The sequence below is a fragment of the Electrophorus electricus genome, chromosome 14 (genome assembly GCF_041902795.1).
Source record: "Electrophorus electricus isolate QZ-2024a chromosome 14, ASM4190279v1, whole genome shotgun sequence".
Lineage (NCBI taxonomy): Eukaryota > Metazoa > Chordata > Actinopteri > Gymnotiformes > Gymnotidae > Electrophorus > Electrophorus electricus.
Window position 1 is genome coordinate 9,691,030 of NC_137510.1, and position 144,179 is coordinate 9,835,208.

At 40.6% G+C, this 144,179-nt stretch overlaps 3 protein-coding genes and 2 long non-coding RNA genes across 12 annotated transcripts; 3 read left to right on the top strand and 2 right to left on the bottom strand.

Annotated features, from left to right (window-relative positions):
- Positions 1–1,555: 1,555 nt before the first annotated feature.
- LOC113579385 (uncharacterized) lies at positions 1,556–3,794 on the bottom strand. Its single transcript, XR_014116971.1, has 3 exons — positions 3,654–3,794; positions 3,234–3,375; positions 1,556–2,826 (listed from the first exon to the last, which is right to left on the bottom strand). It is a non-coding gene; the product is annotated as an uncharacterized LOC113579385 (long non-coding RNA).
- telo2 (TEL2, telomere maintenance 2, homolog (S. cerevisiae)) lies at positions 3,300–12,750 on the top strand. Its single transcript, XM_035530988.2, has 21 exons — positions 3,300–3,440; positions 3,668–4,006; positions 4,113–4,393; positions 4,654–4,722; positions 5,012–5,159; positions 5,479–5,581; positions 6,208–6,276; positions 6,397–6,538; positions 6,891–7,027; positions 7,177–7,292; positions 7,507–7,620; positions 7,794–7,882; positions 8,159–8,250; positions 8,343–8,459; positions 8,681–8,752; positions 9,372–9,536; positions 11,037–11,125; positions 11,323–11,422; positions 11,515–11,579; positions 11,715–11,830; positions 12,173–12,750. The coding sequence occupies exons 1-21, from the start codon at positions 3,421–3,423 to the stop codon at positions 12,283–12,285; spliced, it is 2,556 nt and encodes an 851-aa protein (XP_035386881.1). The 5' UTR covers positions 3,300–3,420; the 3' UTR covers positions 12,286–12,750.
- Positions 12,751–13,614: 864 nt separating this feature from the next.
- Positions 13,615–85,425, top strand: sugct (succinyl-CoA:glutarate-CoA transferase). Of its 8 annotated transcripts, none has more exons than XM_035530667.2 (15): positions 13,615–13,897; positions 14,451–14,502; positions 14,623–14,696; positions 15,505–15,590; positions 15,998–16,048; positions 16,192–16,312; positions 25,788–25,879; positions 26,032–26,175; positions 31,053–31,148; positions 37,934–38,005; positions 38,182–38,279; positions 43,912–44,014; positions 71,499–71,562; positions 71,757–71,782; positions 76,847–79,310. In XM_035530667.2, the coding sequence occupies exons 1-15, from the start codon at positions 13,744–13,746 to the stop codon at positions 76,967–76,969; spliced, it is 1,356 nt and encodes a 451-aa protein (XP_035386560.1). In that variant the 5' UTR covers positions 13,615–13,743; the 3' UTR covers positions 76,970–79,310. The 8 variants fall into 8 exon arrangements, with proteins under 8 accessions (XP_035386560.1, XP_026869074.2, XP_026869075.2 ...); XM_027013273.3 differs by lacking the exon at positions 76,847–79,310 and adding an exon at positions 84,263–85,425 and having other exon boundaries at positions 13,616–13,897; positions 71,719–71,782; XM_027013274.3 differs by having other exon boundaries at positions 13,616–13,897; positions 71,719–71,782.
- A 7,152-nt stretch (positions 85,426–92,577) lies between these two features.
- On the top strand, positions 92,578–100,209 carry LOC118242177 (uncharacterized). Its single transcript, XR_004776621.2, has 6 exons — positions 92,578–93,064; positions 93,164–93,299; positions 93,544–93,659; positions 98,282–98,365; positions 99,766–99,862; positions 100,089–100,209. It is a non-coding gene; the product is annotated as an uncharacterized LOC118242177 (long non-coding RNA).
- A 25,261-nt stretch (positions 100,210–125,470) lies between these two features.
- Positions 125,471–136,506, bottom strand: inhbaa (inhibin subunit beta Aa). The gene is made up of 2 exons (XM_027013286.3): positions 135,249–136,506; positions 125,471–128,129 (listed from the first exon to the last, which is right to left on the bottom strand). Exons 1-2 carry the CDS (start codon positions 135,685–135,687, stop codon positions 127,354–127,356), a joined length of 1,215 nt encoding a protein of 404 aa, XP_026869087.2. The 5' UTR covers positions 135,688–136,506; the 3' UTR covers positions 125,471–127,353.
- Between the last annotated feature and the right edge of the window lie 7,673 nt (positions 136,507–144,179).

Consider the following 144,179-nt stretch of genomic DNA (forward strand, 5'->3'; position numbering starts at 1 on the left):
ACAAATACAATAAAGATTAAACAAATTAATTTCTCACTAAAACATCATGAATAATGAATGAGTCTGTAATATTATTCAAACTGCTAATTGATAAACTGAAACACTAAATATTGCCTCCATAAACAAACACAAATGCCCTTCTAAATCTTCTGTAAGTGCTATTATTGCCTAGATGCAACAACAGCTCAGCCACAACACCTCAGCCTGTTTTTCAGTTTGGGCAATTATATACTAATGATATGTTGCCCTTTCCAGTCCCAGCATGACTGTGCCACTGTGCACAAAGAGGTACAGAAAAACATGCCTTGATACGTTTGGTGTGGAGGATTTCCAGCCATCTGCAGAAATCCTCCACCTCCAACCCACTGGGAGTAGTCCCAACATGTGATTGTGCGGTTTGATTTACCTGAGCATTTATTGTGATCATTGTAGTTTACATTTACATTTATGGCCATTTAGGAGACAATCTTATCCACAGTGACTTACAAACATTAAGTTATGGTAGATGAGACAGGGAGAGTTAGGAGAGAGATAGACATTCCTGCGCTCTAAAACATTAACAACAACAACTACAACAACAAAAAACATGGTTAGAAGAAAGTCATCATTGTCATGGTTGGCCGGTCGTCCACCAGAGGGGACACACCCACTTTAGATAGGGGCCGTCCTACACCCCCACCTCGTTCCCGATCACCGGAGTTTTAATCAATTACACCTGTGTATACGTGTTTTTGCTGTTTAAACCTACAGGTCTCTGGAGAAGGCGCTGCACATTAGTGGACTAAGCCAGACGGGAGACTCATCCCATGCATGGCTTCCCCAAGATCCTCATATTACGAGTACTTGTTTTTGCGTGCATTTTGTGAGTGCTTTCATTTGACCATGGAGAATAAAGAGCTCTTTCGCTCGACCTTGCCTCCCGCTTCCTCGGTGCCGTTGCTACCGTCACAGAATGTGCAGCCACCAGGAAGCGAAGCAACTAGCTCGACTGGCCTCACCTGCTTGCGATACAGATGGCGGCTCTGGATCCGCAGAGGCAGAAAATCGGAGAGATCCAGTTGCTAGTGCAGAGTCTCGGTCAATGCTGAATCTCCTGACTATGAGTTCCGAGCAGCGAGCGACCTCTACCGTCACCCCTCCTAAACATAAGGGAGTGAGGTGCATGATCGCGACTCCCGAGGCTTATGGGGGAGACCCCGAAGGCTGTCAGGGCTTTATCGTCCAATGCAAACTTTCTTCGACTAATTACTAGGTGGGCCATAGTAGGTGGGCCATAGTAGGTGGTATTGGGACTGTGTACTCGATACCTTGGTCCATTTGTGTCACACTCCGCCATGTGGCATGTCTTGTTGTTGGTCCAACTATGTACGCTAACTGTATGATTTACATAAGCAAAACGGTTAAGCATGAATCCTCCCAGTGCAGTGTGCATTGTCGATAACACTTGGTATGGTCTTTTCCACACACACACACTTATTTTATATATATATATATATATATATATATATATATATATATATAAAATAAAAGAAACGATTAAGGTTCAGATTAAAATTCTCACTGTCCTAATGCACTAGTGACTGTTTATTGTATTCCCCAAAACTTCAGTTGTTAGTTAATTTCTTACTCACACTTTTCATACATACATATGATTAAATATATGCATCTACATGTGTGTGTCTGTGGGCAGGCAGGTGTGATTAATAATCTATTGTACAACAAACATACTTTGGAACCACTGTAACTTAATATACTTATGGTCATGGTTGTAATGAGGTCCCGAGTGCTGAAGGGTGTGGAGCAGGACGCACAGACTCTCTCGACGGAGTGAAACATTTAATGACATAAAAACAAAGACGATGGTGGCAAAATTAATGAGGAACACAGACACATTTAACACAGGTTAGAGAAACATGATTACTGATATTACATTTAGATGCTAACAAACAATGACCAACGGTGAGGCACGCACTGATGGGGGTTAAATAGACAGACACACACTAACACTTAACCCTGTACAGGTGTGTCACCGGGGTGTGACTACAAACGAGTGAAGCCCCCTGCACGCTGCAAGCCGTACCACGTGACTCGTGGGGGAAGCGTCCCGTGACAATGGTAGTCATGACGTGAGAGAGAGAGAGAGAGAGAGTTGAAAATTACTATAATTAAACCCTACTCCCATGCTAAATACAGGCTTAGTACTAGAGTTTTCTTTATATGTTTGATAGGATGTGAAAATGCTAAAATGTGTAAAGACACATTAATGTCTCCTGTATTCCAACACATACATAGAAATACAGTATATGTACATCCATATGTTATTATGCACAAATACACCCACACATGTACAAAGACACATTCACATACATTTTATATAGGATTCTCTGTCCATCTCTCTTCCACTACCAGAGCTTCAGTCTTCAGTTTTGCATGCACTTGTATCTGCTTAGCACTCCTCTCAGCTTTGCCAGGCCAGGCCTCTGTTCCTAATACAGGTCCAGTCTTTGTACTGGAGTTACCTCACCCTCCAGAGCCCTCAGGCCAGGAGGAGAGCCACCTGTGGCATGCAGGGTGAGGAGCCCTGCCATATTGGCATTAAATCCTGCAATTTTGCAATTATGTTTGGCATAACGCTATGTGCTGCCTTTTCCCCATACAATTCTGTTATTGCTAGCCCACAGGTGGGGTTTCAATCATCACCTATGCTGCCAGCAATGCAGGTCCCAAGCTATCTCTCAGCCCATCTCGGAATCGATTGTAGCTGGCAGATGACATCTGCCCCCTACTGGTAGTCATGCTAGTAGTTGGTACATCACAGCAGAGGGACTGCAGGTGAGAGAATGTTTATAGTAGCATGTGAGTTCATATTACTAAACCCAGACATGGAGAACTCTGTGTTGGGTGGCACAAATGGGCTAATGTGGTGTTCGAATGAAAACAAAACCGGATGCTTTTGTACCCACAGCACAGATACAGTGATATACCACCTGATATGATATACAGTGAAGCTTAAAGTGTGCTAGGAATAAGAAAGAAATTGAATAAAAAGAAAGAAGAAAACTTGAAGAAATTCGGCTGTACATTCCATATTTATTATGCATAAAGATTGTTTTAGCTAGTTGTATGGCTTCCTACGACGCTCTGTTGGAAATTATGCGGAATTATGACTGTCTATTTGGCGCCCTTTAGTGAGCAATGTTGGAATTGACTGAAAAGGAACCTTGGTCACATACCTACTGTTTCCACACGGTCGCGTTGTTGTAGATACCCCATTAACGTGATACAAGATTTGAGTTGTCAACACATCAGAACTGTGGGGTATTAGTGATGTCCAGTAGTGTTTATGTTTTAGGGCTTTTCTTCATACGCAAAATGCTGTAAAAACGAAGGGGTAAATTATGATTTCGTGAATGACGGTGTATGAGTCTTATGAGAGCAAGGTGAGAAGCAGTTAACGTTAGCTAGCTAGCTAGCTAGTTAGCTAGCTAATCTATCTACTACCACCGCATGTTTCACGCTAACGTTATTGTTAAGCACCTAGCAAAATGTTTAAATAACTTAAGATGTTAGCTTCTGTCTATTAGCTAAATAATGTTAACAAGTGGTTGTATATATATATATATATAGAGAGAGAGAGAGAGAGAGACACACACTTTCTCGTTTACAGTAGAGTGATGAGGTCCTCTAGTCCTGAGGCGGAGGTGCGTGTGGCGGTGGGCTCGTGCCTGAGATGCGTCGCTACCTCGCGGCGCAACGAAGAAACAGACCGCGCGCTCAGAGCGCTCGCGCGTTACCTGGAGGACGGCGACGCCTCCGCTAGTAGGAGGGCGGAGTTCAACCGCGCGCAGTACACGCGAGTGCTGCAAGTGCTCGTCCGCACGCTCAGCTCAGATTGGTTCCACAGTCTGTGCGCTGAGAGACGCAAGGAATTGTGGGATACCTTTTTCCTCAAAGGTCCTCCGGACCAAGCCCTTATGATGCTACTGGACTCAGTCAACTCCATTAGGTAAGCGTAAGCGTAAGCGTGTGCGTGTGCGTGTGCAGAGATTTGTGTCATCTTTTGACGTTCCTTCTCTTTTTCCCTCTTTTTTTTCTACTTTTCACTCTTTCAGCGACAGTTCTGGTTTGGAGCAGTGTGTGCGCGTGTTAGAGAACTTCCTGAGCTCAGGTCGTGTCAGAGTGTTGCTGTGGTCCAAGTGCGAGGGTGGCAGTGAACACACTGACTCTGCCCGGCTGAGGGAGACCGTCTTGGGCCGCTTGGCAGCTCTGCCAACCCTCGCTGCCAACCGGCTCCACACACACACACCTGTACTGTTCCTGCCGCAGCAGTATTATCAACAGCTTGCCTGTGACATTCTCGCCACACTGGAGAAGACCTGCCAGACTCTGAGAGGTGCTAGTACTGTTGATGCGTTATGGTTCATTCTCTTGGCCTTTCTGTTTTGGAGTTCCAGCCTATTTGTCTGTGGATTTTTTTAATGAGTATTTCTTGGTCATTTATAAGCAGGTTGAATCTGTTTTTATAGTTTATAAAGCTGTTATACATAGACATTTCCAAGTACACCTGAAGAGCAGGATTGTATTACACTATAAGTAAAGAAATGAAAGTTTGTTTGTGTGTGCGTTTGTGTCTGTGTATGTGCCTGTGTGTAGTGGGTCAGGACTGCTCTCTTGGCTTTGTGGCTCAGTTGCTGGGGAAAGTGTGTATGCAGGGGCATGGAGGTGAGTTTCTCCTTCTTGTTGTACTATTGGAGTTAAAGCAAATTAACAGTCCATTTTAAAATCACAAAACCTTCAAAACTATATGTCTATGCTTCTGCTGCTATTTATATGCAATAGCCTACATGTTCTATTTTCACATGTGGCTTTGTCTTGTTGTGTGTTTGTATTATGCATTTGTGTTGAGTGTGCAGTGAATGTATGTTTGTGTGTGTGTGTGGTGTTTTATCATAGGTTTGTGTGGATCTGTGATCTATATATTGTGTGTGTGTGTGTGTGTGTGTGTGTGTAGGGTTGGTGTGTGGCATGTTGGCCCCTCATCTCTCTTCTCTCACACGCTCGGATGTTCTGTGGCAGCGGGTGAGTTGCAAATTGTTGGAGAATGTTCCAGAACGCTGGGTAGAGAGTGTCATCACGGCACTTATACACAACTTGCATGGGTGAGTTTGTTTGTATGCATTTGTATGTAAGCAGAATATATATGCATGTGCTTGTATTTGGCTGTAGCTATGTTTGTAAATGTAGTGTTTGTATGCGTTATTAATGGACCAATCCAAACATTGTAAGAGTTTAGGTGTCGATGTCATTTAAAAGGGTAATATTACAAATGTAAAGTTGTGCTTATAGGCGTGTCAGTTGTATTTATTTCCCGAGCTCCATAATAAAGTGCATGTGTATGCCTGTATGTGTACCCACATGTTTGTGACTGTGTATGCATGTGCTTCTGCCTGCATGCATGCGTGTGTCTGTGTGCATCAGGGCATCAGCGTTGTCAAGAGTGATGGGGAATCTGGTGTTGAAGAATAAGAAAGTTACATTTGTGCTGACTCACAAACTCCTGCTGCTGCAGTACCAGCATCCAGTGAGTAAGATACACATACACACGCACATGCACCCACTTGCTCTGTCATGCAGTAACAGTACCTGGGCAGACATGCACAAATATTTACTGCCATTCAAAGGTTTGGAAGCACTATACTTTATTCAACACTCATTTTCTTCACTAGCAACTTGTATGCAGTTTACATCTGAATAATGTAAACTTGATACTAAAATTTAGTTTCATTTAATATTTGAAGTGTTTTGGAAAATGTAATAGGTTATTAGATGCTAAGTAATTCAATAAAATTGTATGTAATATACATTTCTCAAAGTATATGATTTGATCATCACTTTCAAAATACGAGACATTCTGGATATTATTGTATATTTTAACATGATCCTCCGTGCTGCAACAGCTCGGGCATTTGGGAGTTATGTGCGTCACACATCATTTTGGACACATCAAAATTCTTATTTATTTATTTTCCTATAAATTAGTCAAAATCAATTAAGGTATATAATTCCTTGTATATAATATTTTAGTGTTAGTAACAATACCAGTAGGTGACTGTACATATACACGCAATCCCATATCATGTTTACTCTGCTGTATCATCTGGTGGCAAACACACGTCTTTGGTCCTCATGTCCCACTCTCTGCGGTAGACTCGGTTATTGAGGACCGTGCTGGGCTATCTCGCACTGGAGGAAGGCCGCAGGTTGCTCCTCAGACAGGTGCCCCCCACTGCATTTCTCAAGATGGTTTTTAACTGGCTTACCTGTTTTAACCTGATTTTATGTATGTAATAATGTGTCGGTGCTTGCGTGTGTGCATGGGAATGTGTGTTTGTGTAGGTGTTGCAGAGTGTGTGTGAAGTGTGGTGTAACAGCAGTGCAGTAAGACACACTCCGGTGGAGCAACAGCTGTATGTGAGCAAAGCCCTGCTCCTGTGTGTGAGTCTGCTCAACCACACAGACATACAGGAGCTACGGGAAGGTAACGCAACTGCACATATACACATACTTGGGGTGAATGGGGAGTGTCGTCAGTGGTCATGGTTTTGGATTCAGTAATTTTGGGGCAGAAGTTAATATTTTGGGGTCAGTGATGAGTATGATCAGTATTTTGCTAGCACTGTGTTGTTACAGGATTCAGTGGGGGTCAAAGAGTAGTCCAGTACACCTTTCAGCGTCTTGTTTGTCTGCTTTGTCTTGTCCATATTTCCTATAGTAATAGTTGAAGGCGCAAGTTTATATCTTATATTAGGTTACTAGGCCTATCTTATTGGTTATATGGCTTTTTTATTTGATTTGTTCACATATGCAAATACAATAAAATCTGTTGTCAGAATTGTTGCAGTGCATGCTGGGAGGAGTGCAGTGTCGTTTGGACAGCAACATTGAGTGTGTACGAAGGATTGGCATGGTGGTTGGGGAGTGTCTCAGTCAAAAATTAGACCCACCCACCTCTCAGCTCAAATTTCAGGTTACCTTTGACCTCAGTGTTTCTAACAGAGAATTTCTTATAATTTTGTGCTGTGTATGTTTATTTTGATGTGTTCATCCTTATGTTCTAATCCTGTATAACCAATGTTTGTCTGTGTGTGTGTGTGCGCGCGCGTGCATGTGTGTTAGTATGAGGCAAATGAGGAGAGCAGGGAACTGTCGTCTCTTATGGAGCTTCAGTCTAAAGATGATGATGATGATGATGATGAAGAAGAAGAGCAGCAGGAATCTGATGTTCCAAACAGGTCAAATCACCTCCCTTTCTCTCACACATAAGTGGAAACCTGTAAACACATCCTGTAAACTCATGACATCTCTCACACACACACACACACACACACACACACACACACACACACACACACACACACACACACACACACACACACACACACACACACACACACACACACACACACACACACGTATGCAGGTCAATCAGTACATTTCCCATTATAGACCTAAACCATGGAACACTGGTCAGAGGTTGGCTGATCAGCCAGTGACATCACAGTTCCCAACAGCCAATCAGACACCAGAGGCTGGACTTGGCAGCGATTCTGAGCTTGACAGGTACACACAAACACACACGCATTTAATACTTTTACACAATAAGTGCTTTGTCTTTATTTACCATTCTATTTTTTGCCCCAGAATGTTTCTTACTCTCTCCCTTCCTTTTCAACCTCTTTTTTCTTTGTCTTTCTCCATTCCTCTTTCTGTCTGTCCTGCCTTTCCTTTCTTAGTGATGATGACCTCACTCCATATGACATGTCTCATGATCAGGTGAAGCAGAAGGTAACTTCGCCCCACTACATCAGAGACTGCCTGGAGGGTGAGGTCACTTATCTATTAATGAGTTCAATAATAATTTATAATCAGAGAGGCATAAAATAATTAAACCAGTGACCCCAATGAACCAACCAGCCTAGATTAAAAAAAAAAGAGTTTTAACTGTGTTTTGAGGTCCTATTGAAGTGTTTTTTTTTAACCATTATAGTGTCAGCGCTGATGCTTCTCTTCAGTGATAACAGGAAGACAATGTTGAGTGCTCTGATGTTTTCTGTGATACAAAGAGTGAAGAACTGAATGGTTGTGTGTTGATTGACAGCTCTGATGTCCTCTAATGATCCAGAGAGGCTAGAGCTGAGTCTCCAGGTGGCTGAGGAGCTCTTGAGGAAGAACATCAGTGCCACACGAGAGGTTAGAGGTCACTGAAAGGTTATATCCAGAACTCTTGTTTGATCAGTCTGTTTGTCCAGTGAGTTATGTGTGGTTATCTGTTGTTCTGTCAGGTGAGTGTGAAGTTCACTAAAGTACTATTACATCTAGAGGACAGGTACAACACTACAGGCTTCTACAAACTCCGACAGAACGCTATGGTGGCCCTTGCAGTCATGCATACACAGCCGGTAAGATATAGTGCGCACACACACACTCTTAAGGTTGATTCTGTATAACCTAAACCCTTTAACCTTTGTAATAAACGACAAATATTAGCATAGGTATTTTTATGGTTTCCCATTATCCAGGGCTCACAGAGATGAAAACCTGCTACGCACACTTATACAGTGCACCCTCAACAACAGGCAACACAGATTGCGCGCTCTCTCATTCTCTCTCTCTCGCTCAGGTTGTGGAATATCTGACCACTGAGTTTTACTCACTGAACTACAGTCTGAGACAAAGGCTGGATATCCTCGAGGTGAGCTCACTCTCCCTCTAACACTGACATGATCATCACCTAGTAGTAATTGCTTAGCACCTCTATTTTAGTAGCATGGTGACACACGTTTGGGAGGAGGATGTTACTTCACCCACTCTGATGATTGTGTTGAGGCCCCCCCTGTAGTCCTGTCACTTTGGCCTCTGGGAGGTGGATAATTGGGCTGGTGGAGCCTGGGTCTGAATTCATACTTTCCCACTGTGGATGCCAAGCCACACCAACTGTAGTGTCCCCCTGCACACACTCCCATAGGGAGTACAAAGAATGTACTAAATGCATAAACACTTTGTAGCATTTTACAGTGTTTCTGCCCAAGTATCTCCTCTGTCCTTCTCAGTAACATCATGTCCTTTGGACTCATTTCATTTTTCTGTTTGTTGCGAATCCTAAAACTGGGTTTTAAAGCTTTCACACACAATGTATTAGTTTTACAAAATGTATTTATTTTTAATTTTTTTATAGACTGTGAAATAAGATATTCTATTATTAAATAATACAAATGGTCTTATATTGATCGGTAATGTGGTATGCTGTCTGTGAAGGCTTTTGTGATGGCATATGTCTGGACTACAACAAACCTTATGTTTATTCCTTTCAGGTTCTTGCTCTCTCCGCCCAGGAACTATCTGAGCCAATCCCAGATAAGCGGACAGGGCCTCACTCTGTTACTCCGGCAACCACCCTGGAGCTGTGTGGTGAGGTGGAGCACTGGCGTCAAGTTGTAGAGAAACGCATCCAGAGCAAAACCAGGCGCATCAGCAAGGTGACCTATACACATACACAGAAACATACACACACAGAAACATCACGTGTAACAGAGGCACACTAGCACTCGTTACTGTTTGGTATGCTGCACACAGTTAGATGTTTCAAAAATGCTGTGATGCGGTTGTGGATTGATTTGCATTTGGTCAAATTGAAAGGATTGTTTACTAAAATAATTTATATTTATATACACACACACACACACACACACACTGCCTGGCCAGACACGCTAATATTTCGTTGGACCGCCTTTAGCTTTGATTACGGCACACATTCACTGTGGCATCATTTCCACAAGCTTCTGCAATGTCACAACATTTATTTCTGTCCAGAGTTGCATTAATTAATTTCCCCAAGATCCTGTATTGATGGGAGATTTGGACCGTTGCGCAAAGTCTTCTCCAGCACATCCCAAAGATTCTCAATGGGGTTCAGGTCTGGACTCTGGTGGCCAATCCATGTGTGAAAATGATGTCTCATGCTCCCTGAACCACTCTTTAACAATTTGAGCCCAGTGAATCCTGGCATTGTCATCTTGGAATATGCCTGTGTCATCAGGGAAGAAAAAAGTCCATTGATGGAATAACCTGGTCGTTCAGTATATTCAGGTAGTCAGCTGACCTCATTCTTTGGGCACATAACTTTGCTGAACCTAGACCTGACCAACTGCAGCAACCCCAGATCATAGCACTGCCCCCTTGTACGGTAGGCACTAGGCATGATGGGTGCATCACTTCAGCCGTCTCTCTTCTTACCCTGATGCGCCCATCACTCTGGAACAGGGTAAATCTGGACTCATCAGACCACATGACCTTCTTCCATTGCTCCAGAGTCCAATCTTTGTTACCTAGCAAATTGAAGCCATTTTTGCCGGTTAGCCTCACTGACAAGTGGTTTTCTTAAGGCTACACAGCTGTTTAGTCCCAATCCCTTGAGTTCCCTTTGCATTGTGCGTGTGGAAATGCTCTTACTTTCACTATTAAACATATCCCTGAGTTCTACTGTTGTTTTTCTATAATCTGATATCACCACACGTTTAAGTGATCGCCGATCACGATCATTCAGGATTTTTTTCTGACCACATTCCTTCCTCACAGATGATGTTTCCTCACTGTCCTTCCACGTTGGACAGTTATTAACCCGATTTTAGTAGTTCCAGCAATCTCCTTAGATGTTTTCTCTGCTTGATGCATGCCAATAATTTGACCCTTCTGAAACAGATTATCATCTTTTCCATGACCACAGGATGTGTCTTTCAACATGGTTGTTTAACAAATGAGAAGCTACTCACTGCATCAGTTAGGGTTAAATAACTTATTGGCAGCTGAAACATAATCACCCATGCAGTAATTATCCAATGGGAGGCTCTTACCCATTTGCTTAGTTAACTCCTGGCGGCGAGCTTTTTATTTGGTCAGTGTGTGTGTAATGCATAGAGAGAGAGTAAAATAAGAACTCTGTCACTGTCTTATGTGTGTGTTGGTTCACCCATCCTCAGGGTGTATCTCAGCCTCCTAAAGCTACTCCAAACCGTTACGCACCTGTTGCTGGTTACTTCTTCTTTCCCCTACTGAGGAACTATGACAGGTATGTAAGCATGTGCGTGTTTGTTGGTTTGCATGTATATATGAGTGTTCACACACGTACATATGTGTGTTTAAGCATAAATGTAGAAAGAGAAACAGCCGATATATATTTAACTTGGAGCACACACACACACACCCTTTCACACTTCATGAAACTGATCAGGTGTATGTATTAAACTAAGATTTTCCTTTTCACAGGCAACAGGTGACCTTTGACCTTTTGGGCAATGACCACTTAGTATTGGGCAGACTAATGCACACTCTAGGACTACTCATGCACCTTGCCATCAATGCTCCAGTATGTCCACCCACCCATATGTTTCTCAGAGGTTCTTATTGGGGCCCTTTTATACAATATTGTGCATCTCTACGAATGTGTGTTTTCTGTAGGTAGCTACGCAAATGGGGAAAGCTCTGCTGGACTTTGTGTGGGCAGTTCGTTTCCATGCCGACCAGTAAGTGATGCTAAAAGAAGAGCATGCTAAAAAAAAAAGTGTCTTATGTAGGACTAACTTACTGTTAATCCTCTAGAAAATTGGAACACTGGTAATATGCATATATACAGACCAGCTGTCTCTCATCCTCTGCAGGATGGTGAGGAGGGGAGTATTGTTTGCAGTTTGTGCAGTGTTTTTAAGCATGCCCAGTGAGAATTTATTAATGGAAATCAGCGATGACCTATTGGAGAACAGGGCCTGGCTGGCAGGTACAGTGTGTGAGCGTTTGTGTGTGTGTGTGTGCGTGTGCTTGTATCTGTATGTGTCAGAGGACATTCCATGTGTTCTAAAGAGATGTCTTGAAGGAGAAGAATCAAATTTGGCAGCATTTTGAGTTTGATGTATCTAAGAGCTGATTTGAAGTCATCTCACTTTTACTGTCTTCACAGACAGTGAGGTGCAAACTTTGTCCATGTCTCTTAAATATATCTCAAGCCACCAATGTTTGTGTCAGAAAACTAAAACAAGTAAAACTATGCATTATCTTTAATATGAGAATGAGCATGCATATTATTTAATGTGATGTCCTGGTGTGTATTTGTTGTGTGCAGATATAGCAGAGAATGATCCTGATGCTGACTGCAGGAGTTTGGCAATGCAGAGTTTAGTGCTACTGGAGAGAAACGTTAAAAGTCACCTTAAGAATCCCCCACTAGAGGCATAAATCTACGTACGTGTGTATAAGACGAAGAGAGAGAGAACTCACGCGGAGTGATATGTCCGTGCATGCTATGGTGTTGTAATGCTAACTGGCCCCATCAACATGAGACAGACTGTGGAGTGGCTCCCCTGCAATAGCGCCCCCTGCTGGAGTGCTAGGCAGCTGGTGGTCATTCCGATGCATTGAGGCCATAATACTTGGACTGCCAACATGTCATCTTGGTGTGTTTGGATCCATCTGAGCACACTGCAGTTGTACAGTCTATACGTGCAAGGGTTCATTTTGGATGTAACTGGTTTTGCCACAAGAAGGATTGTCAATGCAAAAGTAAGATTTCCTTTCCAGGTGACCTACTGACAACAGTTTTTGATAAAACATGCACTCATCCAGAATCTTAGCTATGTGAAGTTGCAAGGTGAAGAGGTGGGTCACTGGGGGGAAATAAAGATTTTCATGAACAGAAATTCAGATAGTTTGGTTCTGTCTGTGTCTTTCTCTGTGCTGGAAAATAAGTGAAAGTGAGTAAAAGTTAAGAAAAGGTTAAAGGAAATTATAATGTCAAACACTCCACAGAACACTCAATTCCACATAAGCCAAACAATATAAAGACATTTTTAAGTTTTAGCTTAAAGAACAGTAAGGAGAGAGCATATCTTCTCTGAGTAAGGAGACCATTACAAAGCCTTGGAGTTGCCACTGAAAGGGCTCCATCACCCTTTAGCATTGCCTTTGACTGGGGAGCTGACCAGAAGATCTCAATGCTCTTAGTGTAGAAAATAGTTTATAAAACTGAAGTCGGATATAAAAGTTGTAGTCAGCCTACGTAGTGCTTTAAAATATCGCAATAAAACCTTATTCTGAATTGAACTGGTATCGATGGGTGGTAGTTTGTGTAATTGGTGTAGTGAGGCCGCAGCATTTTGGACTAACTCATGAACATTGGATAACCATACGAGCTACAGTGAGCTACGTTTCTAAGGTGAATGGATGAATCACGAGCACAGCATGAAATAACCTCTAATTTACCCTGATTAAACTAAAAATTATTAGCCATTCAGGTTTAATATCCACAAGACAACTCAGGAAACAGTATTAAAAGATTTGTATGAACTAGAGTTATATTAATTATACGGCGAATGTTCTATTAAAAATTGCTTACGCTTGAAGCAAGGTACAGCTTCAAATAAAACACGTTTTTAAAATTTTGAGTAGTCAAAATAAAAACAAGTCCTCTTTTAGAATGTCACGAAATATTTATAATGAGGCTCTGTTGTTCATTGTGGGTGGAGTTAAATCCACGTATATGAATTAGTACTCGTAAACATTCGCAGTCATAATTTCACATTATATGGCTGTTTTTTTTGTGCGTTCAATGCTTAATATCTATTTACATTTAAATGTTCAGGTTTGCTTTGTTGAGATAAGTACTCCGTGAACTTTGTCATTTCTTTCTACTACCGGATGAGTCGTGACGTCAGCGGCCGCCCTCTCTGCGGTATGTTTGTAGACATGGTCTCTAAAGGCTTCTCTCGCTTTACCAGACTACGACCCTGTCTTCTTCAAAATAAGACGGGCTGTTCCTATGTAAGAAGGGCTTTCGTTTCGGACCTTAAAGGTACCCGACATGGCAATAGATGGCGAAATGCTATAATGCGTGATTTGAAATCAAGAACGTCATTGCTTGCTAGTTCACACGCTCCACGTTCGCTGTTTCACTGGACAACCTTTTTTTCTCCAGTAAATGTATCATTTCTGCAATTATCGGCTGTAATATCAAATACATTTTCAGGGATGCAGTAATATTCTGCCTAATTTCCTTTCAGATCTGCTAGTAATACGTTTAAAGTGCTATTCTAGGATCCTTAGCTGGCTTTCCCTTTTCCGTGAAAACAAACGGTTTAATCAGTAACCGTCATGTTTCCAGTCACTCTGGAATATGCAGCTAGTCAGCAGGAATCGACAGTTAACTCCACAAGTGTTATCTACCTAAAGCAATGTTTAGTGGTTGATCACCTATGACATTGTATTTGTTCAACATCCACATTATGACCACTAACTAAATAAGACGCATTTCGTTTATGCAGTCATCTCCATGTCCAAAGAACAAAAATAAAGGAATTTCGGGAATTATACATTTACAGATGAATAACGTTTAATTCTGTATATAGGCAGGCAGACGATAAGGCCATTAGATGGCGTTAGAGTCTTGGATCTCACCAGGTAAGAGGAAAAAAAAACAGTTTTTTAACCGACAAGTAGATAAAGCCTACGATGCCAGGAGTAATTGAATGTCAAATATTAGATTGTGTGATCTCAAAAGTGTATTTCTGTCAAATACAGAGTACTGGCTGGTCCATTTGCCACAATGATATTGGGAGATTTGGGGGCAGAGGTGACCAAAGTGGAGCGACCAGGTTAGTATAAAGTATAGTGGCAGGCCTGGTTTTAGGTGCGTCTTTGCTGTGTGTAGCGTGTGATTGTAAATACATTTACAATTTATTTGTTTAAAACCAAGAGGCAGAAACTCTTCTCAGTGTTCTTTAGTTGAATGTATTTATTAGTGCCTAGGGCTGATTTAGTAATTCCTCGAACATTGCTTTTTTTTTTTTTTTTTTTTTTTTTTTTTTTACTTTTTTTTTTTTACTTTTTTTTTAACACTAAACCGCTGATTAGGTTTGAATAATATGGAAGAATTAGTCCTCTTAAACCTTTTAACTGTAATTGCATCAAGTTCATCTGCTAGTAGCTCAGCACCTGTGAATTTCCTTCATAAGCATATAGAAAGAAATTATTTATTATTAAGAAATTATTTGCTTGAAATTATTGAGGATTTTTCATTGATGTTAAAATGATTGGTTTATCAAAAAAAGGTGGTATATACCTTGGTATATGTAAAGACAGTTAATTAAAACTTTGACAGGTCTGTGTTTTAGGTGGCTCTGTTCCTCATGTAAACTACTAAAGCATACTGATCATGCAAAATGCTTTAATCTTTAATCAGGTGTTTTATTTTGAGGATTGGCTTTGTGATTGATTTATGTAGAGATTTGTTAATATAAGAGTATGTTTGCTGTAAGTATGTTAAATTAGGAGACAGGCATAGGAACATATATAGATCCATACCGTCATTGAATCCATAATCATACTCTCATGGAAAGCAGGCTTTTACTTCGTGTGCTCAGTGACACTTTGCTAAAAGCGGGCACCTGTGTGTTTTTACAGGCTTGGGGGATGACACGAGAACATGGGGACCGCCCTTCGTGGGTGAAGAGAGCGCTTATTTTCTTAGTGTGAACAGGAACAAAAAGGCAATGGAACCACCATCACAGTTATTGTACTACGATTATCCACACACGGATTAAGATGCGCAGATGATGACTCTTACTTTGAAGTTTCATCACACCACATTTTTCTAATCCCTATATGAATCATCCGTATACATATTTTTTGTAACACTATGTGGCAGGAACAATCTAGCCTAACACTGGTGAGAGTGTGGCGACATATTAGAATGTTTCATGGCGATCTGACAGTAGATTTTACAGGTGTCTTTTTGGTGTATGCCTCGATGCACTCTCTGTATTTCGCAGAGGTCATGTGGCTCTTTAGTTAACTTAGCAGTCATATTGGCTGTCAAATTTATGCCATTGGACGCATATATAATAAAATGATATTAAGGCTAATTACTTGTTGATTTATGGTGCATTTCTTTCAGAGCATTGCAGTTAATCTTAAAGATCCCAAGGGAGCTAAACTTGTAAAAGAGGTAAATGTTTGACACTTGTAATGTTGATTCAGTCTCGTGTATTGCCCAGTGTTTATCCTGGTATGTTTTATTTTGTGCAGATGTTTATGGAGGAGCAGATACAAGCTCTTTAACTTTGTACTTTCTGTTTTGCTAACTGTCAGCTTGCTAGAATCTCTGATGTACTGGTGGAGAACTATCTTCCTGGGAAGCTGGATGAGATGGGACTTGGTTATAAGCAACTGAGTGAAGTAGCCCCTCAACTTATTTACTGTTCAATCACAGGTATCTGCTGTCTTGTTATATGGGGGAAAAAATGGTTCAGCACAATGTAATATCAAGAGATTTCTATATCAATGTAATATCAAGAGATTTCTATACCAGTGTAATATCAAGAGATTCCACATGCGTTGAAATGATTTTAACACTTAGAAGAGAAAAAGCACTTCCCATCAGGTTAATTTTTGGAATGGTTTTTGATATTTTTCAGTGTGAAGGGGAACAGGTTTTGGCATTGCATACATTTGATAACCACTATCTTTTATTTACTTGCCACTCTTTCTGGTGAAGATCCTTTCATATAAGGCTAGGGACACACCTGACTGACATTGAAGAACTAACACAAACTGCAAGGGACTGCTGATCGCCATTTTTCAGCTCGCTGTTGCCCATCGTCACTTGTGTGTATTTACACACCAAATAGACCACAGCTGATGGACAGGCACACATGTTCTGCGCCTGCGCAAAAGAAAATATCTCAGAAGGAAACCACTGCTTCCCAAAGGTGCAGGCTTCTTATACTTTCAAGTATACTGAGTTCTGAGTGACTCAAGGCTCTTTTTGAGGTGAATCCTTTCATACAATTGCATAGTATAACATCCAGGTAATGCCATGTTCCACTTGTACTCTAGATAGTTAGCACAGCAAAATTACTTTCTGTGTAGCAAAATATAAGGTTAGCCTAGCACACTGCCTCACTGCACGCTGTAGCCACAATGCGACAAAAAATCCATTATGCACTTAATGTCTGTATTATCTCGATTCAAGTCAAATTTAAACTGACGGCTGACCGCAGACACCGATCATGCACAATTGGCAAAAAAGGTGTTGATTAGGATCAGCTAGAACGAGTGGTACAGAGCACACCGTACCGAGTACAGGCGTCAGTCACCGAGGGCATCCAACGGCCTGATGCCTTCCAATGGCCGATAGTCAGGTCAGTGTGTCCCTAGCCTAAGAGTTTACTTGCTTATACACAATATCATAAAACTGAGACTAAGGGTTGAAGGTTGTTCTTTGATGTACATAACTGGGCTCAAAGTAATGTATAAAATGCAGTGACTAATATTCTCATGACTTGTAATGTATCAATGATGTATTAATTACAGCTGTGTAGTAAGCCATCCTTATAAGGATTGGAATACACTTGAGCCTTGTAAAAAGGCTAATTTGACTTTAATGTTTGCTTTCTACCATCCATAAAAAGGCAAAAGCTAACAATCAATATTATTTTGTCACACTAATTTGGAGACGTACGCTATCACCATAGTGATTGTCAGGAAACTTGTTTCATGAGTCAGGTACCCATAAATTCAAGTCTGTCTCAATAAGCAAAGGGAGCTCATGTGATGGAACGAGGCTTAAGCAGGATGCAGGGACAAGGCACATCAAGACAAACATTTTATTTAACACAAAACACCTACACTTAGCACACATGGTACATTACATCAAACGCCGACAAACATACGACAACACACGTGACACATATATACGCACACTCAAGACGATTACACACAACAAGGGTCAGGTGGGCGACACAAGAGGGCGTGGCACTACTGACTAATATGCGCACACACACATACACCGAGACGTTTGAGGAGGAGGGATGGGCCGTATCGTGACAGAGCCCCCTCTCAAGGGCGTGACTCCTGGTGTGCCAGCTTAATGGGCTGTCGACCCGAGACCAATGCCAAACGGCGACGCCAGAGGACTGGGCAGTCTGCCACGGGCCAGCGTGAGCAGGAGCGTGGGGGGAAAACCGGGATTAGCACAAAGACAGATACAGGAACGCACACACTAATGGGCACTGACGCAGAGGGGAACAAAGTGATTGGTACATTTAAGGTAACGGAGACTGGCACGGTGACGGGGACAGGCAGATGAACACCACCACACATATTCAATAGTCTTGGGAAGGGAGAAGGTGCCCCAGCCAGTCCCCCAGTCATTGGCTGGTTTGGACGCTGACCTGCCTGGGGAAGACTGTCCTTCGCTGGCTTGGGTAGCAGCGACTGTCCCGAGTTTGGCGCATGCGCGCCGGGAGGCGCACCAGCCATGTTGCCCAGTTCCGGTGCAGGCACTGGTGTCGCTGCCTTTTTGCCTCCATGAGGCTTAGACGTAGGCGCATGTGCTTCGGGACCTCTCGCCTTAGGGAGAGGAGTGTCCTCCGAAGACAATGCCGCTTCTCTGGCAGTCACCTGGGGCAGTTTGCTTGCTTCGGGGCGGTGTGCCCTGGGCGGAGCCTTAGGTGGAGCCTTGGGTGCTGGGGGCTCGTCGTCCACGAAGCCTGTAACGTCGCTCTGCGAGGAAGGACCCCCATGAGGGACCTCCTCCACCTCCATCGAAGGGTCCTCCATTTCCGACCGCAGACCAACATCACGGTACTCTCCTCTCGCTCCATACTCAGCCCAGCCCTCTGAATAGTCCATGCAGGGCTCGTAGGACCCAGCGGAGTCCATCTCCAATTGCTGGTTATCGTAGTCCAGCTGGTCTTCAGAGGACTCAGCCACGTCCAACCCCGGACCATATATCGTTATACCACTTCTCTGTCTCCGCACCTGGTCCATGCTCATCTCTTGTGGGCGTCAGGAGGGTGCCCAAGGACACGGGGACTTCCCTGTACAGGCTGTGGGAAGGCGTCTACCCCCCTTCTTTCCGTTCCTCTTCTTACCTTTCCCCGGCATCCTTGGTTGGTTGGTGTTTCTGTGACGGAACGAGGTTTAAGCAGGATGCGGGGATAAGGCACGTTGAGACAAACGTTCGATTTAACACAAAACACCTACACTTAGCACACATGCTACATTACATCAAACACCGATAAACATACGACAACACACGAGACATACATACATATATATATATATATATATACGCACACTCAAGACAATTACACACAAGGATCAGGTGGATGACACGAGGGCGTGGCACTACCAACTAATGCACACCATACACACACACACACACACCGAGACGTTTGAGGAGACAGCTCATGGTTTCAGTTCACCATTGCATGTATGCCAGTTCTCTCACTTGTAGAATAGAGGCACAGTGGAGGGCTTATGAAATTGCCTGTACCCACACTACCATCAGTAATTCTGTTTTTGTAGAAAGAATTCAGTGAAATAGGTTACTATATCACAATACTGTACACATTTGATTTGACCTGTCAATGAAATAATGACTTCTCAGACATTACACATGTTGTAGTTTATCAGCTTAAGAGTTATAGTTATGTGGACTTTAAGTATTTATTTCACAAGTATGTGATATCACACTGGGTTTTGGTTTTTTTTGCATCTATGTAATATGTAGTAGAGATCCTCAAAAAACATGTGTTTTTATCCAGTGGTTCAGTGACAAGCATCTTAACATACTCAGCTAGAGCTTGATGATCAGTCAGATATGTAAGGAGGAACTAAACTGGACCCATTGCTGCAGGTGTCCATCCATGCTCGGTTAGTTAATACCCACTCGCAAATCCTATAACTGCAATATAGAAATCCTATTCTGTCATATCTGCAAGTCACAAATCCTATAACTGCATAGGGCTTACTGAAACTATGACAGAACATCAGTCAAGGGCATTACATCCATCCATGACTTGCAACCAAAACCAGTCAGGTTGTTTTTTTTCTTAGCTCTGAGGTGGAATTATCTGGGAACTAGGCATCATTTTGACTACAGTTTTGCAGTAAAATATGCAAAACATGCTTTAGTGAACAATAGAGAATAACATGCTTAAACATCAGTAGGAGAACCTTAAAAGTGTGACCATATATCCCTTTCACCAGGTTTGTCTATGATCAGAAGAGGTAACAGTAGGTCTGGATTGGGGTTGTTTTGTGGTGAGTGATGAAATTCATGCAAATGATGGGGGTTTTAATAAAAAAATACTTTGCTCTTTTCATCGTGAAGGTCAGAACTGCAGCCAATTTCCCAGGTTCCCCTTATAAAATACTTGATGCAGAGCCCTTGAGATTGTGGATGTTGGACAGTTAAATTGAAGTGATTTATAACACTCATCTTGCATTGTTTAGTTTTTCTTCTTTGGGGTAACTTTTCACTCTCTATCTTTGTGTAAGACTGAGGTCCATATGCTTTCGTGAGCTAAAATTGATGCCTTTCCCAGCTATGAATTAAGACTCAAACCAATAACCAGGCTTTTATTTTTGTGTAGAAAATATGAATACAAGATAATACATGCAATATGTTACCAGTTATATTAATTTTCTAATCTACAGGGATACTTTATGGGATGACTAGCATAATTGTGATTATCCCTTATCTTTAATTAATAGCATCCTCAGGAATTTTCCAGGCTGTTGCACATTTTTTCTTGTGTTGCACTTATCTGCATCACAGTTTAATGGTTACTAATTTGTAGAAAGTTATTTCTCTTTTGATATCTAAACACACAAGTCCCTGACCTAATCAGAGACCGTCTGATGCTAGCAAGTTAATTGTTGGTTATACAGTAGCAAAGACTTCCAGATAGTGTTTGCAAACTGAAGAGATGTGAAACTTGATCTTACTATGCTCCCAGTGTATGAATTCAGGGTTAGTGTCAGAGAGGCTCAATACAGGGAAATTCACTTCCATAGTCTAATTAATATCGTATGCAAGCAGAGAGATTTCAGAAACAAAACTTGACTTTTGATCCAAAGAGGGAAGACAGGATGTTCAGAGATGGAAATTTAATTGACTATTTGACATTCTTCCTTTCCATGAGCTTAGTCAGGTAAAACTGGTCGTTCCACATTTCTCATTACAGTGACCAATTAGATGGACAGTATCGGTTTTAAAGATGAATAAGGGATCACTGCAGCATTTCTATATTTGATATGGAACTTCTCTCTTTGGATCAAAAGTAAACTTTTGTAAATCTCTCTGCTTGCTTACACCTTAAACTGACAATGAAGCTCAGTCATGGCCAAGCCTTAGGTAGTGGAAAGCACATCTGTTAACCTCTCCCTTAAGGAAATATCCTTCACAATCCCCTGTCGCGATGCTTGACATAGTAGCATTTTAATTAGTGTTTTAATTAGAGACCATAATCAGGAGTGGAGGAAGCTGTTCATTCATGGCCACTTGACTTGTCGCCTACTGTGACAGCTTTAGTGAAGCTGTTAGTTCACTCCCCAGTTTTGTGTGATTTGTATTAAACAGGCCTCACACTGCTGTGTCTTCAGATGATTTACTATCACCCTTTGGTTGATTGCATCGGCCCCTGGGGTGCAAGGGAGTGATCCGGTGGCAATTTGGAATGACCCATTTTCATTCAGGCCAAGTTTTGTCAGCAGACGGGCAACTGAATAGCATGTGCGGTCTGATTGCTTATGTAACCACCCTAGTCCCTGTGGGGATTTTAAGCCCATGGCTTGGCAGACGACACGCAGAATCAGTGCTCAGAGTCGAGACCTAATTTACCCAGTGCTCCAAAGACCTGGGTCACGAGTAAAAGGGATTAATCAAACGTTGACATAACAGTGTTCAACCTGCGCCCTGAACCCACCAAGCTCTGTAGTGGTCAGCAGGAGGCTGGCCAGAGAGTAGCCCCAAGGCTGTGAATTAGAGGGACTGTTTTCTTTCTGTGAAGGCTTCTTTGAGTACCGCTTGTTTCTGCTGCTGTGGGGGTATTGACAGGGTGGGGGTCATAGGATTAAGTATGCCTTTATTTATCCTTTGTGCTCTCACTCATAATATCCAATCATTTTAAACCAAATTAAAATGTCCGTTAATGGTTTATGGGGCTTGGGGTACCAGACGGGTACTCTGGATGCCATTATTTTGAAAGAATATTATGCCTCCCCTAGTGATGGTCTAAATATCGGGAAAATATAATAAATATTATAAATAAGTATAATAAATACTCAGAAGTGAGTCATATGTGCAAGATTATTTGTGGAGTTTTAAGGTTCTTATGTCCCATTATGCTCTCACAATGGAGAAACCATTTCATTACAGAAGCCAGGGCTGAATGATTTAATAAATTTCATATAGAAATGACAATGAGGAAAAACTAAACTTTTCAAACAAGCTCTTTGATTTTAATTACACATTAATAACAGTGTTGGCAAGAGACATTATAAAAATCTTCTAGCAAAAATCATGTCACCTGATTGTTTCCAGATAGGAAGATCTTTGGTAATTATGCTAGACAGATGCTTGAAATTACAAGAACCATGAATGACCACCTGGACAAGCTATAATTGTAACTTAAATTGGATCATCAGGATGAACAGAAAAATTGCAGTTAGAATGTTCAAGCAAATGCACACCAAGCACTCTAACAGAGACCTGACGGCTTGAACCTCAGAACTGAGTATGTGTGCCACGCCCACTGTTCTTCCCTCAGAACTGAGCTGTGTTTGGCAGAGGATGTGTGCCACGCCCGCATTTCTTCCCTCAGAACTGAGCTGTGTTTGGCAGAGGATGTGTGCCACGCCCGCATTTCTTCCCTCAGAACTGAGCTGTGTTTGGCAGAGGATGTGTGCCACGCCCACATTTCTTCCCTCAGAACTGAGCTGTGTTTGGCAGAGGATGTGTGCCACGCCCGCATTTCTTCCCTCAGAACTGAGCTGTGTTTGGCAGAGGATGTGTGCCACGCCCACATTTCTTCCCTCAGAACTGAGCTGTGTTTGGCAGAGGATGTGTGCCACGCCCGCATTTCTTCCCTCAGAACTGAGCTGTGTTTGGCAGAGGATGTGTGCCACGCCCACTGTTCTTCCCTCAGAACTGAGCTGTGTTTGGCAGAGGATGTGTGCCACGCCCGCATTTCTTCCCTCAGAACTGAGCTGTGTTTGGCAGAGGATGTGTGCCACACCCACATTTCTTCCCTCAGAACTGAGCTGTGTTTGGCAGAGGATGTGTGCCACGCCCACTGTTCTTCCCTCAGAACTGAGCTGTGTTTGGCAGAGGATGTGTGCCACGCCCACTGTTCTTCCCTCAGAACTGAGCTGTGTTTGGCAGAGGATGTGTGCCACACCCGCATTTCTTCCCTCAGAACTGAGCTGTGTTTGGCAGAGGATGTGTGCCACGCCCGCATTTCTTCCCTCAGAACTGAGCTGTGTTTGGCAGAGGATGTGTGCCACACCCACATTTCTTCCCTCAGAACTGAGCTGTGTTTGGCAGAGGATGTGTGCCACACCCGCATTTCTTCCCTCACAACTGAGCTGTGTTTGGCAGAGGATGTGTGCCACGCCCGCATTTCTTCCCTCAGAACTGAGCTGTGTTTGGCAGAGGATGTGTGCCACACCCACATTTCTTCCCTCAGAACTGAGCTGTGTTTGGCACAGAAGATGTGTGCCACACCCTTTGTTCTTCCCTCCTCTCTGGAAGTTTGAGGTCTTCTGTGGAGCAGGAGCTTTACTGCACTCGGGCCAAGAAGTGTCCCCTGTCTTTTCGTTTTATTAGTTAGGCTTAATTTCTTTACAGCAAATTAAAGAGTATTAAGTGGTGTCTGAGAGAGCAGGCTTTTGTCAACACATGTCCTCATTAGGCCGGTCTCTGCACTTAGAGATGCTTATGTCTGAAATTATATTCCTTTCACATTGCATCAGAGTTGCCACTGAAAAATCTGGACCACATTGGTTGAATGCTGCAAGCATTGTGTCAACTCATAGAACCTTAGCACAGCCAAAGGATTCTTATTGATTGTGACAGAATTTTGTTTTTTAGAAGCGTCAAATACTATTTATAGTGTGTACCTAAAGGTATTGATTTACAATGTTCATTTTCTAGTGTAAATTAGGAACCAGTCAGTTAAACTGCATTATTCATGTTATTAATAGTTCTTCTAGTTGTAATATGGCCTAGATTTAAGAACCAATGGTTCAAAAAGAGCTCCAAGACAGTTGACAGAAGTGTTAGCAGCTTAGCTTCTCAATGCAATAATGAATATCAGATGCATCATGCGTGAGCTGGTAATGAGCAGAGTAACAATGTTTTTACGATGTCAGTAATGGTGTAACCATCGGTGATGTTCATCTTTTCGTGATAGTCATAGCATAATGATATTTTTTCATAAAGTTTGTAAGAGTAAAGAAGGATGAACTGTATTACGTAAAGAAGAGCTGACATTATAAGGTTTTGTTCTCTTAGATCAGATAATGAAAGCACACATGCTTATCTATTGGCTGATTTTTGAGACCCATTTAATTATTAGAGGTCCTATTCCAGTCTCAAAGTAGTATGCTGAAGTAGTGCACAATGTAGGGCTAATTGGTAAGAAAACTAAAAAGTTTGAATTGAGATAATGCAGCTTTATAGAGCAGCCCACTCACTCTTCTCACCTACTTGTGTCCTGAACCCTAAAGTGATGTCATTAGTGCAGCGTTTGTCTTTATTCCTTTGTTGTTTTTAGGCTCATTCGTGGAAACCGCTCTGCTTGTAGTGCTTGGGTTTGTTTTGTTTTTGTTTTGCTCTGGCAGTTATGGCGGCAGCATAAACATTGGTTCTGGTTCTGCTTTGTTTTGTGGAAGCTTGAATAGCAGCAATACACTCTTCCTCTAGTGTGTGTAGCTTAACTAGCACAGTTTGGGAGGTGAGTTTTGCATTCTTTGTGTTCATTTGCCCTGGGACCGGATTCTGGTGGTGCTGATTTGATTTAGTTCTAAAGTTGAACTAAATTCATTTAGATCCTAACAATCAGTTAGTTATTGTGTGCCTATTTTACTCAACAAGGTTGTGTAAATGGCCTATAAAGGGTTAATTTATATGTCTTCACGTTAAACAATGTTGGAGGTGAGCTCTAGGTGACATTGAGTAAGTGTACCCTGATATAGGTAGCTTGAAATAACTCTAATGTTAACACTGCATGCAAGTAACCTCCAGTATTACAGAGTGTGCTGTACATAAATCTATACTCAGAGGCATCTAAAGCCTAGTAAAATGCCTTTCTCCATAAATGGTACTGAAAGACAAAAAAGTAAGAGAGAAATAAAACACAAAACAACCACATAATCCAGACAAATGTAGATGAATAATAATAATAATAATAATAATAATAATAATAATTTAATAAAAGCAGATCAGATCCTGAGTAAGTTCTTAGTCCTGCCATTGTAATAAATGCAGACCACTGAAGACCCAGTTTTCCCAGTTTTCCAGAACCTCCAGGAACTTCCTAGAACGTAATTGCTCTGATGATTGCAATGGTGAAAGGAATGCAGATGGGTTAAATTGTTTGCCATATATTTTGTCATATTGTTTTGCCATATATTTTTATACGTCAACTGTGCATTTTCCTAACATTATTTCTAAGGCTGTGTACAAGTGCCAGTCAAATACACCAGGTGTCCAGGAGACCTGTAGTTTCACACAAAGTATTAATGTGGCCAAGTATTTATTTATTTCTTTTTTGGTATACATGGTGGACGTGTACAAGCGGTGTGTGTGTGTGTGTGTGTGTGTGTGTGTGTGTGTGTGTGTCTGTGTGTGTGTGTGTGTGTGTGTGTTTGTGCATGCCTGTGTATTTTGTTAGGTTACGGTCAGACAGGGCCCCAGTCACACAAGCCTGGATACGACTCTATAGCGTCTGCAGCGTCTGGGATGATGCACATTACAGGCCCTGAGGTGGGAATGATTATATCATTTGAAAATAACGCTAATGAAAGATATACATTTTACCCTGCTGTGTCATTACCTTTCTTGTGCAAAAGTGCTTGTCAGTCTGATTTAGGCTATGTCATCCCCTGGTGCCATTAAACATGATTTGTGCATTTAAGGATGGGGAGCCTGTGAGGCCTGGCGTTGCCATGACAGATTTAGCTACTGGACTGTACGCTCAGGGGGCTGTGATGGCAGGCCTGCTGCAGAGGCAGAAGACAGGGAGAGGTGTTCACATTGACTGTAACCTGCTCTCTTCCCAGGTTAGTCTCCTCATCTTTAAACATGCTTTTTTGTTCCAGTGATGCAATGGCACATCAAGCCTGCTTCACTAAATCTCCTTAAACCAGGTGCAATTTCATGACAAATACTTTGATTACAGCTTACTTTTGTTTAGATGTTGAACATGTTTTCCAGGTTTAGACTAGGCCTAGTCCTACAAATTACATTACATTACATTACATTAGCCTACTGCAAAACTGATTTTAGCCTATTGCTCTGTGGTTTTATGTAATGCTTGCATTATAAATGAGAGATGTATATTTTACCATTTGAATAGTTTCAGTGATTATGTGATCTGGGGGACCAAAAAATATAGACCACAATAAGCTATTCAATTACAATGGAACAAGAGAGAGTCCTTGTCCAGGTCTCTCAGCTTTTATGGCTGTTTTTGCATCGAACATGAACTGAATATGTTATGAAATTAAGTAGAAGAAGAAGAAAGAGAGTGTGAATACAGAACATGCCAAATAGTCTGTGCTTTTCTTGAGTAAAGTATTGAATTTTTAGCTAACACTGAACTACGGGACAAACAAAATGATGGTTCACATGCAACATGGATTTCAACATAATACCTGTGGGTCCAAACACCACAGGCAGAAAGCTTGGGTGCCAGCCCTGTAAGACCACAGAAATCAATGGAGTGTGAAACACTGCACCGTTTACATGTCCGCAGGCAAGAGTGTTCATCTCCTGACACTGTGTTGCTGTGATCCTGGACATGAGTTTACTTTAAATTTAGGGTTCATTAGGCGCTGTGGCAATGTACGAGTCAGGAACACAACACTGTTGCTCTTGGTGAATGCTTTATGTTCTGCTTGTGCATTTTACGCACTGCAAACGGAGTGTGTATAGATAACTTCTCGCATGAGGACTTCCACTTTGGCTCGGACTGTGTAGAACTGCTTCTTGGGGGACATGTTGTACAGCTTGCGTCAACCAGTGGAATCTTCTGCATTTTGGATGGTGTCTCCATCTTTGTGGGGTTTGTTCAAAATGGATCATCGATTTTTGCGAATGTTTTCCTGACTTTTCCTGTTACACTTTTAAAGCTCCTGCACAATGAGTTTGCATGAGGTATGTTTATTTAATTTAGAAAAGATTTTAAAAATTAGATGTATTTACTTCCTTCAGATTCTCAGGGATTCCAGACCCTTCCTCGATTATAAGATATAATACATAGGTATTAACAGTTGTCATGCACTATGTAACATTCCCTGCTGCTTTATGTGGTTTATTTTCACATGGTTTAATTTAAGATGGCATACCATAGCATGTTGTCGTTAAACAACTGTCACTCGTGATGTCATGTTTAACACTAGAAAAAAACCCAAATACATTAGAAGGAAATATTTGTTTGACAGGCTCAAGGGGGGAAAAAATCAAAGCTGACCAAAGTTTGACCACAGTGTTCTCTCTGAAAAAAAGTAGTGTGTCTGTTCTTATGAAACTAAATGGTAAGATAAAGGTCAAAAGTCTGTGCCAAACCCTGGTATTGTTCTTGCTGAAGATTTGATTTTAATCGGTTGGAAGTGATATATTTTTGAGAACTTTGCATAACTATAGTGTCCTGAAGTGAAACAGACTTGAATGCACTTGTCCTTTTCATCTCAGTGACATTTATTGTTTCCATATAAACATACATTCTGCATCCAGTAAACACCACAGTTAATTTCCATACTGAATCATATTTTTTCATCTTGGGAACAATGACAATCCTTCTGCTCCACCCAACATCTGATTGCAATTTGTCTTGACATAATATTGGTACAGAAAAGCAAAAAACATAAAGTCAAAACTTTTAATCTGAACTAGGATAGAGACACCCATTTACAGTTACCCATGTTAGAAAGCTTTCTCTATGCCCCTGAATTCCCTATGATTTTTTATTTATTTTTTTTGCTTCAATTGAGAGAAATCCTTTTTCTATTGTAGTGAAGCTAATATAGCATTTATTCAAACCCAGGCATTTAATGTTCATTAATAATATGTGTTAGGTATGCAAAATATTGAGCTTCATATTTAATTGACTCTTTAAAAAAAAAAAGTATCCTTTTAAAATGTCAGGACCATGAGCTTCAGATTCAGAAGCAAACTGGTATGTTTGCTCTTGATCTAAAGTGGCATTAAGGTTTGCTTTAACCCTGTGCCAACTCTATATGTCAAGGCTGAAACTCATTTGAAGGAAAGAAAATCCATCATCTTACAAAGCCCTAGAAAAATGTTGAGGACCCTGTGTCGGATATATCACTTTTGTTTACCGTCCCGCCCCCCCTTAAAAAAATGAATGTGCTTAACACTGCAAGTTTGCTATTTTCCATGGTCTTGACACATTACAAATATATTTCATTGAACCTTTACACATAACTAACAAGTCCCTTGGATGCCATGAGTTCGACTAAAGGATGTGGTTGCAGGAAACTGTTCCGATAATGTGATTGTTTGTAGCTCTTATGTTGTGGTTCATATGAATTCTTTCTTGCCTGCCTCCCACCCTCACCCTCCATTCTTACTCCTCATGCGTTTTTAATTGTGGACCCCCCCCCTCCACATGCTTTGTCTGGATCATTGTTCAGTTTTGACATTTGGGGATTTGAGGCTCTGTTTCTTGAGGGAAACCTAGCATAGCTCTTTGTTTATCCATTCTACTGGTGCTAGGATGAGTCAAGGGAAAGCGACCGATGCATCCGTTGAATCCGAGGTCCGCAGGGCCGTGGGGTCATGGCTGCAGTGGTGGAAGGCCTAAGCAAGCAGAGGAGTTCTCCCACATATCCAGCCCCCACCTTGGCCTCCTGTTCCACATTCCACCCTGATCCTCTTGTGGCCAAAGTTATCTAACTCGCTTCCATTTTATGGTGGCCCAACGCAGTCATCATCATGAAGACATGCTGGAGGAGGATCACACATCTTCCCTTTTGCCAGATGTGAAATTAGGCCAGGAATGGAACTATTTATTGCTAGCATTTCCTTCCTCTGTCACCAATGTTCTTTCACAGTTGTGTTTGGTAAATACAAAGCCTTTTTGGCAGTGGTGTTTGCAAAATATGGACTTGCATATTGGATTGATTGGATACCCTGAAGCCAGCTATTCAGAAAATGTGTTCATGAGAATTATATAATTGGAACCTTAAAGTGCATGGTAAGGTATTAGTTAAAATGACTGAGAACTGCTTTGGGTTTTGGCATTAGGCATTGATTTTATGGTGATGACTTAGCTGCTACTGATACTAAGGGAAAACAGACAATAAGAACACGTAATAAAAACTTTCTTTTTCTTGGATTTGAGTTTGTTTGTTTCAATTTCTGGTGGATTTTTATTCCCCTCCTAGTAAGGAAAGCAGCTTGGAAAGTTACATTAACACTTAGATGTTTTGCCAGGTACTAGCCTTAAGCTCAGAGCCGAAGTTTGAGATTTATGATGTATCGCTTTGATTCATGCAACTGCATTTTAATTGGGAATAGCATGGTCTGAAAAACGTGTGTAGAAAATTTGTCAAACAGAGTTATCAAATGGTTCTATGTTGTTTCAAATAGATGCCTCATAAAATGTAACTAACTACTAAATAAAAAAGGCAGGGTGATTACAGCTGCCAAAAGTTGTGAGTATAATGAGAATGGATGGGTCCTTGGCTTTTTGAGAGTCCCATTGCAGGCTCTGTTATGATATGCAGGTCTAGGAAGTTGTCTTGCTGCAGGCCAAGTGGAAAGGGTGTGAACTGTTTCTGGCTTTGCTGGATAAGGGACAGTCTGCACTTCCACAGAACTGTACCCATTGGGAGAAACATTGTAGAAAATTGAAAACAGTTGCAGATCAAAGGTAGTACATTTAATATGCTCCTATAATGAACACAGACATCACCTCGCTGCTTGATGGTAAGGGAGTTAATACGATTCTGAACATATTCTATAAACCCAGGGTAATACTTACACAACTCATTGTTACAGATTTTTATTTATTTTTTTTGCTTTTCTTTAATGTATTTTTTCTTTATATTACATCACACGGATAGTTTAAAGTCAAAATAAATGTCCCTGTCTAGGGAGATAACCTTGAAGCATCTGTGGTCTAGATTTTGCTTCACACTTCACGGAGATGACATGAGACACTTGTATATTACCTTTGTAAATTCCACAGTATTTAGAAAAATTGTAGTCCAGACAATCATTTCTTTGTTTGGCAAATTGCACAGAAAATTGCATAAACATAAGGAAGTGACTAGTACTGTTTAGACACAAAAATGGGCAGGATGATGAACAAAAAGGTTTAACATTAGGTGGCTCATAGAGCAGAGCAAGTGTGATTGGATAACAGGGTTATGCATGAGGCTCACAGCCAGACAGGCTAGCTGTTGAAGTCACGTTGAGGAAGAGCTGTAAATGGGCTGGATTTCTGGAGGAACTGCTGTCCCTTGCATGGTGTCAAATCATGGCAGATCTGCTTTAATCTCTGTCCTTCCCGTCAGAGATTATGATCGCAGCTTTAAAGACTTTCAGTCCGCATTGCGAAATCTTATTCAGCCACCTAGCCTTTCTCTTTCTCTCCCCTAGGAAATTGTTCAAATTGTGCAGTATAAAAAGCCACCAGACATTTTTAACTTGGTAAATGAATTGTCTTCATTTGGCAGAACTGCACAGTGAACAGAAGATAGTAATTTTCTGAGTGCTAAAGTGGTTCTTGGTTAGTTTGCGACAAATATGGCTCAGGATTCAGAATGTAAGCAACCACACTGAATTGCTGTGTCATCTGTGTGAGGAATCACTGAATTTGTAAAACACCAGAGTATTCATGCAGAGAAGAACCCCCTCTCTCACTTTCTCGCTCTTCCTCTCTCACTTTCTCTCTCTCTTTGTCCCTCAGGTGGCATGCCTCAGTCACATTGCTGCAAACTACCTCAACGCAGGAAAAGAAGCAAGAAGATGGGGAACTGCACATGAAAGTATAGTCCCTTATCAGGTACAAGGTTTCCCTCTAACCTTGGCTAATTTTTAAGGTAATGCTTTCAGCACATCCTAGCCTTTATTATCTAAGATACAGCAAACCCAAAAGTACTAATTTGGCTGAAAATAAAACAAATTTTGTGAGCCAGTTAGCCTGAGCCTTTTATAAAAGCCCACATTTGTTTGGCCATCTCACCACTTTTCATAACTTTAATGACATGAAAAGAGATCCCTCATGCTGTCCTTTATCTGGCTTTAGCAGCCAATGAGCAGCAAACAAGCAGAGTCTCATTCCACACCAGCACATAATCTTATTGTTCTCAGTTATCTGTGTGGAATGGCAGCCCATTAGGGAACACCTCTTTCCCATCATGGCTCTTCAACCAGATGTTAGTAGTGGGACATATAATGTGTTTCTGTTTGACTCTTCCTGTTGTTCATGGTTATTTCTTTTTGATGGGGAAAAAAAAAAAGTCATAAGGTTTATCAACACGCTAGCTGCTTCTTGGCGTCTGCTAGAAAACCTGGTCCTAATGTGAAATCGAAGTAACTGGTTTTGCTCTGTTGCATTGCTTTCTCTCTTGAACACCACTCAGACAAGAGGAAGGTGACGCTGGAGGAGGTGTGGTGAAGAGGAGTAGTGCGAGAGCATGTGGAGAAATGCAAATACAGCAAACCAGAGTTTGACTTGCTTTAATTTCCTCGTTGGTTTCGAGGAAGTTAAAAAAAGATGGATCCTAATAATTCCCATATTTGTGTGAAGTACTGAGTATTGGCTCATTTGCAAGTTAACTCCTCGGATTGATTATCACTGTGGTGGTGTATTTCTGTGCAAATGCTAGAACACCGAATGCACCAGATACATTAGTAGTCTTCTAAACTCTGCACACTTAAAATAGGGTTCTTAAAATCCTCTTGATGAGCCCAATGCATACATGAAGCATTTTTTTTTCCATTTTATGTGTGGCTCCTTGCTTTTGTCTGACTTTTGAGAGCTCATTGGTGGTTCTTTACAGAATGCCTGAAAGATTATTAATGCCTGAAATGTTCCAGGAAGGAGCCTGAAGAACCCCAAATGTTCTTTGTGGCCATTTTTTAATTGCAGATGTGACTTCAGTGGTATACTTCGTAATTGTTGTTTAGAGATGGTCACTATTGCACTTACCAGTAAATGGAATTTTGAGCACTGAGGAAGTCTTAGACTAAAGAATACATAAATATGCCTTGAGTCTCCTATAACATTAGCATCATTAATCTGTCTTCTTTCCCAGCTTTACTCATAAACCTATTTTCCACATGCATCTAAGGCTGTGATGGGTTCAGATAAAACCCCGCTGTAGGCACTACTCATACTCAAAGGCTAAATAATCTCTATACATCTTAAAATGCTGATGTTTGTTTGAACTGAATTGATAAAACATGTTTATTGGATGAGTACTTAGTTATAATTCTAAAAGAGAAATTGCCTTCCGCTGCCTGCTTTCACCTTGATATAAAGGCCTGGCATTTAGTCTGTGTGAAGTATTTTAGTGTGCAGAATAATTTCCCCATGCATCTTGCTATGCATCTTCAGACACACACAACTGTAATGAGCATTACCCTTCTGCAATAAAGCAGATGTGATGAGCATCTGACAGTTCAAGCTTTCTTATGAACCCTGAGCAATATAACAAAAAAAGCCTCAGACTTGCATCTTTTATTGTGCTTATGGAGCACATCCTGACATTACTGATGATTGTGCACTTGGCAATGAATCTGTGATTTGGCTCTTCACCAGTGTGCTCTTTAAGGTGCTCCGTGAGCCAGTCTGCTTGTCTCGCTGCCTTGGCTGTGCTGCATCACCTGGCCTTGTAACTTAAGAATAAGAGGCAGCCCTCAGCTGGAGCAGGTCTGACGGAGTTGCAGTGAGCTGTGTGTGTGGCACTCGCAGGCAGCGCTGTTCTAACTGGGGAGAGCCGGGGATCGGTGGTCAGGAAGAAATCAAAGCACACCGGCCCTGGTAGTGCAGCAGCAGTCATTAGTCCAGCATTACCTTAGTAGGAAAACCGTTGTTATTGGTGTGTAATAGTTTCAGGCTAGGTTTCTACTTTTGCCAGTTGCAGAGTGCATTCATTATTCAAGATCTCTTCAGTTACTTTACATCTTAAGTTGAAACACGAAGCAGGTGCGATTGCTTAAACTGTGTGATGTGTATGTTGGACCTAATAGAATACAGTGAACACAGTGGTAAACTTTACCTTGAAATTATGTCCTGTACAATGCATGAAAGAATATTTATAGAAAGTTATTATTATTTATTTTTGACTAACATTATGCCCGGTGTTGTGATAATGTGCTTTTTAAAGTGATTCATCAAAGTAATTCAATCACAACTCTTTCAACAGCTGTTTGCATTTAGTGTTAATATTATAACAGACACTAGAGGTCAGGTCAAGCATTGCTTTTGTATTTGAGAAGGCATTGTTCTTAAAATATGATCCATTGGTTCCTTTCTATTTAAGGACCTATTTTGCCCCAAGAATAAGATGCTGTGAAGGAACTTGTTAAAGAACTTGTTAAAACAATTTTCTTTAGACCTATATTGGATTTTGCCTTGCCGGGAAGTTTTCGATGATTTATTGGCTCCCAAATGTGCCACCGGGCAGGATTTGAAACCACGCTGATGTTTTTACATTTTGCCCATAAATCTTTGCTATGCATTCTTAGGTGGCGAGTATGTGTATTGTGATCAGAGAGACTCTCAGCTATCACTCATTAAGGTAGCTGTTGTGCTGACAGCTTGCTTATGTCTTCACCGACTGTTCTGTCCCTATAGCCTCTGTCTGGGTGAAAAGGTGGTGGCGGTTTGGATGATGGCTGCTCTGAGTTTTGTGCTTCTTAGGCATAGCTTGGATTGTCTCTTCGGAGCAGAAGAATGTTGGTTAACCAGGAGTCGACTTGTGGGTCAGCATGCTGCTTCGGGTCCCTTGGCCTCGGATGCTGTGGGGCAGCCAAGAGACTTGTGGGGACCTTTTACTAGAGCACTGTGGTGGCCTCCTGGAGAGTTCATGCCATTCTAGAACTTTCAGTGACTCACACCAGGGACATGCAGTATTATTTGCCCTTGTCTGGCTTTGGGTCTGTGCTCAACACAAAGCACATGGAAAGACAAAAGGGTTTGTGTGAAATCAGTGAACAATGAAAAATGACAAATGCATGTGTTTGTCCAGTATAGCTGGATTAACCAGACGGCCACTGATGTTTTTGACATCAGAGAATAATTTTCCTTTTGCATAGTCACTATACTGCTAAAACTGATACCTCAAGTGCAAATATCTCAAAACCTGGAGATAAACGTCATGACTTGTCTTTCTTAAGTACCACTATGCACATAAAATTACATTTAGTGTTTTGCTTATGTCTATTAAACCTCAGCCGTTTAGCATGTATTCTTTCTTTAGACATTAAATGTCTAAAGATCACATTCAAGCTCACATTCCTCCTCTTTTCGTTATCCTGAGCATAAAAATCTGAATGTGGCAATGAGTGTTGGCCTGGGGTTAACTTGAGGCTATTTGTGCTGTGTTCTGTCACTCGACTGGTGGTGCTCTTGTGGTGGACAAGTGGAAAAGATTCCGTTATACAATTGCCAGAAAATTTGCTCTGGTGGTTTCCTCTCAGACTCCTCTGAGCCTTTTGAAGAAAAAAAATAGAGCGAAACACGCTATGTTGGTCCATCTCTGCTCCCTTCGTCCTGTTCCAGACCATTTAACTGACAAAACAACAGCCCAACTGCACATGTAAGCACCAAGATCAGAGCAATATTATGGGAAGTGTGAGATACTGAGACCTAATGCACCATGGCAGTCCCTGACTTGGAGGGCTTGTGGAAGTCCTGTGAATTATGGGAATGTTTTCACATCAGAAAGCTTTACAGCAGTGACAGAGATAGTATTATATGACACAGGTGCCTAAAATGTAAATGACCTACTTTTTATAGAATCTTTTTTTTTTTTTTTGTGCTAAAAGTGATGAAGTTTCAGATTTTGTTACAGGAACATTTAGAAATAAAATGCCCTGGTGTTCTTGCTTTTCTGCCCTTCTCATTTTTCAGTAGAACTGTGGCTTTAAAATATATGCATTTAGGTTGATCTGAAGTCCCTGGACGATGTGAGCCATTCTCAGCAGCCGGTCTCACTAAGCAAGTGCACCCATCAAAGAACTCCAGGAACCATGCTGTGCTGTTGCTCCCAGGCACACTGCTTTGCATGAGCCTAGAAGCATCATGTGATGAGAGCAATTGAAGTGCTTTTTTTTGCTATACGGGTCAATCAGGACCCACAGCATGCTGGGATCTAATTGTGTGTGTGTGTGTGTGTGTGTGTGTGTGTGTGTGTGTGTGTGTGTGTGTGTGTGTGTGTGTGTGTGTGTGTGTGTGTGTGAGAAGTTCAAAAGCTGATTGTGCTGCAGACCACAAGGCTTTCTCCCCCTACCTCAGTGTCTGGGCACATTGCCTCATGGCACATGCTAGATTCCTTTTTGAAATAATTTCATGTGATGGGTTACATTTTGTCAAAACACTGTCTCATTATCTGTAACGGGCATTGCCTTCCTTGCTCAGCCTTTTGTACTGCCTGTGTGGGCACCAGTATAAACACACATGCACAGACCCAGAAAATATTTTTTTTCCTAAGTGAGGTTAGATTCATGAATGTTTTAAGATGTGCCAAAAGATGTTTAGTGTGTCTTGATTTGGCACCCAGCTTTTCCTGTGAGTTATGGGTAAGGCCTGGCTGATATGGAAAATTTTGTTACTAATAAAGTTTTAAAGACCAAAAGATTCCAATAGCTGATAATATTGGCTAATAAAATTTTATATGGTCAAAAAGTTAACATACTGTATTGTTAGTTAAGCAGTGATTTATTGACTAATATGACTGTCATGTCATGTTGATAGAACGTGTGGCATTCACAACTTCAGACAGATCTGTTGGACAGATGAAGCCACATATTCACAAGATGAGTTATTAATGCCTGACCATGTGTTTTTGGATGTCATTCTTGAATGTTACTTTCTTATATGATATTTAAAGAAGCATTATCCAAGCTTTAGTGGTGGAATTTCTGGTGATTCAGATAAACCTTAATATCAGCTGTTTTTATCAGCCAAACGATACATTGGTCAAGCCCTAGTTCTGGGCATAGAATTTTTACAAAATATAGAAAATCTAACCCCCAAATAGAAAAAAGACAAGGAAGATTTGATGCAGGGCAGTGTGTGCTGCAAAGATTGGGCTCTCCCAGAGGCTAGCTACTCTGGTTTGGTTCGCCATTCATAGACGTTCCTCTTGTGTTGTTCGACTCCACTGCTGTTTGTTGTCTATGCTGCCTCTGTAGCTGCTCTTCTCTGCCAGGTTGTGGATTGCATTTCCTGTGAACATTTCTTCTTGCTCACAGAGAGTGATGGTCTTTTCCCAGGGAACCACTGAGACTGGAATCATGGAGTAGCCGTTCTCCTAGAGCAGACGGTCAAACAGTGATTTGCCTGCCAATTTAATTTTGGACCACCTCCTCCTCCTTATTGAATTTTTTAAAGGGCTAATTTAATTTAGGGGTTTTTGGGTAGCAATTGGCTGAAAACAAATTCTGTTCCAGTAAATATCAAATTGTATTTGGAAACGAATACAGATTTTCTTAACTTTAAACAGTGTGATGGAGGGAAAATGTGCCCTGAGGTAAGGTACCTTAAACATTGAGAAGCATGTCCACTGAAATTTTGGTTCATTTGGTTCACAGAAATCATGGCATAAAAATCAAAGCAACGTTGATAGTGCCAGGGAAAGATAATGCATGTTGGCATGATGAAGAGATCTGGAATGAAGCCCAGACTCAGGAAGGGGCTTAAAGGAGTTAAAATCCTTAGATGAAATCTAAACAAACTGGATTAAAACATAAGCACTTGGGTCATATTGATGTAAGATCAGTGAGATAAACCAGTGATGCATGCTTAATCTGTCAAAAATCCTGGGGACTACAGATTGTCTTGGACATGTACAGGATGTTTGAGATATTGTGGCATAACAAGAAATCCATTATGAGCAGGGGTTAAATTGTGCATGAATGCACAAGAGCACAGCTCTGGCACTTTAGGTTTATGTGAATAGCAGGTCCTCTGGTATTATAATTTGATGGAATTATAAATAATTTCTAACACTCTTCAATCCATTTACTTATGCAGCCTGATAAATAACGCTGACATGCAACCCCTAGACAGCATTGGCTTCATCCTTCTCTAATAACTTGTTAACATTCAAATACTGTTTCTGTTCCTGTCTATGCTCTCCTCCTCTAATGCTGGTTTTCACAGTCATGCAACTATGTTTTCAGATCTTTATGCTGCTTCATGGTGTTTCAGCACGATACATAATTTAGTTCCTGATACCTAAAACATTGTGTATTCTAGATTATTGGTGTTATGAGTCAAATAAATCTGCAATGGAGAAGAAAAAAAATTCTAGCCAAAATAAAAAAACATGGCTACTTAAAGGTTTTGCAATTCAGCCTGTACTTAAATGAAGCCAATTAGATAGAATCAAATATACTAAAACTAGTTTTATATCACAGCTGAGAAGTGTTTAATAAGACTCAATTTTTTACATTGTAGGAACCCCCTATGCTTGTTTACCCACATGGAATAGTCACATGGAATATAAGCACATGGAAGGTTAACATGATAAAGAATCAGTTACAACAAGAATGGGACCAGTAAAGTTTGTTCACATACATGCAGCAGTAATGTTGAATGCGTATGTATTTTTGCAGGGCTTCAGAACAAAAGATGGATACCTTGTTGTTGCTGCTGGTAATGACCTACAATTCTTCAAAGTGTGCAACGTAAGCATGTAATTTTTCTAAGTACAAATTAACACCAATACCCTTATACATTTACACATACCCAATCCATTACACATCATTTATTTTAAATACAACATGATGTCCTTTTAAATGTCCAAATGAATTACTTTATTCCACTTTCTTGCTTTGTTCTGTTTGTTCATGTCTGCGTCCAGGTCCTGAGTCTTAATGAATTGGCAGAAGATCCCAAATACAAGACCAACACCTTACGTGTGCAGCACCGGCAAGCGCTGCTAGAGCTTCTCTCTGAGAGGTGAGGCAGCCCTCCTACCCGCCAGGACGACCTGTTAACTGGGACAGCCCACAGACATTCCTCCAGCCATGGCCAGCCAGGAACATAGTGAGCCACAGCTAGCAGCCAGATGTTCCTCGTCTTTCTCCTCATGGAACAGTTAGGGCCCTCATTATAAGCCATATCTGGGTTTCCTCTCAGAGGTCAACTTGTCAGAGTTGGGGAAGAAGGTTGACATTCCAGACATGGGTGTGTCGTCAGATGTAGGCGTGTGCCTGTCATGTTGAATAATCTGAAGTCATGAGGAGCAGAATGTACACTCACAAATGCTGGACACATATTTTACTGTGCGCACATATATTTTACATATATTTTGTATAAGAATATATATTTTTTAAAGATAAGTTAAAATGTTTTAAAATGTACAATGGAAGATATGTATGTAAAGGGTTAGCAGGAATGGCATTAAAAAGGAAATTATGAGTAGAGGAGTAGATGATTACACCAACATTCCATACTGTGGAATATTTAGTATAACTTCAGAAAAGTCGTTCATGCAAAGTTTTGTAATGTACAGTCATGGCCAAAAGTTTTGAGACTGACACACATTTTGGTTTCCACAAAGTTTACTGCCTCAGTTTTTTAAGATCTTTTTGTCAGATGTTTATATAGTATAGTGAAGTACAATTATAAGCATTTCATAAGTTTTTTTTTTTCACTTTTTATTGACAATTACAACCAGTTTAAGCAAAGACTTAATATTACAGTGTTGACCCTTCTTTTTAAAGACTTCTGCAATTCGCCTTGGCATACTGGATATCAGCTTCTGGGCAAAATCTTGACAGATGTCAACCCATGCTTGCCTAATCAGTGCTTGGAGTTGATCACAGTTTCTGTGTTTTTGTTTGTCCACAGGTTTTCAATGGGGTTGAGATCTTGGGGGTTTCCTGGCCATAGACCCAAAATTTCAATGTTTTGTTTACCGATCCACTTGGTTATCTCTTTTGCCTTGTGACATGGTGCTCCATTATGCTCGAAAAAAGCATTGTTCATCACCAAATTGCTCCTGGGTTGTTGGGAGAAGTTGCCCTTGGAGGATGTTTTGATACCATTCCTTATTCATGGCAGTGTTCTTAGGCCAAATTTGAGCAAACCCACTCTCTTGGATGAGAAGCAACCCCACACATGAATGGTCTCAGGATGTCTGACTGTTGGCGTCACACAGGACTCATGGTAGTGCTCACCTTTTCTTCTCCGGACAATCATTTGCCCAGATGTCCCAAACGGTCTGAAGGGGGCTTCATCAGAGAAAATAACTTTACCCCAGTCTTCTGCAGTCCAATACCTATACTTCCTGCAGAATGTCAGTCTGTCCTTAGGTCTCCAAAAGCCTTCGCCTCGCTGTGCATACCGATGCACTCACACCTGCCTTCTGCCATTCCTGAGCAAGCTCAGCACTGGTGGTGACCCGATCTCTTAGCTGCATCCTCTTTAGGAGATCGTCCTGACACTTGCATGATGTTTTTGGGCTCCCTGAGGCCTTCTTCACTGCAATTGAACCTCTCTCCCTGAAATTCTTGATTATTCAGTAAATGGTTGATTTGGGTCCTATCTTACAAGCAGCAATGTCCTTGCCTGTGAAGTCCTTCTGATGCAATGCAATCATGACTGCACGCGTTTCCTTGGAGGTAACCATGATTAACAGAAGAAAACTTCAAGCACCACCACCCTTTTAAAGCAACAAGTCTGCTCTTCTAATCAGAGGCAGTGGTAGCTCATTGGTTAAGGTCCTTGACTTGTAATCAGACGGTTGCTGGTTCAAGCACCACCACTGCCAAGTTGCCACTGTTGGGCCCCTGAGCAAGGTTCTTAACCCTCAATTGCTCAAGTTGTACTCAGTCATAATTGTAAGTTGCTTTGGATAAAAGCATCAGCTGAAAACCATAAATGCAAATCTCTGAAATGATGTTAGCAGGTAATTTATGGCAGGGCTGAAATGCAGTGGAGATTAGGTTTTTGTGATTAAATTCATTTTCATGGCAAGGAATGACTTTGCAATTAATCGCAATTCATCTGATCACTCTTCATAACAATCTAGACTTAATGCCACCATAAAAACTAAAGCAAACTAAAAATTTGTCAGTCTCAAAACTTTTGGCCACGACTGTATACACTAACAATTGTATGTACTAACATAAAGCTGTATCATTGGCATAACAGTGAAAATTTAGATTGTGATGATGAAGGCTGTTACCTACAGGCAGCATATAAATTGTGAAAATTAGCAGGCCGATAACTGCTCCTCTTACACAAGGTGCTCTCAAGGGACTCTCAGTGTCAGTCTATGCCAAATGCAACAACATGATGTTTGTTAGTAAGAAACAACCTAAATCAGACTAGAGCCAATTATGTAATACCAACATTTGAAAGCCTGAAATTGAAAATGTCATGCTTTACTGTATCAGCTGTGCTAAGCTCTAGAAAGCAGAGAACATTCAGGGCTCAAGAGTCACCAGGAAGGAGACCATTTGTAAGAATGAAGATTTGACAGTCACACACATTTTAAGAAGTGGTTGTGGGGTAGGGCCAAGCCTGGAAGAAGCAGCATTAAATCATTGTTTCTCAATCCTGGTCCTGGAGTACCCCTGCCTAACAAGGGTTGGGTTGTAACATAATACATCTTCAAAAATCCATATTCAGTCAGCATCTTGTTTTGAAGAGACAGAATTCAGAATACATTTACTTTATACATTTTTGAAATACCTCAATACTACTAATAGAAACACCATTAATGCATTTTTATTAATGGTATCTTCAAATGAATCTTTTCAGTCAAACACATGATGCTTGTTATGCAAGTGGTTAGTCACTGGGATATTGTTGCTAGGCAGTTGGGCAATATTATGGCCACATAGCCATTGTCTTATATAGACAAAGATATAGTTAGAGTGGAAAAAGACATAATTGGCATAGAAGTATTGGAAATCACTAAGAAAAGATTCTATATGACAACAATTGTAATGTAATTACATAAGTGACTGCTAAGTTTTGCTTCAAAATTCTGTTACTGGCGAAGAATTTGCAGACAAAAAGAAAGGTAGGGAAGGAAAAACAAGTATCCAGCTGAAGCGTTTAATGAAAGAAACGCAAATGAATTAAAGGTGCACTAACTACAACAAAAGAAGCTGACATAACATTAATGGTCATGGTCATTAACAGAAAACAGGTTTAAATAAAGCATAACATCATAATATTTTAACCCCCAGGTGTTGTGCCTACTGATAGACAACACACCTCACCTGAGGGGGGTGTGGACTAACACAAACTAGACAAGAATATCAACACAAGTCTATGTTCATAATTGCTGCAGTGCTGGTAGCTGGTAGCACGGGGTGGCACCCCCCGTAAACCATTGTAAACCATTATTACTAAGGAGTAGTACAATCAAAGTAATATATTTATAATGTATATTGTTAATAAAATAAATAATACTAGTATTACTGAGATTAGTATTATTAATAATCGTAGTATTGTTAAATACAATAATTAAAAATACAGCACAGCTCTTTCATATGTGCCTTTTTACAGAATGTATTCTGCATGTATTTTAGGTTACCTGAATATTCTGAATGTTACCCTATTATGTTTATTTTAATGAATACACTTATAACTGAACCCAGCTGTCCCCCTAGTACAAATCAGGCATGCTAGAAATGTAGTAAAAACTTTGTGTACTTCCGTCGCTTTATTGGACAGAATACGTGCTTTTGGGAATTTCTGTTTTTAACATCAAATTTAAACCACAGACCTGAAATGAAAGGAATTTTGTCTTTCCATATATAAAAACACCAGTCTCAAATGTGTACACAAATTGTGCTGTGTGTTGATTGTGAAGTGTCTGAGTACTGAGAGTACTGAGAAAAGTGCAATATAAGTGTAACTTCATTTATTCATATAATGTCAGCACTTGGGGGATATGCAGCTTTTCAATTTTCTTTTAATGAACATTTTCTTTGTTGGTTTGCAATAATTTAACATCATCAAGACCAACCAGCCTTTTTTTTTGAGGAAAACATCATCCCTGTAAATATTTGTGGCAAAGCTAAACAAACAGTTAAAATGAACTCATAAATGACCTTAGCTGCTTTAACTGCTGTTACTTGATTTTATAAAAATGCTCAGGGTTTTTTCAGGCCTTCCTCAGATATTGTATGACTTCCCAGATGAGCTCGCTAGACGCCTCTCTTAAACCTTTTTATCCTCCTCTGCCATCTTAATTGGGGTAAGGTTAAATGGCTAGGTAGGTACATTGAGTAGAGACAACACATATACTTCCTCTTTCCTCTCCAGATATCTCTTGTGCATCTTTGTGTGTTTGGGCATGTTTTCATGCTGACATAAAACATGACCCAGTCATGTTGTGTCACTGCAAAATGGCAGGGTAGCCATTCTGATTCCACACTCCATGCAAATAATACAGATTAACAACTTTTCCTGCTTCAAAACAGCCTCTTACCATACTATCACCTGCATGACCTTTTGTGTAACTTTTTTGTTGGACCCAGAAACTTCAGTCTTGGACTCATGCATCTGTATTTTCCAATTCCCTTCTGCCTAGTTGCTTTGCTTCTTTGCCCACTGCTGCCATTTTTTTTTTTTTGTTAAGTGGCTTCTTTCTTGACCCTCTGCTCATCAGTCCTGCCTTTCCAACTGACAGGTGCTGTATACCTCTGAGCTTTGCATGTAACTGAGAACAAGTTTAATGGCGATCATGAAGGCTAGACAGTTTGTATGTCTTCTCAAAGAATAGGGTATTTGTCCATGATTCTTTATGTTCCTGTTCAAGCCAGTGCTGTTTTTCTCTGAAGGTAGTAGTAAACCCCATTTAAAGGGGTATTTAGTTGCTTAGCTGTTTGTCAGTAAAAATAACAGTCACAACTTTGTACTGCATATTTCAGCAGAAAGCTGTTTGGTTCTTCCCCGTCTTGGTAAAAACTAAAAGTACGACTGACAAAAATACTACCATACGAACATAACTCACACATTTTACCAACCTTGTTGTTAGTATTCATGCCTTTCAGGTGTTTAAACATCCCTTTGAGCAAAATATTTTCTGACAAATATATGTTTAACGGTTGTTTGAAAAAAGACCATTTAAAATTATGGGAAAACCTACTCTTCATGCAATGACCCTTTGTAGAACATGAAGCCAAGTTTCTTTATCTTTGCTTATCTTATTTATTTGCCCTAACTTAAAACGAGCACTTAAAATTAAATCTTAATTTTAGAACGCAAGCAAAGTTTCCATAAACTTTTGACATCCAATGCATACTGATGGCTTTGATATAGATAAAAAGACCAGACTGGACCAGAATGATGATGACTAAGTTATACATTTGAATACACCTTCCAGAGAGACGTTTTGAAGTTTTGCTGTGTACGTAAATGTGATTTCCTTTCCATTTGCTTGCATCTGACTGTGTTTCAGGTGATGTCTACATCCAGTGCTCTATGGCTGTTACTGGTGCAGTTACTGGTTATTGGCCTCACCAGGGCCACATGTGTGTTGCATTTCAGAGCATGTTGTTTCTGCCCTTATTTTTCCTTTCCTTCTTTGTTTATTTAAAAAAACTGCCCTCTTTTCTCCTTCCAGGTTTTCAGAGGAACCCACTGCTGAATGGCTGAGACGTTTCGAAGGCACCGGAGTCCCCTGTGGTCCCATCAACACCGTCCAGCAGGTGTTCTCCAACCCACAGGTCAGCCTCACCACGCACAGCCTGATCCCCCTTAGCGAGTGACAGTGTCACTCTAACTTTGCTCACAGCCAAATTAAATCCTTTTAAAATAAATGAACCCTCACTAATGTAATAAAGGCTGGGTGGGGGGAGGGGTTCTTGAAAGCATTGTAACACAGATTTCATTGTGAGATGAAATCTGTCCCTAATAGAGAAGATCCTAATGTTGCAATGCTTTTAAAAAAGTGGGACCAGACGTTCAGCTTAGCAGAAAACGTGTCCACTGTCATTTTCTGATATTGCAGCAGCCGGTGAAGCTGTATAAACAGGAGTACAAGTGGCTTAGTTCCTTTCTTGTCATCCACATTGATAATAGAATCAAAACAATGAAACACTTTTAAGACACACTGGCCCCGGGAGACTAAGTTGGGCACCACTATGAACCTGTTCATAGTAACCAAGATGCAGAGTTTCCTTACACATCTCTGATGGTTTAACACCAAACACATGTTGGTGGGGAAAGTGAAATTGCTGCTTTTAGTGCAGTTGCAGTGAGAACTTGTTGGCAGAACAATAAAAATGAGAGGAGAGAATGATAAAAATGAACAGACGAGAGGAAAAAGCTTTTAATTTTTTTTGTCTTTTGTCTCTTAAGAGTTAATTAGAAACACTCCTCTACTCGAACATTTAATGTTGCCTTTCCCCTTGTGGCTCGCGTCATTTACGTCCTCACTACCTCTGTGGGTAATGAGGACTGCACAAACAAGTTACTAACGCTGTAACTGTGAAGGTAGTTTGTGGCACAAGGTAGGTTAGGGTTAGCCCTAAATTGGCATATGTAGAGAGCAAAATAACAAGTTATTTTGCAATAACACATAAGTCATGTGTCATTACTCATAATAAACTTGCTGTTAGATGTAAACCTTTCTCAGCTATTTGCCTTTTAAACATGGGCAAGCAGAATACTGGTTGGCTGTAATAAAGGATGAGGGCAGCGACTATACCTGGGTCTTGATTTTATTTCTTTTTTACTGTGAAATTATCAGAATTAATTCAGTCATATTCAGGTGCCTATGGAGCTGTGTAGACATATCACCTACATAAACATTGTTGCACACCAAGCACAATGACAGTATTTTCTAATAGGCATGAGTCGGACCTCCACAATATTAGACGGGGCTTTATTCTTATGGCTGGTCAGTGTGTGATCATATAATGATGATCTGAGTGTATACGATTGTGTATAGCTGACATGCACATGGGGTGGATTAGGCTACAAAAATGAGGACAATTTGTAAGCTTTTGTCTTTTTCCGTGATTGCTGGCCATGAGTGAAAATGTGACACACACACACACACACACACACACACACACACACACACACACACACACAGAGAGAGAGAGAGAGAGAGAGAGAAATTCAGAATTGTAGTGAAGTACACAAAGTTTCCAGAGAAACAGAACGTTTCGGACAGTGGTCTTTCATCAGCTGTGCAAGAAAGGTGCTTCTGAATTAGTAGTAGGGGGAGCTAGTTTTTTATGAAAAAGTAGAACCCTAAGGAATGAATGTTATGATTTAAAGCTTCAAGAGTGTGGACGAGTTATTTTTCTAATTTCATTGCCATCGCAACAACTGGCAATGCAAACAGATATGTCATTAATGCATTGTCCATTGGTATTAAAATGCATTGCCACTGGAAATGACAATCCTCAATTCTAATGGTCTGCATGTGTTCAACAAACCAATTAGGAAGCCTTGTCTTGATTTCTCAAATATAAAGCTGGTTACATTTCTTACAAGTAATACAGTAGACAACTCCTGCAGTGAGTGATGAGGAGGAATGGGTTGATGACAATTGATCCTTTTGTGGTAGTTATTTTAATGGCTGTGTTAATAAATTTACATGTAGCACATCTAGGGCGGTTGCAGGCTACAATACCACAGCCATTATTTGAATGATAAACATCATACATATAACATCATACATATACATATAAATAGCGTATAACATCTTTGATGTTTTTGTCTTGCCTGCGGGGAATTAGTGGAGGACACTTAAAAAGGTATGCAGTCTATATTCCCTTTCTTATTTCTATTGTTTAGAGACCCCACTACTGGAAATTGGGTGGATGTCTTTCAGAAACAGTCTGGGAATATTTGTTATAAATACCCCTCGGAAGGAACCCGAGGGAGTGTTTTGTGCAATAATGATATCTTATGCCTTGACATTTTATATTGCTAACATTAGTTTCTCTTATTATTTATTCTTTACCGATAATTACTAGCATAAATACCATTTCTCTTCTAATGTCACCTAAATAACAGAAAAACTTTGATATGGGGTTTACTCTGTTATGGCTGCTCTTTGCAGCAGTTAGTTCAATCTGTAGAGGTGTTTCAAAAGGCATCATGAAGCAACATAAGAGACATTTCACAAGAGCAGAAGTCTACAATGAATGGACAAATAATCATTGAGAGAAGCCAAACCAGAAGAGGAGTGTTTTTTATGACAGTGGACAAATTCCGTATAACGATATAAATATCATATAAGCAAATTCCATATATCACAGTCTGTTAACCTGGTCAATCTTAATAATTGCTCAGGTGAATTCTGACAGCTGGCAGGAACAACTGCATTTGGTGATGATTTCATTGAGAGGCTTACTTAAAGACTTGTAGGCAAATTAAAAATAGCAAACTTTAAGTGCAAGTCAAGGATATGGTCTAGATGTGGGAATGTTCAGCACTAGTGGACAGAACAGCAGTTGAAGAGGGTGAGGAAGAGGAGATGATGGTTAAGATTTGATGAAGAGGGAGTAAAATGGAAAGATCATGAAGGATGAGAGAAATCAGGAAAGCACGATGAATCCAGCACTTGAAACAAAAATTTCAGGTGTCATTTTCGTAGTAAGCAGTGAGTTTGAGTTGAAGAACTGACACTCTAGATTATCATAATGGACATTTGTTAGTCTTTTGCACAAGCTTGTAATAGAGTTGCATGTAAATATTGAACTGTGGCCATTATTCATGGTATTTCCTCTTAGACTGTATATTTGGGCATTTTAGCCTTTTAAAATGCCCACAATACGTCAGTTTGTGTTCCTCTGGATGAGACTGCCTATAAGTCAAGATGCTTCATTGGTGTCTCCCACATTTCTGCTCCCTGTGAATCCAGTAATGAAGTATCTTCCTTCTACTTGAGCATTATTCAAGATTTATTTGTCTTTTTGCATTACAAGTCATTTCTGGGAATCCCCACAGAAACTGAGAAATGGTGTTTGCAACGTGAAACTGCTTATCTAGTCAAGGGCCGCTTCTTCAGACCCTTCACAGTCTTTTGTATTTACGGGTCCAAGTACAGCATGTACCCATATGATCATGGGTACTCAGGGGCCACTTCGTTATTCAGACAGACCCACCTTTTAAAATGGGTAGGTATACTTAGAAGCCATCTCATACCTTAAATAATACTAATACTGCATATTTCTGCACCATTCTTTTACCTAGAAGAACCCTGATCAGATAATGTCAGCAAAAGTTGTTGGTTTTCTTTGGCTTTTCATTTTCTAGCAAAAGGTTATGTATTCAGCATCTGTGCAGTGTCAGTTCAGTTCATATAAAAATTGTATCATTCACATCCTCATTTAGCCAGTTACATAATGGACAGTGCCCTAAATTAACAGTTGTCATCTAATACAAAACTCAGAAATGAATAACAGCCATAACACTGTGGTTTCTTAGAAGCAAAGTTTGCTTGTGTCTGTCTAGTGGGAATTTTCCTGGACTAGAGTAAAAGGAATTCTACTGTTTCACCTTTCTTCATCTCTGAAGTCTGTTTTAGATTTCGTAAAAGACCTTCAGTTTGATTTGTAGCCCAGGTGAACCAAGAAATAATTGGAAAACGTATTCTCGTCCATTTCAGAATGCATTTGAAAAAGCTACGATGTCTTCTTATGCACCTCTCGTTGTAATGACAAAAACAAATGCAGTTTTAAGTCTGAAAATTAACCTTAACTTTCCTTTTTTTCAAGAATAATTTACAGTGATGCATGCTCATTATGCACTGTGTCCTACATGTGTAATACAATAGATTGCTCACACATTATCTCCTCTGACAGTGAGGTTGTTTTAGTCTGGAGCTAAAATACTGTTTTATAGCATCTGCACTGCCTGTCAGTGTCTCGCCTTTACAAAGACAGTAGCTCTTGAGAGATGAGAAGATTATCTGTTGTCTGTGCCAATCTGCACACCTGGAGCTGGTCTGCAAAAATATTTATTTATATATATATTGAATATTGCCGAAGCATTGTTGTGCCAAATAGCAGTTACAGATGTTGGGGATTGAATGAAATTGTTAGCAGATATGCAGTTAGATGAATGTTATGTATTATCAGAGACAAAAAGAATGCCTCTGCTTATTACTTAAGTTTCCAGTATCTGATATCTAGATTATATTATTACAGTATGTGTGCATGCATTTTAAGGTGTGTCAGTGTGTGTTTGTGTGGGCACTACATGTGTACTGCCATAAAGAATTTTGTTTACTACCCTTCCAACAGCACACCTCTGTTTGGACAACAAGTCTTAAACTGAGATTATAGCATTAATTCTTCTTAACCTACAAACTCTGGTAACCCTTATCTAATCCATTCTTCTGTAAAATCTTCCAACATTTTAGGTAATTATTTGTTTATTCTCCTTTTCTCCTCTTCCATAAGTGCATATTATAAAGCTGTTTTAAAATTGTAAGGCTGAATTTCTAGTTTTTGATTTAAAGGGGTTTAGCCTCTTCTATTGATCGCCCTTACTTGACAGTGCATAGAGCAAACTGGCACAGGAGGAATAGTAAATAGCCTTTATGAAAGGAGAATGCTATTTGCCGACTAACATAATTTCTAAGGCAAACGTTTTTCAACACGTTGAATGATTGCCAAAGGTTTTAAAGCATGTAAGTACACCCCCCACCCTTTGTGCTTGTCTTTAGCCAACAAGAGGAGCCTTTAGACTTGTCCAGCTGCACACAATAACAGATAATTACTGACCTTGGTGATGTCTCACGGCAGACTTTTCCACCAACCGTTTACAAGCAAAGGGATGTTTCCGGGCCCCATAGACCTTCAAATGCACCCAAATGAGCCAACAGCCAAGCAGCCGAGTTTAAACAGATGTTGCAGGCACCAGTGACTTCCACAGGTTTCAAGACTCTCCTCTTATTCTTCTCTGGTTAAAGCCTTGCTTTGACCAGAGAGATGGGCTCACCCATCTCCAGTAATGAAATGTTTACCATGGCATTAACGGCGTGGATAACCTTCAGCAATGTTTCTGTCTTGGCTTAGTTCAAGGCTTGTTTTTATTGCTGGACAAGTCCTTTTCTTTTCAGATTTTCAGATGCTTGGTCATAGTTGCCCCCCCCCCCCCCAAAAAAAACCTACAACAATTCATTATTATAATGATCATGAATCACCAAAATAACAGAAACAGGAGTTAAAATGAATATAAAACAATGTGCAAATTAGTGTTTATTTCTCAAATATTTGGTTAAAAAAATTTTAAGATTTAACTTGTTCTAAACTTTCATTTAAAACTCATAATTATGAGTATCCATGTGCCATTTTAAAACAGGAACAGTTGCGTGCATGCATATCAATTATATAGTGATAAGTAAATATGTATGTATACATATAAATAGCGTATAAATAACAGGTTAACAGGTCTTTGTGTAACTTCATTCACGGTTTAAAGAAATTGAAGTTCTTTCAAAAAGCTACCTTTTATACAAGTTAAATGCTTGCTAAACAAAGCCAAGAAGAGGAACACTACAATATTTACTTCTCTCCAGAGTGAGTAGCTTCATTCACTTCAAAGGTTACTGCAGCAATAGCCCCATTTCCAGCATTAAACATGAAAAATGAAAATTATTTTAAATGTTTCCATATCTAAAGGTCTGAAACTGAATGTTTTATCAAGATGTTGCAGTTTGTTCAAATTGTTCAAATTTTAAATCTCATATTATTCTTGCAGAGTAAAATATGACAAAATAACACATGCATAGAATTCATGTGACTGAGTATATCCATGGCTTATGGAGATGTACTGTTGGAGCAAGATACAGTAGTCATTTTTTGGCTGACATCACACCAAGATCCATTTTTGTGGTCTTGAGCTTCTGTGAAAGTTATGATGCCATGTTTTGTAACTGGATCAGTTCGACTCTTACATGCTGCTCTGGATCCCAATGTTCAGGGACCCTTCCCTCCCTGTGTACATCCCAGTCCACTCCCACATACTTGCACTCACCGAGACCCATCGCCAGTGTGAGTGAGCAGGGAACAGAGCGAATAAAGCTCAGTGCTGTTTTCAGAAAGAGTAGAAACAGCTGGAAGCAGCGATGGACCTTGAATAGGTCACTGGGCTTTGGATTTCCAGTCTGTCATCATCAATAATAGAGAATTATGGGAAGGATTGCAGGAGAGAGATTCAGAGAAGGAAAGACTGACAAATTGATTGAAATAAATGATTGATGGTTACACTGATGTGCAGCAGGATTTCTCATCATTCCTGCAAAAAAAATTTAAAAAGTAACCTGGTCACTGATGAGCTGACTTTTTTAATCCCTATCGTAATTCTTTCTGCACGAGCAAAATAAGATACAGCTAAATTATAATAGATAAGGTTGATTGTTCTGGGTTGAAAGCTGTTGAAAGGTTTCAGAAAAATAACTTGAATGACCTCCTTTGGGTGGTAGTCTTCTGTAGTCTTGGTTGTTCTTGGACTAAATGGTACATTTCAGAGAACGCAGCTCAAGCATTAAGCGATGAAGATCTTGGGGAGGCAGTATGGACGTCAGAGAATGGTCTGCTGTGAATTAGTGCAGGATCCTGATTTTTTCCAAAGTCCAAATCCACCTGGGGATGTTGTCATTGTATTGGGTTACTTGCCATGAATTAACAGATAAGATTTCTAACTGCTTATCTTAGCTTTAGGACTGAGAAGGATTTGTGTATCTGCTAAAGTCATTTATGTAAAATATTTTAAATTAAAAAAGACAGTTTACCTTATTTTTCTAAATTCAATAGTTCTCTGTGCTGTTTGAAAGACATCTGTGATGAGTACCATAAAAAAAACATACTAATTCACTAATTCACCTCTGTCATGTTCTCCATTGAGAAGAAAAGGTCATTTTCTGGACATTCGTTTTGTATGCTAATGATCAGAGCTTTCCTTAGCCCATCAGTTCGGTGGATGTTGCTTTAGTTATAATTTGGCACAACTCCATTAAATAATTGAATTGAATAAAGTATTAATTTATATAACAAATATGATTTCAGCTATCTAGTCTAAATGGATCAATATTATCAGCAGTCTATCTCATTTAAAAAAAAAATATTCTTTTACCTCAAAAAAATTTTTCCCCCAGTGTTCAGGGTAATTTAATAGTTAGAACATGATTTTGAACACTTAAAGTGAATTCAAGAAAGTGTAATATGCATGAGCAGAGCATCAGTACCCACAACATCCAGAGAAGTATAGAGCAGTAATGGAATCCAAGATATATACAAGTGTTCTTTGATGATATAAAATTGATACAATAGACCAGCTATTATGTCACTACATTAATGGAATATCAGGTGCTAAAAGTGTTCTATTATCTTATTTCATGTAGGTCTGGGAGGGAACCTTTTTTCTGTCTATAACTCTTAAAACCTAGCATTTGACAAATAAACATTATACTGTTTTTTTTTTTTTTTTGTTTTTTTCTTGAGGCTTTGTGCTGAAATATTCCCTTAAAGATGTTTCCATTAGAAACTGTTGCTTATTTTACTGGATGGTAATATTATGGATGGTAATATTATGGAACCTTTGGTCATGCTGGGTAAGATATGCAGTAGTTTATAGTGTACTTACATGTTAGCATTTTTATTTTATTCTAACTCACTTATTATTGGTTTTTGGGTTGTTGGTTTGTTTGTTTTTTTTTGGGGGAGGGGGTGTTGAGAGAGCAACACCTGTCCTGAATTTAGAATGTGTCTCCTCAAGTACATTTTCCCTCAGATTTTTGGCTTACCTGTTTCTGAAAACAGTGAAACTTTGGCACTTTAGAATATTCTACAGGAAAAAAATTAACTGCTCATGGAAGTACAGATTTACTGCACAGCAGTTGTGGCTTGTAACCAACCTCTCATAAAATGAAGGAGGTGAAGTTTCCAGGAGTCAGCAGATCATTGCTAGGTCTGGCATGATGGTTGGAGTGTAAGGTACAAAAACATGTGTAATCAAAGTCACAACAGTAACTGCTGTGAATGAGAGATTTGGGACAGTTGTGTGTGAAGTTTTGGTTGATGGTTAATGCCATATCAAGCAACAAATGCAAATAATGGAATTAAAGGAAAATATGCCACGATGACACTTCATATTTCACAATGAACTCACCTGGTGCATAAAATAAATCATATATATATGGACTAGCAAGAAAAAAAATAGGTTTTGTTTCTTTAATATGTTCTAAAATATTTGTTAAAATAAATTTTCAGAGGATGCATGACATTGGGCACATTAGTAATTTCAGTAAAACCCATTGGTTTCTGTCAGGTCAAATCAAGTGTCCACTGCCCAAAATATGGCTTAAAGGCCCTAGGTGGTTACGTGATCAATGTCGTACACATACATTTTGTGTCAGATGAAATTAATTATTTCTTTTGGACTTGCACGTGTTAAGGACCATTGTTTGAACTACTGCATAACTGGCTGAATATGCTTTGAGGCTAAATCAGTTTTAACCTCAACTGATAGCCTATGGAGCAGCCTTAATATTGCTCTTGAAGTGTTCAACTCTTCTTTATATCATGCGGTGCTTCCTGTGTGTTCTGGTGTGTCACAATGTCAACTGCATGGCAGCAGGCAAGAAGCTCTTCAGCACTTCCTGGAGAGTCAAAGGGGATGAGGGAATTAAAGGCATGAAAAAGATGGAGTGATTCCTCTTGTGAACAGCTGCTACATAAAAATGGCCAGTGTGAAAGTGATGTTTAAGGTGTTGCTTTGTCTGACTTGCCTTGTGGAACCCCCAAATGCATCTAATGGCCCATTGCAAAATTTTACTCAGGTCTTCAAAAAGCTAGAATAAGTTTATACATAACGACAGCCCTTCACAGTTTTTGGGCCAAATTTATTTTCATTGGTCAAATTTATTGTTTATCTGTGAAACTCCATGATGGGTTTTATAAGAACTAAATCTTAATTCTGTAGTTTTAGAGCATGAAGAAGGCCAAATTATGGCTCTCTAGGTCAGGACCTCTTCACCCTGATGCAGTTCCAGAATGCTGAAATTGAGATTTAGTCCACTTAGAGAGGTAGAGTTAGCATCTTAAATGACTAAAAATGTGATGCCAACTCATATTGCAAATGCCACCACGTCAGTAAACAGGTCATTGAAGGTCAGCCCATTCCCGCACACTGCAAGCAATCTGTGACTCCTCTATGGAGCCCTGTGTGTTCATTTCCTCTCTAAAGAAAAAGCTTGAGTTTGGGAGTTAAAAACAACTGCTGATATACTATGATAAAGCCATGATGCAGAATAATTTATGCCCCCCCTCCTTGTAGGAGTACATTAATATGTCCAAATGGCCCCCGAATCTCCTCCTGCCCCATGGGGTTGGGGTTGGGGTTGGGGTTGGGGGTCGGGGGGGTTATGGAAGAAACGGTGAAACCGTGCTCTGGAAGTAGATTTAGTGGATCTTCATGGAGTCATAAATGTCAGTGTGTGTCCAGCTCGGGCTAGTCCCTGAGTGAGTTTACTCTCAGGTAGTAGAACCTCTGGACATGTCCCTTCTAATGAATTTGGAGGTTCTTGTCTCATCCTTTATGCATCCTCCAGTCTCTGCCTCACCACACCACCCTCCACTCTCACAGAATAGATGAGTTCCTGCTTTAATTATCCTGTTTGCTGACTAGCACAGCTGAGCAAGGTTCCTTCATGACGAGCTACAGGTGGAGACCTTCAGCAGCCGTTCTGGTGATCTGTCTCTCTCTGCTGCACGCCTCTCTTTCAACACTTCTAGCAGGCTCTCTATTGAGATGCATTCCTAATTAACACAGGTGTGTGGACAGCGTTTGCAGAGAGGACTGGGAGGGCTTCTCCTCTTACCCATCCCACATGGCAGCAGGCCTTGACATAAGGATCTGAGGAGAGGGGGACGCTGCCCTTCCCCATGGCTCACGGGTGACTTACGTGGTGGTGAGAGCAGCACCTGCAGCTTGATGATGATCTCGCCAATCCCTCTGCAGACTGTTCGCAAAGTACTTGTTGTAATGCAGCAAGAGCCTCAAAACATCTCTGTTCCTCTGAGCAGTTTCAGACGCAAAGGCGTGTACACCTGCTTAAATTACACTATACGTAGAAACCAGGGTGTGACTAATTGTAATGTCTGTTCGCAGGTTTAAATATAGGATAAGGAGGAGGTCATTCAAGGATAATGACACCCAGACTAAATCTCATAAACCTAGCCCCCCCCCAAGGCTTTAGGTACCTGTTTTTTTCTTCTTCTTCTTCATCGTTTTCCCCCAAGCAATCTGACACTTTCATCCATATGGGGATTTATGGTTCTAAGCAGTTCAAGAGTTCAGGAGTAACACAGCTTTGATTGTAATCTATTTCCTCACTCATTTTAGAATTGACCTTTTTTTCTGTAATCCTTCAGTGTCTTTGAAGCTTCTAACTCATGCTGAGAGTGACACAGAGTTAAACTTTTGGGAAGGGATGAAGAGCTGGTAGGCCTTTCCCAAAAGAGCAGTGCTCTCACTGTCATTTGTTGCATGCTGTGACTCATTTTGATCTTATACAAATCTCAGCATAGCTCATTCGTCCACATTTGCCTCTATTACATATGAAAAGATGTGCCGATATACATATATCTTTTTTAATTTTTTGAATTTCCACGAACACGCAATCCTGTTTGGCTGCTGTGCTCATGGGAGTTGTCCTGGAGTGACCTTCAGTCCACCACTACATTTTATTTTTTCATGACTGTTTCTTAGGGCACCTGGGAAACATTTGCACCCTTCAGCAAACATCTGTTGAAGATTCTTTTTTTCAAACTCTCTCTCTCTCTCTCTCTCTCTCTCTCTCTCTCTCTGTAGGTCTTTTTTCTCCACATATTCACTATTTTGTACATGAAAACAGTGAGAGGGGTGTTTTTGCACTAATGGCTGGAGGATTGGCTGATGCAGCTTGTGAATTAGTGGGGCTGGGCATCATTTGAAATGTTTCAATCTAGATACCAATAAGGGGCCACCTTTCACTAAGATGATATTCCTTCCAATGATATTTTTTTCTTAATGGACATTTGAATAGTATTCATATAGAATGTCATTTCTGTGTACTACCTCTTTAGTCTTGGTGTAAGAATGAACACAAGTTAAACATAAAGATCATTCAAGCAAAGTTGTAAACTGTGTGTGTTAATTGTAAAGTGCCCTTGGGTTCCTTGAAAAGAGCTATATAACTATGCATTCATTCATTCATATTTCATCTTCATGCAGTCATTTGGTCAGGGAACAACACAGATAGACAGTCCAGAATGTGAATATTTTGATCAGTGTAGACATTTCAGTGATTCAAAATCACCACAGATGGTAAAACCTGTGTAGTTTTTTAGAGAATTCCAAAGCTACAGATCTCAGGCTTTTCCCAAATCATTTATGCTACTGGCTTTTTTATTTTTACTTTTATTTAATGGAAATAAATGGCATAAAGACCCATGCATTTCTACAAGCTAGTTGTAATCCTAGTCTGACCAGCACAGGGAGTGGGTGAAATGAAGGTGTGTGGTTTCTCATGCAGTCCAGTCTTCTAGCATGTTATCAGAGTGTTTTGTTAGATTTGCTATGTTATATGCTGTCAAGTTTTGAAAAGTACTGAAAGACCTTTGATCTCTCATGCATTTATGTGTCATTTTCTCTTAGTGTTTCTCTGGAGCCAATAAGATGTCACATTAAAGCACGACATTTGTAATGCACTGAGAAACTGTTTCGATAGCTTTTTTTTCCCAATAAGTTTCATAATCATATAAATCATAAAATTGATTATGGAGTTATTTACTCACCACCCACATCAACAGAAACCTCTGGTCTGCATCTGCGTCTTTGAGTCTTATTGTTAGCAACACCGGACTCAAGGATGCATAGTTACAGACTATCCTTCTATTGCCACGCAATGTTAGCCACCTTCTATCTTGTACATCACTGGTCAGCTTCTAACCCTCAGGACCACTACTGACCAGAATTTATGTGGTGATTTGGTACTATTTTTTGGGACACTATAGTGCTGCTTACGTTTTTGTAATTGTCGGATTGAGAGTGGTCTTTGATTCAAAATATTCTGCCACCATCAGTCCTTTGGTGAGAAACTGACCACTGATAACTAACTAGGATGACTAACACCAACTGTGAATGGTGAAATAATACTGTGTACATGGAACGTATATTTTTAATACAAATATTAGACAAGGGCTTTTTTAAAAACATTTTTCTGTGTTTGATACTTTTGACATGATTCTGTGTGTACCTTTTGGGAACCAAATTCCAGTACCCAGCCCTTGTTGCTATATGGTCCTTTTGGTGGTTCTGGTCTAGTGCCATTTAAAAGTTAAAACCTGTACAATCAGCTATTCAAGGACCTATAACAAAGTTATTGAAATGAAGAACGGAGGTTAATGAAAATGATTAACACTGTCATATGGTATGGTATACTGCATTATTCTCCAGAGATGTCTGAGGATGATTACATTTCCAATGATATTTTCATCTTGCAGTGTGGTAGAACTGTAATCTCTTCTTCTGTCTATAGAGGTCTCCTATGCTCTGGAATCCATCCAATCTTATTACCTCTACTTCAGCTTTAGTACAGTTCAGATCTTCTAGCCCCAGAGGAAGTCTGAAAAGAGTTTGTAGATATGGGCACTCACATTGATATTGAAAGCAGGATAGTTTTTTTGTTTTTTTTTTCCGATGAATAGAATCACAAAAATAGGGAATACTACTACTTGATTTTTCCTGAGGAAAGCTCTGCCAGAAGAGTTGAGGTATAGTTGGTATGTCACTCAGCACTTGCTTATTGATTAGTGCCTGGATGGGTTCTGGACACTACCCTCTGAGTCATAACTGATGGCCAGTTTCATGATCTCATGTAAACTTGCCTTCATTGTATTTTAACCTCTAGCACTTTGCTGTTTTTTGGTGTTTTATTTTCATTAATAATACGGTATGTAGTAGGATTTTAAAGCTCTCAGAGTGTTTTTATCATTACAATGAGATGTATTGCTTAAGTGTTGGTGAAGTGATTTTTGCCAACATAAGGATGTATATTGCATTTATGCTTGAAAAAGCCCTTTAATGGTATAGGTGTTTGGAGGACTCTGATTCACATCTGCTACAGAAGGAAAGACAAAATGAGAAGCAATGGGCACCAATGATTATTAATAGAGAACTTAGACATATACATTTTGAAAGTGCTATATAGATCATTTGGATGGTATAGGAATCTGTAATAATATTTATATCACTAAATAATTGTAATTCCTTTTTCTTGTTTGTAATAGACAGAAAATATAATGTTGCATGTGTCTATGTGAACAACTATGGTAAACCTTCCCCATCTGATTTGTCACCAGTGTTTAATTATTCATATTGGTTTATGGGGGTGCCAATTGTGGGCAGAGGGTAGAGTTCAAAGATATCCAAAAGAATCCAAAGATACTTCCCAATTCTGTTACTTTGAAGATTAAGCAATAGTCTAATTAAACCACTTTTAACAGAATAAAAGAGATGCAACTTTAGTCTTGTTTTACAAATTCAGTTTTTTACACTCAGGCATATAATAAACTTACCATATAATAAAGGGATATTGGATCAGTGAATATAGGTCTAGGAATGTTAGGTCTGTGTGGATGTCAGCAGTGAACATATGATCTCTTATTGAAGCTCTACTATTCATGGTGGATAGATTCATCAAAATGAATAGAGAATATTTTGTAGTGCAACCTGCATTCTGAGGTAATCACACATTACATCATGCAGAATGCTTCGGCTTTGACTTCCCTAAGAGAATGAACATCCATTATGAGAATCAACTGGGACATGAATTTGAACATTTATAAACAGTCCATAATGGCCTACTGTGGCACTGAGGAGAGTGCCAATGTAGAAGATGTCTGGTTTTCTACTTGAATTCAAACATGAATATGTTTGGGGTTTGTTTTTCTTCTTTTCCTGGTTAGACATGTTGTAAAGCAACATATACAATGTCCACGTTCTTTGTGGCTGAGACAGAACACATCCTTACTTAATACAGATAGGTTCGAAGAGACTCATAGACTAAGTATTTTACTGTTTCATTTTGATTAAAGCAGCCATGGACTATGCAGCAGCTTTTCACAAATCTGTTTACCAAACTTGATTCTAATTCTAGCACATAAGAAAACTTGACAAAATTTATGAAACTTCAATAAAAGTTTCATATATAATATGGAAAATGGAATATAAAATGGAAAAATAAACACCAAGGTATAGATTTACCCTGGTTGAGACAAAGCCTTATCATGAGACATGTGTTTCAGAGTTCTGTTAATTATATGCACATCTCGATTCTTCTTCCATGTGCTCAGTTCCAAACTGAGCCATACTTCCCTGTTCTAATTGTTTGTGGTCTGACGGACAATCCTTATACAAGCTCCAGGCTCCTAAAAGCTGGTCACGTGGTCATCCAGCCTCCCCTGAGAAGAGAGCAGAGACTGTTTTGAAAGACCTGGTACAATTCTTTTCTCACAGACTGTTACTTTCAGTACCCTCTCGTTGTGTAGAACATTCGACATAAAACGTCATAAAAAATGTCACATAAATGTCATAAAACTACATATTACTGGACCTTCCATTCTTCACTTCTCAGTATTAGGGGACACAGATTTAATGCATATGGGTTTAGAAAAAAATTAACAAACAAAAACATTTTTCCTTTTTTTTTTCCACTATTTTGCAAAACAGTTTGAAACTGTATCAAGTCTGAATGTACCCAAAAGACTTATCCAAGACCGACAACTTTCTACTACTGATGATGTCATGTGAGGAAGAAAACAACTAGGACCATACATTTAATGGAACCTGGCAAGCCATTCTCCAATTGCCTCAACTTTTGCCAAGACTATCAGGAGGTGTCCAGTGCTGAAGCAGATTTCTGTTGAGCTGAAAAAATACACAATCCATAGATTCACGATCATTTTACAATACATGAAAAGAGGAGTAATAATTTTTCAGTTTGAGAACTGCAATGATTACTGTTAGGGGTCTCCTTTTTAACCAACAGATTGCAGAGAACAGGTTGTACCATCAAGGGTGAGCAAAGGTGGCTTCAAATGGCACCTTCATGCTCTGATTATCAAATTAAGTTATCTTCCCTCATGCCTTGTTGGACACACTCAACTTGTAGATTGCTTTACCCAATCTAGCATCTGGTGCAACTCCATTCAGCAGGTATTTGACTGATTTGTGTGTTGTTGCCCCAACATCCCCCCCCCCCCCCCCGGTGGGATGAGTCATTCAAACCTCAGCTCTGTGGTGTTGTCAGTCTCAAGTGGCTCTCATATTTCTCATTTGAGCCTTAGCAAAGTTCACACTCAGGAATAGAAATCTTTAATAGCTTGAATATAAAATAGAATGTGCTTTTGACATTACCATAACATGGCTTTAAGTGCTGTTGGTGAAGGTCTTTTTTAATGGATGGTCTTCTCTTTTGTTTGACATCGCTAATTAGCCCTAATTTGGAGATATATATATATGGCTTAAAATATAGCATAGTTTTTAAAAAATGTATGTTAGTTTCATATTTGTAGTGAGAATGTCTATGATTATATTCAGTTATTTACGTTATTTACATCCAAAATTTACATTTACATTTATGGCATTTACCAGATGCTCTTATCCATAGCGAATTACAAAAGCGCTTTGTCATTTACTCATAGAATACATCCTAGTACAGTACACTAGGTTAGAGTCCAACATACCAGTGAACCAAGATGGTGACCATATTTTGTCTACTCCAGAAAGAGCACAGATTACTCAACGGCACATATTGGGACTTTCAAAGGGTTACACTAAGTTCACACTGGGGGCATCAGCCATCATTATTGCCTTGTGCTGTGCTGCAGATGTGGGTCATAGATGCCAAATCTGATCTTACTGCTCAGCTGCTGAGGCTCAGAAGCTGCATTCATGGAGATTAGTGAAACCTCAGTCATTATCCAATCATCACCAATTGGAACTAATATATAAACCCCAGCATATCACCACACGGGTTTCATTTCGAACTGTTCTAGTTACGAGCAATTAGCCATTTCCAATACGGACCTCTCTCAAAAGTGGGTGTCCCCCACATGCATCAGAGTCAAAAGGAGCAGGCACAGGAATTTTAAGTAAATTATTTATTGAAGCTGTTGCTTTGAATTTTGCTAATGTGTGATGAAAGGTACTGCAGGTTTGCTTATGCTTGCCTCTCTGTTCCAGTGTGGGACATGCACTGTGGGACATTCTTTGACATTTGTAAAGATATGTTAAGGCAGTGTTTATAATCTCATTATTTTTTGGTACAGTATTACCTGGTAGTAACCTAACATTCCTGGTAATTCTATATAAATATAGTCATTTCTTGTATAACAGAGCATCAAATGTATTCTTGTGCTATAGACTGCTACTTATTCAACAGCCAACGGGTTAAAGTGAGGTTATTTGTGTCTGGTAGCCCATTCATTCCAGAGTGGTGCTTTTGCATTGAATAGAGGCCAGTCAGAGAAACCGCCAGGAGTGCCTCCCAGTAAGAAGTTGCCTCAAAGAATGCATTAATCTGTAACTGGGTCAGGTTCCTGTCCTTAGCTGACCTCCATAATCTACTACACATACATATTCTCTTTTGTCAGTCTCTCAAACAGCTTGCCGATCACTTCTTGCAGATAAAGTATTTATAAACACTTGCATGAGTGTAGTTTTTTGTCATATGTATAGATTTTGAAATGTCATTTTTGGTATATTGTAAAACAAACAAACAAGTTTGGTACCAAGTTTCCAAAGAATCAGGACAGAGGTCCTTCATCAGCTGTGCAAGTTCATATGCAGACTAAGCACATACAAGAGACTGGATACTTTTTTGGAATCATCATCTTTCATCTAGAATCTTGCAATGCATAGCTTTTGAAATGTCTGTATAAAATGCAAAATGTACTGTTTTTGTGGAAACCTTGAGTACTACTAAATGCAATTTTTACTATCTCTACACTATATATATATATATATATATATATATATATATATATACACACACACACACAGAGACAACATACAGAGTATTGTCACTAAATATTAATCAGTAACCTTATAAATGCAGTCATAGTGTGACATAGCACAAGTGGAGAGAGAAATTTAGTTTAACGTCTAAATCAAAACATCTCTTTGAAATAACATGTCATGTTGCGTTAGTGGTGCCTTGACAGATTTCCATATTACAAAAGGCACTAACATGCCTTCTTCAGAAAGAAGAGATCTGTTTATGGGCCAGTGAGGACAGGATTGTAATTGGGTGATTACAAAAGGGATTCTTTCTGAATGGATGTGCAGGAGCCAACATACAACTTGTTGAATCAAATGTTACTATTAATAAGAGAGATTCCTACAGTTTTCTCAAAAGGAAGCCATCAAACATCTGTCACATACGTAATACAGCAGATATGTTTCACAGCAGCTTGTGCCATGGCTGGCACATTCCCTTTTCTATGTAAACCTATGAGCTCAATTTTGCTGAGACATTCAGAAAGTAGTACGGTATTTTGAATGAGCCGTTATTACAGTTGGACATCATGATTTCTGTGAATTAATACATGAATGCCTAAAGTGAGGTCTGCAGTCATTGTGGTTTCTTTAGTCAAACAGAATCATTGCCAATTCTGACCATATAACACCTCTAGAAAGTTCCACTCGGTCCTTGAATCCAGTGTAGGAGGAAGAGAAGGGGGAGAGTCGAGGAATGTGAAATTGAAAGGAGAATGCTGGTTTGCAATTGGCTGTATGACCAGAACTCTTCCCAGAATAATTAGAGACCGCGCTGACTGTCAGACAACTGGGAATAAGGAGTGTTGTCTTCTCACACACACAGCGGTCTCTTAACACTGACTTTCATCATACATGCTTGCCATTAGAAGGCCAGCGTAGGAGAGTGGTCACACTGGGAACAGTGGTTGAATGGAAAGATCAATTCAAATACCTGCAGATTTTCCTGTCAGAATTAAGTCTCAAGTGCCTGTTGTAGATTTATGGTGCAAGAAAGAAAAAGACAATACCACACACATTTTAGCCTTACAGCTGACCTCTACAGCCACTTACGTGGGTCGAGCTGAAGACTAAAAGATCCCCTCCACATGGACTTTGTCAGTGAATCAATTATCTCCACCCACCTTCCCCAACCTCGTCTGTGTTCTGCTTCCAGTTGCATTCCACTTTGGTTGCATGGCTGTCTGGCTCTGTGTCTCTCACTTTCCCATCTCTATCTCACTGTGACTTTTTCTTTCTGCCAACCATATGGCTGAGTGGAAGCCCACCTGTGTAAACACCAGGTAGATCTTGTGTGTATATTGGCCTTTTGGACACATTTCTTTTTCTTAGTAATGTTGAGTTGAGGGTGTTCATTCTGACAAAGGGGTTTCCCTCTTCTTCCACTGAACAATGTTTGTTTTATTTTCTCTTGTCTTCTACAGATTCACTTGGTTCAAGCACAATTTTTGATCTGCCACTTAAAAAAAAAAAACCTGGAGTATATATATAGAATTGAAAGAAGAAGGGCTTTATTTAAGGTGCTCACGAAAGCTCAACTATAGATCACTGATTTTTACTCTCACTTCTTCAGCTCTGCAGTTTAGTGATGTTTTCAGTACACCTGACCATTTCACCTCCCCAGGTCTTTTTGACCTGGAGTCAAGTGTACAGGCCTAGAATAGGCAAAACATCAAACCATGTGCTGGCCCACCAGAATAGAGATTTAAAAAGGTGCTCATAAAAGATTCTTCTCTTTCCGGAACCATCCAAATTCATTCTGTATTGTGAGTCAGGTCTAACCTTAAACCCCCTGAGGTGTGCATATACAAATTCTTTCATCTTGGCATCAATAAATTATTGCCTACTCTCCTACATCTTTTAGGCTTCATTGACAGATGATGGTAGACCAAGAATGGGTTTAATACTCACTCTTACACAGTAGGAATATAGTGAATTTGTTTCACTCACTGCAGAAAGAAACCCATGCGTCATTGACTTTAGTGTCAAACCTCATTTTGTGTATTATGGATCTGATCTCTCTTACCACATATTTGCTCAATGTGTCAAATTGTGGGTGACGGATATCGCAGAGCCTCATATAACCTACAACTAGTACGGTCGTTCCATCTTTCTGATGAAATTGATGAAGGATCATTAACTGTCTGGAAAATAGTAAGGGTATCAGATGATGTTTTGACATTTGTCATTAGTCAACAGAGACTTTCATGGTCTACACACACTTCCTCACCTCCTTTCCCCTCAGCCTTGTGGCTTCTGCACTGACATTCTTACATGCAGCAGTCTTCCTCTCATCTGTTTGGGACATGCGGCACCCCAAAACTCACCCAACGGCCACCTCAGAAGGACGTGTCAGAACCCAAATGCGGTTGCCCTTTTCATCAAGTCGTCTCCTGGTAGCTGAAGAAGTGAAGCTGTGAGATACTCAATCCTGGTCCTATGGGAGCAGGGTCGGGAGTTGCCGCATACATCACACCAACACGGGTCCTGCTGAGGTCACAGCACGGGTCCCTAGGATAATAAAACCATTGCTGTTTTTGAAATGGGAAGCACTGGCAATGTGGCTAGAGAATGGGAATTTTTAAGCAGAAGTCGAAGATCGGCCACAGATTGAGTGCTCTGTGCACATCTGAACAACACTACTGGCAGAATTAAAATCCTATTGAGAAGTGTTGCCTGCTGTCACAGAAAGTAGATATGTCAGGTTGTCATTCTAAATGTCACCCATAGATACTTCTCGAATCAAAAGTATTGTAAACATTACTATAAAAGGCAAGCAAGAAATGAACACATTTAATTGGGATTTCTAGCCAGCTGTATATTTTAAGCAGCACTTCGTATTGAAAGAGAAATAATTTTTTTTTCTACACAGTAGCCCTTTCTTCTGTTAAATGTCATAAATGAAGCTCTTTATTATATTCTATAGAGTCTGTCTGTATGGCCTTTTGTATTATGTCTTAAAAGGCAAAGCCCAGTGACATGACTAATGGTTCTGCACTAGGCATGTGTTAAAACTTATAATCAAATATGATGAAAAACATTTCCACCAGAGATCCCTTTTTTCTGATGTTGCAAAAAAAAAAAAACACTTATGAAAATTTATTTGGCTTGACTTTATTCCTGAGTCCATCAGAGCATGAAATTATCATGTCTGAAAATTCACGTGTGTTCTACTGGTGTTCCAATATTTGAGTGAACTGTTGTATGTTACCCACCTTCATTAGCTTGCGTGTCAAGCTACAGCAACCCCCTGCATAGACAAACAGTGTGTTGTAGTTACAGAAGAGAGTTATGCAATGCCCTGGATGTTACGGGTGCTGCCCTACCCCCGCACTGCCGCCGCATGCTACTTGATGAGTCCAGCACCCAGCCCAAACGGCAGGAAGCTGAAGAAATAAGCAGCAATCAGAGGGGAGTCAACAAGACATGCTTGCAAGGCTGTTAAATGCTAAAAGATCGTCAGCTTTTCATCTGAGGCAGCGCTTTTAGTGAGGGTCTCCTGGGGAGAGGGTAGCTTTGGGAGAATGCACCTCCTCTTTAAGAGCACAGTTCTGCTGAATGGCAGAAATGAAGGACTTGAGGCTAACATTAGGATCATGACTCGTATATAAAAAAAAAAAGACAAGATTGTCTTGTGATTTTGCTTTGTATTGTATGCAAATTAAATGCAAGTTTCTTGTAGTCTTTATTCTGCATGCTCTACTCCACCTGTTGACAGTGCTGGAAGGAAATACCCTGCATCCCTATGTCTCACCAGAATCCCCACCTTATGGGCATTTGTATATCACTAACACATCGCCATAGTGCATTTTTCAATTGTAATTCATTATAGCAACTTATAGAAGAAAAATGCTTTGTAAGAATATGCAAAGCATTATTCTTCTATAAGTTGCTTTCATATCAAGAAGAAGAAGAAGCTGTTTTGTCACTTGTGTGACAGACTAATGGAAAGCAGAGGGGTGTGGGGGTGTTGCTGAAAGTGGAAAGCCTGATTGTGATGGAAGGGAGATGGAGGGAGAGATGTCTAAGGCGAAGCTGCAAGAACACGATATTCTCATCACTGCATTACCTTTTTGATCAGGCACCTCCTCTCGCCTCCCCTGTCAAAGAAAATGCATAGATGGCAAGCCGTGCAGCCACGGGGATGAAAAGGTGTCCATGATTTTACACGAAACGAAGCTCTTACTGAGTGCATGCAGAGAACCTGCAGCTATTGCTGAAAGCTTTGAAACACCTAGCAGAGCAAGATCCAGTGGACTTTGAACAGATGCTTTCATGACACACTGTATTCATACGGTTGCAATTAGGTGCAACAGGAGCTTAAGTGGGCCATCTGTAAGAAATATAATAAGCCTGGTTTAAGACAAGCATTTGGTTCAAATTCCAGTTTGGATTATAGTGTAATCACAGTTGTAAACTATTGTAAATGTGATTCATTTATGTTCATTAGGGTGACATTTGTCAGAAAAAAATATCAGGTGCAGTGTTAAGATTGACTGAAATAACCTTTGTGTCTTTAATTTAATTTGGCTCAATGAACTTAACTAAAGATGAATTTGTTGTATGTCAGCTTTAACAGTTTTTTATAAGCTTAAGATATCTTTGCATCTCTGTCCTATATATTTGCACTCTATTACCACGGTTAGGCATGGGGAAAAAATTCATAAAATGACTGATCAACTTGAAAATTCATAAGGCCCTTAGCAAAACTTTGGTCTAATTACTCATTCCTGCTTCCCAGTGTTTTATATTTAGCTGACCATAATTATGCAGCACTTTGAACAAAGATCTGGAAGCACAGCTTCCCTTTTCTACTTTGAGTGAATAAAAGCTGCAGCTAATGTGTTATGTGGAACGTGCAAGAGCGCATCTGTGTTACATTAGGCTTTCATTACCATTGCCATAACTCATAAATAGCTCAATACAGGCAAGCGAGGCACTACACTGTATTGGACCCATAATATATTCCCCCACCAAAGCTTTCATTATTTTTTCAGCTAATATTTAAAATACTAACAAGCTCTGAAAAAGAAGAATTAATACTTGTAGATGTATTGATGGTTTCATACTGTATACTGCCAACCATTTAAAATATTTTTTCCAGTAAGAAAACCGTCTTGTTTCCAAGGCAATAGGTACACATGCATGATAATGGGTTGCTTTTTTTTACACCTATACCTATAAGATGTAGACAGTACTCTGCATTTGTCTGAGGCATGATGATGATTAATTATGGGATAAAAAATTCCACTGCATGCTTCTTTGCAAGATCCCTTAAATACTCTTTTTGTGCTCATTCAGTGGAAGTTGAGGTTTTTCCAAGAAGTGACACCACAGATTTTAACAAGGCATAATTACATGCCAGATTAGAGTAGTTAGGATATGGTGGTAAATATTTTCTGCACTTGGATGGAAACAATCAATTGTGACTAATCACGTGTTGTTGGCCTTTGTTTACGTGCATGTCAAAAATCTATTGGATTGCAACAATATGCCATTGTTGCTGAATGGTTGCTGGTACAGCTGAGTGTCGCATGTGTATTCAGCATTTATGTAAGGTGTCCGTTCTGCTCTTTGTATCCATAAACATTTTACAGTTATTCATTAAAGCAGTTATTCATTCTGAACTGATCTCTCAGTGCCTGTTTCAAGCCTGGTCAGTGGTCAAACAGAACTGCTCTGTTGTTTTCTTTTGGTCAGTGGTCAAACAGAACTCTGCTATGCTGTGTTCTCTCGGTCAGTCCGTGGTCAAACAGAACTGCTCTGCTGTGTTTTCTCGGTCAGTCCGTGGTCAAACAGAACTGCTCTGCTGTGTTTTCTCGGTCAGTCCGTGGTCAAACAGAACTGCTCTGCTGTGTTTTCTCGGTCAGTCCGTGGTCAAACAGAACTGCTCTGCTGTGTTTTCTCGGTTAGTCAGAGGTCAAACGGAACTGCTCTGCTGTGTTCTCACTTTTTACTCGCGTCTTCAGACTTTCCACAGCATGTCTTTCATGTAAAAATCTTTTTTTTGATCTGAAGTTTGTTTTGACACTCATGAGTCATGCAATAATCTGGATTCCATTATCCTGTCACATGTACAGTATTTTTCAGTGGTGGATACACTAGTGCCCTCCAAGTTGCCACTGCATGTAATTGTTGATATTAATGCAGAGTGCTGGTTTATAATGTATGTGCTAGTCACATGCCATGCCTTATGGAATGCCACCTAGTGTAAGGATTTAGTTGCGCGCTCTAATGCTTACATCATGACACTGCTTGTCTAAACATTCAATAAAGTGCTGCTGCACTGTACAGTCTGAGTAATTCCAAGGTATCATGAATTATTGAATCCATGGTTGCATTGGGCCTAATGGCTTCTTATAATATGTCCAGTTCTTGCAGTATATGTGAGCTTTCTAATGGCCTTAACTTGGTCTTAGTGCCCATGGATTGGATTAACTGTCAAAAAAACCCATAAATTTTGATGGGCCAAAAATACCATATATATGAAGTTTAAATTAAAGCCATCGATCAATGTTGAGGCTTTATTAATATCCTTTCCTTGCCAGCTACTGTATGATAGTGTGCAGAAAGGAAAGGGAAGTGAGGAAAAACCCCAGTAGAATGAAGGAAGGCCTCGCAGGCAGCCATTAAGAAGTAGAAGAAACACAAATAAACATGGCTTTTACTGCTCAAAGGCACAGAGGCCTGGAGCACAATCTGGTTTTTAAGACATATAGTAAGGCACATGTGGCTCTGTGCTACTGCTATGCCAGCCACTCACTGGCACTTGGGAGGATTTTATTGCTCTCCAGATCAAGAGGTTAGCACACACTCTCAAACTCCGGGTGCAGTTTGCCTGTCCATGCATCTCCCTATCGTTGTTTTCAAGCCGACTTTGTGGTTCCTCATGCTCTGCATTGGATGTTGAGTGCTGTCATAGTTGAAAGCTGATACTAATACTAATACTAATACTTGATGATTCGAATGAGGAGGCACTTTCCACATACTCTTTCTTTCTTATTTCACTATACTATCTCATCTGGGTACTGGGTTTAAAGTTACAAACATGCCTTCAGCAAGTCTGTCATTTTGCAGTCCCTTAAAGGTTTTCATTTTAATTGAGAATTTCCTTCTTTTTGAGTTCATTTTTCTATCCTTTACTTCCTCTCAAATGTCTTGAAAATAAACAAAAAAGAAATGAATTTCCAACAAAACCTCTCCCCAGCCTTCTAATGCTCATTCCAAACCATACACCTGAGGCAAAGTCCAAGCCCCTGACATGGTGAAGGTCAGCACACCCCCATCCTCAGGCAGACTGACCATATAATTTTAAAGGAAGAGATATTGCTCACCCAGCTATGGTTAACAGATTCTGCAGCATGCAGTAGGAGTGCTGGTTAAAGTGTTAAGTATTGCAGACTGTACAGACGTGGCATGGATCTGCCTTTGGGAACACTTGCCACCATTAGTCTTCAACTGAGGGATACACTGCTGTCTGCTGTATAAATAATTTCTGTTTTTAATCAATGTCTGACATTGCTTCTGTTCAAATTCTGTCTCTACATTGCCAGGTTTTGGGGTTTTTTTTGCATCTGTTCCAGAAACAGGTGATGATATTGTGTCACTGTTAAAACATTTGATTTTTTCCCCCAGAAAGATTTATTGCTAGAATTCAGATCTGTAATCATCACATGCATGTTCCATTTCTAATACATGTTCAGTTCTTGAGCCTCTTTGACCTTGTTTAACTTATCAAACATAGCCTTCATGTTGTTTATGAAAGTACATACACAACACTCAGAAGTGTTTAAATGTTGTAGCATATGGTCAATAAAGCCTTGCTGAAAGCCAGAGAAACTCAGTGAAGTTTGTGTGTTGGTCAGACAGCCTCTGGGGTTCAGTCTGAGGCTCAATCCGTCCTCACTGCTGAGCTTTGGAGACCCTGCTGTTTTTCTTTATTGAAGGACATGCAAAGCCAGTAGATCTTTCACTAAGCGGTCCCCTGTTGTGGAAAACACATTGCTGCATCTAACCTCCTCTCTTGTTTACTGTCTGCATCTGTCTGCTCTCAAACCTCAATTTTGCAGGTCTCTTTATTTGTTGCCTCTTAACCCTGTTTCCCCCTCTCTCAACCAAAAACCTTCTTCCTTAGGCTTCTCCTCCACTGAATGTCTCTCACTGGTTTTTCAGGAAAACATTAACCCTGCACAAATTCTATATTGTAAATTGGTTTCAGCTAACACTCTCCAGACACTTCCTTGTATCTGCACTGTCTGGAACACCACTCTCATGGGTACCTTTCATAAGGGTACAAATATACACTGAAGCCAATCTGTTTGCACAAACAAATAATTAGCCTTCCCTTAACCCTTTCATCATTGGTCAGTTTCTGACCTCTAGACCACTGCTGACCAATATTATTTGTGTGGCCTACAATTCTCTGTGTTGAAATTGATGTGCTGGCCAAAAATGTCCAGTCACCAGTGGTTCTGTGATCATTTGACCATTTGACCATTGACCAAGAGATATAGAAAGACGAATACCAATTGCGCATTCCAACAAATGGGCTATAAACTCTAACTATACAGCTGGTGAGAGCAGGACTGTGCTTAATCTGTGCTGGGGGTAATCAACCCTATTGGCTGTAGAACATCAGCAAAAAAAAAAATGTGATGCACATGGTTTCCTTGAGGCGATAAGTATATTGCAGTTATTTAAGAATTCTTGACCTGGAGCCCAGTGATCTGGTCAAGCTTAATTATTCTCATAGCTCTAAAGTTTTGTGCAGCACACTTGTGAATCTGTTTTGAAACAGTTGTTTCCCTCTGCTAGGTCTTTACCATGCCAGATTTGCTTTCTGATACTTTGAGCGAAGTAAACGAGAAGGAAAGCTAGAATAGGAGCATTGTTGCGGCATGGTCAAGCACAGCACTGCCCATGTTTCTTCTCCCAGGAATTCACTGCTACATTTGCATTCCACAATGAAGACATGAAATGTCACTTCCATGTAGATATACATGTACCACACAACCCTTTAGCATCTGCACTTTACATACCACAGTGGCACAGAGGCTTTACATACCACAGTGGCTATCTGCAGTTTTTTGTTTGAATAAGGGATCATATGGTGCCTCCAGAGAACCTTATGAGTAGATGAATGACGGGGGAAGAGAAAGAGTGATTGAGTGGGTGTCACTCATGTCTGCATATGTTGTTGCAAAACATTCTGACTTCAGCTCTCTCAAATTCACATGTATAATGCTAATGGTGGCAATGCTTTCTAACACTAGATAAAAACACTTAGGAATCTGACATGCAGCAAAATGGTCCTACTTACCATTAAGTCCTACTTACCAAAAACCTTTCTTAACTAGATCTAGTTTCATGGTATTTGCTTGTGGTCTTGATATACTTGCAGTTCAGTCTGATTTGAGGAGAGCATTTTATGTTCTTTTTAAAGAGTGTTTATATCCTACCTTTCTGCTCTTGGATTACAAGTATGGTGATGGGGAATGCCCTCAGAATAAGTACAGTGAAGAGCTGGAGAGCCTCAATATTGTCCTGCCCACTTACACCTGACTCAGTTCATGAAGTACTTTGATCAGGTACTTAATGATTTAATCAGGTGAAATAGACCAAGAAATGTGCATGGCTGTGCAGTGCTATAACTTACCAGGAAGAAAATAATCTAATTAATGACAGTTTGTGAGAAAATGTCATACAAGAATGTATCTCTGGAAACACTTACTGAAAGGGTGTCATAGTAGGCATTGAGTTGTTTTTCAAGCCTGAATTGGTAAGCAAATGTATTGCTCATGTCAGCTTAACTTCTTTAAAAAGCTCATTTCACAAGGTCTGAGTGACCTGAACAAACATGAGAGGACCCGCGATACAGGATGTTACCTATCATGAGCTCAGGTGTTGAAAAAGCTGTCTTCACTGTGTCATTTTGACCCCTTTTTTTGATAGAATGAGATAGAGGTGTTATAGCATTTCAGAGTTTTTTTAGACCTACTGCATTCTGTAACATCAGTGTTTCCTGGTTAGAAAATTGAGAAAAACACTAAATTAATAAAAATTATCAAAAATAAAAATCTAAAACAAAACATTCAATTATTGCTGTTTTTTCTTTTTTTTCCACTTTTCATCATCTGTCTCTAGGTTGCTCATAATGGCCTTATTATGGAGATGGACCACCCAACATCTGGAAGGATTGCTGTGCCAGGTTTGTAAAGACTATATCATTGTTAAACACTGTTCTTTGTATCAGCCCATTCTGATTGCCTTAGACCCCACTGTCTTTGGCTTCCTTTGGTTTGTCAATAACTGTGGATAATCTATGTTGTCCTCTTGTCCATTGAAATCCCTTTAACCTCTTTAGAAACCTTTTTTCTTCTGTTTCCCCATATCACCCGCAAGTCACCCATGAACTCCTTACTTCAAAGGTTGGTTATTGTCTTTTGTTTTGTTGCCATCAAATGTGTGATGTATTACCTCCTCCTGTCTTTCATGTCTAGAACAATAGAATGTTATTTTATTTTCCGGTTTCTCTATTAGCAAGGAAGTCAGTCCCAGGTTCTTGGATTTGACAGTCCCAGTGAGACCGTTATGTGAGCGTAGCCTTTTCATTCCACTCAGTCACATATGTAAAACAAGCTTTTATTGGTCTCCGGAAAAGACAGAACTGTGGTTTTGTTGACATCTATTTATCTAACAACTGTCATTATCCCTCAGTAGGAATGCTTACCATAAAACCTGTATTTGCTAAGGTTAGAAACATATTATCCGCCATTGGGAAGAACGTATACTTCACAAGTTCATACTGTCCGGTGATCAGTAAATAACACAGGTTGGTGGTGATCATAGGTGCAGCACATTGGGTAGAATGAAAGATTAAATATGTAGCCATTGGTCAGACCAGGCTTACCTGGGTATTATGACATATTGAAATAATGGAGATATGGGCAAGAAGCGGAGGCTGGATTAACGTTGTAAGGTGTAAAGTTAGCCTCCATCACTGGGTTTGATTTGCTCAGAACTAAACAATTTCATGACCTCCATGTGAGACCATTGCAAACTACTTCTTCAGGCAGGTTGTTTTACCAGCAGAACAGCTTCAGTGCAGGCTTTGTGCCCATGAGCAAACAAACACTGACCAATTGCATAGAAGCCATAAGCCTGACCGTCATAATAATCTCTGATACATCTCTTAAGGAACTAAACAGGAATGAAGCTCTAAATGTTGCCAGTGATAGGTGGTTCATTCTTTATAAAACCTGGTATTATTTAGTTTAAGAGCTCCACTGAAGCATTTACTACTGGAGTTTACCCACTCTCCTAACACATACCCTGTGATGTTTTTTTTTTCCTGTAACCCTCCTCAGCTTCTCACAGTTTTTGCCCTTCCGCTCTGTACCAAAATAGTCTTTATTATTGTTTAATGAAGAGTGTTCCAGCGAATAACAAATGCTTCCAGAACCACAAGGAAAATGCATTGTGCGTCAACAAGTCTCCAGAGTGATATCCTGGACAATCAGGCAACCCCTTTGATGATTGTGATTCTGGTGTTTACCATTTTCTATGTTTGCACATTCAGGCTGATACCTAGGCTGAATCAAGAGTGACTGTGTAGAATGTCCCACAAATTTAGAATGTTTGCAGGGGGCAAAAACCCACAACAAACACCTTTTTCCATCATAGAGGCCATGACCCATCTGCTCACCAACATATACATCACACTCCAGTACACACCCAGAGCCTCTAATCTTCCACAGCAATTTGCATTGGACCAAACAGTCAATCAGGCCTCTTTATCCCTTCATCACGGTCTAAGTGCAACAGAAGTTCAGGCCTGTTGCACATGTGGGCTGCATGTTGTTTATCAAACTAAAAGACCCCAAAAAGCAAGTGTCTGTCTGTGTTCTGACCCAAAGTAATTGGTATGCTGCTTTTATTCTCTTCCTCTGTCAGTTTTTGTGTAATAATGAAGGACAACTGAATCACAGCCAGAACATTGTCTTTTTTAGAAGAGAGAACCAAGTAGTGGAATTTCAACAAATGGGTAAAATTGACCATGAACTGCCTGAGAGAATGCACATGTAAACATTATGTAATGGCTGTCAGGCTGCACTTATTGAGGATTAATAATAGAAAAAAAAACAGTTTGTCCACTACAATCAGTCTATCAGATTACATAACCAGTAGGCCAGCTGTCCCCACCTACTCATTCATTTTGAAAAGTGGAATCACTAATTACATTAAAATAGAAATAATAACCAATCCAGAGAAACTGCTGCAGGATTACCTCCAGCAGAGTAAAGAACCACTCATGATTTCTTAATCGGTTAAGCACACCAATTCTGGAAGATTTTTTTCTGTCCAAGGCAAGGAAGAGCTATGGAAAAAAAGCCTTTTCTCTAAAGAGGTTTCTGTTCTGCTGATTGCAAGAAGCTTCCTCATTAGTGAGCAAAACAGTTTATTGTGAGGCATGTCCCAAAATAAAGTCCTTTATTTGAACTCAAGTGCTTTCGAAGAAGCACTTTGTTAGCTAGGTTCAAAGCTCATTGTGAAATGTACCACTGAGAAGCTAAGGTGTGATTAGCATGAGTTCAATGGTAACAAGAACTTGTCTCAAGTTCTTGACACTGAATGTTCTTACTTGTTTGTTTTTTATCACTTTTCTGCTAAATGTCCTAGAAACATATACTACCACACACACACAGACACACACACACACACACACACACACACACACACACACATGCATACAAGCTGAGTCCACTTCCAAGAAAAATTATTTCAGAGGTTATGAAGAACTGATGCTTTTTTCTTTTTCCCCTTTTTTCTCAAACAAGGTTACATAATTTTTCACTCATAATGTAACTGAAGTGAAATATAAGAAAATGTAACTTATTGATACCCAAAGCATCTCAATATAATGGGGAAACAACCATTTGCATTTGTCATAGCTTGAAGTTTGTCTGGCATACATTCTGCAGAATTTGAAAATATATATTCTTCCATCACATTTTAGAGCATCCCAAATAGTGTCTTGTCACCTTTTCCCTTTTTAAATATATTCAGAGAAGTTTAAAGGAATTTATGCCTGGTCACTTTGAAGGGGAAGCCATGCATGTTAATATTCTACTACTCTTTCAGTACAAGAAAATGCGTAACTATGTAACAGCATTATTAGTGGAATTAGGACCTGACAACACCCTAATGGAGTGGGAAACAATAATTACTGAAACTCTTCATGCTGTCACTTAAGGTCTGCTTAGTCACAAACATGGATAAGAAATCAGCTTTTAAAACATTTGTTGCCAAAGCACAGTGATGTATGTCAAAAACTGGACAGCAAATATCAATATCAACTTTTCAATCTATTAAATGACATAAAATGTTAATCTGTTTGTATGAGTGGTTCTTGCATGGGTACTACAGTCCTGCTGGAAAAATACACAACATTGAACCAAAATGGATGGCATGCCACTGCAGAATAATGTGGTGTGTGTTTTGGAGTGGAAGACGTGTTCCCACACCAGTGTATTTTCACCAGCATGTTTGACTGTAGGTGTTAACCCTTTAAAGAGACATGGCCTTATGTAAAATGTCTGCAAATGGAAATTTCAAATTTTGATTATTCTATATATAGGGATTTCTTCTATTTTTCTGAGACGTTTCTGTATTGCTTGACCTACGGTAAACCTTTTCATTTGTTTTATGTTCGGCAAACTTGGTTAGAAACTTTCACCATACATGCTACAGTTTGCCACTCATCTATTGACAAGAGATTTGTTTGTGGGGTATGGTATTCTTTGTCCATTTGACTTTGACCTGCTCATGCAAATTCTGTAGTGTCTCATAACAATGCTATCTTTATATACTGGTCTTCAGATGATGGCCACTTTGTCTGCCTGGTCTCCTCCAGCTTGCATTTTACTGCCCTCTTTCACACTTTCATTTTAGCTTCAGTCTGGAATAGACTGAATAGTTTCTTTGCTCTCAGGAGAACAGTTTGACCTTGGACTGCTTTGCTAAGCATATTTCAGAGTGTTACAAACAAATGGAATTTTTTTAGGGGTCATTCCCTAAAGCATGATCAGCAGTGGATATAATGCATAGAGTGCCATACTAATTGAATACGTGTCAGGTGTTAGTCAGTAAGTGACGACAAACGTCTGAATGATGTTACCATTCATCTCTGCTATCCTTGATTCTCTGTCTCCTCTGAAGACCAGAACTGTGTCATTCTCTCACTCCTCTCTTTGGTTTACTCCTAAGCTTTGCTCACTGAAAACCACTGCCAGGTGTCTTGAGCGTCTTTATTTAAAAAACTGGATCACGTGCATTCCCCCGCCTTCTCAAATCACATGCTTAAATATAAAGCTACTTTAAATGCAGTTCGCTCTTCTTATTTCTTTACTGTAATTAATGGCTCAGGTCACAAGTTCAAGTGACTTTTCTGTTTTGTCAGCAAACATCTTTATCAAGCACCCTCATGCACTTGACAAATGTTACGCTTTTCTCAAGATTTTTTTTTTTTTTTCCAAAATAAAATGATTACAATCTACCATGATTTCTCTAGTATGCCCCCTTCAGTCTCTTCTAATCCCATGTAGCAATATCTTGACTTTTGTCCTGTTGAGACTGACTGCATCTCTGAGATCATTTACAAACTGAAAGCATTGTGATGTCAGTTTGACCCTGCCCCCAACTCACTATTAGAGTTTTGTCTCTCTGATGTTTTGACTCCTATTTCTCATTCCATTAATCTCTTGCTTACATCTGGTCATGGTCCTTGTGTTCTGAAAAGGGTTGCTTCATTCCTATTATCAAGAAACCAAGCTTGGATACTTCAATTATAGCACATTTTAGACCCATTTCTGACCTGTCTTTTGCCTCTAAAGTTTTTAAGGGGGTTGTTGCCTTCCAGTTGTAAGACTTTCTGAATTCCAGTAACCTTTTGAAACTTTTCAGGCAGGTTTCTATCATAGTACTGAGACAGCTATTGCTTATGGTCTAAATGATTTTTTTTCTCTCTTGATTCTGGTTCTGCACCTAGTCATTGGATATGGTCAATCATAATATATGTATATATTATGTAATTATTATTATATATTATGCAATAGTTATATGTATATAATTGTCTGTGTGTGTATGTATGTATGTATGTATGTATGTATATATATATATATATATATATATATATATATATATATATATATATATATATATATATATATATATATATATATATATATATATATATATATAATTTTGACTATTGGCCATACTGTCTTGGATCAGGTCCCATTTAACAGATAGGTGTCAATTTGTTGGTAGGCACAGTTAATTTAATGTTGCTCCTCAGGATATTCCCCCATGGCTTCCATTTATGGCCCTCTTTTATTTAGCTTTTACATCCTGCACCTTGAAAACATTATTTGTCATCAAGGCCTCAAATTTCACTGATATGCTGATCGGAGAATGTTGTCCTGTGCAAACAGTTTGGATGCATAAGGGAAGAGCAAGAGGTGATGCAAAATGTCAAGAAGGCAGAGCCAAACGCGGATGACGTCCGACGCCCAAACAGCATCAGCACCCTCCCATGGCACAATGACGTGATTTGACGCATTTTTTCTTTTTTCTTCTTCTTTCTTTCATTGAGGAGTGAAGAGGGAGGGAAGAAGCAGAGCTTGTCAGTGTGGTCCATGTTCCCATCAGCTATTCAGCATTTGTAGTGTCAGCTCCGTGCTGTTTTCTCTCAGTACATGTCACATGGCTGTGCCTATGTGGAAACAAGTGAATAGTTGAAAATGGAGTCAGCCAGCACTCAGAGCAGAGTTTCGTGGAAACCCAACTCCTTTTTCTGAGTGGTCTACTTTTTTACTTATATAACACTGGTTCTTTAATCCTCATGAGTGCTGCAAACAAACAGTGAAGGAACTTATTTATAAATCTATGGCATCACTGCGATGCATCTCAGAAATCTGGCTTACAAGCGCTACGATAAATTGTACAGTACCAGTTTTCTTTCTAAAGATCCGGTGATGCATTACAAAGAAAGACCTTTCAGCTAGGTCCAAAACTTGTCCTAAAGGATAGGAGGATAGGGGCTTTCCTAACGGACAGTCTTCTCTTCTCATTTGACTTAAGGAGTCTTTGCAGTAAAAGCTGAAAATCGAAATTACATTTCTCAAAATACCCTCAGGTGCTTAAATCTGAGAGTTTCACGGTTCGTAGTATGTTTGATAACTCTGGGAGGTAAATTATTATTGGTAAATTATTACTATGAAATTGAAGGTTAAACAATTCATTTTTAAAAGATTAATATTTCAGTAAAAGGGTAATAAGAGGGGTACCAGCCCAGTGGGCAGAAGAGTGAGGTGACTAACAGCTATAGTAATATGGTTTCTACTAATAATTGTAGATTTTCATGTACTGCTGGTTTGGCTGTCAGCTCTCTCTCTTCCCCCAGGTGTTTGTAATGAATAAAACTGTCAGAAGGTTAGAAAGAGTACCATACACGCACAACGGTTTTTGCTACTGTTAAACACAATCATTATCTCTTGCTGTTGCAAATAATGAATGAACCTGTTCACAACCATGAATGCTGTTTGAGTTTATCTCATAACACAGAATTACTTCATTGTCACCAGTTGACAGATAAAGTGGGCTGAAATGGCCCTGCTCCTTGGCACAGGCAGCCGTTTCGACGCTGTGGGGATCTGATCTCCAACCAAATGTCTGTGGATCGCTCTCTTTTCATTTTTCCTCAGGCTGTTTTCATTTCATAGGGAAATTTAGGTCATCCCACTTCCACATCTCAGAGGAAATCTATTAGTCATGATACAGGGTCTCAGCCATTTGGTGACATGGTGTTGTCAAGCTTTTGTTTTATTTCAGTTCTTTTTTCTTTGTTTGCTTCTTCATTTCATGATTTTTTAAAATGCATTATTGTTTTTAAGGTTGAAATAGTGAGTGGATCTTCAATGATTTGACAGGGTTCACTTCACATTTAGATGCCCAAGATGCCTTTAAAAAAAATTTAAATCTCTTATTTTGTCCTAGAGTGTACATTTCAGGGTTAGGGTTAGCCTTAGGGTTAGCCTTAGGCTTAGGCTTAGGGTTAGGGTTTTCATTTGCATGTTTTATGTATGAAGACTTGCACAGTTAAAGGAGTGTTAGTGGTAAGTGTGAACCTTATTCCTATGGAAATGTTTTATTTCCCACATTCCTCATTTGGCATATACTTCTAGAGTCATTACACACAAACCTTACTCTAATGGCTGAATGAAGTTATGTTTCTATTTTTGTGAAACTGCATCAGGAGTGAGTCACCATTTCCAGTTTCCATGAATTAATTCGTCTGGTTTTATTTTACCTTGGGGGCTACTGCAAAAAAAAAAAGAAGAAGAAGCAAACAGTATTCATGTATTCATGTTTAATGTTTAATTGTCACGTTCACCCCTTCCTGGCGTTGTAGTTCCCATGGCAAATCTACCTGTTTTTCACTTCCTGGTTTTGTTTCCTCATGCTTCCTTGTTTTGGTTTCATTCTGTTCCGCCCCCTCATTAGTATCTGTGTCTATTATTGTCTTCACCTGTATCTTGTTAGTCCTCAGTAAGCTCTGTGTTTGTATGTAGTCTTTGCGAAGTCTCGTCACCATTTGGTACATTTGCCTAGCCTTTCGATTCTGAGCCATTGTATCAATTGTTTCTAATCAGTCTTCTTGGATGTTTTGACTTTTGCCTGTTTCCCTGGGTTTTGCTCTCTTGTGTGCTCCTGTACTGTTTTTTTTGGATACTACTACTGTGTTTTGGTTTATGAACTCTGCCCATTTTGACTATTTCTTTGCGTACCCCTGTGCAATTAAAGCAAGCCTGTTTTACTGCAGTCAACTCCGTCTGCAGTCATACAAAATTAAACTGATGTGCTGAACAGTGCCATTAAATTTACATTTTGAAAGACTATTCGAGATTTCAAAAAGTAATATACGCATATCACTTTTTTTAAAAAACACTTTTCTCCTCACCTTTCTCTCTCTCTCTCCTTCCTTTTATGCCTGTGTCACCTTTGATCCATTTCTGCACTTGTCGTTCTCTCATACTCTTTATCTCTCACTCACTCGTATCCATTAAAGATGCTGTGAGCAGTTAAAAAAAAACAGATGACAGATTACACAGGGATGAATTGTTGCGTGGGCTCAAAGCACCTCTGATGAAAATGTTCAGCCTGAGATGATGGCTCTGGTCATTGCTGGAGGCTGCGCTGGGATCAGGGTGAGTCTCACGAGAGAGCCCCCCCCCCCCCCCAACTTCTCCTGTCCCTCTGCTGTTTGATGCTGGGAAAACAGCCAGAAGAATGAAAGACAAAGATATCTAGTGGAAAATGCCTTAAATGTTGCCCTGCTTGCTTCAGAATGAACCTGTAGCTGTAGAGGAAAACTGACACATTATCATTGCACTAAGGATTATTTTAATAAACATAATTTATTGTATGTTGTAGAAATTTTTGTGATTACAAAATGTCAAATTACAATCCAAAGCGGACATATTGGCATTTAATATTAGTCAAAAATAGGGCATGAAAAAGTATCTCCATTGTCTGTCAACCTGAATGCTAACTTAATGTAGTCTAAATATAACCTTTAAGTGAAGTCATTTTAAAATAGTATTATATTTTTTCCTGAGATCTTATTTTTACTCTTAGAATATGTTTAGTCCTAGGTATGATCATAGTCACCATGTCTCCAAAACTATGATAAGGTATGATTTCCATGGTACCAGTCTCATTATAAGGCTTGGCAGAAGAAAGCCTTTTCTCCAGTAAACTACAGCCTGGAGTTTGATAAATGTCATTCGATTTTTTTGATTATTCATTTTGATTATAACTACATTTTATAGTAAGATGTCAGCAAAATAAAAGTCTTTTTTATTTGGCATAAAACATGACAACATTCTCCCAGGTCTACACAAAATTACTAACTGATCACAATCAAGTTATTCCAGTACTTCTAAAAATGCCCAAACTAGACAAAAACCTAAAATATATGGGCTAAGAGAATCCTCATGTAACAACTAGAGATCTGGGATATTCTTCATAGAACAGACCTCACATCTCTTGCTATGTGTTATCCTACCTCATCAGACATCATAGGAAAAGATTATGTGCTGTTGTTGTGGCAAACATATTAGAGTCATATTAGAAAAATATATTTTTCTAATGAAAAGCAAAGAAAAGATTTGTTAATCTAAATAGTGATTATACATGGTTTATAACGCATCTTTTGAGTTTTCCTATTCAGGGTTTCAAGTGAGAGGAATAGAAGCAGACTCTGGTGCCCTCATCTACCTGCCATAGGCACATGACGGGTTCTCTGGCCCCTTCATAATACTCCAATTGGGAATTCTCTTTTTTTTAATTAAAATTATGCGGAACGAATAACATGCTAAACAATGCAGAATGGGTGACAGCAATAGTCGTTTCCTAGAAATCCATCAGAGGACGATAGTAGTTTCCTAGAAATCGGCCACTCTCCTGAACATACTATGAGTTTTGCTGACCTTTCAGCACTGATGATGGCACACTGAAGTCCAGATCCTTCAAAATTAGCTCTCTTGATGGGAACCTCACCCTCTCTCCCTACCCTCCCTTCTTTCACTAATTCTCTCTCTCTCCCTGACCCCCTAACTCACTTATTAACTCTGTCAGGGGGAAAATGATAACATTTGTATCACAGAACATTCAAATTGATAGAGCCGTGCAGTCAACTGGAGCTTCAAGTGTGAGAGATTTCGGTCTTGTCTGTCTTAAGCAGCCCCATAAGAGCAAAGGTTTGTAATAGGCACGGGTCCTCCTGACTCATATTCCAATTTGTATGCTTTGCTAAATGTGGGGACTCCGGGTCCACAAGGCAAAAATAATTATAGGGAATTTACCGTCAATAGTCCAGATTTGGGTGGTAGTGACAAAGCTGGAAAAATGTGTAAAAACTTCTGTGCATTGGCAAGTGGAAATAATGGTAACCTTGATCAGATGAATTCTTTACTGATGCTTGCCGGCTGTACAGGAAAGAACCGGCTAGTGTTGGTGTTCCTAATGCCACAGGGAATCACCATGGAAACTCTGGAACACTACCCTCACATTTCCACTCAGGAAGGAGAGTGAATGTGCTTCATGGTTGGATGCTAATATTTACATGCAATCAGAGGCTCACAGGACAACAGCTTCCATATCACTCACTAAACGTCAGGGGCCATTTAGCTCAGCTAATGGACATCCATTTTAGAATATCAGGGTGGTATATCATAGGTTCACAAAGGAGCTAGTGAAAAAAAAATGACCCTTTGAAGGACTCAATCAACCTGTGGGGGAAAAAAAAAAAGTTTGTTTGCCGTGCATGTGGTCTGTTTGTCTTGCCGTTTCACTCTCCTTCCAATCAGACTGAATGATGCCAGTTTGGATCGTTAAGATTGGTGTTAGATATACTGCAGAAAAACGCACAGGAAGGAGCACCAGCGGCAGTGGACGGGATGCAGTGCGGAAGGAGGGGAAGGGTTAAGGACAGAGAGGGCTTTGTTACGGAAGAAGCAGAGGAAACCCTTGAACCATGCCCGCGGAGGAGAGGGGGTGGGGGAGGGGTGTTTCCCTGCCTTGCCAGGGTACAAGCTGAGGGGAAGCAGATGTGAGAACAGCAGACGTGCCCTTGGTAGTGTGAGCAGGAGCAGAGGGACGAGGAGCGGGGAGGAGATGGAGGATGTGGTTAAGGCATCGCTCCTAACCGCTGAGGCTGCGAAACCGCACACACGCACACAATCATGTTCGAGTTCTCCAGCCCCCTCTTCCTCCTGTCGTTTACCTTGCTTTCCATTCTTCAGCACCCAGCCACCTCTGGTTTTGTTTGAGGCCATCATTGCTGCATCATGCTCTGCTTTTATCTTTCGAGTCTGAGCATTTTTGTTGTCAAGTTACTGAAGGGCTTTATCACTATCGTGTTTTTGTGACATATGAGGTCAGAGGATATTGCTCTGTGTGAAACTGATGAGCTGATTTAATGTGTAAATATAAAACTATAGTTTCCCCCACATGAAAAATCTTGCCGGTCCAAAATCCAATTCCATAGGGCCGGTCAGATTTTCTAACCTGGCCACCAACTCTTGGGTTAGATTTCAAACCAATATGGGCCATGTCTCCATTTCAGTAGACCTAGGCCTTATTAAACATCTTGATTTATTTGGATGTTTTCGTTGCTTGACTGAAAATGTTTGTATCAAAGCTACCAGTAATTTTAGCTCTCTGGCATCCACCCTGTTGAGGACTCACGAACAGCAGTGTATTTTGCCATGCCAGGGTTTATTTCCCTCTGCATCACATGAGAAGTTCAATCTGTCAAAAACAACATCAGGAAATGGTTAAAAGTGAAATGACTAGACCAGAGACAGAGATGTGTCTCGTCCTAGAATGGCTTCTCTAGCCCAAGTTTCCCTTTAGTTCTCTGTTCATTGTCTCACTTCATCCCATCTGAAACACGATCCTTTCCAGTGTTCCATTAATAAAAAACGGCAGACCTTGCCTCTGGTCAAAATGCCTGACCATGTTTTGAAAACCCTGTGTCCTTATGTAAAAAAGCATTAAATGTTGGAGGTGACAAGATCAAAGCATTTTCTGGACTTCCAACAAGGTGCAAAAGCAGTCCATATGGAGGCATGACCTCTTCTTGCATGGGAAAAGGAGCAGATTCAGAATACTGAGGATGCAAGTGCTGAGAGCCCACTCTCTGTGTTAGACCAGCATGAGGGCAGATGCCTATCATTCATTGCCTGAAATGGTTTGTAAATGTAAATGACATCCCTTTACTATCTACTTGTGGTTTGTTCACTGAAAAGCAAGTGCCTTAAATATGTTACTAATAGTAGAAGAGGCTTGGTAATTAGTTTCAAAAAATGAATAGGGCTGGTGAGAAACGAAGGTGCCTGTGCTAATGCCTTCTAATGACTGCAGTATCTTGAGTTCAGTCAGTCCCATTATATACTACTCATCAATTTTTCTGCCTAGCGTTTTTCTGACATTTTTTCAATACTGATTTCTGAATGTTAATCTCCTGTATTACAAAGTTAGTATTAAACAACAATTAACAGGTCATAAATGCTTGTTTTAAATAAGAGCAGAGCAGTTATTGCTAATTTATATGAAGTGTATAGGTCTGATTTGCTGTAGTTAGGGCATTCATCTTCTTAATATTTGCCTTGTGTACACTGGGAGAACAGAATAGCAGAAACAGTGACTATTCTAAGTGACTAAGTATAATGGTCTTTTCTGGAACACTATAAACTTCTCAATTTCTAGTGGGAAATTGCATAATTCTTTCAGAAGAACAAACCCACTATAGTACTGACCATATTTGACCAGGCTTCCTTTATCTTCTTCAGAAAAAAAAAAAAAAGAACATATAGAAAATAAAAAATGTAAAAGATATGGCCTCATCAAGCTATAAGGTGTTTTGTAAGGTTTATTTATGCTGATTACATGTTTTTTGGTTTTTTTTGGAAATTGAAGCCCTATCATAAATATCAGCTTTGTGAAGTTGTAGTTACATAGTTGTGGTTTAAACTAAGGTTAGACTAGATTTAAATTGGATTGTGTGGTCACTGTCAAGCTGTTTAGTGTTGTTTTTTAACCTTTTTTACCTGTCCTTAATTGTCTGTATCTCTGTCAGTGGACTTTCAGCCATTATTCTTCTTCCAACACACTTGACCCTTCCTGAACTTAAAATGACATGTGCTCAGCATGTTCTACTGCTTTGCAGTCAGTGTCTCTTACCTGTTAGTGTCTCACACCTGGAAGAGGTGTGACGAATGTCTGTTAATAAATATCAGCATTCTGTTATTATGTTATGTCTAATTATTTGTTTGCTCTCACAGGTCCTGCTGTCCGGTTCAGCAGTTTTGAATGTGACAGACCGACTCCACCGCCTGTAATTGGTCAGCATACAATTGAAGTTCTCAGGGACACCCTTGGATATAGCGATGATGTCATAAACCAGCTTCTGGCTTCACACACTGTTACCCAAAATGTGGTGCATTAATGGCAGGGAGTCCAGTTCTTAAACATGACCGTGCTGCCTACTCTAACCAAACCGACACACACCAGCTTCTAAAATGCACATATGTGTGCACACACATTCTTACATGGTAATATGGGAAAAATACAGGACTACCTCCCATGCTTGATGGTTATGCTTTTGTAATTAATCTGTTGAATAGCCGTCTGGGACTAAGCCGCAAATGGAACAATAACAGCATAGTGACGCAAGCTGCCCGGCCTCGGAAGCCTGAGTCTGCCAGCTGGAGTGTGCGGTGTGGTGCCGTCTGGATTTCTGACCCACAGACACATCACCTCCAACACTTCTCACTGTTTTGATTGATCAGTAATACTCACGGACTTGCTGCAGGATAGAGTTTCAAAATGAGGTATTCAGTCCAGTACAAGAAAGGAGGAAAATCCATTTCACTGTCTCTTTAACTTTCAAGCTAAGTTTCCGTCATGGAATTGGCTAAATTCACATCTTTTATTGGATTCGAGGAACAGTGGGAAAATACCATACAGCACACAGAATAGAACACCATCATTGGGCTCAGCAGGGTTTTACTATTTTTTCAGTCATGCGCTTTCCGTTACTGTCAGAACTATTAAGTTAATCTACATAGTTGATCAGAAAACATGCTCTTAATTTATAGAATTTCATAGTATTATCAGCAGTCTCGAATATTTTGAAAAAATACTTTTATTTTGTGTAATCATATTGTTTTAGAATTGTATCAATGACTTTGAAACCTCTATGTCTGAATGATAATGTTTAAAGAAGGATTATTGCTTGCTAACTAAACTAAAATCTTCAGATACACTTCAAACACGCCCACACCAACTAAACATGAGTCGAATAAGTAGGTCTGTTGATTTTGCTGAGATTGGCCTTAGAGAAAAAAAGAATTGTGTGGACCCATTGCACAATTTCAACACTGATGAATGTAACATTTATGTAAGAGGTGTCAATGAAATAAAATGACATTATGTGTTAACTTTATGTAGTCCCACTGCGTCCAGATGTTTATGAACTGAATGAGCGTTGTTTGAGTCTGCATCACTATGAATCGAGCTCTACAGGTGCAAGGTCCAAGGTCACAGCTCAGTTTGATCAGAGTTCCGGGGTCTGCAGTAGCTCTGAGGAGAGCTGTCCGGCCCCTCAGAGAAATAAGTCTTGTTTCGGATGTCAGTAATTGCCAGAGATGTTTCATGTCTGATTTCCTCCCGCCTGTTCCGTGCAAATGACTTGATGTCAAACACAGACTAGGTCATGGCAGGACAGTATCATGATCGTGGCTGCAACTAAGGGCTTACCTATAACTGCTTTGCTTATCAGTGAGGAATAGTAAAAGTCTAACAGGTTTACTATTTCAATAGCCTGTTGCAATATCATTACTTATTCAAAATGATTGATTGTAGAAGGTTCTTTTGACTGAATTTTGTTTAGGGTTAATTCTGAAATCTTTAAGAGGCTGGGTTTTGCTTTGGATACACCGTGAGAAGCAGTCCTGCTCAGTCCATAGTTAAAGGGAGGTTTCCTGAATGAGTCATCTGTTCGTAAGTTTCCAGCTTGTTTCACTAGAGACCTTTTTTTTTTTTAATAAGTCTCTTGGATGAAATAAGGCTCAAATTGATCTGAAAACATGTTTTCAGCCTTACGGCAACAAAAACACTGAGGTGCCAAAATCGATGTGATCAAAACGTTACTGACCGGCATATTTCAGGCTCTGGCTTCCTAAAGGTCTTGTGGCAAAGTTGCTGTGTTGTAGCACTAAAATATTGCTTTGTACATTCTCTTGAACATTTACGTGATCACAACAGAATGTGCCAATCTTCTGGAAAGACTCCAAGGTCTTACTGGTATTTTCTGAGAAATGTACCAGCTAAAACTTCTGTGAGCCATAGGGAGACTTAGGATCAGTGATGTTGGTGAACCTATCCAAGAGTCCCTTCGCACAAATGTTGCATGCTTGTGTTTTGTTGCCTGTGTAAATGGAAGCAGCTATGCAGGCTTAGGTCTGCTTCTGCCTTCAGCTGCTGTCCCTCGAGAGCCCTGGCAAAATGATGAGATCTAAGCGAATCAATCTGACAGTTAAATATGTGACTGCTTATTTATGTGCTAGCCTATTGCTCCCATGGAAGAAAGTTTGAAGGTGTTAGAGACTTTGATAAGCATTCGTAATCAGCTGCCAGGGAGACATTTGTTGATGTTTACAAGTCCTTGCTCTCTTGTTTTTTGCAAGGGGTCTCAGGATGCGTGGATATGTAGTCCTGGGAGAGCACTGGGAAGTGCTTTCCTGTTTTCGGTTTGGGTTCCGCTGACACGTTCAGAGAAGGAAACGGGTTATCCAGCCCAGCCAGCTGCGCTTGACATTAGCCCCCTCCCTGCCCGTCCCACCCTGCATCTCTAAGGCTGTCCAGCCAATGGGAGGTGACCCATGCCGCCGTCACTTCCAGTTGCGCATGTGTACGCCGTTGCCTTGGCAACTGAGGGTTTCCGGAGCGATGGGCTAGCAAGGAGATGAAATAAGCAGAGCTGGAGCAAATCCCTGATTTTAGAGACAGAGAGAGAGAGAGAGAGGCGGAAAGAGTGAGAGGAAAAGGTGGAATGGTAAAGCCATCTGTATTGGCAGCTGTGGAGTTGCTCCAGCTCTGCTTATTGTGTTGGTCTTGGGGCTTATCTGAGCATGCAGTGCACAAGGTGAGGTAAGAGTTCTCCAGATACACCACTCCCAATGACCAGGACTATACTGCCTAGGCTTCAGAGGTATTATGATCCTCCAGTGAAATGTCAGGTTTTACTATACATCACTAACACATGCAGGTCATAACCCCTGAAGTTGGTCTTCCTATAGTTGAGGGCATCAGCAATCATTGCCTGTGTGCTTTAAAAAAATTTTTTTTAAAAAGACTTGCTGACAACCATGATGAACCCACATGGTTTCAAACTCATGTTACAAGCCCTGAACATTCTACCGTATCACAGCTCTCTAAGGTGGTTGTTTTAACTAGTCCTACCTGAATCTACAGCAGTGTGTCTTTTGAATATTCCAAAAGAACACAGAATCTATGTTTGACATTCCCTGGAAGCTGTATATAGTTGCATAAATTAAGTTATGTAAAAGTTCCAGATCATAGATACTCAGCTGGGAGAGCTTTGCTATTTGGAAGAGCTCATACCTAAATCCATATGGCTGTCATACGGTGTTTATTATAGCAAATAGAAAGTCAACGCAGAGGTGGTGCCCTCAATTTCTCAAATCAGGACCATCGTGACTTTTAGTGAGTGTGTTAATCAGTGGTGAGCATCAGGCTTCTCTAATGCAAAAAATACTGTGACACAAAGCTGATTTTCCAGAAAACAAAGTATTCATTCAGTTCCAAAAATTAGACTGTGTTCAAGCTGCATTCTAGACTCAGATGCTTAAAGTGAAACGGTGTATAGGCCTGGGAAATTGAGCTTTATTTCATCTAGCTTGGGTAATGCTCTGCATTGTGATGATGCTAGACCACAATAGCTATGGGTTCTGGGCCTTGAAAGTTATCACACCTACCCAGAGGGAGGATCAGCTGTATGTGTCTGATTTCCTCGGCAGAAAGGAGGAGTGCTGGAGGAAATGACTGTGGCCCTGCCTGCACCAAAAGGGTGATGACAATCTCTCACACATGGCAGAAGCCACCTCAAAGCCAGTGGAGTGACCTATGCCATGAGATGCAGGAGAGAAGTGTCTGCACAGAGATCTGAGAAAACTGTCTTGGTTTCTGGCCACAGTGACCTGGATGTATGTGGTCTTGAAAGGTCTCTTGTAACTATAATTTAATGCCAGCTGATGGGTGAGGTGTCATGATTGTTCCAGACAACTCACAGTTGTTGCAAAGATTTGTGTTTTGGATCTTCTTCAAAAAGTAAAGAGGCCCATGACTTCTGTCTACAATTTAGATGTCAAGATTTTGTTTGGTATCAATACATGGATTGATTTGACCCCATTGATTATGATGGAAAAAATGAAAGAAATATTTAATCATCAATGCCATTAGTAACTTTGTTAAATTGGTTATTTCCACTTCTCCTTCTCAGGTCCTGACACATCACTATTATTGTCCCATCCTAGAATATTCACTGCACTTACAGAGATGTCAGTGCTGACAACCTTCAACTTGCAAAAGTCACAGAGCTGCCAGGATTGCTTACTTGCAGAAGACAGCTTAAGTGCTGTACTCATGAGTCAGTTCCCCTCTTTGCTTGACTGCCTCCAGCTCTGGTGTAACAGCCCAGCTAATCTCATGATGCAAAAACACAACATGGTGCTTTCCAAGGAATAGTTTTGTTGTTGGTTGTTGCTAGTGATTATATATTTATTTTTATAGCTAATTTTTAAAGCTTACTTGTCATACATCAGTCAGCCGCTTATCATCCTTCTGATGAATGCCCCTTCTACAATCTGATCATTTCTGTGGCAGGCACCTTGTGCACACCCAACCACATACACTCATTTGGCAGCTTGCCAGTGGAGTATTGTGCATCGCTGCAAAACCCTGCCATCCCATCATGTGCTCAAAGCTGGGACTTGTATGTATTTAGTCATTCCTGCTCGCAAAGTCCTTCATCTCTTATTTACTGCTTTAAGAGGCATCGTGGCCATGTTTTGGTTTCTTTCACCCTTCCTTGTGTAATGAAACAGGCATGTTGTTATGTGCTTGTTTTGTTTTCATGGCATCTGGGAATTCCTGCGCACGTCCTCCCATGCACTGGTCATTCGGAACTAAGAGGAGTGCCGCAAGTGTCCGTCCTATTAAAAGGTCCCCTCTCCCTTGAGTATCTGTGGCCATTTTTTGTTCCTCCTCTGTGTATAAAGGGGGTTCATCAGGTGGTTATGTGGGAAATAAAGGAAGATTACTTTTTAAGTTCTGTGTGCTCCCTCGAGTACTGAATGTCTGGGTAATGGGTTCTCAACTCTGCAGACAGTTGTCACAGGCCAAAAAGGAGAGAGAAGAGACAGAAAAACCAAGAGAGGGAGAAGTAGAGATGCATCAGATGACCTATTTTATTGTTTTTCATCTTTAATTGATTATTCCAAAACATTCAGACCATCTGTATGTGTGTGTGTGTTTGAGCATACATGCCTGCTTGCATGTGTTTGTGTGGGTGTGTAAAATGAGAACTAAAAAGGTTTGGCACACAGATATTACCACACGATGTGACCAAGTTGACATGCTGCCTCTGAAGTGAGTGAGCTGTCTCTAAGAGCTTGATTGTGATCTCTGTCTTTAATCAGTGTTTGTTCTTTCAGGGACACGTTAAGAGATCTGTACCAGTACTGGATACCAGTACTGGATGTGTTTGTTTGAGTAATGGCCTTTTTTTTAATGGTTTTTAACTCTTTTTATTTTTAAAAGAGAATGTTAATGTGGGAACATTATCACTTACTTTCATTGTTTTGTCTGAACTTTTTTTGTTACAGTGATAATTCTAGAATATTGGGAATTTCACACAACTGACATTTGGATATGAAAAGTGTCAGAAAAGCATGCCAGTGACCTTGGTTTCCATTTCAGCACTATAACACATGCCAACTCTGGGTCCACCCCGGCATTCTGGTATGCGTAACCTTCATTGTGATATCATGAACATCTGGTCACCGCTCCCAAATGGACGTACATTAAAGAGCCCATTCCTCCAAACCAGACTGTCCAGCTGTCCTTCATCATCTGTGTCACAGACGCAGAAACTGTATCTGAACAAATCAATGTTATTTCACCACGGAATTGTATACAGGTGTTCCCATAGGTCCTCAGATGGCTGTTATATTGCCCCTTTTCATTAAAACAAGAAATGTTTTTGAGGTGCATGTGAAGTTTGCTTCTGATCAAACTCCCCTGGCCGGTGGTCAGCATAATCATAGACACTGCAGACCTTTTCAGAGTATCCTGAGAGAGCTCAGGGGTAGTCTGGGGTATGCTCCTCTCCCCTTTCCGTGTTTGAGCAGATCCCATTATATAAGCCCAATATAGGCTATGTTTACAAAATGGGCTTTATAATCAGCAGAGAAACATGGGGGGCAACCTGTGTTGGCTGAGGTGCAGGGTATGAAAGAGGAAGAGGGTCATAAAAATCTCTCTCTCTCTCTCTCTCTCTCTCTTTCTTTCTCTCTCTCTCTCTCTCTCTCTGTGTGTTTGTCCTCCCATTTCTCACTGTTTTTCTCTTGCAGCTATGTTGACGTGATAGTGTTCAGCCATTCTGTACCATGTGCTCTACCTTTCTTTATTAAGTATCCTGACACCGTAACCTGTGTCTTTCCTGTAAAAAACTGGGATCTGATGCCTTATTATTAGCAAATTGCATTATCATTTATGAATAATGGTTATACATAGTATCATGATTAAATATTGCATGATGTTTGTAATAGTTTGGAGTGTGAACATTTGATAGATAGAATCACTTATTCACATATGTAATAAAGTCACGTATTTATTTACATATTTGATATAGGAGTCTTCTTTTTTTCTCCTCTTCTGGAAGGCAGAAGAGACAAGAATGGTTCATAACATATGTACTGTCATGATTGCTTCAAACCAGCATGCACTGCGTAGGGCCAACCTGATAGCAGGCCCTTAGCCCCTGGACCTCTGAGCTCATGCATCATCAGTGATAACACAAGAGTGAACAAGGGCATATGTGGATGTAGTCAAAATGGGTCGGCCAATGCTTGCATTAGAAGATGTCAGCCAGAAACCTTTGGGCAGAAGGCATAACAGCCAGTAGGGGGTTACCTGGCATGCCTGAATTTCTAGCAGGCAAGTTTGAGGAAAAAAGGAGAAAACAAACCTAGGGTAAACTTATTGTTTGCTGTGAATACTTTTACTTTTTTAGACTTTAGACTTTTTTTTTCCCTCATTAGTGGGTTCTTTATTTTCCTTTGGTCCTTGACACTGGTTGATGCCAATTAGATAGTTTTAATGCGCTATATGGTGGATCCTGTTGGATGGTTGTCCCAGAAAATATATCTGACACTAAACTTTTTGTGTCTGAACTCACAATTGATATGTCAGGATCTACCAGTCCTGAGATAGTGACACAGAAATACATGTGATACAGAGAAAAAATAAATAAATATAAATATATATATATCATCCCCATCTATACCAATATCCCTATTGAACTACCCCACTGTTTCTCACAATTGCTCACACAGTGGATTGCCTATTTTAGAAGTTTTATAAGCATAGCAATACTGGTGGCCACCTAATGCTTATGCTTTAGGCTTTACCATGCTGTTTCATCCACTAAATGCTCATTATGTTTTCAATCACTCTCACACACACACTCTCTCTCTCGCTATTAAGATCTTGAAGCTACTCAGGGTATATAGAACAGCCTTAATGCAAGGCTCCAATGGAAGCTATAGGCTAGAGGACCCCACATCACCAGCCCATCTGCCCATGGAACTTCTCCAAAGGTGGTTCCATAAAAATTCCTCCAGTGTGTCCTGTAAACATTGTAAATTCCGTAATGTCTCTACTAATGGAGAAGATATCCCCTGCTTACATTAGTGTAAAAGTGCTGTAGCTTTGGAGGATGATGAACTATCCTGTGGTGGTTTATAGTGATAAAAGAAAAAAAAATTGGAAAAATAGAATGTTTCATAGTTGTAGTCTGGGTCTGACCAGACCTCACACTGCAGTGATGACTCTTAAGATTCTTGAGTCTAACTTCCACACGTGTGGGTGTGTGTGTGTGTGTGAGAGAGAGACAGAGAGAGAGAGAGAGAGAGAGAGAGAGAGAGAATGAATGAGAGCAAGAGGATATATGCACATGTGCGTGTTTGTGTGAGAGACTGTCTGTTACGCTGCTTCTGAAGTCCTGCCACGGGTGTGTTCTGTTTACTGGGAGATGAGGAAAACGCGGGGTGGGTGAAGGCTGGGAGCGGCACTTGCGGAGGGTTGCCGAGTGGCTCCAGTCTAAACACCCACCCCAGCTGCCTGTGGGACCCAGAGCGCAACACCCCTCCTGTGACATCATATCCAGTGGCCCGCTCTGCAGTCTTCCTGCGTCCCGACACTCCTCGCTCGCTCTGCCGTGTGTGCACAAAGCAGCCGACTAAACATTTGTCTGCCGAGGTCATGAACTCATCAGCTAGCAGCGGGACGCCATCATGGGGTTCGCGCCTGATGTGCTCCGAGCTCACCATCCACTCTGTTGTGCTCGCTGAAGTGGATGTAGCCGCAGAGAATGTGTCCCCGGGTGGATAATGATGGATAGGCTCATTTATCAGGCATTTTCATCAGCCTTCCCCTGGAGGATCCCGGCGAGAGAGCAGAGCAGCGTCACTTAAACGGATAGGAGGTTGGCTCCTCTCTGTTAAAACTGCGCAACTCAAACAGGGTGCGTGCGTGTGCATCTGGGTGTGTTTGCATGCATGCTTGTGCATGTGTGTTTCCGATCAGAGGCAGGAGCCAGGACGAGGACCAAGCCGGATGGCCCCTGAGCGTCGTAGCGGGAGGAAGGGCAGCGAGGGCCGACAGCCTCAGTGCTTCCTCACCGGCCGACCACACTTCCTATGAGTGCTTTTATTACTTCTGCTTCTACTAGGGGAACTTGGGCCTTGGGTGCTGAGTGATTTTACCTCCGCGTTCCTAAGGTATTGCAGCGTAGCCTCAGTACAAACTGTTCCTTTTCCAGCTGCAGCAGTATCTGCATTTCCCCATGATTCATAAGTGTCCCCTGTATGTTCTCATAGACAGGTCTCCCAAGCAGCCAGTGCAACTGAGGATAGTTACTGATGAACGTGACACCACAAGTCAAGGCAACTGGGTGGAGCAGGGAAGGCTTCTGCAGAAAGCTTTTACTGCAGCCACCCACCGACGCCCATTTAGGTCAACGTGGAAGTCATTTAACATTCATTTAGTTATTTTCATTTACCGACTCTGCAGGCTGGGATTTTGTAAAGTCCTGTTCCATAGAAATGTATTTATTCATTAATATATTTCTTTTTTTATTTATTTACTTATGCTGCTGTCTCAGACTGGCAGTCAGCATCCATCTTCCCCTTCTTGCCCAGTCTAAAGTCCCTTTCCCTACAGCAGTGGCTCTCTGGATGATGTGGTTTCCATTGTGCAGATGGATGGGCCCCTCTCCTGTGTGGTCTCAGTAGAACGGATGGTGCGCACCTCCAACAGCCTGCTCATCTCTCAGGTTGTCAACAAAGCTGCCTGAAGCTTCCAAGCCCATCCAAGGTGAGCTTTGCTTCCTCTCAGACCAGGGGGACTGGTCTCCCTGATGTATGGGGTACACAGTGAAAAGGGATTTGGAGTTAATTGTTTTTGGAATGAAGTGGGTGTATACTCAACATTGCGTTCAGCATTCTGAATACACCAAGCAGGATGGAGGCAATGAGCTGTCACTGATGGTCTGAGGATCTACACTGCGTGCTTGGTTACTTGCATGCCTGATTGCATTGCTGTACTGATTTTGGAAAACAATCACTGAAGTTTCAGATATTTTGTATGGTGTGATAAATTTCTTCTGTCAGGTGAATGAAATATGGTTATGGTCAGTCATACATCCAGGAGCTGTGAGAGGTCACTGTGGCAAATAGTTGGTTACACTTAAACCATTATTATCTGTTTGCTGAATGGCTAAATCAGATATGTCATATGAAATTTGCTGTAATGAAAATAACACATGGCTGATAGTTTTTAAGACCAGTCAAAGAGAACATAAAACATCCAAAAGAGATCCAAACTAAAGCTATAGCTGCTACAGTTGAGGCAGCCTTCACAAATGTTTGTGACTTGAGAAGATGCCAGCTTGCACTAGGATAAATGAATGGATGGGACAGCCCTTAGACCCTGGGCAGAACCAAAAGTGACCAAACCTGCCCTGCTAATGGCTATTTTCAGCTATGATTCACATTCACTCCCCGCAGACTGTGTTGATGGGCCCGGGTTTTGTGTTAAATGGCAAAGACCCCTTATATGGGCATGCTACCATGGCTGCTTGCCACTGTTCAGTGGCCTTAATTAAAGCACTGCCTTATTTTGCATGCATGAGCTTGAGGAGTACGTACATACATAGGTGACGTTCTGAATGAGAAGCGTTTAGCCAGGAACCAAGTGACCGCTCCAAGCACAGCTCATTACACACTACCTACGGGTGACCTTTAAGCCAATCCACAACTGCTATTGTATGGTAAGTTCATCCCACACACGCGCGCGAGCGCGCTCACACACTCATCTTTTATCCCTGGTGTAAGGACGTAATTTGTGGCTTGAGCACATTTTGCCTGGCTCTTTTGTAGCAAGAGCGGCAGACCTGTGGCGGTGCGTCACAGTGCCCCGGGCAGCCCGAGCGGACCTGCTAATTAGCTAATTAACTGGAGAGTGGCTCTTGCAGAGGAGCTGTCACCCCCCTGGGCATACTGGCAACTGGGGGGTGTGGGAGGTGGGTTGATGTGTGCTAACCCTGGCTGGCAGCATGCAGATGTAGAGAGATGTAGACAGATGTAGAGAGCGAGAAGAGCAACAGATCAGGGTAAAGGAGTGCAGCCACTGCCTCCTACACACAAACTGCACCACATACACACATACGTGTCCACGGGTGAAGCATGTGGATGCACATGTCCGCGTGAATGGCTGTGTAATTACACACACATAGATACATACACGCACACGGCAAGCCAAAAGGTAGAGAATCACAATAAACACAGAGAGATGATAAGGAGAAAGTGAATGAGAGAGACAGGAAAGAAGACAGAGAGATAGAACTAGAGATAAAAAGAAAACCTTGATGTAACTGAAGGGGAATTTAACATCACAAAGGAAGAGAGATGAAAAAACAAGTCTCTCACTGATTCACTCTGTGCAAAAGGGGTGTGCAGAGGGGTCTCCGACTCATAATGCACTGCCTGTACCAGGACCCGGACATCTCACCAACCTCACGAGAATGTGTGAATAAACCTCAAAAATGAAAATGTCCACATTAAAGGAGTGACTGATTGACTTATTGTTTTAAGTACTTTTAAGCATTACTTGTTAGCATATTGTTCACTTATGTATACTCATGTATACGTATTAGGACAATATAGGTAGTTGAACAAACAAGCATAAACTTAAGTAAAATTGTCACCTTTAATTTGAAATCCTTTCAACCACTAATTGCCTATAATCACTGATGCCCACATACATCACCAGATGCAGGGTATTTTCCCTGATGATTCAGTGCTAAGCCAGTTTCAACCATGCCCATGTGGTCCTGTTCCACAGATTAGATGGTATTCTCTGGGTTATGAGCTGGTCCTATTCTCCTCAGTAGCTACTTCTTTCTACATTCCATCACTCTGATACAGATTGATCTTCATCTCATCTCATCTCTTTCTAATATTTGACACATCTTTGTCTACACCTCAGAAACACCTTTTCTGTTTTTCTTCATGATGCAACATCTTCAATCATCCACTATCGCGATCTTCCATGATATCCTGGGTTGTTTTCTCTTGACGATGTACCACCTACTCCTCTCACTATGTTGCTGATTTATGGCCCTGAGTTGTAAGCCCCTGAGCTGGCCTGCTTTACTACTGTTGACATTTCTTTGGTCCTCACATGGAGAGACATCAATAACAGACTGCAAAGGTCTCTTGTGCAGGAGATAATGATGCAGCCACACACAGCTGGACAAGAAAAAGATGAGCAGTTGAATGACAGGTGTAGGTGTTACCGGGTTATACAGAACAAACTGATGTGGAATTAAACCTTTCTTAAGGGACATTTTTACAGGAAAGCAAGGATTTAATTAGGGATTTATTTGCATTTTGGTAAATCCTTCCGAATGTGAGCAAGTAGTAAATGCAGTTCACTAGTTTGTCATAACACAATCATAGTGTGGACCATGCCCAATAAATCCCGGTCTCACTAGTAAACACGTAAATCCCATCTTGTTTGGAAATTGGCAACATTAGAGAAAAGTGCTACAGCTCTTTTATTGAGTTTAATGTTTCTTACAGACCTCACAAATCCAGGAATGTTAGGCAAACCTCCCTACTTTTCTAGGAGCTATCACAACTAACCAGGTAGCACTGCAGTTCGCACAGAACGCTACAGTTCACACATAATGCTGCAATTCAGATAGCACTATAGTTCACACATAACACTACAGTTCATACATAGCACTGCAATTCCCAGATAACACCAGTTCACAAATAACACTACAGTTTACACAACACTAGTTCACAAATAGCACTACAGTTTACAGATAGCACTACAGTTCACACTACATTTCACAGATAACACTACAGTTCACACATAACACTACAGTTCACAGATACAGTACATTCAGGTCCACAGGGCAGCTTTCTGGAAACCAAGTGTCTTTGTGGATGTCAAGGTGTCTGGAACTGAGATACATTATTCCTCCATCCCGCGCTCACGCCTGCATGAACAGTCCACTACGCACGCAGGACTTCACAAACAGCTGGCTTCCCAAGCCATGTCTCTGAGGAACCCCTTCCATCTCAGCACTTGCAGACTGTGTTTTATGGATGCATTGTTAAACACCATCATGCGTTTAGTTTCCGGGAGCCCTGCATCTCCGTTTCCTTATGCGAGTCCCAAGACATGTAGAAGCTCAGGTCAGTTACAAATATGGTCAAAAATGTGGTCTCATTTGACACCCGGCTGTCCAAACGTGTGGGTCACTATTACGTCCATCACCTTTGTCCTGGGCCATAAGGAGAAGTTCTTTCACCACATTTTCAGTGCTGTTAAGTGATAACATATGGTTTTGGTAAAGGGATATTTCAACCATATTTTAAACATTACTGCTTACCATGAGTGAAAATCAGGCTCACCAAGCAGTCACTTCAACACTGATTAGTGCAACTTACATTGCATCATCACATCCTTTTTATGAGACTGCTACCCTTTGAGAGTCGGGTGTTCCAGCTGACATTCATCTCCACCCAAACCACACTGTCAAAACAGCAAGTCTAAATATAACCAATATTATGTTCCTATCTCTTTTTCCTTAGTAGACCCAGTGAAGTGAACAGGTTGGCCTCATGTTAATCCTGTTCCTTTCCACACTGAAATCAGGTCAACGCCTCTACACTGGAAAGGTCACATTGAGCTTGGAGGGTCAGAGCCGATTTTTCATGTGCTTGTATGCAGCTATGCAGCCCCCCCCGGCCACCCCAACACACGAGCAGGTGGAGAAAATGACTCATTCCAAGCAAGAACCAGGGCATGAAAGAGCACTTCATAAAAGCCTCGTGCAGGCTTTTTGTGGGAAATGCTTTTTATAAACAATTACCTTTAAAACAATTACCTTTGAAACATGCACGCAATTGTCTGTCATTGCTTTAAGTTGAAGAGGTGAAGGGTCAACTGGCACAAAAGATGACTAGTAGAGAAGGACTGTGGAGGTCTTTCTGCTTGTCCGGGGTCATGAAGGCACTGCGTAACTTTCTTTCTTTGTACAGGTTTTCTATGTCAGCATGACCCGTCATGCCTCCAGAATGCTTGAGCAGACACACGCATAATCAAAAGTGACTTAGAACTTGATTTTATTGTCCACTTCCTCCCAAATCCCTTTGCCTTTGCTGTGCGTCACAGGCACTGGGCATTCATCCTTGCCAGGACACACATCGTTGCCCGGACACAGAACTTGGTTCCCCCCAGAATACTGGTTCCCATTGTTTTTCTCTGTTCCCATGTGTGTATGATACAGAGAGATTGAGAGGGTTAATGACCAGGCCACAGAAAGCTGACGTCATGCTTTTTCAGAGCTGACATAAAAATGGAGGCCTACAGACCTGCAATCTTTCCTTCTATTATATGTGTGTTTCTTTGCTTGTTTTAAGGCAAAGGAGATTGTGTGGGTATGATGAAGGCTGAAGGCAACCACTCTACCCAGGACTGGAACCCAGTGCTGACAAGAGGTAAAGGTAAGGCCTTACCACTGGACCAAAGAGCCAGCTTCCTAGCACAGCATCAAGCCATCCTCTCCTTCAGAGAGTGACCATCTCCATCACAATGCCTTTACCTCCGTGGAGTGTCCCCTGTGCATGACACTGTCCACATGTCCCTCCAAACACAATTACCCATCATGGGCCATCAGGGCCCATAACCCTCATCAGGTGTCCTCATATTGGGCTACACCATCCCCTCACAGCAGGGCTGGGTTCATCAACCTGGGGCATGCTCCCAGTGGCTTCACTGCCAACCCACTTCTGACACCATGTGTGATGAAGGCTGAAGCCAGGCACCCTACCCATAACTCAAACCCAAGTCTGACAAGAGTTAAACATGAGCTCTGACCACCGGACCAAAGAGCCAGTTCCCTGGCATAGCAACCAGAGCACACAGTTAACCTTCCTAAGTGATGGTCTCCGTCACAGGGGGCCAAACAGTGCCTCAGGTCCAGAGGTCTGTCCCTACTCAAATTCTGCCTTGAGACTAAATGAGAGAGATAGAAGAAGTCTGAGAGAAGGTTTGTAAATCCTACAAGCAGAGTTCATTAAATCTAGCAAACCTACATGTGAGGGTGAACACCCAATTCTAATACAGGGTTTTGCTGTATTCCATGCCTTCTTTGGAGTACCCTTTCTAGGTTCCTGGGCAGGACACCTGCACTAACTCTTGTCTCCTGCTTTGCTGAGCTATACATAGGGCTGGCATTTCTCTCTGCTTGCCTCTGGAAAGTGGATGGAACCTCCTCAGGCTGCTCCTTCCCCAAGGCTCATGCTGGTTTGTTTCAATGCTTACAATACAAAAGCATAATTTTCAGTGAAAAAACAACACTGAGACATTCCAAGTATTTAGACATGAGCAGTGCAGGGAATCAATAAAATATGATATGATAGTTCAATGCTCTTGGAACGATCCCGTCTTGTAAGTGGTGCGGTGTGCCAGCATCTCATCAATCACCAGAGGCATCAGTCAGTGGTGTTTGACTGCAGCCCTACCAGAACACCCCCCTCACGCAGACACACACATACATTCATCTAGTAATTACTAATGAGTTCGGTAAACACGCTGTTTGTCCGCCGGCGGCTCCTTTCGAATGAATGATGCTCTTTGGTTTACACATCACGATGAATGTGGGGTCCCCACTTAGCCAGAGCCCTTAGGAGTGACAAAACAGCATACACGCTGACATGTTGGCAGCCCACACTCCCTCAGTGCTGAGGCGTGAAAGCTCAGTTGGCAGAAATTGTTTGCGCCTACGTTTATGGACACAGCAGTCTGTATAATGAAGTGAGCCTTCGTCCCTCGGGTGAACCCATTTTGCCTGTTATTTAATGCAGTGTTAAAGTCATCCTTACCCTCTTTTTTTTCTCTCGAGGAGTCCAAGCAGATTTCCCAGACAACATCCCCTTAAGCCAGCGTGAGTTGGCATTGCACAGTGGCCTGTGGAGCTTGGTCATGTCAGTGAGCCAAATGTGAGCATGTATCTAAGCACTTTTATGTGTTAGTATTAGGTTCATATCTGAAGTGAGTGAGCACAGAGCCATGGAAAGTGAGGTCAAAGTGGAAGGAGAATGTTTGAATGTTTCAGAGCTGACGATCTCAAAATAGAATCATTACTCAAGGTGTTTAAAGTCGTTGACTGTAGTGTAAAACAAAATAAATGAATGGAAGTCTTATTAAAATCTTTTCTTACCTAAGGTTTTGCGACAGGACAGGACTTGATGCCAACATAAGTGACTCAAATGCGACTCCAAAATTATTTCCGATGGCTATATTAAATTTCCCCCGTGCTTGGATTTAAATAAACCAATATATTGTATGATCTTTGCCTGTTATCACTTCTTCACAGAGGATAGTTATCTTGCATTCAAACTGAAAACCAGACAAGACTTTATGCAGGCACTGTTTCCCTTCTCTCAATCTGCTCCACATGAGACACCACATGATTTTTTCTTAATAATTGGAAATCCAATTTGGTTTGGGAATACAGGATTTGAGGAAGTCATTTAGCACTAAAAGAACTTAAGGTCTCAAGTTCGCTGCGCCTGTGTGAAGTAGCCCCTCATCACAGAAGCTTAGGTCAGTCACGAGGGGGCTAAACTCAGATCCCTCTCTGTGAAGTCTAGACATTTAAAAAATGGAGGATTATGTATGTGAAAGTTGCCCCAAGCAGGAGGAAACTGCCTCTTAGCCTGTCATGTGATTCTAATGTGCCTTTGGCTCTTTAAAAGAGGCTCCAGGAGAGCCAGAGGTGAAGCCAAGGACACATCCTCCTGTTACCCATTAACCAGACTGGACCCTCCAAATCAATGAGGTCAGCACTGCACCCATAACTAATGTCTGTCTGGATGTCTAGTCAGTCACTGTGAGCAAATTAGTTTTGAATATTTCAAATATACTGATAAGATGGAAATGCCGTAGGATTCATGTGAATGCTGATCATGGGATGATAAGAATTTTCCTCATTTCACAGCTCATGTCTATATAAGGCACACTGAACAGCCACCTCTACAGCACTGTTACATGCCAATAGATGTTTCTGCAGCAGCTGCCCTCAGACATGAACAACTTCCTGTTAAAAGAATTTTAAGATATACATAGCAGTCAGAAAAGAGTGGGGCGTATTTGCTTGCAGAATCACACAGTTTTCTGGTGATCCTAATTGACCTGATCAGCCACTCCCAGACTCCACCATGATGAGAACAAGTAGGGGTGTTGAACATCCACTGAATTCCCTTCTGATGTGTAGTGTTCTCAATCTTGGAAATGTTCCACTCTTCAATAGCTCACCTCAACTCTCCCTCAGTGCCAACGAAGTTTGTTCTGTTCTCTGAACGGAGGATTCTTACATGGCCTCTTCTCACTACGAATCGAAGTAATGCACCGATGAAGGAGTCCGTATCTAATGACGACGCTACTTCTATGTGGATTGCACAGATGGCCAGACAGGTGAAAATGACTCCATATCTCTTTACGATGTTTCTTGCCCGTCGGACCTCAAACAGATCAAAGTAATACAACCCAGTCTTGGTAACTGGGGGCTCATCTGGCATGACCCTGTCGTGGGGTAGGTCTGGCACCATGAGAGTGTAAACAAGTGACACATTTGGAAAGAACATTTCTGATGTCTTTGCACCATAAAAGCTCATTCACTATCATCTGCAAAATGATGAAACTCACCGAAAGCTATGTCACCAAAGTCTGTTGGCTTAAAGAGCTGAGCCATTTCAAAGTCTTCCAATAGATGGAGGTCTTTCATACAGTTGAACCACTGCCCAGATAGATGTTCAGTAATGACTTCATCCCAACCTACTTTCTGTCTACAGAGCTCTTGGAGAATCTTTTTGCTGGCAAAATCACAGGTCACCTAGGAGACCTAATGGGGCATAGAGAAAGCTCACAATGGAGAGTAAGCCCCCTATTTGTAGGTAGTCTGTCCTTTATAACAATTTTAAACTTGAAGTTATTGGCCTGGATACGCTACCGGATTCCTAAAGCTAACTTGACAGGAAGCATGTCTAAATGTCTAAATCCAGATCTAGGTCTTTGATGTTCTTTCTACTGTGGGAATAGCAGAGAACCTCCATTAGATTCTGTACTACTGTCGTGGCACTGGTGAAACCTCTCCAAATGCCTCTCTTCTTGAAAGTCCTTTCTTTACTTTGGCTTAGCTCTTGGGTCCCCCTGTTATGCTCCCAAACATGGGGTGCAAGGCTTCTTAAACTTGCTTATTTATGAAATCCATAAGGTCACTGAACTTGACTCTATGTTGCTGCTTATCTAAAATACCACAGGCTAGGCTTCTCTACTGTTCCCTCTGGTTGTTCGGAAGTTTGACAATGTTGTCCATGTTGGCCATGCTGTCATGCTCCTCCATGTATTGTACATCAGCCATGGTGATATAACATCTAGTGAAAGATGCCAAATGAGTATAGTGCTTTTTCATCTTCTGACTTAAAAGCTGGCCAGTTTAGAGCCTTTTTGATGTATGCCACTGAAATTTTGTACTCATCTCCATACTGCTCTTTCAGAAGCCTTTTTGCTTCTTGATAACCATGTTTTGGCTCCATATGTACACAACTCCATATCAGCTCTTTGGGCTACCCACTTGTGTACTGTTCTATGTAGTGCAGTCGATCTCTGTAACTATCTGTCTTTTCCTCTACACCACATTCAAAAGCCCTGTTAAAGAATTGGTATTCCATGAGGAGACCTGTAAATATAGGAATATTTTGGGGTGGTAGGGTACTGAGTCTTAGTGAAGTGTTGTCTCACTAGGAATTTGGTGATGGCTGCTATGGGATCTGTGGGTATAACAGATGTACCATGTATGCTACAGCCTTAATGTATCCTCTGTACACAAGAACCAGCATTAGAAGGAATGTGTTTAGCTGCCTGAAACCTTTTGTCTCAGAGGATGTAGCTGTTCCACTTCCATTGGGACTAAGAGCTCTAGATGTGACCTGAAGACTCTCATCTAACCTAGCACTTTGAATTTAGCATCAGATGCTGCCAAAGCAGTCTGTATTTCTTGTTCTTCTCTCTGTTGCTTTAGCTTAGCTAAAGTAACTGCTGCTTTTTGTTTAGCTTTAGCTTCTTGTTCTTCAAGCACATACCTTTATCTTAGAGTAGATGCTTGAGTTAGCAACAGAGCTCTATCCAGTTCAGTTTTCAGACGAGCAGCTGATGCAGAATGAAGATGGTTTTTAAATGAGGAAGATGCCACAGAGCCTGGTTTACCTGAGGCGACGGACACGGCAGATACACTATCTGAAGGCTTAACCTCCTTATTGTGCTTCTCAGCCATACGCAGATGAATATTTACCATCCATATCTTAACCTTTTCTGTGAAGTCCTTAAACATGTTAGCCATAGTCTCAAACCATCTATTTTGATCCTCATTCATATCATATTCTGACGTCTGCTGAAGTAATACTTTAACAGAACTGTTAAGATCGCAAAACTCTCCAAACAGCCTGTTGAATTGAACTACAAACATTGTCTGAATGACATGCAGGTTGCTATGATCACCTTCTTCCATTAACTGAAGCATCCTGTTTTGCCTGTTAGCTAGCTCAGCTTAGCCTTCCGCTTGCTAACTGTCCGTTACAATTTTACGTCGATAGCCTTAGCAGTGAGTTTAACTGTTCCAGTCCGAGTAACTAAGGCAGAATCGGAGTTTTCCATCATAAATGCAAACATACTTGTTGGATTCACAGTAGTCGAAGCAGTTCTTTGACTTGTGCATACGTTCGTCACAGGTAAAGAGCAACTTCCACAGGAGTTGGCGTAAAATGAACACAGAATAAATGTGTTTATTCCAGGTTAGTAATGAATCACATCTCAAGGAAAGATGTTCCTAATTCGAAACGCAACAAGGTAAGAAAAACTGTGGTACCCGCTGGACCACTTCTTTCCCTGAAAACCAGATAAAACTAAAACTGCACACGCCACCCAAAACGATAGTAGCATGACTTAGCAATAACTTCTATATTAAAGTGACAGTACTCAAAAGATTATGAACATAATTCAAAACCTAAAGAAATGCTTGTATTTAAACAATATATTTTACCCTCATGCCATCTATATGAATATTACGTGCTAGAGATTTATCTACTTATACTATTTATTGGCAATACTCTAAACCTAGTAAAAAATACAAACAAGGATAATCATACAATTTGTACATGCCTAGAGTGCTTTACCTCCTACATGCAGGTCCTTAAATGTTCTCTTGCTCTAGAGACAATTACTAAACAAAAGAAAACAAGGAGCCAAAATAATAATAATAAATAAATAAATACATTTATACTCCAGCAAGTCTTCACTGCTCAATTGAACAGAACCTGATGCCAGAGGTTACTAGTGCATGGCACAACCATAGGCGGACAGTCTTTACCACTACGTCATGGTTCTTGAAGAAGACAGATCTTGGTGATTACAAAATACAAGCAACTATAACCATACAATTTGTGCATGCCTAAGTTGCTTTGGCTCCCACAATAATGATCAATGACCTTATGTATCAGAAATTTAAACACACTTTCCAGATTCAAGATAACAAAACTTAGTACAGAGAAGGTGTTTAATATGATCAGAAATGAATTTAAATGAGAGAATGCCTATTGTTTGAAACTCACTGATGATAATGATTATCAAATATTTTATTTTAAACATAAAAATGTCCGTTAGCAGTGCTGACAGGGCAGCATGCAGAGCCGTCAGTCTGAACAGGCTACAAATGTCTGGGCCTGCACAGCATGGGTTGCACACGGAGGTACTGGACGTCGAGGATTGGAGGTTCTGGGCGTTTTTGGCTAGACGTTCATGTCTCAATGTGGCCCTTATTAAAGGGATCTCTGTAAACAACAGATGTATTGTTCTGTCTTAGAGTGGTGTAATATTGTAAACAGCGCAAACAGCAAACTCCCAGAGCTGCCCGTTTCCAAGCTGGAGCCAGTCTCCTGAAAATGTTTTAATGAAATGGGCCAGAGAAGGTGCTTAGTTCTGATACCAAATGCACTCGCACTCGCACACACACACACAAACAAAAAAACAAACAAACAAACAAAAATAAATAGAAAGAAAGAGAGAAAGTGAAAAGTGTGATAGAGGTCCGAAATCTATATTTTCTAAGAACAATGTCTGTTTAATATGTAAGTCTGTGTCTGTCTTGATTACATTATTATTGCCAGGTTATTCAAAAGTTTCTATTTACTTTAGTTCAGAATGTTTACTAACTGTACATGTGCAAGTTGTATCTCTTAAACTGAAGGTGCACAATAAACATTGATCATGTGCACAAAAGGAAATGACAGGAAAGTACCAGCAGCAAAGATTGATGATAATATACATGCAATGTTGCAGTATGCCCAAATCAGGATGGTGAATGGATGATAAAATACAATATGTACTACAGAATACTAATAATACAAAAAAATGAATAAAATATGAGTTAACCAAGTAAGGTAATAAGTGTAAATGCAATAGACCGGACACACAGGGCTGTCTTTAGAGTGCATTGAAGATGCCAGTGCAGGTAAGGTTCTCAGTCCACCGAGTGAGTGCATGTGAGGATAAGCAGCTTGGAAGCCTGAGGCTAACTGTCCCTGAGCCTGGTCACATGGATCCTGGTACTGCACGAGCCTGGTCACGAGGACCCTGGTACTGCACGAGCCTGGTCACGAGGACCCTGGTACTGCAGGAGCATGGTCACATGGACTCTGGTAGTGCATGAGCCTGGTAACAAGGACCAGGACTCTAGTACTGCAGGATAGGACTGTGACAATATGAAATAAGGTATAGATTGTTGCCTTAATTCTAAAGGCATGTGATTTAAAACTGCAATTTTGAACAAAAAGTCCCAATATCATTTACAGATGGTAGTGCAGGTATGGTTCTCAGTCCACCAATAAGTGCATGTGAGGGTAAGCAGCTTATATATATTTATCTGTATGACCATGTGTGTCCTTCCTGGAAAATGAACTCATGACCACATATTCTCAAACTAGGTAGCCAATAGAAGAAGAATAATAGTTATCATCTTAGGTTTTCCATCCAAGTAAAGATCAAATGTTTAAAGTCAATCTAATTTTGATAGTATTGCTGAAAAGAATTGTTGCCTCACTAATCCAAATTGGATTGCAATGCATTCATAGGAAGAGTTGGTAACATTTCTGGTGATTAGCTTTTCTGGCACATGCCACATAACATGTTTTTTCTTAGGTGTGTTGTGTATGGGTGGCAGTGAAGCTGCAGTGGTCTAGGCTATGGTCACGTTAGTCTCTTCCAGTCCACAGTTGTGAGGCTGCCTTTTCAGACTGTGATGCAGCACGTCAGTATGCTCTCTGCTGTGCATCTGTAGAAGCTGTTGAATGTCCTGGTGGACAGGCAGACATGTCCCAGTTCTCTAAGGCTGTGCAGGCGATGTTGTGCCTTTTTAATGAGGTGGGTGGTGGTGTTGCAGCACCAGAAGAGGTGCTAAGTGATGTACATTGCATGGAATTTGAAGTTCCTCATTGTTTCCACTTCCACATGTGGTTCTGTTGATGATAAGAAGAGCCTGTCCGCTATCTATTATCCTTAAGTCGGCAGTCATTTCCTTAGTTTTTGTGGATGACGAAGTACACTGTCTATGGTGCAAGGAGATTTGTCTTGTCTCCAGGCTACTTCATCATCTCTGGCCCACAATTGCTGTGCCGTCAGTAAACATGATGATGTGCTCTGAATGTATGCATGACTTGCATTCATGTAGACATAAGGAAAGTAGATTTCTAAGGTCACCTCTGTCCTTGCTGGGCCGTGCAGTCAGCAGACCTGCCACAGACTCCAGCACAGCCTGTTGCATCCCTGCAAGCTGGGCGTGAGACTTTAACAATGAGCTCATCTCTGCACACCTTAGCAGGTCTCTAGCTTGAGCCTGTCTTGAGCGAACAGGTAGAGACATGCCAGCGAGGGAGTGAGCTGTCATTCCAGACTCTTCCATATTTGTTTGAGAAATTCTACCATGACAACACCAGTAAGTGGTCTCCATACAAATGTCGTCATTCCAGCATGATCTGCTACGGAGATTCCCTTGGAAATGAATCACATGGCCCTAATCTCCACCAGGCATGTTACCATATTAGGTGTCTCCCCTTAAAAATCTTGATGTCCTCATCATAACAAATAGTACTGTGTTTGAGGGTACTGACTAAACTAAAAGGATGGGTTGTTGGCATTGGGCAGTCCTGCTAGAAATAGGACTCTCATTCAGACACAAGGTGGCGCTCTCTTAGAATCTTTAGCTTGGTCTGTTGGAGGCAGTCGTGTGTGTGTGTGTGTGTGTGTGTGTGTGTGTGTGTGTGTGTTTGAGCTGGTTAAATCCATTGTTTATACTTTTCCAGCTGTGTATGAATCCTATTTGGCAAACAGTATATCAGTGTTTTATCTGTATTGTTATTTGGTGGAGGTGGTTAAAGATTAATAATTACACCAAAGTCTACCATGTCCAAATAATATTTTTCCCTTTATTTCCCTTTTTGTTTTCTGTGTTTAAACAAATAGTATACTCAGCAGGAACAATAACAAAAAATACACTGTCACACTGATTTTCCTACCAATGGAATTAAACTATATTGCAGACATTCAATGTTGATTCAGTGTTTGTTTATATTTGTGATGCCTGTATTTATCTTGTCACTAGAAGACATCAGTCAAAGCGAACACCATCTGTTTTGCCTTTTAGTTCCACTTTAAGGAACATGGCCACCCCTACCTCGCATATTATTTAGAGTTTTTAAAGTCAATATGAAAGTGCTGAAGAAGAACTGCTGCACAGGTTAGTGCAGTAGACATTTGTTTCTCCTTTTTTGGAAATGTGTATTTTTTTCTTTCTCCCAGACAGTAACAGGGTGGGGTAAAAACTCATATCCCGTGGGCGAGTGAGTCACACACTCGCACACAAACACGTGACGTGTTGAAGCGTCGTGCACTCATCCTGACGATCCCCCCAGTCTGGTCCAGGTCAGATCAGCTCTACACCCACCCAAGTGCTGACACACACCTCTCGTTAACACACACCCGTCTGCCATGCCAAATATAGCTGCGATCATCCCGATGTGTATGTGCGGCTCAGACGGATGGGCTGATGAACTCACCCACCCTCAAGGCTGTCGAAATGCTTGTCCCCAGGCGACCACTTTCAGGTCCACCGGAGGATTCTCTGTTGGAGAATGAGCTGGTACGAGCATCGGAAAGAAATATAGGAAAATTAGGCATTAACACTGTTTGGGCTAAGAGCTATAATTATCAGATGTGGCAATATTTTTATTTTTAAATTGATCATCATGCCTGTTGAAATTGGTGCTGTGTCAGAACAGTCTTGCGCTAATATCCTATACCTCCCTGTCATAAGAATTCAGTATTGGCAGTTGTGCAGTATAGGCAGTATCTACCACCTACAAAAAACAGAGAGCGCAAACATGAGACAAGATACATGGATATTCCACTCATCGGAAGTAGTTGGTGGTTTTTGTTTTATTTCTTTATATATTTTTGCTGCAGGCTTTCCTCTCCCACTAAAGAAAAGTCTGCAGGAAAAGTAGCGGTTGAGATGTAAATTGGATAAACATGTGTGCCCTTGTCCACTCTACGTGCTGCTCTGGCCACGTAGCCACCTTTCATTCTTTCCGAAGCTTACGCATTATCTGCTCATGTGCACACTTTGCATATTCAGCTGCTGTTTTCAGCTGGCTCAAGCAACATAATCAATACTGTTTACAATACTTTGTTAAGCTGTGCAAGCAATTTAACTCGGCAAGAGATCACAGATGTATGTAGAGAGATGTAAGGGTCTGCCAGTTTCTGCCAATTACTCTTCATTGCAAATGCTTTGAGCAGGTGCTGGTCATCTGCTAGTGTGGATGGGGCAAGATGCAGGCAACCATGAGGTCATGGGTTAGATAGCTGGGGTCCACAAATAATTTCCTACTGATACATATAATATATATTATTTGTTCCGGGAATCTCTTGTGTATATGTACATAAGAATCTGTGTGTGGGTGAGTAGAACAGTGTTTGTGTTCTTATTTGATATGTTTCTACAGAAATTCCATATTTTACATAATAAATGTACAACTCCAGCTCAACCCTTTGTTATGATCCATTATGAACAATAACAATTATGAACAGGATTTATGAACATTATGAACAGTAACACCTACACTTCATGCTCCACACCCTAACAGCCTGCCCTTCACACCCTTACAACCTGCCCTCCACACCCTCTCTCTCTCTCTCTCTCTCTCTCTCTCTCTCTCTCTCTCTTTCTCTATATATATATATATATATATATATATATATATATATATATATATATATATACACACAGATCTCTCTCTCTCTCTCTCTCTCTCTCTCTATATATATATATATATATATATAGAGAGAGAGAGAGAGAGAGAGAGAGAGAGATATATAGAGAGAGAGAGAGAGAGATACAGAGAGAGAGAGAGAGAGAGAGAGAGAGAATTGTAGTACACAAGGTTTCCAGAGAAACAAGATGTTTCGGACAGAGGTCCTTCATCAGCTGTGCAAGGACGTTTATCTGTAATGCCCTGTTTCTCTGGAAACCTTGTGTACCTCACAATTTAATTTATGTTTTATCTTTAAAATGTAGCTTTTATATTTTTATTTCATTGTTTGATTATACTCTGAGTAGTTAGAGATTATGTGTAGGCATACCAGTATTTAGTCACAGTAATACAGTTTAAGATAGTATTACACAGTCTGTGTGTGTGGTTCTTTTCCACCCTGTGGCATTGGGAAGTGGATACACTTGTCATTGCCTGAGACATTTTTAACATTTCAGAGATTTGTCCACTTATCCTTACAAGACTGCATGTCCCAGCTTGTGAGGAACAATCTCTACATAGTTGTCTAAAGCACATGATCTGTGTACCTGTACAATTTTACCAACCTCATGGGTGTGTGTATGTGTGTGTATGTGTGTGTGTGTGTGTGTGTGTGTGTGTGTGAGTGTGTGTGTGTGTGTGTGTGTGTGTGTGTGTGTGTGAGAGAGAGAAAAAAGGGGGACAGGGAAAGAGATAGAAAGAAAAAAGAGAGATGGAGATAGACACAATACAAATATTGAGTGTTCACCTTTCATTTTTGCAGCTTTTTCTCTCTGTAAGCCAAACACCTTTTCTACTTTACCTTTGGAGCCCTGTGGTCAATTCTGCAGGTTCCATTTTTGTGAACTCATTCAGAGTAACAGAAATCATACTTTGCTTGCTTACTGTTAAATCAGGCACATCAGGAACCAGCCTGCCTACGTCATTCCATCTCAAGCCTAACCAAAACTGATGTAAATGGTTCACGAAAAAGCATAATTGCATCCAAAGCTCCTTGCTAACCACATCTGGTCTGCAGAATCTTTTCAACGGGGCTATTGTACGTTTAATTAGGTGCAGGTAAACACCTACTAAATATCTGTGGTAGCCATCTTGCCAGTAAAGATGGTTGATCTCTGATGATGGAATATGGGTTGTACAATTTCAGAGATGAGAGCAACCCGGTAGTTGTCATACTCTGCTGTGCAGAGGATCTTTAGGATAGTGCTATGCACAGATGTAACATGTCTCTAATGTCACTGTTTCAGTGTCTATTCTTAGAGATGGTTATTTCACATCACATTTGGTTCTCAGGTTGTACAGAATCATGAAGTGCTGGGAAGTTATGCAAATTTCGAGGTTATCAGGATACTTTCCTGTCAAGGCTGGAAATCCATGGCGAATATATTTTACTCACTCACTGTGTTCTCACATAACATAGTAAAGTGTTGGCTTTTCCATTTCTTGCTTGACAGTTTCCACCATTCATTTTTCTGATGTATCGCTGCTTTGAGTGATAGACAGCTACTACGTGTGTTGTCCCTAGGAAATAATGTTCTGTCAAGAAAGACATTTGTCTGAGATGGATGGTTTAGGCATTCCTTTGTGGTCAAATCAAGAAAAACCCCAGTGATTTACATTGCTTCTCTTAAACAAAACATTTTGGTTTCATAAAATAATCTGTTCAGCTCAGCCTAATACACACATAAATGTGGTATTTTATAGTATGTGCACCTCCAATCCCACATGCAGGCCTTAACATTGTTATTTAATTTATGCAAGCCCTATAATTATTTCAGCAGGGTTTCCTTTGATGCTATTTTCAGAAGGCAAGTCCTATGTTGCTAGGACAACAGGTAAATAATATTACAGTGATTAAGTTTAGCCATACTATTTTAACATTCCAATTAAAATAGTTTCTGTTGGCTTTTAGATCACCTATTTGGCTGAGGAATAGCTATTATGATGTTGCAAGATTCATGGAATTGTGTAACTTGTTTTTTTTTCTGTCATGCTAAAATAGTACCTTGGCTAAACTGCTCTCAGGGTAACCCAGGAAGGCCTTGCTGTGAAGTAAATGTGTATGCGAGTGCCTTTTGAAAGGCTCTGTGATTCTGCATCCGAAACATCTGTTTACATCCCTGATAAACTGGGATGTGAGGCTCTACATGGGTATTTCATAGCATTTTGTTAAAGATTAAGTGACATTTTTTTCTACTGGATTTCTTATGGCCTTGCTTTTGAACTTTTTGTTCAGGATGTCTGGGATATAGGATGTGACACTCCCCAGTAGTCATTTCCTAATTCTGTAAAGCCACCAGCCTTTGGCAGTGAGGGCGGCCAGAGGTTGCATAAGCTTGAAGTCTGCTGCCATCATTTCCTGGGCTACCACTCATACACCTTCATACAAGTTATTGCCATTCAACTACAAAGCTACAATATTTTGTAATTGGTTTATTTTGCCTTAATCATTTTTCTTTTTTTCCATAATCTTTATTGATGCTACTTAGAATAATACTCCATGTGAGTGTGCTTTTTGGAAAAACAGCTGAATTAGATTTCAGATGACCCAGTCCTTTGACTGTCTTCTATGCAAAAACCTGAAGTCCCAGAACTCAAATCGGTATCATTAAACAGTGATTTCACTGTGTGTAAGCTCATCCCAGCTTCCACCGTCCTCTCCGATCCATAGCCGCCCAGAACACGATACAGCAGCAGCTCAGCATTCTAATCCGCCCCTTCCTTCTGAGCTGTCTGAACTCTTTAGCATGCTTCCGCTATTCCCACACATGCTGCAGCCGCTACAGCCCTCGCTCTGGTGGGAGCCCGTGGATGCTGCGGCCGTGGGTCAGGCTGAGGGGAATGGGGAGGAGGAGACCAAGGGCGCGGAAATGGGAGAATCCTGAGAGCACTGCAGCAGAGATCAGGAGAAAGATTTCCTTCGTTTATCACTCTCTGAGGTTCAGCTCTCTGTAAGGGCATTCTGTAGCTCAACCAGTAAAGCAGGTGGAGCAAGGCTGTAGCAACACCAAGAACAGTGCCAGTTCACAGGGAGCACCCATCCTCTCATACTGATAAATATGGAAATTGCTCAGTTTATTAGTGTGTGTTAAATGCTGTAGATGTCTCTCTAACCTTCCAGTCTTTCCATGCTGTCTTACATCACTTTCTCTGATTTTCTAGCTCGCTGTCTTTCTTTATACACCTGGCGTTTGCTATTTCTCATTTGTCTCTGGTTTGCTCCTATTATTTCTGCCCTTCACATTCTCTCTCTTTCTCTTTTCCATTTCAATCACTTTCTCCCCCTATTTTTAGTTGAATTTAATTCAAGCCAAGTTATTGCCACAGCAGTGCTGATTCATCATTTCCATCTTATAATAGCTTTCAGAAACAGCTAGTTTTGCATCTTAGTAGCATTTCACCCCAATGGAAGAGAAATAAGGAAGAAATTTCTGAAGTATTTGTTTGGATTAATTGCCAAAACCAAAAACGCTTCATTCTGTCATTGGTAGAATGTTCTTACAAACAAAGGCATATTTACATGACACAGACATCCTCTTCTCTATCCCATGAATAATTCTAGATTTATTTGAGAAACCCAAACAAGACTACACAAAAAAGACACCAGCAGAGAAGTATGCAGTTTTTTTTACTTGCTTTATCTTGAACTCATTTTCTGGGTATAGGCAGTTCATAAGGATGCACTGTGATGTGTCCTCCTCTTTTATGAATGGGTGAACATCAATGTGCTAGAACATACCATTAAGTCATGGAGTAAATTATTGATTTTGTAAGAGTCTCTGTCTAACTGCATATATTCTATGTTTCTCGTTCTGTTTTCTCGTCCCAGCATAATGTGTGTTCGATAAACTTATAAAGATTACTCAGAATGGGCCTGGCTGAAAAGCTGAATGTGTGGAGCCCATAAGGTCACGTCAAGCCGTACAGGATACTGGAACGTGTCGGTTTAAGAGGAAGCAGGTCAGCTCTCATTACAGAGTCGAGCTGCCAAACCTAGAGCGAGTGCTCCTCTCCCACTGGCCTTCTGATGGCATTCCCAGAACCATCAAAAACATTTAAAAAAAAACATTACCGCAAGTCTCTTTTGAGCTACCTCCTTTCTGGTTGCATTTCAGCACAGGTGTGCCTCCAATTTTCCAACATTATTATATCGAACATTCCGAAGGGTTTACAAATGTCCCGCCCCTTTTTTATCCCTCCTATTTATCCTCAAATGAAATGTGATGGAGAAACCAGTTTCCTGACCACTCATCCTCCTGTTAGGAAAGAATACTTCAATTTTTAGTGCCCAGGATCAAGCTGTTCCCCTCTCTGAACACCCAAGAGATTTTCATGACCTCTCAAACACTAACACTAACACACACACACACACACACACACACACACACACACACACACACACACAAAATCAATAAATCCTTCTTTTGGTCTATAGACTATCAGCCATTGTTTGAGAGATGGGTGTTGGCTGTGAGCTAACTTCACCACCCACCTGAAGCTTTCTACTGGATCTTTGTCACAGTTCTGTGGCCCCTCCTGGACTAGACGTTTAATTACAACATGTTAAGTTCACACTGAGTCAGGTCTTCTCAGGAGAAGCGATTAACACCGCTAACAACAAGCAAACTGTAAGACAACTCTACAACATGAGCTTTGGGTGATGACAAATACCGTAAAGTGTTCTAAAGCACAAACTGCCTGTGGCCAACTTCAGCAAGGTACATTTCAGATGTCTCACTGGTTCAGCTCAGCAAGCACTCTGCTTCTGAACTGATGACGTGAACATGGTGTGTTAGATAAGGGAGGCAATGTTAAGAGTCACTAGGACCAGAATTGAAAAACACTGGTCTAGAAAATGAGTGTAAAAACAACAAGTAATATTATCCTCCTATAAAGACAGGGTTCTTTTTTTCATTTCTCATTTACACAGAAGTGACCATTTAAGCAGAATGGACTATGTGATCTTTTGATATAGAGTTGATTAGTGGAGTTAACAAGCTTTAAAAGAAATTAAAGCCTATACAATTTCTTTAAAACCAGTGCATTTGTCAACTTTGGTTAATTCACGTGAAAGGGTCTAAACCAGGCCATCTATAATTCAAGTTGCAAATAGTGGTTTTTGGTGAACTAAGCAAATAAATGCTGGCAAAAGACAAGAGTTTGCCTATGCTGAAGTGTTTCTTATTTTTAGTCCAAAGTAGCTAATGATATATACTCTAGATGGGCATTTAACAGACAAAAAAGCAACACATGAACATAAAAAATTCCCTGTTGGGAATCTAGCCAAGAGAGTTTGCATTTGGTCTGGCATGTAATATATGACTCCAGGGTGCTCTGATTGTCAAGGTTTTGTTCAGATGTTTAGCCATGTCCACAACCTTTCTGTAATTCAAAGGTAATTTATGGCCTGTCCTGAATCCTAGCACTTTGCCATATGGCTGCAGGGGATGCAGGAAAGAACTGGTGCACTGGTTGGGGCTAAATGCTCTCATCACTCTTCTGCCAATCACATTTAAATGAAGATGTTTGCTATCACTTCCGCACGATGGGCCAAGCATCCATTTTAGCGTGATCGTGCCAAACGGGAACACTCACAGGACACCCTGCAGATAAATGGGGGAAAACGAAAGAGAGGAAATAGGCAGGAGGAAATTTTAGCATGAAGTGGTCCCTGAGGAGCATTTTAAGCTTTACATGTTCTTTACCTGTTCTGCATCTGTGTGTAGAATATTCTGCAGAAGATAGTCAATCACCTCGGGTGTGATTAAATTGGGAAAACTCATTCTCAAAATTAATTTTCCATTGTTCAGAACTATTTGCATTCACTGCATTCTGTTTCACCTACACTCACCAATACTGTGCTCATAAGATAGTTGGAAACACTATGGAGCTCATTTGATTTCACTCATTTTCATTTGACATTTTAATCGTAATTAGTGAAAGCCACACAATGGACTAGGAGGCGTATAATAACTCCAGGGAAAATTATGCTATAGTGGGCACTAAATGTCATGCCTAATCCTGCTTGGATCAAGAGAGTGGAATTCCATTAAAGAATTTCCATTAAAATAGTCCATGTTGACGTTAATTATGACAGGTGCCCAGCTGCCATACCTCAAGGTGCTGAACAGAGGCAGGCCTCATTTGTAGCATTTGACGTCATCCTGGGTTCCAATTCCAATTCACTGCCGCTTGAGACCCATCCAATTTGGGCTACAGAACATCCAAGCTCCATTCAAAGAGAAGGAAAAAAATACTTGCGGCTCATTCCACACTGATGAATAATGGAATGAATTGTGCTCATCAACATGTTAACGATCAGGTCCCATTCACCCCCTGCACCTATTTTAAAAATCCTATTAACCAATCAATCTCTGCTTCACACAGGGCCTTGTGGTGACTCACAACATCCAGAATGCAATATTAGTGTCTCTGATACAGAAAAGAACATCATGCCATGGCAAGGAAAAAGGCATCTAACATTTGAAAAAGGTTATTGTGGCTCCATGTTCAAAGACTGAGTGCAATTATCAAAAAGCTTGTGCGTCATTTCATTCACATTTTTCAGATAGGTCATTCCCACCCCATCATTCAAACTGAAACTTTCTGACAACACTTCCTCCAGCCCTTGCCAGCCTGTTTGCTAAAGGCATTCCACAAATTGTGTGTGTGTGTGTGTGTGTGTGTGTGTGTGTATTATTTTTCCTTTCAAAATGCTCACATACATCAGAATGATAATGTGTCTTTATGATAATGATGCATGCCTCTTCAGAGAAAAAAAGTGAGTGGCCAGGATAATGTATGCATACATATCCCTTTAAATGGCCATTGTGGTTGCTTAAGTGTCTGATCATTTCAATCTCTTTCCTTTATGATCACTGTAATAAATCATATGTGGTCATTTTTACTATTCATCACCCCCTCAAAATGGACAGTTAATCAAAATAATCACAGGATTAGCTAGTATTTTTATGACAGAGGTTTACATGCAGCTTGGCTGCACTAACTTGGGATTTTTCGGCATATTCCCATGATCCTTGATGCAGGAATGCAGAAATGTGCACAAGGGCCAGGGCTCGTCTCCTCCATTGAGTATAAGCCAGAAGGGAAATCATGCCAGACCCACCGGTGAACTCGACTGCCAAAAAAAGGGCAGGACCCATGAAAGCTGAACGCCACATCTGTCAGTCTTTTCACCTTCTCTTCCCTTCTGTCCTTCTTACTCTCTGTCTACCTTTAGGAATCAGTAACCATTCTGAATTGTCCAGTCTCGTCAAACAATGTTTTGCCTTACTGAAGTGGGCAGCATTGGGTCTCCAGCTAAGAGTTCTTAAATGATTCCCCACTACTCTGCGTGGTATTAACATCTCACTAAGAAAAGATGCATATACAGTTAACCTTCATCTGGAGATTAGGGTCACATGTGTCAGGTGACGATCTTACATCATTCGCACTGTCACCCCCTTTTTATGCGTTTACACCTGCCTGGGCGAAGGCAACCTAGCCGTCAAGGGCCCCTGTGCAATGACACACACGTTTTCCATCTAATGGGAGGTGCCTTCTGAAGCGTTCTAATTTTATGGTGTGTCAGCAAAACGCTAACATTCACAAGCAGCAAATCTGTCTCGCCCCTGGCAACCCTGTCCCTTGCTCGTCCAGCTCCCAGCCTTCCTCATCAGCCTATCGGGCTGTCTTTTCACACAGTAACTCATCCACTTTCCCCAGCGTTGTGTTTTGAGGCCAACTCGTTCAAACCCAAACAAAGCCTGGCAGTGCCACTCAGGGTTATGTTTATCATATCGCACCAGTTTTCCAACGTGTTAAATCGGAGCAACATTTCTTCACCTCGCTCATGGCAGTGGAACCTGGCTCCAGGCACAGTGCATGTACCAGCTAGCTCTGAGAGTGCTGCAGCACTTGCACAAGCACTATTTGCTTTATGATTCGGAAAACAACCGCGGCTGTTTTACAATCTGTTCTGGTGGGGCACGTGTGTGCTTTCTTACGAAAGACTGAACTCTTTGTTTTGTGCACCTTTTAGACAGAACAAAGAATAAAGTCGCGTGCCTTCCGCGTACTGCTGGGGAACACAGTGGTTCCTCTGGGAGGACCATGAAAGGCTGACAGTTGGCCATTATCTTTTATGTTATCGTTTCTTCATACCTGGTTTTCACAGGTCTGGGCTAATTTTATTTTCACATAGATTCTCCACTGTAAGTTCTTGATAGTCTGGGAGTTTCTACAATTAGAAAACACTCTAGTAATATTTTATTCTCATTAAACATGAATTGAATTTTTTTAAGGTCAAATTCAACAGTTATACCATTGATTTCACTCATGGCGTTATGCAGGTATGCATGATGTTATGCTTTTATGCAGATAACTAAAATGCATTGGTTGTTTATTGAGAGTTTTATTGAATGAATGCTAGAAGTTGTATGTAAAACTGCAATTCTGCATACTGCAAATATTATTTGTCAGTTTATACCACATATCTACGGCACACCAACAGTTGAAGAAGGTTCGATTCAACCAAAACATTTGACAGCAAAGCACCATATGGATTTAGAATAATAAGTTCCATACAGTCCCACTGTCTTACTTTAAGTACCTGTAAAGATGAAGAACAGCCTTCTATAGGAATTGTTGCAGTCGGTGAATGATGAAGGACCTTTCTTCAACAGTGCTGTCTTCCAGCACATTCTTTTTTTGCTGGCTGCAGACTAGACCCCACTCGTAATGCGTGCAGATAAGCTATGTCTCAGACACTGAAGTAATGTGCTGACTGAATTCATATGGGTAACGACACTTCTTTCATTTGAAACCTATGCCTTATTAAGACCCTAGTATTATTTTGACAGCCGTCATTGTAAGATTACCCGGAAATTAAAGAGACTTTAAGCAGCTTGCGGTCTAGGGGCCGATGGTATTGTAACACTTGTTTTTGACAGCAATCAGTTCATTGAATTAAAATGTGACTCTGAATTTCAGTGGCCTCACAGAATCAGGGCTAGGGAGTTTTTTGTTTGCTTAAAAGAAACACTTTTCTCTACTTTTGTACGATTTGAAGTTAGCTTTTGAAAGGCTGGGCCCTTAAGCCATGATTGATGAAGATTTCCACTTGGCACAAAGCAGACATTTGTTCATATTCAGTTACAGTGTCTGTTTCCTCTATGTAGTAATAACAGAGCCATATGCAGAATCCCCCAGAAGGAGAATAAATGTATTTTAGATTGAATTTCTCAAGCAAAGTTTGCTCTGTGTGAGGAAGGGAAGTATTACAGGTATATGGAGTTTGTATTGGAAAGGGTCTTAATACAGTGAACGTGAAGACCTATCACGCTGCAAATGAAAAAATCACTGCAATTACACAAAACAAATTCATCAGAATGAAAACACACATGCTACATTTCTGAAATCTGGTGCAAATTTTTAAAAAGCATGCAACTAATAGCAAATGCAACTAATAGCAAATATAGCCACAACACAACGGAAGTGTTTCTATACAGAGGGGATGGCATCCTATGAGACCAGCATTAACCAAGTAGCTGGTGAAAAATAATTATATTTGTGATTACCACTGTTATATTGTTATGTAGGTTAGGCTGATATAGAATGAACAACTGACTTATTCATGCATATTCTTGCATATTTACTGTTGCTACGTTGTACATAATGCAGCTTTAAAGAAATCTGATAAAAATCCCATTTAACACATTTCTGTCTTAATACCTAGTTAGCTACATTCAGAGTCTGTTACTAATTTACAGCATAGGCTACGTTTTTGTTCAAGTTTGATAGTTTAGCTGATCTGTTACAGTGACCAGTTTGGTAAGCTGGTCTGCTACAATGACCAGTTTGGTTTGCTGATCTTCTACAGTGACCAGCTGGACAGTTGTCTTATTCTTAGTATCTTGTGTGTGATTTTGTGTGTGATGTTATTTATATACATACAAAATATGGTTTGAAATCAATAACACTAAATGTAGGTATATAGGCAGAAATGGAGCTGTGTCTGTATACTGTACACTGTAGACAGTATCTCATTAGGTTGAACTCCTCTCCTTCCCAGCTTGCTCTGTCTGGTGGTCTCTTACAAATACGCACTGCAGTAAAAACATCCCTGCACTGTAAACATGTTTTTCCATGTTTTGTTTTAAAAGCAGCAGATGATCTTTGGGAAGAACTTTGCACATATGAATTATTAACACAGTGTAGTGCTCATGCTCTAAACATTTTGGCAAGACATCCAGCAACCTTGACATAGCTCTCTTTCTCTCTCCTTTCTCTCTCTCTCTCTCTCTCTTTCTCTCTCCTTTCTCTCTCTCTCTCTCTCTCTTTCTCTCTCTCTCTCTCTCTCTCTCTCTTTCTCTCTCCTTTCTCTCTCTCTCTCTCTCTCTCTCTCTCTCTCTCTCTCTCTCTCTCTCTCTCTCTCTCTCTGTCCTTACACTGGTGTTTCCCAAGAGGCCAGAGAAGATTTAGCACACGGCCAGGGTCAGGTGCTGACGTCCCACCGTTGTTGAGTCTCTCTCTCAAGATTTGGCTGCTGCCAACTATATCGGGTCCACCTGATAGCAGCACGTCCGGCTCAGACGTAGAGGCCAAGTGTGTGTGTGTGTGTGTGTGTGTGTGTGTGTGTGTGTGTGTGTGTGTGTGTGTGTGTGTGTGTGTATATCGCACAAGCTCAGCTTTTCACATGCATCCAGCTGTCCTGTATTCCATGGAAAGTGTGTGTGTGTGTGTGTGTGTGTGTGTGTGTGTGTGTGTGTGTGTGTGTGTGTGTGAGAGAGACACACAGAGAGAGACCGATGCAGGCACAAAGAGTGTTATAATAATGGAAACACTTGAAAGCAGTTTTATCTTTCTTAATGACCAGCTTGTCTCATATGAAACTTTAAAGTGGGGTTTCAATGAATCAAAGGATTTTCTAATGAGTTGAAGCAGGGCAGCATTCCACAGCCACGCTGCAGTAGGACAGCTGATGCAGAAAACCCTTAAGAGAGCAAATACTGCCAAAGCAAAGGTCAAGAGCCTCTTCAAAGGTGACCTGGAAGGACAATGCCATCTTCTTCTGCTGTTGCTTCAAATGTCGTTCATATTGATGAGGAGTGTCATTTTATTGCATTGACTCAACTGAACGGAACCTAAAGCTGGTTGCCTGTTGAGCTGTGATGTTTTTTCCTTTAAACTTCAAACTTTACTTTACAAAGGACACCCTCAGCCATTTTTGTCATACCTTTTTTTCCATAAAGCTGTAACACAGATATTTTCAGAGCTTCTTGTTGTTCTACAGAATTCAATGAGGTCATGATTAATAAAACTTTTCATCCTTTTTCATGGTAAGGCAAGTTTGTATCGATGCACACAAAATTTCAGTTAACACAATGAGCACTACATAAAATTTCTGGCCTGGATTTGGATATGAATATCTCAATATCACATTATATGTCTGGGTCAAATCCTCACAGTTACACTTCACTCCCACATGGGGGGCTCAGTTCCACTCTACAGCTGAAGAACAAAAGAAGGAACGTATGATCTGTGTCTACGGGCTCTGTGGGTGCTTGTGTTTTTTGACACTGATTCTTCCAATCTCGTGTGGTATCGTACAAAGGTATATATTCATCTAAGATATCATTCAAAATTTTAAGGAAGATAACTTGCTTAATTCTTTCCCATGATTTGGAAGACATTTTGGAGATTTGCAGAATAGGCATTCCAAGCCAACATATTTTTCAATAATTGCTGGTATGATTGCTAGAAATATGACTGTGAGCGTGATCCTGGGTTTGTGGTAGTTGGTTTATCGGAGGGTTAAGGGTTTAGGGTTTATGGGTTTTATGATGCGAGGCTTTTGGGGTTGAAGTCTATGGAGTTATGGGTTCGGAAGTTACTGGGTTTATGGGTTTTATGAGGTAAGGGGTTGACAGCTCTGGGTTTAGGGTAGGGGATTGGGATTTGGGGTTTATGGGGTTTATCCTAAGGTTGTGGAATTTGTATTAGGTGTCTTACAAGTCCCAAACGTAAGTGATCGAGCAATGGCAAAGCAGAGTGGGGTAAACTCAGACAAAGACTTCCACAAAACAGATATAAGTTAAAAGTATAAGCGATTGGTGTTAATTATCATTGGTAGCTCTGGATGACATGTCCATGTGTGCTATGGCATTAACATAAAAACTACAGGCTGGGGTAGCAGTTAAGATTAAACGTTATGGGTCAGATTAGGCTTTTCATGAAAGAAACATTTTTCACTAAAAGGTTTACATTTACATAATTACTTGGTAACTTGCTGACATTTAACTGGCAATTAAATGTTCAAAGAAAAAGGCTGGTCATAAAACCATCAAATTCAGTAAAGATAAAGATACAAATTCCTGCTCACAAAGCTTGATATGGTTCCTTCCTCTAAAAGATTAGTTATAAGTTGTGAAGAAATGTTTTGGAAAGTCGAAGCCTGGTAAAAAGTGACTGTGGCCCCTATCACCTCCACACAGACTGTCACTTTGTGCAGGATTAATGCTGATGTCATATTGAGATGTTTCTTTGCCTCTTTCTGTTTGGCTGTCACAGACAGAGGGAATGATCAAATTATACCTTATTACATAATAGTACACGTATAATTAGCACTGCATAACTATTTTTATTTGCAAGATAATATCAGAATATTAAATACACTGACCTTGGCAATGACTTTTTATGAGTCATTTTTGGGATTTTTTGTTTTTGCTTGTTTGTTTTCTTATTTGCTCTTTCTTTCCTCCTTTTGTAGCTGTAATCTGGGACTCCATCATACATCATACGATGGGTTGTGTCTTCACGTTTGTGCATCTGTGTGCGCTAAACTCATTCTGATGTAGGTGGAGCAGGCTGGAACTGATAGTAATTTGCTTCTCTCTTCTCCCACACCACAAAAAAATACATATAAAAATAAAAAAAGTCATAAGCCAGATAAATAAGAGCTTTACCAAACTGCAGACCATGCTCCAGTTCAGTGGTGGGTGGCTGACATCAAAGATACACAACAAAGAAGATGGATTAAGTGCTTTTATGAATGTGAGGTGTCACCAAATGTTTTCTTAGAGAAATAACTTTGGACTTCGGAAAGCAGAGGCGGGCTTATCACTGCTGCGATCGGAAGCAGCTTGTTCGCTGTGCTGCCTGCTGGATCACTGTCTGGAAAAGAAGCCCTTAATGTGTACCGTCTCCTTAGTTCTCCCTCACACGGCGGGATTGTTGTTGCGGACGTGTGTGAGGGTGGTGTGAGGGTGCAGCAAGCTCATCTGGGTTTGAAGTTTGGGAATTTTCTCAGACCGGCCTCCAACTTATCGTCACCCACAACACGGCTTCAGCACCGACACTGGCACATCCCACAACATTTGCAGAGCTTTTTCTCTGCTGGATTTATGCAGAGTCAGTGAGATCAGAAATGTTTCCAAATGAGAATGTGCAGTTGTACAGGGCTCAAAGTTCACATGTTAGAAAGTCCACTGCAGTTGTACAGGGCTCAAAGACAATAAATATGATGTCAGCATCAGTCAGACTCAGTCATGTCAGTTACATATATATATATATATATATATATAAAAACCACACAGATCCCTCCTCCAGCCAGACACCTCCAGCCTGTCAATTACCAGTCCCTCCAACAATCATAACACTCAGCCGCTTCTCCGTTCCCTATTTATCAATTTTCATGCACACTTGTACCTTTTTCCATCAGCCCTACTTAAGCCCACAGGATCATCCAGTCAGCGCTTCACGTTTACCATCTCTCTTGAGAAAACAAAACCTACAAACCCCAGACCTACAAACTCCAAGACTACTCAGTCTTTTGCTCGCCTTTTTTACCTTCTGTTTAAGTATTTACTTATTTTTGTTATATTTTAGCCCTCAGTTTCCTCCTGTTTATCCTTATTTCCTTTTCATTAAAATGAGAGCTCAAAGGTGAAAAGAGCTGCCTCCTCAAGTCTAGCGATGAAGCCATCCTCACTGACTTTCAAAGTCAATCCTTTATTCCTAAACTATATATGAACAAATGAGAAAAATTGAATTTTGGAATTTCTTTTTCTGAATGAATTTGCAGTGCTACAGGGTATTTCATCTTTTCGACATCATTATAAACAGGTCCGTGGACCACTGCCAGGAGTGCCATAATTGATTGCTGCTGGGTAAGATGCCAACTGGTTGGATCCTATTAAAATTGGGCGTTGATGTTTGCAAAGGCTTTAATGACCATTCTGCCTGTTTAGAATCCATTAACACCCCTGTCATGTAATTACAGTGTGTGCAGTATTCAGAGACAACTCATGTTTACAGAGCATTGAGGAGAACACTAATCTTCTTTTCTTGCCTTGGGGAGTTAAAACATCACATTGCACAACTGTCCTCTGAATTCACAATACACACATTCTGTTTCTTTAAGGTTCCTAATCCTGCCAAATCAATGCATTGTTTTATTATATTATTTTGTTTAGTGTATTTTCACTGTGACTGATATCAGGACTATGAACCTACTTCAAAAATGTAAACTATTAGAAAAAAAAAAAAAAAAGGACTGTTACATACAATCGCCTCGAGAGAAGACCTTCATGGCAGGTATATGGACTGTCAAAACTAATGAAAAGAGGGTTTTTTTAATGAAAAGCAGCATTACACTGATTGTTACTGTAACTCTAAACATGTTGAGAAGAATTACAGTAAAAGGAAGGAGTTTGTGCTTTAAATGAATGGCCATCCTGTGGTTTCCCACACCCACAAAGGCTTCCTCCTCACAGGAAACTCCTGTGTGCAGTTCGCCTTGCCCTTTGATCGCCTGCTACTAGAGTATTATCATCTGTCAGCTATTTCGGTGTCTCCCTCTGTTATTAGCTTAAGACAGCTCTATTTTTAAACAGACACTTTGAAACAATGTTGTATGCCAACTTGAACTGTTTTTTATACATAGAGAACCTTAGGCAAACATTTCACAGCGTGTGTGTTGGGGGGTAAATGCGTGCATTTGTGGATGTGATGTGACTGTGCACAAAATGTTTGAATGTTATGTTCATTTTGAATTTTGCCTTCTTTGTGTGTATGTGTGTGTGTGTGTGTGTGTGTGTGTGTGTGTGTGTGTGTGTGTGTGTGTGTGTGTGTGTGTGTCTGCACGCGTGTGTTTTTGTTTGTTCAGAAGAGTATGCAGCTCTTTTAAAGTGTGCCAGTGCGGTTTGTGCACAGGATTCAGCAGTAGTGAATCCTGGCTGGTCCACTTCCTGTAAAACCACAATGATTAAATATAGTCGTAATCTGGTTTTGTGTGCAGATAATCATGCCAACTTAACATGCAATGTCTTATTTTACTCTCACCTCTTCATAGGTGGTTTAGGGACATTTCCCAAGTAAGCACTATAACTGTTTTTATAAATAGCCCCTTTTCTACTCTCAGTCAGAGGGCTCCCTAATTGATTTAAAGCTGCAGTATGTGACTTTAAAAGCCATTTGGTTTACATTCATATTGCTGTGTATAATACATTGATTATATACATGCTCACTGATCCAACACTAATCTAGGAGGGCTTTTAATTTTATTGTTTTCAGGCATTGATGAGCTAAATAGAGCAATGGGAACTTGGTGATTATTGGTTGTTGAACATGATTTCAATGTGTATTCACATTGTTTATTTTATTATTTTGAAGTTGGTTATAATGCTGTGGACTTAAAATGTTTTATAGGACCATCATCACAGTGAGTAATGCTATTATGTGTTTGGCTCTTATTTTATACAGATTTGAGTTGAGAAAACTATAGAAACTATTGTTGAGAGGAGCCGTCTGTTGTTGAAGCATAATTGTTTTAAATAGCCAAAGTGAAAGGAGAGGCCAAATAGTTTTCTTTGGTTCTATTTAGTTTAGACAATTTTGCATGCATTTGAATGACTGCTAATGTTGTGTTTGTGTGTGTGTGTGTGTGCGTATGTGTGTGCGTGGCTATGTTTAGTGCATGTGAAGAGATTAAAGATCTGTTTAGTCTGATATTTCAGGTGCTGATTTTGTGAATTAGGGATGTGGTACAGTATGCAGCAGACTGAGCTCAATGGCAGAGAATGCTCGGCATTTCTTAACAGTACTGCCATCTTTGACCATGTTATTTCTTTGTCAGATCGCTCCCAACCAAAAGCAGTAACGACACGTTTCTTAGACATCTGCTTTAGTGTACACCCTTTTAACTTTAATGGTGAAGCAAAAAATGGAACAAAAATACTGTAAAATAAATTAGATTAAAAAAAACACACAAGCACATTTTTGATTTGTACAATGAAGCAATGCATATTGGTATCTCGGTTTCCATATATACAAAATAAAAAATAGATTTTTTAATTCTTAGTTCACTTTTTTCAGTGTTGATTCTTTTTGTTATGATGAACGAAAACAAAGACAATTTACAACATATTTTTCTTTTTTATGTATTTTTCAGGATTGGATTTTTTCTTTATTTTTCTCATTCTCATTTTTGAATGCATTCCCATACATCCACAAATATGCTTTTTTTTTTTTCAGTCAAACTGTAACACATTTATTAAGCATTTCCCCCAAATTGCTTCATTTGTTGAAATTGCAGTTACCTGTTTTCAGGAAACAAAAAAAATGAATATCTGTTAAACAAAATGATGACATGGTTTGGATCATACAGGGTCCTTCCAATATTTGGTGAAATATTTTATAAATATCCAAATGTCAGATCATTCAACAATACATCTCCCAATTTCTTTTTCTTTAAACATCAATGCTGCACATTTGCTTTCAAAAAATAAGGAAAACCACTATAATGTTGGCGTAAGTGCTGGATTCACCATTTCGATGGCTAGACACACATGGGGAGTGCAGCTGTGCAAAATGCACAAAAACATAGGCAACAAAAATGAGACAGAGACATAGCAGTGTTGGGCTTTCCCTTGGCTTCAGCTGGACGTCTTTAGGAATAAATGTTCTGATGCAGCCTAATATTGTTTAGAAACACTAACACAAGTCTTTGGCGTTTGATTAAAAAAAACTAATAATGATAACAAAATAAAACACTACACAATGCATGTGTGCACAAGGTCCTGTGAAACGTGTGTCCACTGTCCACCATCTTAATCCATTTGCTTCGCTTCTCTTCACCTGGTTGAACTTAATCTAGGAAGTTTTGTCCGTTCTGAAGTGCCTCTTGTCATTCGCTAAATATCGTTGGTATATGTGGCTAGGCTGATCAAAATGTTGGCATAGTGCAAACTGTAAACGTTCGTAACGTCTCATTTTAAAGATAATATAACAAAAAAGCAGGAAGGAAAATATAATAAAATAATTAACAATACAAGTCATAATAATTAGAATAATAATAATTAACAGAAATGTTTGGTTCCAGCAGCCCGTCAAACTTCTTTCAAGTATCTCTCAACAATACACACACACACACACACACACACACACACACACTTACAAACACACAAAACACACTTTCAAAATAATATAAAAAGAAGACTTCCTCTTTTTTAGTGTTTAGAAGTAAATACATAATAAACAAAACAACACATCAATGAAAAATAAATCTTAATACTTGACAAGTTGCATAGTTTTGAGATTTGTTTGCTCAGGCACCTCATCATCATGGTCTCCCCATACACAGAAGGGCATGTTCGGAGGGACTGCAATGTGTTCTCGCTCGCATAAATAGCCTCTCACCCCTATTCCCTCGGCTTTGTAGCAAAAATATATTATTATTATTATTATTATATATTCTTTATTTTCTGAAAGTGCCGCGGGAACCACTCCAAACTACCCGCTGAATTTTCAGACGGCCACGTGCGAGCAGCCGCCGTGTCGAGAGAGAGAGGCCCGTCGCTGTGTGCGAGTCCGTCTTGCGGCTGAGGGCCACGGAGAGATGGAGGCAGAGGGATGGCTGAGCTTGATGTCTCCTCCCCCCTCCTTGTTTGGAGTTTTGTCCAAGTCCTTTGGGCGTGATCCTTCCCCCTCCCCACCCCGCCCCTGATCCTGCAGAGCCAGCCTGGCCACCCCATCTCTCCTTCCCTGCTCTAGTTTTAGCCTTAAATACCGTCTTACGAGCAGCCACACTCCTCTACGATCATGTTCTGAATGTCCTTTTTGACGATCTTCTGCTCCTCGTTGTAGTAGAGCATCGACATGGCGCGGAGGCGCGTGGGAACGCAGCACGACTTGATGCTGGTGAACGGGCTGTATCCCCGCATGCGGTAGTGGTTGATGACAGTGGAGTGAAAGGAGAGGGCGGAGCCGGTGATGCTGGCCACATGACTCGGGCACTCGCCCTCGCAGTAGTTGGCGTGGTAACCGGATGGCGCGATGATCCAGTCGTTCCAGCCGATGTCCTTGAAGTTAACGTAGAACTGGCGCTTGCAGCACACGCGCACCTTGCCGTCGCACTCCAAGCCACGCTTGCGTCTCCGCTGCATGCCCTGCTCCTCTGCTCGCCGAATCACAGCCATCAGGAAGGGCCGGTGTGACTGCTCGCGCTCCCCGCCACCTGGGGTCACCAGGATGGGCGTGGCACGGGCGTCAGCGCACAGGGGACAGGAGACTCGCAGGTTCAGTACGCTCCCGCCACGCTCCAGCAGGGCCTGCATACTGGCCACCACTGGGAACGTGTGCCAGCCACTGCGACGTGTGTCCACAGCTTTCTCGGCCAGTAGCTGCTCCTCAGAGCCCGGCCCCTGCAGCAGCAGATGGATGGTGACGGTGGTCCGAGTGCGGTTCCCCTTTGGCAACCGCAGGAAAAGCCATACATTGGCCTGCTCCACCAGAGACATCTGGTCACTCTCCTTGGAGATGAGGAAGCTTATCAGTCCAGTAGCTTCACCTGGAGAAACAGAGGAGGTGGGAGACAAACAGGTCATTAGTTTGTTGGAAGTGGGAGGCTGTTCGGTTGACTCAGTAGACTCTGCGCTCACCACATCAGAGTTGTCGCTGTTTGGGAGTGGTAAGATCAATACAGCGTTTGAGCTTTGCAGTTATGGCAGTGACCCTGTAGTTCTGGACCTACAGGCTTGCTGGATTTCAGCAACAAGAAGCCCTTTAACTCATGCTGCTTTTCAAAGGAAAGCAAAGTTTATACAATAGCTGGCCACTGTTTCTTCTCTGTATGTCAAAGGCAGAAATCTGAATCCATGCACTTAAATGAACACACCACATGCACGCACGCACACACGCACACACGCACACACACACACACACACACACACACACACACACACACACACACACACACACACTATCCTTATCCCTGAACTCTGCTCTTCCTACCTTGAACTTGAGATAACTAAGGGCCACACAAGCCCTCAGGAGCCCCTTTGCTGGCTGCCAGCCAAACGATCTATTAAGTGCCTGGAGCCTGCTGACCTGCACCCAGATCTTCTGCACGTACTGTAACACAACATGGCCAAGACAGCATTCTGTACACAGTGGCCATCTGGGACTAAAGATGTGCCATTTTTTCAGTGACTCTCCAGCTCCCAGAATCACAAAAGGAGTCTCCCTCTGGCTTTGATCCTGCTGCGTCTTACAGCCACAGATGAGGCCTCTGGTAAACTTCAGATTACAAACCAACTTTACATGAGACCTCCTTATTTGCTGTGGCAAATCTTTACACTTTTGTCAAGATTTTGAAGGTCTTGCTGGGTGATGTGGGAACTTTGCAGCTCTCCCCCTGAGTCTTCCAAAGTCACTTATAAACTGGCACTTCATCATTTAGGCAGCACTGTGATTAATTATTTTTTACGCAAAACACTGTTATTGCTAAGAGGGGATTTTGAGGCTGTGATCAACTATAAAGAGTCTCTTATAGCTATTGATGTTTTATCTTGCTGTAAATATTGTACATACCCGAGATATAAAAACATTTTCCCATTCAACCTCTATTGAAAGCTGCATATTTATAGAATTACTGCATACTAACAATGTCAGTTTGTCACTGTGCGTGCGTGAGTGTGTGTGTGTGTGTGTGTGTGTGTGTGTGTGTGTGTGTGTATGTGTGTGTGTGTGTGTGTGTGTGTGCGTGTGTGTGTTTACACATCCCTAGTCCCATCTGTCCAAACACAAAAGAGCTTCATGAGCACACTCTAAAAATAATGGGCTTTTCCATCACTGGCCAGTGCATTGTTTCCCTTTTAATCTGCAGCACGCAAGAGAATGGAGCATCGTTAGCATTTCCTAAGCTGAGCAAACCCATCTTGGGCTCTTTGCCAGTGAGGACTTCAGCCTGCAGAGGACCACCACCCACCCCACCGGGACGGGGGATGGAAGTGCCCGATCTCCACATGCCTCTCAATACATTTGTGTAAGAGGAAAAATAAAAACCTCTGAGGTTAAAGACTACAGAGCTGTACAATAATCCCTCAACAATAAACAGCAGTGTAACCGTGAGAGCATAGTTTGCACAGCTGTCTACCACACAATAATGGAAAATAACATTTACACATTCCTCCCCTCCCGATTCCATGTCTTCAAATAGGGAGGAGGGAGCAATATAGAATCACCTGGGAACTTAAAGAGGTGTGTACGGAGGGGGGTGGACTCACTCCTCTTTAAACATGGCTCTGGTTAATGCGTTCTCTAATCCCCATCTCTATCTAGTTTACCTTAGGGGGGATCACTCACTTTGATCTTCATGTTGACCTCCTGTCATATTGTAATGTGTGTAATGCCCCAATGCTCAAAGCCTAAGAGATAAATATTCTGCGAATATTCTGTACCACCCCCTCCCAGAAAAAAAAGGTCACAGCAAGAGAGGTTATAAGAAGATGCCCATCTGTAGGTGGCATTTGTTTATACTCCTCCTGGGGATAACTGTAAGGAGTAGATGTGATTTGTCTTTGGCTAATTTGTTGACAGTACTGATTAAAGGCAATAGTTCTAGCCTCAAGCAAAGATTGGCTTGGTTGTTTCAAAGAGACCAGGGCTTACAGGGACAGCTTATAGAACTGGTCGAGGAATGTGTTAACTCACACTGACAAATGCCTTGACATTAATGTTTCCTGTTAAGGTCTAGGCTAGCTATCAACTGTTCCACACATCTGAGATCTTAAAAGGATAGCATAACTTTAAAAGAAACAGACAGGTCAGCCTTGACATACAAGATTCTGTGTGCAGATTAAACCATACAAGGATTACCCTTCAAATACCCCTTCATAAATTAGATTCTCAGCTGTTTTCTGCATTGAACAACTGTGAAATAAAGTGAGTTATAAAATGCAGAGAATATTAGAATGACTCTGTTAATGATGTGAGAGTTTGTGTATGTTGACTGCCTCGACTCCAATGCCAGACAGCATATTTCAAACAGTCATGTCAACTATGAGGACAAATTTCACAGACTAAACAACTCTGGTATGAGTGTATTAATATCAGAATGCCATATCCAAAACAATGGCAAAAATGAATGAAAGCAACATTTTCCAAAATATCCATAACCCCAAGATTTTATGTATAACACACATTTCCTGATAATATTTATTCACATACTCTTAGGTGGCCAGCAGAACCTTTATATGTTTTTTACAAAAAAAGAAAAACCAAAACAACTAAAACAATCACACAATATTTTTTGTAAATAGCTTTTCTATTTACTGAACAGGCAGTATAACTAGTGTTCTCAGTCGAGCGCATTTGCTATTCTGTTCAAAGAATAGGCAAGAGATCCCCAAACTTTCTCTGCTCTCAGTTCCACAGCTAAACTACACTAAATGAATCGACACCTTTACACAACATAGGCTGATGTCACTCCATACACTTCGCTGACTCCGTTATGTACCCCGTCATCCGCACTATTCGGCCCTCTTCTTGACCTTTTAACATCTCACCCCTGACACCTCATCCTCTCTACCTTGCCTGCCTCCCCCGAGGGCAGATCCACTGTGCACATGGATGATGTGCTGACCTGCCAATGCTCTCTGGCTGCGTTTCTAGCGGTGGACTGTCTCAACCCTTAATCTATGAGCATGTATGCTCCCTTCCTGGATATGTGATATGCACTGTTCATCTCCCAAGCTAGCATCTGCAAGCTATAGCACACTCACACAAACAAGTTTAGATAACAAATCTGCTGGCAAAGTTACCAATAATTGATGCTAGAATAGGGTGCATGGGAGCTCGTATAATATATAGGAGCTCCTGTAATAGGTTCACTTTATGCATAGAATTTGGTGAATTGTGTTTAAGCATCTGTATTTCAGTACAAAAAAAAACAAACAAAAAAAAAGATTTGTAAATTGCAAAAAATCTAGATTTTACTAAGATAGACAAAAAGTTATAAATTTGGAAATGGCTTCATATATATGCTCAGAAGTCTTGTGGAATTACTATTTAAGGAACTGGAATGTAAAGCACAGCTAGAAGTCCAAATCCCCACCATAACACATAGAGTGACTGATTTCCGTTCTGCTCTTCTGTCGTTCCGGTCATTACTTTTCTGTGAGATTGGTTTGATTCCAAAACACTTTAGTCTCTCTTTACTATAGCAAATACCTCTTAGCCATTCTGGAGAGACATTAATAGGTTGGCATTTGTAATGATTCCAGTCATGGCTGGGGATTCCTAGAGTGTGGGAATTGAGTTATACTCTATGACGAAACAGGCTCCAAGAAAGAGGAACAGCAGCAGTACATGCTTCCGAGGCAAGTAATCGTTTCACAACACGTCTCACAAATGTAGCAAGCATGCCTGAGTAGCAAAGGATTGAGTGATGGAAGGGCAGGCTAGGTGTGTGCGCATACGCATCCACACTGGTCACATCCACAGCAATAATCATCTGTTTTCTTGGAGATTTGGAGCTGGCCGGAGGTTTGACTTCAGCCTCCCTGCAGTAGTAAGGAATCTTGGGAAGGCTTCTACTTCCCATTTTTTACCCTGCCAAAGTCACAGCTTCACACACAAGTTCCCAAGCCGTCCGCCGTTTTATTTTTAATCTCACCATCCCCAAAGATATGGGAAAATATTTATAGGACTTTGTCACAGCTTTCCTTCGCTGTTTCAACGGACGGGCTCTTGGAAAAACCGACTGAGTTACAGATTGGTTGCTGCCTGCTATGAGTTTCACATAGGACCAGAATAGCTTCTGTAAACCAAAGTCTTCGCTCTCTCTCTCTCTCTCTCTCTCTCTCTCTCTCTCTCTCTCTCTCTCTCTCTCTCTCTGTGTGTGTGTGTGTGTGTGTGTGTGTGTGTGTGTGTGTGTATGTGTGTATGTGCACATGCCTAGCAGCAGTTGATCTTAGACTTGAAAGATCATTGTGCTGAAGACTTTCAGAAAGGTCTCCGGCCAACCATTGTGGAGTATTTTATTTTATTTCTTTGACCTCTGGCACTAAGACAAGATTGGACTGCCACAGTGACATGTCAAGGAGAAACTGCACATTCCTAAGATATATATGTTGGCAAAGATGAAGACAGTGATGTTTACAAATCAGTGAATTCCTCCAGTGTCTTCGAGACACACAAGTGTAACTGAGCTGTTATTTGTAGTCATGTTAACACACTAATTGCAGAACTTCAAGGATATTAATTCAAACTAGTAACAATTTAGTACTTGAAATGAGCTGTGAGCAATGAGATGCAGTTCAACAAATATATGAAATATTACATGGACACCCCAGTACTATAAACACAAGTGGTTTAAAAGCCAATTTGTTTCACAATAATGTAAGCATGCTGAAGTCCCTGCCGTCCTTGCATATGAAGTCCTTGTCTTTGGATACTGATAGCTTCATCAAGGTCATGTTTGACCTTAAATTGCCAAGAATCTAAGAGGACAGCAGACCATAGTGAACTATAGTGAATCTAGCAACGAGGAGAACGCGTGTGCGTGTGTGGTGTGTGTGTGTGTGTGTGTGTGTGTGTGTGTGTGTGTGTGTGTGTGTGTGCGTGCGTGCGTGCGTGTGTTTCGCGTCTGTTTGACACCACGGGATATTATTGTTCTGATACAAATATTGTTCTGACATCCAGTGTTGTAGTTAACTCTCTGTCTGTGTAAAGAGACTGCTGCCAGAAGTAAGCTGCCATTTAATGGCAACAAGAATGAACGTCGAATTTACAGAATTTGTACATATTATGCAAGACAAAGGGACAAGGAGTGGTTAATCCTTGGCGTGTAAAGTCTGTAAAGTCGCTGTGCGTTTCTGTCCCACTGGTAAATACGACTCTCATAAACCAGTAAAAATGGTTGGATGTCTTGTGAAAAATAGTCAACCACTGAGTCAAGATTTATTTTGTAGTCTAGAGAAATATCCAGTTGCGTTCGTTTATTAAATCCCTGCAATATGTTTTTAAGGTCCAACAAGTGTCATGTGTATCTGCTACAAGGGTATTTTTGTTGAAATTAAGTGTTTCTGGAATGATCGCAGGCCTAAATTCAAAGGAGATGCAGACTGAATAAAAACACCTAACTGTTAAGAAGAGCAGTGGGTGGTCTGTTTATAATTCTGCTGTATCTAGGGATTAACACCCTTTAACTCCCATCTCATAAATAGTGAATAGTGGCAAAGGTTATTAATTATGCATCGGGACTTCACTAAGTATAATCATATTATTGTGTGATGTTCGCTTTTCAACGGTGCTTTAAACTGAGCTGATGAGGGTGTCCGGTTGTAGAGTTGCGCTTCGAAATTTTGAGGGGGAAAAGCAGTCGTTTGATTAACTGCCACAAAATCAACGCTCAATTTAAAACAGAAAGTGTATTTTGGAGAGCGACGAATGTCTTTTACACAACGGTTCCCTTACCGCGTCACACACACGTTTTTCTCTTTCACACAGACGCTTAACGGGCTGTCGCCTGTCTGTCCTCAGCCCCAGTGCCAGTAACGTACGAGAGTGGACAGCAGCTGGAAATAGATTTCAGTTGTTTTTACGTTTATTTAATTGTTTCTGATTATTATATGGCGCTATATTTATTGCAAAGGCTACAATGTCAAAGTCGAAAGCAAAATGTTCTGTATGCTATTCTAGTAAAGGACAGTTACCTGTGCTGGCTTTCAGGGAAGAGTGTCTTAAAACGCTGCTGCAGCTTTTTCTGGTAGTTCCAGGACCACTGTAGAGTTTCCGTTCAACCCTTAGCCAAGAGCAACAAACTTCGTTTCTAACGTGAAACGACTGTCATTAGCCCGGTTCTTGCATCAGCTCCTGTGTCTCGTTAACTTTCTCACTGCTTCTTTGACGTCTCCCTACTGCTAACGTGAATGCCATACCTTTAACTAGTGCATCATTCTAACCAAATAAGCAGTCGCGTAGATCTATTCTCTGCTGTTCGGAAGCCACGTGTCTGCAGCCGAGGGTTCAGCACGTTTGCTTCTATTTTCTCTGTGTCGATCTGTCACATCCTGTGCTATTTGACTGAGAAGAGCCCACATCTTCACGCACATTGTCATTCTGACAGCACCTCTGAGTAGCGCGGCAGACGAGAATTCTTCTGTAGGGAAACCCAAGCGCTGTCTCCCACCGACAAATCCTATTTGCAGCTGGCTCTTTGGGAAGCCTGTCAGTATCGAAGTGAGCGCTTCCCTTTAACCCTGATAAACCTTCACCTAAGAGTTTATGGCTATGGTGAGTTTAAAGGAATAAGGGTTGGTCTGTCAGAGGAGAGCAGTATGAGGAGGAAGAGTAAGAATTTGCAGAACAGCCCAAATCATTCTCTCTACCTCTGTGCAGAGGCAACAGGTTTCTTCAAACTCTACCATCCCAGGTGCAGGAATCTCCAGCTTCTCTCACTATCTCACTTACGCCTTCCTTTCCTATCCGATTTGGACTGCACTGCAATACTTTCAAAACTTGGCACACAGCATGATGAGTCTCCCAGCTTTGCGGACTCTTTATATATATATATATATATATATATATATATATATATATATATATATATATATATATATATATATATATATTCTCTCACGCACAGACACACACACAAACACACAACACAGACACTCAGACTTACCAGCTTCAGCGAAGGTGATGATTTCGGCTTGCTCTGAGCTCTCGGCGTTGGTGCGGCCGTGAGGCTCGTTGTCAATCAGGACGCTACCATCCTTGGCCACGCGCCCCACATGCACCTTGCGGATGGCGTTGAGCAGGGCGGCTCGGGGCACAGGGTGCGTGATGTTGGGTCGTGCCTGCAGGTGCAGCATGCTCAAGATGTGCGTCTTCACCGCCTCCACCACATCCCTCTGTGTCTCCTCCTCGTCAGCCTGGCTACCTCTCCGCATGCGGGACAAGGCACAGGACGGGCATCCTGCCGACAGGACATCCTGCTCAGACAGCGAGGGTGGCAGCGCATGGCTGCTTGCTGCCAGTGTGCCCGATGTGACCATGGCAGCGAGGGAGCAGCAGTGAGCCAGGAGCAGCAGGGCCCCGCTCACAGCTGGCAGTAGAGACATCCTGGGAGTGCAGACAGCAAATTCTGGAGGAAGGTTGGAGGAGCAAGTCAGACTGGCCGCAGCAGTCCGGCTGACTAGCACCGAAATTCAAGCGAAAATGAAAATGGAACAAAAAGGGGGAGAAAATAAGTTTTCAAAAGTTCCTCTTTGTTAAAAAAATAAATAAAAAATCCGTCCAACTGACGTTCAGCGTTAGCTCTGCTGTCTACCTGTGGATGTGATAAGTCTGACAGAAGTTTGTAAAAAAAAAAAAAAAAAGAAAAAAAAAAAAAAAGATCTAAACTATTGCAATCAAAGTAAAGCAAGAAAAATAAGGTAATCCTTCTTGTTAAAGAAGAGCTGTGGGGATGAGATGTGCTGATTGAAGAAAATGAAGTTCTGCCAGTTGTTGGACTTGACTTGTAATGGGTTTCTCTCACTCTCTCTTGCTCTCTCTCTCTCTCCCTCCCTCTCTCGCGCTCTCTCTGTATCTCTTTCTCTCTCTCTCTTGCTTGCGTTCTGGGTCCTTGGGAAGTTCGTATGGAAAACGCAGGCAGCTTCTGGAGGAGCCCTGGGGAAGCAGCGTACTCACGAGAGGTCTGGGACTGATCACTATGCACGAGCTGAATGGTTTTGAAGAAGTGGGCTGGGCTCTCTCTCGCTGTATCTTTCTCTTTCTCTCTCCCTCTCTCTCTCCCTCTCTCTCCTCAATATGACTCCACTTTCTGTCTTACTGTAATTATACGGCTTTCCTTCCCTGTCACTCCCATCCTACCTACCTCTTTCTCTGTTTTCCTTTTGTTTATTTTTTTCTATTTGTGCTATTTGTAAGGGATAATATCCACCCCCACCCCACCGTGCTCACCCCAGGAGTTCAGCTGGACATACATGGATTTGCCTAATCAGACATTACACATGATTTTTAAATAAGAGCTTACCAATTCTTATGAGTCACAGTGTTGTCACATCCTATGTCATCAGCTCTCATCAATGGTCATCAAAGTCTTTTTTATTCATTCATTTATAATGAAACCAGTACTGGTTGGAAAGCTTTCTTTGTGTTTGCAGACTCTCATAGTTCAACTCTCAAAGATGATGTACTGTTAGAGTGCAGTAAAAGTAGAAAAGAGCATTGCACTTTAAAGCTCCAGAGAGTTTAACTAAATTTCCCTCAGTTACAAATGCAGTTAAGGATGTCATAAAAGCTATGACATGTATAATATATATTGGTTAATTTTGTATTACGTTTTTCAGTTATCGGAACAAAAAATTTGTACACTTCATTAGCTCACTTCCCAAATTATAATTCCTTTTATTGTGAAAACAACCACTACACTCCATTACACACACACACACACACACACACACACACACACAAAAAAAAAAAAAAAAAAAAAAAAAAAAAAAAAAAAAAACAGACTACGCACGCATGCTTTGCGCAAAATCTCTAGGAAATGTCCAAAAGGCTAACTTCCTAATTGGCCAAGGATAACCACTGGCTGTGACGTCATCAAAGACGATGCAAGTGGCTTATATGAGTCTACGTCTGCAAACGTTAGTCAGTTTGGGTGCATGTGGTCAGCATGTTCACAGGAGTCACTGTGGAAACGTATCTTCTGCACTAATAAAAGGTTTATCCATAGTTTGTCTGATAAACAATAACTCACCTCAAAAAGATCAAATCCAGATTCATGTATCACTGATGATGCATGCTGTGCATGAGTATACCTCTGAGTATAATAACATTCATACCACTTGTATCCCTGACACTTAAAAGCAGCACTTTAAAAAAGTCAGTCAGAGTTTAATCTCTATTCACTCATGTCATTTTAATCTAAGATTTATATACGGTACCTTATGTTTTAATCGCTCATCTTGTGTTTTCGCAAGGGTTTTATCCAATAATTAAATATAAGTAAATAAGCAATACCCTTAGTAAACTTCAGTACATTACTAATAGATGTTTACTCCCTCTTGTGGTACAATTAGATCATTGCAACGAGTTCGCTGTCTGATTTTTTCATTGAAAATAATAAAGGTATTTTGCATGACACTTGATTAAATCACGCATACGAACTTTTCATAATTAATAATATATGCTAATGTATCCCAGTGAAATAGTATCAGTTTGTGTGTCTATCATTCAGATCTTTAAGAAAACCTCACAGGAGAAATCTCTCTCTCTCTCTCTCTCTCTCTCTCTCTCTCTCTCTCTCTCTCTCTCTCTCTCTCTCTCTCACACACACACACACACACACACACACATTTTTATCCATCCCTCTCATTCTGTTGTCTCTCCCTCCATTTCTGGATCATCTCTGATCAGCCTGCCCTATGGCTATGGTCCCTTGGCTCTGTGGATTCCAAACATGGTGAAACCAACACTTTTTCTCAAATCACATGAGCATACAGCTGTGCGCTCCTACAGGACTGTGCCATTCTGTGTGTGTGTGGGGTGGGGGTGGGGGTCACCTGATTGGGGGGGGATCACCTGATTGGAGATAGGAGTACCAGCTGATTTAAGGTATGTTGACATGCAGACAGGTAATTTGAGCAAGGGAAGAGACCTAGACATGAAGAACATTCAGGCATGCTGCATGATTATTTTAGCCTGCATCTGCATGGACTCCACCACTCCACATATATAAATACCACAGAAGATATATATATATATCTAAGTATATTTGTGTGTATATATATATATATATATATATATATATATATATATATATATATATATATATATATATATACAAATATACTTAGATACTTGTATATAAGATACATGCATATCCTTACTGTTCATGCATGTACCTGCATTTTATAGGGGTACATTTCAGTTCTAGGCTGTAGCTCCTCTGCTGCCTTGCACAGTCCATCCACCACATCACTCCCCTTTATGCCACTGTTCACTAGTCTGTTTCTCATCACACTGACAAAAAAAAGACAAGGAGCCTTTTTTTGCTAAAAACATGATTACATTGCACAATGGAAGTGTGTCAGACAATGTTAAAGCAAACCATACAAAGTCTACAGTTCAATGGGGCAAAATCCAGTGGACAAATCTAGTGCAAGCAAATATTGAAACTGTAGGCAGATTATTATTCTACAGGCAGAGTATTAAACTGCTGAAAGAATATTATATTATTAATATAATATTATTTAATATATTAAACTACAGACACATCATTATACTACAGGCAGAATATTACACTACTGGAAGGGTACTAAACTGCAGACAGAGTATTATACTACAGGTGGAGAATTACACTGCAGGCAGAGTATTCAACTGGAGGCAGAATGCTACATACAGCATTAACACTGATGTGATAGTGGAATAGTAGTGGGTGTTAATGTAATACAGTATTCCGCACAAAGCATTAACACTGATGGGATAGTGGATTAGTTGTGCGTGCTGAGATGATGCAAATTTTTTTTATTCATGTAGGTGTAATTGGTAGATTGAGAGTATTTCACCGACCAAAAATATCTACCTTACACTCAGCATTAACTACACAGAAGTCCTGAGTTTAGAGATTGGCCACTGAATAAGGGTTAGAGAATTTTTGTTAATCTCTTTGGAGTTTTCAGGAGCATCACTAACACTGGCCAATGTGAGCCATATATTGAGCACTGTTTTGAAATTACTGTAAGATAGTCTCTGGTGAAAGAATGTTTAAGGAACCACAGAGATGCCTCCAAATAAAGACGTGTTAAACTTAAACTGAGTTATAAAAACACTATGAGGCACTCTAACATCTTTCCTTTGGAGCATATCACATCCTCAAAGTTAGGCTATGCCTAAATTCAATATAGGCATCCAGCATTTGAAAAGGCAGGGCAGGTGGTTTTCTGGTTTCCATAACCGGACGTAGTATGCTTCTGAAATATAAATAAAATGCAACTTCCTATTAGTGTGTGTCCCCGGCTCTTTCAGTGAGGCTGTCAGATGCTGTGCTATTTTGTAGAGCTGGTACAGGAATTACTCACTGAGAAATGTCAGCACACATGCAGTAGCTTTTAAGGAGGAAACTGTTCTCAAGCTTAATTTTGGAGTAGGAATACATTTTGAATTTCACACACAGTAATGCGCATGAGCATATGAACAATTATCAGTGAGTTTTCTTTTTAAGTCTCTGGTTAAATCATGTGGTCACATGGCAGAACCTGGATTTTTTGCGAAGAAGGCAAACACTGGTCAGTTTCAGTTCTCAGAACAATAAATCACTCAAACAATGTTGCAAAATCCAGCCTTAAGTTTGGTGGTCTGAGAGAGGAAAAGCTATTGGCCAGTCTATGGCGTAAACTCTGCTAAGGTCATCACCTTGTGTGTGTCAATGGCAACATCGCACTGTGTGGTTGTATCTCATTCTTGTCTGGTTAGGGTCAGAAAGTAAATGATGAAAAATCTTATGATTACTAAGAAATAATAGTTTACATAGAAAGGCACAGCGTCAGATATGCTCCAACCCAGTGAGTGAATGAGTTTCTGCTGGTGGTTAAAACAACTCCATATTCTGCCTTATTGAAAAGTGAAGTGAAAAGTGAAAAATGCACATTGGGAATGGTTTCTGGAGGCACCAAATATTGACTTTCGATGGACACTGCAGAGTTTTTATTAGAGCTGTTAAAATGCAAGTCTCTGATTCACTCCTAAAAGGCAATGCATGTTTGCACCATTGTATGCTCAGTAATGCAGCCAATAGCAGTGTAAGTGCTTCAGTGCCTGCCACAAACATATGAAACCGGCTTGATGCTGGCTGGAAATAGGAGGTAATAACAGCGATGGTGACTCTGAACACCGGAAATGGAGCTCACCAGTACCCGTGCAAAGCAAATCATCAGCAAGTGGTAGGGACAATATACTATAATCTGGTTTTCCAGACAAAGAGTCAGTGTTTTTACAGAGTTCAAGTGATGGCTGTTGCAATAATAGTAACAGTACCTAAAATAAATAAAAGAATAATAGGATTCATTGTGCTGACCAGCATTATTCAGTTAATAACTTTTCAATAGCAAAGCCAAACATTTCAGTAGAAAATCCCCCAACCCCCCTTAAAACAAGACAAAGTCAAAGGCTGTCATGTGTATTTTGAACCTTCTTTTCTATTATACTGCAATCAGCATAAATTAAACCTTTTTATGTTGCCTATGAGATTTTGAATTAAGGTCTAAAAGGCTGATGTTTCTTTGGATGAAAATAGCTACTTTAGCCTAGCAGCACTGGGGCTGATTGACATGAGAAGGACTATGGGTAATGTGGGGCCATCAACAGAGGACCGTCTGCCACCCACATCCTCACACCAAGGGACATGTTATAGAGAGGGGACGAGAATCCTACAACACTCAATTTACACTGTTCCTCTCCATCATGGCAAGGTCAGCACTGGAGACCTTTTAAAATAACAAACAGAGCAGACGAAGGAAAGATGCATTTTTCATTCCCTTGAGGAGAAGTAGAGGGAAATGGAGAAGAAATGAGTATATCTTTCCCTTTAAGCAAGTTCCCTCTAAGCAGCAAGGCCCTCACTCTTCTGTTCTCTTCCCTGCCCTGTTGTCTAGCAGATGAAAAATCCGAAGTTGACAGCAAGCTGTTTACATCCCTTATGGCTGCTGTCATAGAAAAACCTGTTTTTGAGCCTTTTAGTATTATATAATGCTGGGAGGTTAAAGCAACTATAAGCACTTTCAAGTTTTTGTGAGGCTAAAACAGAGGGCCCAGGTGATTTTCCTCTTTGCTGTTGTTTTGCAGATAGAAGTTTTTGTCCTAAGAGTCTCATTATGATTTCACTGTTTCTGCTGTTGTTAGTTCAACCAGGAACTTACATGATAAATTATCTTGACCGGTTTTGGTTCTGTCATGTTGGATCAAGGGTTGCCTTCAGTTATCTTCCCAATATTAGATGTAAAAATATGAATGATCTTTTCATTTGATAAAAGGAATTGAGGAATTGAGGGATGCTACGGGCTTAACTGAAGACTACATTACATATGAAGCATGATCCTTCCTTCAAAATATAGCTTGATTCTGGTTCAGTGGTGTAGCATATACAGATGATAGCATCACCTGGGAACCGAGGTCATTTACCACGGACGAGTGAAGCAGCCAGCAACATGATGTGGACATGTCGAAAAACAATTCTCTTATTAACTAGTACAGGACATACTGTAAGTAAAATGAGAAGAATTTGAATTAGATATCTATAGTATGTGATACGCCATTAGATTTAAAATGAGAGTGAAGTCACGAATTCTTGCCGTATTTTTATTTGTAACGTTGGCAACAGAAAGGTTAATAAAATACCATATTAACAATGAATGAAAAGGAACACTATAGAGTTTTATTCTTCATTGTGCCAGGTGTCAGACACAGTAGAGGGGGAGGTTTAAAAAGCAATTTCCAAAAACTAGGTGCCCTGTGAAAGGTTTCTTTTGTATACGTATTTACTCACCTACCCACCTGTACACACACACACACACACACACACACACACACACACACACACACACACACACACACACACACACACACACACACACACACAAAGTGTGTCTTGGTGCTTATGACTACTGTGATTCAAACTCTTTTGATGAAGAAGGTATGCTGGACATTACATCTGACTCCCACTCATAATTTTTCAGATTACCAATCACAAACATCACAAACTTCCTCCCATTGAGCTTTCCCACCATAGCAAGAGTGTGGGCAGTTAGCCCTAGTGAGAACCAGACCAATCAGGAGCAGCGGCACTGACTGCAAGCTCCACCCCCTCTCCTTGAAGGACCACAGCTGGACTCATACACTCCCGTTATGACTCCCGCCAGACCAGATGTGCTGCAAGCACAGACCTGTAACAGCGCAGCAGCCCGAATTGAATCACTCATTCCCTGATTCATGAAATCATAGCCTCACTAATGGTGGGAGTGTGTGAATCAGGGCTCCTCATTAACAGACCAGTTTTTGCGGGTTTGTGAGTCAGGAACTGATAAGATGAGATTAAAGGCAGCAATAAGAGGAACAGGAGTTGAATAGAGGGGTTCACCCCGTTCTCACTGTTAACCCTTCTAAACCCAAGTCTGACATTTTGGACTCTTTGAGTCCTTTCTTCCTTTCTCTCTTATGGTTTTAATTAGACCAGTGTGTTAGCGTTACAAAGTCCCCTTGCCTTGATTTGGCAGGAGGAGATGTGAGGTGAACAAAATATTTGGCCAGTGATGCTAGCAGAGAACACATACTTTCTTCTTATTATTATTATTTCTCAATTTCTCAGTTTTTTTGTTTTTCATTTGCTGTGAAATATAAGATGAAAAAGATATCAAAATTCCTCACCATTCATTTCCTGAAGATTTTGTAATAGCCCATTCACTTATTACTCAGGAAATCTTTCAGGGGTTTTTTCCTCATTTCTGTGAGAATATCCACTTTTGTTTGTGTTAACCAAAACATCCTTATGGTGTAATACGTTGGGAAGAACACTAAAAGAGTATCTTATGAATAAATCATTGTTTCCCAGTGTGTTTCTGTGATCTGAATTCACTTCCTTAGTGATGCCTTACAGTAAGCTTGCATTTGTACTTCTTACCTTGCCCCTATGTTTGCTGGATTGTATATTTGTTTTTTCCTAAGTATGTGACTTGTGTCATGATGTCATATCCTCAGCCAGAATTATTCATAAATAGCGCTGACAGCACAATGGTTTTGCTAGCTGATGATGCGACTTCCTCTGGAAATTCTCTGTCACTGCAATTCTCTGCACTGTGACTACAACCAAATATAGAACTCGTTCCCATAGGCCCTGCTCAGTGCCTGCACTCAGAGTGGATTGCAATGCTTTTCCAACCACTGTCTGCCACTTTATGCATTTGAGGTTCTGTGAAACATTGTGTTCTTGATATGACAAATACAATACATTGCACTTTCAGTTGTCGTAATGTTTATTATAGTTGAATTTCCCTTAGGAGAAAAAAATACCTCAATCTGGGTTTCCCAAATGTAGTGTCATGTTAAGGTCATCTTTTACCAGTAGGTAGTGTTTTGTAAGTGATGCATCACCTTCAAGTGACCTTTGGGTAAGATTGCTTATAGGAAAGTACACACAGTTGAGCAAGGGGTTGAGAGAGGTGGAGAGAGAGAAAGAGAGAGAGAGAAAGATATATATATATATATATATATATATATATATATATATATATATATATATATGTATATGTACAGAGATTCCAGTATTTACTCTCTAACTTGCTCTCCAGATCTTTTCTTTAGAAACAGATTCTCAAAATCCACCCTGCTAAAGTGAATCCACCCTGCTAACTAGGAACAGTCACTCGCTGTGATTCGCCAAACCAAAACAAAATAAAACACACACTGAGATAAATTGAAACCATATGCGCAGGCAATGGGAAATTCACACAAACACAAATAACTCTAACAGTGCACACACAAATGTGTGTGTTTAAATATTGGTCAAGAGCTTCTGTCGATGCATTGTGGTTCATGAGTGACGCATAACGGC

Bases quoted from the DNA above. Each gene is read 5' to 3' on its own strand.
- telo2 (XM_035530988.2), top strand. From the start codon at position 3,421: ATGAGTCTTATGAGAGCAAG. The intron at 3,441-3,667 runs GTGAGAAGCAGT...TCTCGTTTACAG, and splicing joins ATGAGTCTTATGAGAGCAAG to TAGAGTGATGAGGTCCTCTA. The intron at 4,007-4,112 runs GTAAGCGTAAGC...TCACTCTTTCAG, and splicing joins GACTCAGTCAACTCCATTAG to CGACAGTTCTGGTTTGGAGC.
- sugct (XM_027013272.3), top strand. From the start codon at position 13,744: ATGAGTCGTGACGTCAGCGGCCGCCCTCTCTGCGGTATGTTTGTAGAC. The intron at 26,176-31,052 runs GTTAGTCTCCTC...TTTGTCCCTCAG, and splicing joins GTAACCTGCTCTCTTCCCAG to GTGGCATGCCTCAGTCACAT. The intron at 38,006-38,181 runs GTAAGCATGTAA...GTCTGCGTCCAG, and splicing joins AATTCTTCAAAGTGTGCAAC to GTCCTGAGTCTTAATGAATT.
- inhbaa (XM_027013286.3), bottom strand. From the start codon at position 135,687: ATGTCTCTACTGCCAGCTGTGAGCGGGGCCCTGCTGCTCCTGGCTCAC. The intron at 128,130-135,248 runs GTAAGTCTGAGT...CTGTTTCTCCAG, and splicing joins CATCACCTTCGCTGAAGCTG to GTGAAGCTACTGGACTGATA.